We start from the raw sequence: 144,179 nt of genomic DNA on the forward strand, positions 1-144,179 counted from the left end.
CGAAAAATGAAGTCCTTCATTGTTTCATGACATACAAGAATCAAGTCGAAAATATCATCGGTCAACGCATCAAAAGAATTAGGACAGATAATGGTGGAGAATATTGTTCCAGAGCCTTTGACGAATATTGCAGCAACGCTGGAATAAAACACGAGACAACTAATGTCTACTCACCATCTATGAACGGCGTGGCCGAGCGCATTAATCGTACCTTGATTGATATGACAAGAACCATCCTCGAGGAAGCTCAACTACCAATCTCGTTGTGGGCTGAAGTATTACGTACAGCAACATATCTGAAGAATCGTTTAAAACACTCTCAGCTATCCAATAAGGTTCCTGCCAAACTCTGGACGGGTAGAATACCAAGCGCAAGACACTTAAGAACAATCGGATGTTTGGCATTTGTTCATGTACACAAGCAACAAAGAAGGCATAAGCTACAAAGAAGAGCGAAACAAGGTGTTCTTATTGGATATGCAGGAAGGACGAGAGGTTATAGAGTCTGGTACCCGGATAGGAAAACAATACAAGAGTCAAAGCACGTAACGTTCGATGAGGGACGAATGGGTATGCATGAGTTGGAAAAAACAAAAAAGGAGAAAGGAACAATAATAATTCAATGGGATAATCCAGTGGTCGAAGAGGCCACTGTAAATGAAGAACCTGAACCTGAGAACAATGGACATCAACAAATACAAGAGAAACAAGAACAGAGGCACGATGATATAATCACAGCTGAAGGAAAACAGAAGGAGGAAGATGTGCCAAGAGAAGTCAAGCCACGGAAACTACGTACTAGAAACGATGCTAAGCGTTATATGAAGGAAAATAACCTGCAGATGGACTTGTCCTTATTTGATTTTTCGCGGCACAATGTCCAGGAATCACAAGTACAACAACCACCTAACCTCGAACCCACGGAAAATGAAGACAACGACGAATATTATGAAGCTCAGTCTGCTGAAATAATTCTACCTAAGAACTATGAGGAAGCAATGAAGTCGCCGGAGCATACATACTGGAAGGCGGCAATGGACGAAGAAGTAAAGACCTTAACAGAACGAAAAGTATTCGAGTGCGTCGCCAAGCCTACAACAAAACGCATCACAGGATGTCGTTGGGTCTACGTAATGAAGAAGAATAACGAAGGACAAATCATAAGATATAAAGCGAGATTAGTGGCTCAAGGATTTAATCAAGTACAAGGAGAGGATTATGACACAACGTTTTCGCCGGTTGTGAATTTCTCAGTCATACGACTATTCATCGCTATTTTTGTCGTTACTTTTGGCTGGATGCATTGCCACATGGACATAAAGAATGCATATCTTTACGGAAAGCTAGACAAGAACGTTTATATGAAGCAAATTCCTGGTTACGAAGCCGCTGATACATCCACGCATTGTTTAAAACTATTGAAGTCATTGTATGGCTTGCCACAAAGCGGACGATTATGGTTTCAAGAACTGGACAAGACATTTCAAGATCTCGGTTACCGAAAATTAATTGGAACCAACTGCGTATATTTTATACCGATGCTAGTAATTATATTGGTTTACGTTGACGACCTTGTCGTTTTGGCCTGTGATAATAAAAATTTACAATAAGTTTACAAGAATCTAACCAGCGTATATGAATTAAAGCAACTCGGACCGCTGAAACAACTCTTAGGGGTTGAATTTCAAGAAACACCGCAGGGATTGAAACTTCACCAACTCAATTACGTTAAACGGATCGCTGAAAAGTACGACATTGTATGTGAAGCACCCGTCAGTCTACCATTAGTATCAACTGTCAAGTTAACCAGAAAAGATTGTCCGACGGATTCAAATGAGCAAGAACGAATGAAGAAGTACCCTTATCAAGCTGTCATCGGATCTTTATTGTTCTTGGCACAAAGAACCCGACCTGACATTCTGTATGCAGTCGTGACGTTATCACAGTTTAACTCAAATCCCGGATTTCAACATTGGCGTTACTTATGTCAATTAACCCGCTACGTCATTTCGACCAAAGACTATGGACTACATTTCCACCGTGATGATGAATTTAAACTAACCATTTATTCAGACAGTGACTATGCCGCAGATGTAGATACCAGACGTTCAACCTGCGGTTACGTTTGCTATTTTGGATCATCACCTTTTTCATGGCGTTCGTTCAAACAGAAATCAGTAACCCTGTCAACGATGGAGGCGGAATATATGGCCATGGTCGAAGCTATCAAGGAACTTTTATGGTTGATGCCAATAACAAATGAAATCAAAACCGCGTTTAATATAAATTTTAAAACCCCCTTAGTATTATGTGATAATGAATCTGCCATGTGTTATGCTAATAATGCCATAGAAAACCATAGATCTAAGCATATAGATGTCAAATATCATTTTGTTAGGGAGCATTTAGAACATGGCGCGTTTATACTTAAACATGTAAGCTCTAAAAATAATGTAGCAGATATTTTTACAAAAGCATTATCGAAAGGTCTATTGCAAAATTGTTGTAATTTGTTAAAACTAAATGATTAACTATTTATTAATGTTGTAAAGAAATATAAAATTATGTCAAATAGGGGGAGTATTGGAAAATAGACATATAAAAAAGGATTTGACCTAATTGTGTTAAAGCGCTCCGCTAGGGGGTGTGTCAGAGGCTAGTTGTAGTCTAGAGATCGTCTGATTCTTCCTAGTCAGTCTAGTGAAACCTCCCGCCGTAATAGTCATGCTTTACTTTTTTGTTTTAAATAGTAAACTAACTACCGTTTTCAATAGTGGCTATTATTTCACACTCGCGAACTACAATAATTCAACACTCCCTATCTCGAATGACAGTTTATTCTGTATATACTCTGTAACAACATCGGTTGTCAGCACGCGTAAAGCTAAGTCCCTATGTACGTGCTGTCAAGAGACGAAAAACTTCAGGATTTAAAATATCCGCGAATTTTTTAGCTCGAGTGCACGGACATCTAGGCCTTAGTTTCAAATACGTGTGAAATTGCCTACAGCCTACTACACGTATTTGAAACTAAAGCCTAGAGGTCCGTGCACTCGAGCTAAAAAACTCGCCAATATTTTAAATTCTGAAGATCATTGAGGTTTTTGTCTCTTGACCGCACGCTCAAAGCTAAGTTGCATAGAGACCTAGGTTTGCGCGTGCTGACAACCGATGTTGAAACAGTATATACAGAATAAACTGTCGTCCGAGATAAGGAGTTGCCTATCCTATAGCGTGAAAACAAATTTCCTCACGCGCATTGTTCATCCATGGTTTGAGCATGAACATCTTTGATTGATAAAGAGCATTTCTTCAATAATTTAACCACTTTGGGAATTTTTCCAGAAATGATTTAGCTGACCAACTTCAAAATTTTAAAATCCGAGATGGCGCCGCCGCCAATAGTGAGCATGGAATTCTTTCTAACACATACGCAGCAGCGATGGAAGGTTCGGGAGACGGAGCTATTTTCTCCATATTTGGACCTGGACAACTCCTGACAGCTAATTCCTTCACTCACACATTTCTTCAGAGCATCTTGTCAAGTGTAGAAAGCAAGGATCCTGGTAAGTATATCGAAAATGCATTGTGTCTGGTAGTATCGGCGATTTTGAGTCGAAAATAGAGATGGCCGATACCCGGCTTAACCCGATATCGAACGATACCGGTGCAAACAGGGCTGCGTTCAGTAGCGGTCATCGGAGGCTCCACCACTGAACGATTTTCGGAGCTTCCGGTTGACGTCCCGATTGTAAGCGAAGAGGCATCGAAGTTATCGGCTGTAACTTCCTGTAAGGGCTCGGATTTTGAGATTTTTCCCCGTGATTTCCTCGGATTTTGAGATTTCTTTTGATTTTTGGATTTCGTGAATTTTGTAATGGATTTTGCGATTTCTTTACTGATTTGGTTTCTGATTTTGTGATTTCGTTACTGATTTCGGATTTTTTATGGGATTTCGAAATCAGCATTGATTTCGGATTTCTTAACTTGGGTTTCGCGGGTAGCGTACGGGATTTCATGAATGACCGACCCCTCTCCGTCAATACATTACTCAAAGAATTAAAAATGTCATGTAGCGCCATCTAACGCATTTTAAATCAGTATCATATTAAACCCAACGATCCGATACCATCGGGGAAACCCCGAGTATCAGTGCCGATACTCATATGGTGGAATACGGTTTGGCAGATTTCCGTGAGTTGGGAATACAGTCCGGAAATTGAGAGCGCGTTTTCTTCAAATTGAAAACTGAGAACGCGGACGTACGTCACTTGGAGAGGTAAAAACCTCTTGGCTTCATATTCGTCCTAAACTGACTTTATATTAATCCTACAGTGTATTGGCTTGATATTAGTCCAGTATCGGTTAGACAACAATCCAATATTGGTTAGACATTACTCCAATGCTGGTTAGATATTAGACCAATATGGAGTAGATAATTGGGCTCTATATTAGACAAATATTGGCTCGATAGTAGACCGATATGGGCTCGATATCAGACCTATATGCGCTCGATATCAGACCTATATGCGCTCGATATCAGACCTATATGCGCTCGATATCAGACCTATATGCGCTCGATATTAGTCCAATATGCGCTCGATATTAGTCCAATATGCGCTCGATATTAGTCCAATATGCGCTCGATATTAGTCCAATAGGCGCTCGATATTAGTCCAATACGCGCTCGATATTAGTCCAATACGCGCTCGATATTAGTCCAATACGCGCTCGATATTAGTCCAATATGGGCACGATTTTAGTCCAATATGGGCACGATATTAGTCCAATATGGGCACGATATTAGTCCAATATGGGCACGATATTAGTCCAATATGGGCTCGATATTAGTCCAATATGGGCTCGATTTTAGTCCAATACGGGCTCGATTTTAGTTCAATACGGGCTCGATATTAGTCCAATGCGGGCTCGATATTAGTCCAATGCGGGCTCGATATTAGTCCAACATGGGCTCGATATTAGTCCAACATGGGCTCGATTTTAGTCCAATGCGGGCTCTATTTTAGTCCAATGTCGGTAAGAGTACCAGCATGGGCTCGATTTTAGTCCAATGCGGGCTCGATTTTAGTCCAATGCGGGCTCTATTTTAGTCCATTACGGGCTCGATTTTAGTCCAATACGGGCTCGATTTTAGTCCAATACGGGCTCGATTTTAGTCCAATACGGGCTCGATTTTAGTCCAATACGGGCTCGATTTTAGTCCAATACGGGCTCGATTTTAGTCCAATACGGGCTCGATTTTAGTCCAATACGGGCTCGATTTTAGTCCAATACGGGCTCGATTTTAGTCCAATACGGGCTCGATTTTAGTCCAATACGGGCTCGATTTTAGTCCAATACGGGCTCGATTTTAGTCCAATACGGGCTCGATTTTAGTCCAATACGGGCTCGATATTAGTCCAATACGGGCTCGATTTTAGTCCAATACGGGCTCGATATTAGTCCAATACGGGCTCGATATTAGTCCAATGCGGGCTCGATTTTAGTCCAATGCGGGCTCGATTTTAGTCCAATACGGGCTCGATTTTAGTCCAATACGGGCTCGATTTTAGTCCAATACGGGCTCGATTTTAGTCCAATACGGGCTCGATATTAGTCCAATACGGGCTCGATTTTAGTCCAATACGGGCTCAATATTAGTCCAATACGGGCTCGATTTTAGTCCAATGTCGGTAAGACTACCAGCATGGGCTCGATTTTAGTCCAATAACGGATAGATTACCAATGTCACAATGTTGGCTTAATTTTGTCCAATATCGACTTGATATTAGTACAATATTGAGAAGATACTAGTTCATTTATACTCACTCGCGTAAAATATGGATAACATCTTTACCATTTATGTATAGTAATTGATCCCATAAATAATGATACTCTATCCAATTTTGAATAAAATACCAAATCCAGCTCCATTTTATCAAAAATATAAGAAAAACTGTGCTGTGTCATAGTCAGCCTTTTGGATCCTTTTACATACAATTTTTGGACAACATTTTCTTAGAGTGTAGAACATTTTTCACTCAAAATCACCCATAGAAACCCTGTTCTTCTGTCCTACCATACTTTTTGTAGCATTCTATCTATAATTAAACTATTTGTTGTTTATAGTGGTGGCAAGTGCGTGGATGGAGACACTGCTTGATGTTATTGATCTGCTACCGAAGGATATACTGAAGAGAGATGTAAATATTAAGACATTATATTTCATTTATAAATGACTGAAATTTTTTAATTAGTTAAATTACAGTATAATATTTATGTTACGTTTAAATGCGTAGCTTTTGCACCATCAATAGCTGGCGTTCAAAAGTAAAAATAAAGACGAGGCGTGTTTTAGACTGTTAGTTTTGGAATATTTTTTTAGTTTTACCATGAAGTGATATCTAGTTTACTAGGGAGAAGGTATAAGATTCCTAAGTATTCGCGCGCCATAATCCCAGTCCCCTTTTCAAAATACAATGGGGGACGTAAAAGGAGGCCGGGCTATTTCGCCTCTCAGTCCGAAAATTTGTAATTTTCGTCATTCGCGTCGTGCTGACGTGAGTTTTCAAGAACCAATGAGATCCTGGTTGTAATTTAGAGGCGGGGATTAACTCCCGACCCACGTTTGGACCGGAGATAAAGCTGGAAATGTGGCGAATTTACACCTTCTCCCTAATGAAGTAGATATCACTTCTTGGTTTTACGTTTATTCCAATTTTTGGAGAAATTTGTTTCTACTATGAATGAGTAATATCATAAGTTTATAATGTCTCTAAGTACACAAATACGGGTTACAACTGGGCATCTCCTGCAGGCTACTGTGACGTCAGAACTCATATAGCGCTAAGATCCGAAGAGAGAAAATTTTGAAATTTCTGTCGCGGTGCAGCCACCAAGCGGTCGAGACGAAAAAAAAAATCATCCAGTGGAATAAAGGAGAGTTTTACGTTTCGTATAGGCAGGCACTGGGGGAACGAATTTTACTTAAGCAACCCGAAATCCCTCTCTCTCTCTCGTGAGATAGAGGCGGTTTCAGTCCTGAAACATTCTAAAAGGGATAAAAGAAACGCTAGGCTAGGCAGTACAATTTTGTATTAAAGTTGAGGTGATAAATGATACGGAGAGAGTATAGGGCTTCATTAAAGGGAGCCAGACAAACACTATTGCCATAGAAGTGGAAGCGACATGAGTACTTAGAGGCATTATAAACTTATGGTAATATGTGAGTAGAACAGAATATGTATATCTTCAAGTATTACTAAACTTCACTGTCAAGTAATTAGTTTTAATTTTAAAGAAACTCTCTATATAATTAATAGTAATTGGACAAGCCTGTTATATAGGATGCCTCCTGCTTGTGTTGTAAAAACGTTTTGAACGATTTTTCTTCCGTAAATGGTGGGGAAACTACTTTTTCAGGGTTCATACAAACCTGGAAAACCTGGAAAAATCAATTTAGAATTTTTAGTAAAATTCAGAGAAATCAGGGAAATTTGCGTCAAACAGGGGCCGAGTAATTGAGCAAAATGTTCGTGAATATTCCCTCCATAGGATTAACATTAAACCAAAAACGGATTTATGTAAGAAGAACATTGAATGTAGCAAATTCACTACCCATCCTTGCATACTTTATTGAGAAACTTCGTCTGTTTATATTTTGACTCCACCCACAAATTCCGTATATAGGGACTTCTAGAGATCGAAAATGTCATTCTTATCTCTATTTTCGTGGTTAAATATTTTTTTTTATAAAAAATTAAAATCATCACATAGTAGAGAAATTGAAGGATTAAGGATTTGTTTTAACTCTTTCAATTTCTCTACTATGTGATGGTTTTTATTTTTTATAAAAAAACTATTATAGCTGAAGACTTTAAATTTTACAGGATAATATCAAACCTTTCAATACACGTCTCATTAAAAATTCAAGAGTTTTGAATCAGTGGATGCACTATTTGGGCCAAAAACGTTGAAAAAACTGGTCCCCTCCCATAGACGCCCATGTTAAAAGCAGACGGGTTTGAAAGTTTAGACCGAACCTATGTTATTTTCATTCTTAGGGTCGATTGAGGGGGCTTCTAGAGCGCGTGCAGCCAGCGTGATCAAGTGGGCTATGGCTTAACGCGGCGACGCTAACAGGCGTCACGTGAGCGACATCTTAAAGAGAAAATTTCTCCTTACTACGTCATCAAACGAAATAGAATTTTAACTAGGCTTTTTCCAAACGCGATACTTTATTGCAATTTTATAAATTGCTCCGAAACTAAATGATGAAATAAACGTATCATAATAAACTAGATTTTTCAAGCATTTTTTTCGCATTTTAAGTTTGTGGATGACGAAAATTATGTCAATAACACTTTAAATAAGTTTTAGAGTAACAATCTTAGCTATCAACAGTTTCTAATATGAAAAATAAAATATCTTCCTAATATTCAAGTAATCCGTCATGCTTTATGTTTAACATGTGATAAAAAATTTCAATTTTGGAGCAAGTCCCGGCTGGGGTTTAGTTTAGATAAATGCCACTTAGCTTTGAACGTGCTAACGTTTTAAACTGGCTTGATACAGGGTAAACACTTTTTGCCATACTTTACAATTTTTAAACTAGCTTAGATGGCCTGTCAACTCCACCCCTCGATCATGGGAGCATCTAGTGGCATTTGTTCAAACGAAACCATGGCCGAGGCTTGCTTAATATCCGACCTTTTAGAGTGCTCTGTTTCTAGACGTCTTAAAATATGCTTATTAGATGATAGGACCCCTAAGAGCTGGAGAGTTATAGAGTACTTAGGAAGTAATTAGCAAACAACTTCTTAAGGCTCTTTCAGACGATCCAACTTTTTGACTCAGCTTGATGGGTCAACTCGAGTTGAATCGACTAGTTGGATCGTGTGAATAGACGCTGGATGAGTTGAGTCACCAAAAAAGTTGGTTAGGAAAAATTGGATTAGTGATCCAATTTTTGCAGCTGACTCAACTTTTTAAGTTAATTTCTCCAGCCAATCAAAATGAATGACAAAATAGCCTTTTTCGCGGGTTATTTCGTAAGTGCCAAGGTAGGTGGCGCTTAAAAAGTTCCATTTGGCGGTAAAAGTTTAGTCGTGTGAATAGGAAGGATTTATTTCACTTTTCTCTCCAAAAGTTGGGCAAGTTGATAGACCCATCGAGATGAGTCAAAAAGTTGGATCGTCTGAAAGAGCCTTTAGAGTGTTCTCTTTTTAGATATCTTGGGATATGATTAATACAAGATCTCTTAAGGTGTTCTAAAGTATATCAACTCTTTTAATGAAGTCCATATATTGTCTGGAATAGATTAGTAAGCCAGTGCGCGCTTGTACTCTCGCTTCCTAATTGCCCTCAGATGCAAGGAGGGTATAAAAGGCTGGTTCGCTCTGGCTTCGAGAAGCATTAGCTGATAGCTAGCAGAGGGATAAAACCTAAGGTCCAGCCCCTTCTATCCTCTAGCTTCTCCGGTACAAGGCTCAGCCCCTACTAAGGGTGTTGAATCAAAAACCTAGTTATATTTTAATAGCAGAACGAATAAGTCTTATTTTAGTATTTTATAATTTTTAAATGATCTTGTGAGAGTTTTAATTTAATCTGTAAGCGAACCTATTACAAAAAACAGTATAACTCTAAAAAACGTTTACCTATGTCTACTACAACTTAAAAACTCTTTTAAAATTTATTGCCATATAAGGAAATCTTGGGATATTTCTCTCTCTCCCTCTTTTTTTTATTATTTGGCCAATAGACATTTTTTGAGCTCTTAATTTTTTTTTTTACCTCTTGAAACGATTATCTTGAACTTTCAGTCGCAATATTTTATTCTGCCTAACAAGTTAGGGATTCTTCCGCGAGTCCGCTTTATGGATAAATTCGAAATTGTAACTCAGAATTCGATACTCTTAACTATTACTAAAGACCTTGTTTTTGTTAACTAAACTAAAGTCGTTTTCGGTTATACTATCCTCAATTTAACTCCGCGCGTGTCAAACGAACATTCTTCAAAGTATTATCTAGAAACTTTCGGAATTTTTCAGTCGAGTTTGAAAGAAATTAAAGCAAAGGGCGGCTCCGTTGATGCCCTTTAAAGATGGCTTTTCTACTACACAATGGCTAAGCTTGCTAAAGGCTAGTTAAGCCAAAGGCAGGAACCAATGGGACCTAGTGCATTAGGTCTGATTGGTTCCTGCCTTTGGCAAGGTAAAATTCGTGTCCAGAAGATTAGCCAGCATGTTAGGGGTGATAATGGAGCCGCCTGTTACTTTAAGCTCTCCCAATACGAGTAACTAAACTTTCGCGTAACAAAGGGAACATCATCGAGCGCCGAGTAAAACCTACAGCCGGTACTTACACTCTTAATGATTGAATAAACTTATTGTCACTTATACATATTAGCGTTAAAGGGTATGAGAAGCTTCGTTTGAATAATTTCTCATTTATATAAGAAAAGATAGAATTAATTTCTGTGAATTCAAAAATATCAAGCTTTTAACTCTCAGATTTCTGGTTATTTGGCAACATGCATTGGAAAATGCTTCATATGAAATTATTTGAAATCCTCTTTTTACGAAAGGCTAAAACGTTTCCCGTAGGCTGACGTCACAGATATAATTTTCACGTGAGATGGTGCCACTGTCTCCACTATCAGACCCAGAGTTTAGATTGGCGAGAAGCTCGAGACACGAATAGGATTCCCGCGCTTTTTTTTTCCTGACGTCGTAGTGATGTCATCAAACGGGCGAACAAGCTCGACAAGACAAAATTATTGATATATCGAAACTGAGAGTTTTCGTGATTTTTCAATGGATTTTAAAAATAGAAACTTTGGTTCAATTATATTAAAAACTTTATATTTTGAAAGTAGAGACTCGAAAGTGTAACATAATACCACTTTCGTGGTAAAATATGATATGAAATTGTAAATTCGCATTCCCTTTAAGAAGCAAATATGTATAAGTGACAATGAGTTTTTATATATATTACTCTTAGTAGTTGCTAAATTATTTCGATACGGTTTGAATACACGACACTAATTGGCTAGTGGTTACTAACCAATTACTCGTGTTACAGGCTTCTATATCAAAAATTTGTGTTTGGCTTAACTCTTCGACATTTGAAACTTCTAAAATTTGTATAAAATTAGCTGAAAGTGTTTGGCAAGTTTTGATGCTGTTTTTTTCAATTCAATGCTTTTAAAAAGCGATTGTTAGGCCATTCGAACCATTTCATTCTCCCTTTTACCTGTTTTTCAGATCCTAACGCTAGCAGTTAGTAAAGGTCAACTCTCGCAACCATTGTCTTCTCGTTTGCTATGCTGTAAAATACTTGGAAAAATATGTACAAAATTTGAACCTTATATGTAAGAGTCATTAAATTTTAATTTTCATTAAATGACAGACGTATTAATTTTTTTTTTTAATTTTCAGAATTAGACAAGAAGTTGTTCCTTTAGTCCAAAGCTTGTGCCAAGATACCGAATTCGAAGTTAGAGGAGAAATGTGTAGGCAGTTAGACGCAGTCGCCCGAGGAATTGGCCTTGAAGCAACTCGTAGCGCTATTTTGCCAGAGTTGGTCGAGTTAGCGTATGATGAAGAAGAATCTGTGCAATTAGTTAGTGTCGAAACTGTAGTTAGAATGCTTCCAATGCTAGATGATGGTAATTCAATTTGAAAACATTCAAAACTAGGGGTGTGCGAGTTCTGATTTTTAGGTTGTAAGTCCATGTGCGAGTACTTGAAAACTGTGGACTCGCCAAGTCCTCGATTCCGGTGAGGGTTTTCTAAGTCGAAACATGTTAGTCAAGTCCAGTTTAAAAAATAATTTATTAATAACCTGAGAATCAAGAACTAATTATCAGTAAACAATATAATTTAAATAGAAAAAGATGAAACACACTAGTTTTCCAAAAAAAAAAAAAGAAAAAAGAAAAAAAAAAGAATAAAAAAAAGAAAAAAAAGAATAAAAAAGAAAAAAAAGAAAAAAAAAAAGAAAAAAAAGATAAAATAAGAAAAAATAAGAAAAAAAAGAGAAAAAAAGAATAAAATAAAGAAAAAGTAAAAAAAAAGAAAAAAAAGAAAAAAAAAGAAAAAAAAAGAAAAGCCCCCAACTGTGTTGGAATATAGAATGGGAATTATAATGCTTATCGTGCATTACAATTAAAGCTATATTTTAGCATTTGCTAGCGGTTTTTACTAAAAGCTTGTTTTAGGTTAACACCTGGCGAAGAAAATATGAACCGCCCACGAAAAAAATTTACTCGCGATTAATGTTCTTAGTTTAGTAATGGTACTCGCAACTTCCTAGGAAAGCGGGCTTCTAGTCTGTACTCGGACTTGCGCAGACCTATTCAAAACTGTTCGGTAGTAATACCATTTTTTTTCCTTTAGAAACTTGCAACCAGACAATCATTCCTTTAGTGAAAAAGCTATGCAAAACCTTTCTAAGGTCCAAAAGCTTTCCTCTTCCCGGAGTGGCTCATCAGTTGGGCCCCTTTTGTTCGGGACTTTCGCCTCAATTAGCCACTGAACATGGCCATTGGTTTCTCGAGACTTTTAAACTTTTTTGCAAAGTTGGAAAAGGCGATGAAGCTTCAGAAATTTCAGAAAACGCTAAGTCTGGAGGTGTAAGTATTAAATTCGAGGTTTTTTTTTGTAACACTAACATTTGGTTACCCATGCTGCGCAGAATTATAATCAATCCATTTTAAAGCCGGTTTATCGTCGGTACAGGCTGTTAGTTGTCCCAATCGGTTAATTTTCGGTTAACGTCTTCAAACCACCTATAGTCGGAAATTCGACTCAAAACACGGTGTGGAATCCCCAGTAGCTAAAACCAGTCGGACCATGATTTAATAATATGTTAGCTCCCTATAAGTTACTCAGGCAATTCATTTTTATAGTCCAGCGTTTTCTCCCGCGCCACTGGCTTCCCAATTATATGCGACGCTCTGCGGCCGCCACGTGAACGAAAATCTTATTTACTCTTCTTTCCGGTTTTTCCCCGGAAGCGCGTGTAGTGGAAGCTAGCCAATGGCATCGGAGCTATTTAAGAAGCCGAATATTTCGCTCTGTAGCCTCGGTTAAGAAAACAGTTAAGAGATCAATGTATTTGATTTGTCTCAGTTGTATAATTTTCTGGTTTCAAGTCACAATAACAACTCTTATCTTTAGCATTCTTTATCAATATCGGCAAATTGCATTGATTTTTTTTGTCTCAGTACTGACACAAACGCCACGATTTAATGTTAAATTGTTAAAACATAAACATTCATGACTAAAACACTCCCTTGGTGAAAAAGCAGCCGACGACTCCAGGTCGAGGGGTACGAGCGGGGGTTTGTTTTTTTTCGACAAGAGAGCCCAACATTCGGATTTTTTCCCGCGCGGGCGAAATGAGAAGAAATCGCTGGATACATTACGCCTATGGAGCCTGAGTAACTTATAGGGAGCTAACATATTATTAACTCATGGTCGGACCGATAACAATCTGATCAATCGGTCTGATAGAGTTATTTAACTGTCAGTCCATAAAACTTCATGTCCAAGCCATTGAGTATTCAATGAGCCACTACCAAGGAGATGTATAAGGCCCATGCACGCTCACTTCGAAGGGGGGTCCCTCACCCATATATATTTGACTTGTGTGGTTGATAGATGGCGCTTCTTAGTCTCTTTAATACTAACTAGACTTAATGCACATGAAATCCCGCGGCGCTCCTTCGCTCGAGGTTCGAAACTTAGAGCAGATAGCAACGTGAGGTTTACGTAATTTTTTTAGACTTAAACGCGCCTCTAGCGGAGAAGCGTGGCGATTTTAAAGGTAAGGAAAAAATAAAAAAATTGTCGCCCGTTGGCAGTGAATGAGCACTTGGATAAGAATAATGCGGCCTTCAAACCGACTAAAAACTAACTCTTCGAGCGACATTCGGGGTATTGCCTTTTGATTTTTGTACCTTGATTCGATTCCCAAAAAAGTAACTTTTTTCCGAAGCTATTGTGTTGTTTTATCTACCCATGATATCACAAACATCGAATGAAAAATAAGTGTTCCGTTATTTTAAAACCTTCATTGGAGTGGTTAAGCTTGTCGCCCACAATGTACAGTTTTCTTGACAAAATTATCAGTTGTTGCTATTGATGAACTGGGAAATGTAGCTTATACTGTTATCTTAATGAAATGGTGTGCTAAACCACTACATCTGCATATTCGTCTCTGTTGGTAGCGTCAAGTACAGCTCTTATATAATAGATTATCTTGGCTATTTCACGTTATCCTGGGACCCTATTCTCTAAAAATCTAAATCATTTGGACGATGATCCAAATCTAAACGTTTGGATCGGCTCCATTTGGATAGGGCGCATAAAACCGTATTCTCTAACCCAAATCCAAATCGACATTTGGATCTCCCGCCAAACCTTTATCCAAACCAAATGTACGTCACTTCCTCTTTCATTACGTGATTTTACTTAGCGTTTATTGGTCAATTCTTTTGCAGCGTTTAATATAAAAGTAAAATGTTTTTAAGCCTTGGATTTTTGCATGTTAGATGGTAATAATTTTGTACAATTAAGAAACCTCTTAATTTGATAGTTTAAGCTTATTAGGCCTAATTAATATTAAGTGGGAAATTAATTTGATAGTTTAAGCTTATTAGGCCTAATTAATATTAAGTGGGAAATTAATTTGAATGGAAAATAGGTGGATATCTTTTATTAATTGGGAAATAATGCACACATTTTACATTTAAATTTTACAAGTAAACATTTATTTTGTGTATATAAAATTCATAATTAATTTCACTAAGGCAATAAATTAATTACCTACGAGGAATTAACTAGTACATATGTTTAATATTAGAATTTAACTCGTTTTCAAAACTAATAAAGTTTTGAACCGGTTTTTTTTAATTTAGTTGGTAAAATTTGTGATTGTCGATTGGTCAATATTGTAAATTAACCAATGGTGGAATCAATTTTTTTAAACTCAATGAAACTGAAATATCAATCAATCATCTACTGAAAGAGGTATCAACCTACTTTTTTTTTCAAAAGAAGGTAAATAAGGATTAGATGGCCGCTTGCTGCTTCAAACAAGATTTTTAATCATGAAGAGAATATTTTGTTAATTTTGGTCAAATTTAGATATTCGGTAATCGAGTTGATATGAATAAAGCCCTTTTTGCTCATGTCTATTTTAAACTTTAATCACCGATTTCGCTTACCATTTTACAAGCATAATAAACACTACTGAAGGACGCAAATCTATCTGTGATCGGTAACGGTGACCAATATAGCAATTTGCCCAATTTATCGGTTTGAACTTCATTTGCACATTTCTATTCGTTAATTTGAAATGTTGCGAGAAATTTGAATGGAATATAAGTAGATATCTCTTTCAGTAGATAATTTTTGATGTTGATATTTAAGATTCATGGAGTTAAAAAAAAATATTAAGCTTTGATATCAACATCGGTTAATTTACGATATGGGCTTATGATGGTAGTCTGTTTATAAGATTAAATCGTTACTTTACGTGTCACTAGACAGTATCTACCTCCAAAATCGAGAGTTAGTAACTTTATAACCATCTCCTAGTCACAGGATATCCGAGGGTCAATTTCTTATATCATATGACATGTGATAATCTGACAAAGGCTTTCTATAGCTCAGTCAACTTTTGGCAAGGCCTAATACCGTTTTGCTTGAGTTTCGCGGTCAAATTCCTTTTAAAGCATAAATCATATAGTATCCACCCTTGATTTTCATTTCGCAACACACGTTGGATTCGTAAACCTCGACGCGCACCACGATTAGAAGCATTAAAATGCAAAAACAACACACTGACCGCATACATTTTTAGTAACTAACAAAATTTCTCACTACAGCTGTGTATTCGGGGCTGAAGCGAGACGCCGATAAAGAAAAAGAAAGGGGGTAGTTTCGAGGGAACGAAATTCAAATGCAAGGCGCGTCCCTTGAATTCGTAAATACCGACGTTTAACGCAATTATAATATTGAAATCTTATACAATTAAGTTAAATTTAAGAAAACAAAGCACTACTTTCAAAGTCTAAACTTTAAAAATACGACGACGGGCAACGAGAGGCAAACATTTAAATGGCAAAAATTAACGGTAAGCCAAGGCTTAGCGCAATTTCACCGCCTTAAAAAAAGGGCCAAGTTTAGAAATAGATTGTGGGACAATAAAAAGGTGGAAAATTATGATATTAGGCTTATATTAAAGCTTGAAACCTACTTTATATTATATTTAAAATCCATCCATAAGCAAATCCTCAAAAAATATGAAAATGACCATGAAAAAGAACACACTCTCAAATTTTTTCCCCTTAAAAAAAATGGCGGCCACAAACGGGGTGAAAATGGGGAAAAGAGCTATCCAAATGACGATTTGGCCGGCCATTTGGCTTGCCAAATGTTTGGATAGGGTTTGAACCAAATGAAAAGGGATTTGGAGTTACAGAATACGGATTAGTGTCATTTGGGGATGAGCCGACCCCAAATCCAAATCATTTGGATTAGGAACGATCCAAATGTAGTTAGAGAATAGGGTCCCAGCTGGTGTCGAATATCCAAAATACCAGAGAACACATGCAGAGCGCCTACTTTGCAACCTAAATTAACACAAATAAAATTAAAATTTTGTAAAACTGATATGCAATAGTCAAATTGAACGAATTAGTTTGAAATAAGTCAAATTAAATTCAATATTATTTACATACGTTCGGGGATTGAAACCCATCATCTTTTGCTCTGCTGTCCAATGCCTTATCCATAACACCACCAGATCGCGCTGATTATAGTGATTATAAAAAAACTGTTTTTACAAACGGAAAATACCTGATATATACTACACCGTTGATTTTGGGTCGCCACTCACTGTTCTTGTCACGGCTTCTAAGGACAGATATTATTTATTCTAACCGTTTCATATAACGCCACCATTTATTAAAGCGGTAACATTACGTCATGACAATTAATATCACATGTCCTGACAGCACCAACTATTAAAGCGGTAGTATTACGTCATGACAATTAATTTCACATGTCACAGCTAAAAACTGTCGATTCTTATCAGGGGCGTCAACTTCATTATCTTAAGACATTTTCTTTACTTTTTATTTCGGCACGAATCTGAATAAAATAGGCTTAACGCGGCGCGGAGACAGTAACAGGCGTCACGTGAGCGACATCTAGAGAGAAAATTTCTCCTTACTACGTCATCGAACGAAAATGAATTCCAAACACAATACTTTGATTGCAATTTTATAAGTTGCTAATTCATCTTTACTTGGTAACAATCACTTCGAATTCATGCAATATATCTACCCATTAATCATCCAATATTTTAGTAAGGGTAGGGGTGTGCCTTAAAGGAATCAAAGCTTACTAGGGTTCAAGGTAAGGCCATTAGTGTATGTACTACTGAAGTTATGGCACGAATTGAGGTTGTAGACGCGCGGAAACTAAGCCAATCCAACTGATCACTGGATTGCGTAGTACAAGGTCAACCGACCCTACAGTTAAACAGATCTTATCTTCGAAGGTGTAAATATTCTACTGGTGAAAGACTTCCATCTAACACCAACTGCAATCCATTATAACTGCCACTTACGAGGTTATTATCATAACTGCATACCACTGCATAGTTGACCCGTCTTTTTATAGCTTTAACTCGGTATAGGGGCATGCACTCACTAATGGTGCATTCACTACAATCTGTATGACAAGCTTTCTTTTAAATTCTGACCAATTTTTAAGACAAAGCTATAGGTTTTTGTTCTGTAATTAAAATTATATTAAATTTGAAATTCTTTCAGATTCCTGATGTTGTGCCTAAACCTGTTTCATCCTCAGAAAGAGATTCAGCTTGTCGTCAAGCCTGCGCGTATAATTTTCCAGTAAGTTTAGAAATGGATAGCATTAAGGTCGAGCTAAAGCCAACTTGGGAAGGGGGGAGGGGATTTTTCATATGCCTTTAGTTTCTGCTCATTTCCAAGCAAGTGTTTCAATTAAAAAATTTCAAGACTTTACAAACCGAAAGACAACATTTCAAAGATTACAACAAAATTGTGAAAAATTTTATTTTTGAAATTACAGTAAGTTAATTGACATTAAATTTAAAGTTACTAATTCCAATATATCTTGTCTTTCCGTCGTTTAAATTGCATAAAATTTTGCATACACGCGCATTTACACCTACGCTAGTGGTTAATCGAGACACTTTTGCAAAATGTCAATTATGTAACTAATTAAGCGAATAAATTAATTTAATTAGTGACTTAATGCGTTAAATAATTGACATTTTCCAAAAGTGTCTCGATTAACCACTAGCGTAGGTGTAAATGCGCGTGTATGCAAAAATTTATGCAATTTAAACGACGGAAAGACAAGATATATTGGAATTAGTAACTTTAAATTTAATGTCATTTAACTTGATGTAATTTCAAAAATAAAAGTTTTTCACAATTTTGTTGTAATCTTTGAAATGTTGTCTTTCGGTTTGTAAAGTCTTGAAATTTTTTATTTGAAACACTTGCTTGGAAATGAGCAGAAACTAAAGGCATATGAACAACCCCCTCCCCCTTCCCAAGTTGGCTTTAGCTCGACCTTAAATCGCAGAGAAAGCTTCTACAATAAGAATAACATGAAGAGTAAATAAGTAATATTTACTCCTCGCATGAATATTGATAATGGAAGAATTCAAGAGAAGCCACTAAATATCTTTATTGTTTGTTTTTGTTTTGCTAAGTTTACACAGTTTCAACAATGTACACTGAATGTTGTTTTAACTTTTTCACAGGCAATGGTACTGTTTGCTAAACCGGATTTTTTTCGAGTGGAACTCTATGATACGTATCTTGAACTCTGTAATGATTCCGATCCAGCGGTTCGCCGAACAATTGCTTGCAGTTTCCACGAGATTGCTAAAATATTAGACAGCTCCATTGCCGCCGTGAATAGCACTCATCACAGTCAGGATTGCCATATTCTTCTATCTACTTTAAATATCTTGATGCGGGACTCCCATACAGAGGTTATAGAAGGGCTGTTACCCAATTTGGCAGAATCTCTTGAAATTGTGACTAGAGACCTTGAAAGCAAAGAAGGCCATGTATGTAAATTTTATTAGTCAGAATCTTAACATGATCTATCACGTAGTGCTCAGGGCTCAGTAGTATTGAAGGCTTAACCTAATGTTGGTTAGTTGTTAAAGGAAGAATGAACTATTTGACCACCATTTTCTAATAGTTTTAGTTTGATAAATTCACATCAAAATCGTTAACATAACTTACAAAATTTTTTCTGTACTCCGTGGGGTTCATTCGAGGGGTCGGACGTTTGGGAAAAAGTGTACGGGATTTCGAAATCCAATTTGATTTCGTCGGATTTCATCGGATTTCATTTGATTTCATCGGATTTCGTCGGATTTTGTTTGATTTCGTCGGATTTTGTTTGATTTCGTCGGATTTTGTTTGATTTCAGAATTCGATAAAATCCAATGGATTTCATCGAATTTTGAGATTTTTCCCGTGATTCCGTCGGATTTTGCTATTTTTACCGTGATTTCGACTGATTTTGCGATATTTCCCTTGATTTCGTTGGATTTTGAGGTTTTTCGCTTGATTTCCTCGGATTTTGAGATTTTTCCCTGTAATTTCGTCGGATTTTATGATTTCTTTTGATTTTGGATTTCGTGAATTTTGTAATGGATTTCACGATTTCTTTAGTGATTTCGCTTCTGATTTCGTGATTTCTATGTTGATTTCGTGATTTCTTTGTTGATTTTGTGATTTTTTTGTACTGATTTTATGATTTCTTTACTGATTTTGTGATTTCGTTGCTGATTTCGGTTTTTTTATTTGACTTTGAAATCAGCATTGATTTCGGATTTCTTAAATTGGATTTCACGGGTAGCGTACGGGATTTCATGAATGACCGACCCCTCGGGTTCATTAGCAATTCCACTTCAATTTTGATTTGAATCACAGTTTATTTTTGTTTTGTTTTTTTTTTATCGCATATAGGAAGCTCAGCTGGCTGACTTAATTCATTCTTTGGTAGTTTGTGAAGTGAAGACGGCTCACGCCAGTAATTGGCGGCTTCATGCTGATTTTTTGACTTGCCTTTCGTGTCTGCCAAAGTGCCTCAACTCTAACAAAATCCAGCCTTCTTTTCTTCCACTTTTAATTCATAAAATGCACACCGCCGTAAGTGTTCACCAGGGATAGTACTTTTAAAAACAATTTCTTACGCAAAAGTGTTTTTATTCTTTAACTTTGACAGCGTCCACTACCCAGTAGACTAGCGGCTGCGTATAGTCTTTTAGTTTTCTTAAAATACACTCCACAAAAATCTGCCAGGGAAGAAATTGTTCAAGCTCTTTTAAAAGGTAATTCGTGTGAAACTTCCTTAAATTAATAAATGTAATTATGGGAACTTCTATTCCTTTTTCGCGAACTGTATCAGAAATTACTGTACTTCCTTGACAAAACATTTTCATACATAATTGAAAAATCTCACAATATTACTTTTGCCAGAATTGAATCAAATCTGAAATAGTAATCATAAATGAAATTTGAATATTTTTAATCGAGACAATTAAAACTCGCCTCATTTTCTTGAGCCAAGTTCTACACAGAGCTGTGCTAATTAGCTGACAACTAATTGAATTAGAATTAGCAATTAGGGCAATATTTATGAACTAATAAATTAGCCAATTAGCAATTAGACGTAGAAACTAATTCAATTCAATTAGAAATTAGGCATTTATTTATCAAACTAATTAATTAGAATTACTAATTTCTTATTAATTACTTGTCTAATTAAGGTAAAAAAAGAGACCATAAGTAAACATAAAAGTTTAAAAGTGCCCATGGATTTAGTACTTTGGTAATGCATAGTTTAATGTTTTAATGCCATTGAAAAACGGGTACGGAAGCCATGAATTAATCTCGAAAAATGAGACAAGCCTGGAGCCTCCCGTCATGTTAAAATTTGTCTCATTTCTTCATTTTCTTGCCACAGTTCCTATAATGGACTCCTGAGTAGTAAATACATGCGCACTGCTATTAATTCGAGTAGGTAAAACAGTCGAAATTTCGAAATGGGGCAGTTGCGAACTACGAAATTTTCTACTAGTACTAGTATTCTCTCATGTTTGAGGAACTGAAAAAATTTAGAGTAGCACTAAGGTTTCCTCATCGATATAATAAGGCTTTTTCATATTCAAATAGATGAATCAAGAGTTAATTCCTCGATTTTTTACAACAAATTGGCGTAAAAAATTAATTGAAAATTCAATTGGCTAATTAGTTAATCCTAAATCTAATTAAATTTTAATTAGATAATTACCTTCCCGATTCATACTAATTAATTAGAATTACTTCTCAATTAGCACTAAAGTAATTAAAATTCAATTACCATTTTCAATTAGTAAATGTTGCTAATTAATTAGAAATTCAATTAGCTAACTAATTAATTAGCACAGCTCTGGTTCTACATGAGTGATGAATTTCCAGAAATTTATCAAATTTGAGTCTGAGCTAAGCCTGTTAAATATTTTGAACTATATGAGCTATTTGGCCCGATCTTGGAGCTTTTTCTTGCAATTAAAATATCATCAACCGAGCCTTTGTTTTGTAATTTTTTTAGCGTGAGCCCCAAGAAGAGGCGAATCATTACGACTAAAAGCTAAATCTTTCCATTAATATCTCTCTACTTTTGTTATTGTTAGTTCATTTTGAGTTCATTTTGGGGTTAAAATTTCTTCCACCATAGAATGATATAGTAACTAAGCTTTGGATCTATGCTGTTTAATAATATTTTTGATTTGAGTCGAACAAGACCTAATATTAAGCCCCAAGTTTAAAATGATTAGGCCGAGTCTCAGATGAGCTCCATGATTTACGATATAGCAGTTATAGTCTGTCAAACGAAAGAAGAGCCCTGAGAAATTTGTCCAAATTGGTGTCGCCACCATCGACCCCATAGTACTTTATCAACTTGTTTTGTTTTGTCAATAGTCGTCTGTAATATAGTCTGCTATAAGCAGATAGGCTTAATCGCAATAGAAACAATACATTTTACAATAAATATATATTAATATACATATTATATTAAATATATATTGCAAAATGTATATTAATATATATATATTATATTAAATATATATATTGCAAAATGTATTGGTTCTATTGCGATTAAGCCTATCTGCTTATAGCAGACTATATTACAGACGACTATTGACAAAACAAAACAAGTTGATAAAGTACTATGGGGTCGATGGTGGCGACACCAATTTGGACAAATTTCTCAGGGCTCTTCTTTCGTTTGACAGACTATAGTCAGTCATAGTTGAGCCATTCTGGGAGAGATTGTGGAGCTCAAGGTGCCTATACTGTATGTAAGAGTTCCATGTTCCATACTCTCCGCTATGAGTTAGTCCGCGTAGCCTCCAATTTGTATTATAATGCAGTTGAAGTATTGAAGTAACGTGCCACTAACCTAAGTATCACTCTTTCAGAATTTTGTTTCAATAGAAGTTGCCACAAGCGGATGTTGTTCCTTCATACGTGCGACTTGGCGATGGATCTCTTTTCCAAGAGATTTTTCAAAGACAGTTTCTTTGAGCCCATTTTATCACTAGCTGGGGACAGAGTACCCAACATTCGACTACGGATGTGTAATTGTCTTCCAAAGCTGAAATCACTACTCTTAATGCCCAAAGACTCCGAACTTTTGCAACATTTGGAAGCGTGTGTTAAAAAGCTAATGATTGACGAAAGTGATAGAGATGTGGCTTGCGCTGTTAGAAAATCTATTCAGGAACTCGATGAGATTGAAATTGCTCTTGATCCTGTAAGTGTTTAAATTAATTGCAATGGCTTCCCTTGCTGTTTTTTTTTTGTTTTGTTTTTGTTTTTTTTTCCTTGTGGATGGTGAGAGATAGAAAGATCATCCTTAACAACTCGTCAAGTCTCTGAACCCACTTACAAAGCCAAACGTTTGCTGCTAGTTGCTTGATTTTTAAAATACAAATTGTTAAATGACAACCATAGTACGTAAAACGAGGGGTAAATAACGAAAGGAGTTAGAGACACTAGCTTCCGTAGTGTAGAATACAGTGGGACCTTGAAACGTCATAGAATTTGTAACTAACGTAGTGCCATCTTTGGAACTGTATTGTAAATAAGACCAGAACCATAAAAGTTTTGCCTTAAAATCTCGCGCCGCAAGGTATTCTGGGTAAAGTAAAATGGCGGGTGTCGATGTTGTGAAGTCATCTCATAAATCAACCCAATATAATTATTATATTCAATCGCGAGTAAACGGCGATTTAAAGAAGAAAGTTAAGTTAACAATTTGCAATTTGAAGGCGGGGAAATCCTCAAAATGTGTTCAAAATTGTTTTGCCGTAAGTGCGCGGTTACAGAGTCGACCCAGTGAGCCAAGGCTTAGTGATTTTTCCGAGTCAGTGCCAGTGGGAACTGTGGGATCAGGATCATCGACTGTATCTGTGACTAAAGAAATTAAAACAACTAAAACTGTATTGAAGGATGCAAAAACGACATTTAATTCCATTTCATTATCGAAAAAGGAATTTACCAACTTTAAGATTGCATGTTTCTAATTCAAGTGCACCTTAATGAATAAACTTTACTCTAAGCCTAATTGTCACTTAGTCGTAAGCAGACGAAAACTAGCAGAAAGGAGAAAATCGATATCCCAGCATGACTTTCGAAACTTTGCTGGCAGGCTATTGGTTGGAAAATATCATACTTATTTCGAATTATAGACGGCGCGACCGAGGCGTTTTCTCTTTTCTGTGTCTACGTTTGAAAGTCCCACTGTATTCTACACTACGGAAGCTAGCGTCTCCAACTCCTTTCGTTATTTACCCCTGGTAAAACATGTTCTTTAAAGGGACTGGAAACAGGTCATCGGCGGGGGGGTAAAAATTATTTGAAATACGTCAGAGGCACCACGTGACACCAAGATCCAAAGACTCCGTATGGAGTAGGACTGGGCACTTAGTCTTTGTATTTAGGAACTTCTTTTTTGACCTGCAGGCAGTGATTAGGCCAACACGAGGAAAAGGGAAACCACTCCTTAGCACTTCGAGTATTCGACGCCATTTTATGTTTTGGTCTGTCTGTAGGAGTAACCCAAGCTATATTTTGTGTCATGGATAATGAACAATATTGTACCTGCAAAGGTAATTGTTTGAGTAAAGGCGGACGTAATGTTTGTCCATGTCGCGCAGCAAGTATAAAATGTACTTTACTGTGTAAATGTGGTAATTGTGTTGGTTGCACAAATGGCAAAAGTTATGGTTATGGAGAAGTGGAGCCAAGGCCTAAAGAGCCTAAAATCGCGCGTGTTAAGTTAACCACTGTTAACGGTGGTATTGCTAAAAAGAGGACCAAAAACGCCGTTGTCGCGAAGACGGGTAGAAAGCTCACAAAAGTCGACAATGATCAAGTAAGGAAATAAAATTTTCGAACCAAACTGTTTCTTGTTTTTTTTTTTATAAACGATTTTCATTACCTTTAGATTACAAAACTTAGCCATTCTCAATTAGTCGCAGTTTTAAAAGACATAATAGAAAACAATCCCACAGTGGTATTTAAAATGCCAGAGCAGGAATCCCCGAAAGAAAGCTCAGATAATGCTGATGTAATTCCAGATGGTGAAAAACCTGAGCCTTCTCCTAGCGCTACACCTGTACAAGCTGCACCAGATTGGTGTTTGTGTGAAAATTGTACAGAAATGCCAACGCCAGTGCCACAAGAAGGTAATAAACCTTATTTTTTGCATAAAACATTGCTATTGATAATTACGTTTCAGAGGTGTAGGATGCGTAACTGATGGGCGATTCAATGAATTGATTCTCGATCGCGAAAGATTATACCTTCAAATGCAGTTGTTGAGGGAAGTGGCCAATTTCCGTTACCTAGACGTTACCAGATGTTACAGGCATGCGGCGTACAAGGCTTTCACTGCCTGGTGCAATGGCCCACTCGGGAAACACAACCGAAAGGTTGTACCTTCTTGCGCTGTTCGTAAAATACGGGCACAATATCCAAGTGCTAATGGCCTTTACACTGGTTTCAGAGCCGTTGTTGCAAGGGGCGCTGGTAGAGGAAGGGGCCGTGGTGGAAGGATGTAATGTAAACTATTGTTATTAAACTTTGATTTGTATGCGTTTGCAGAAATGATTTTTAAATTTTAGGCATTTGTAGAAATGATTTTTAAATTTTAGGCATTTGTAGAAATGATTTTTAAATTTTAGGCATTTGCAGAAATGATTTTTAAATTTTATGCATTTGTAGAAATGATTTTTAAATTTTAGGCATTTGTAGAAATGATTTTTAAATTTTAGGCATTTGTAGAAATGATTTTTAAATTTTAGGCATTTGCAGAAATGATTTTTAAACCTTTAGGCATTTGCAGAAATGATTTTTAAACTTTAGGCATTTGCAGAAATGATTTTTAAACTTTAGGCATTTGCAGAAATGATTTTTAAACCTTTAGGCATTTGCAGAAATGATTTTTAAACTTTAGGCATTTGCAGAAATGATTTTTAAACCTTTAGGCATTTGCAGAAATGATTTTTAAACTTTAGGCATTTGCAGAAATGATTTTTAAACTTTAGGCATTTGCAGAAATGATTTTTAAACCTTTAGGCATTTGCAGAAATGATTTTTAAACCTTTAGGCATTTGCAGAAATGATTTTTAATTTTTATGCTTTAGTTTCACAAACTGAAATAGGTAGCAATTCTTCCAAGTTGAAATTTTCTGTTGGTAGAGAAAATCTTGATTTTTCCATTCTTAATTTAATTAATTCTGGTTTAGGTGGGCATTTAATTTTAACAGTTTTTGGATCAATCACATTGTCAGGAAACATGTCCTTGTTCTCCCTTACAACTTCTTTTGCAAGTGTTAATTCAAGGAGTTCTTTAAAGATGGATGTTCTCTTAGGTACTTTAACTGGAACCACGGTCCATTTTGACGTTGATTTGGAAAGCTTAGGCTTGAACCTATAAATGGGGGAATTTTAATTTCAACTAGAGTTATTTATAAATAAGCTCAGGCTTGCCTTAGACTTCCATCTTTAGTTGTAGCTTGTGGACGATGAACGTTTGAATTGTGATCAAGCACAGCCAATAAGTTTCTTGTAACGTAAGACTTAAAACTAACAGAAGGAATAATTCAATTATATATACACAAATAGATATATATACAGGGTGTTCCAAAACGCTTTACCCTATGGGCAACTGTTTACAAGTTATGATTATGGCACACCCTGTACAGTACGTATACTTAACTTAGATAATGTTTATTTACCCGAATGGCAATTTCTTTAGAGCATAAGCTAAAATAACCGAGTGGAAAGATTCCAACGCTCCAGTGTGTCTGAAACAATTCATTGTAATTTAAATATATGTTTGAAGTCTGACACATTATGAAGTTACTAACCGGAAGTTGGCGTAATATTCAAACCCATTTAGAAAATCTTTGTCACATATTATATTGTGCATTTCTTCGTAGGCGACACTTTCGTAGTTTATCCAATTTTTTCCTCTCTCTTCTTCTTCACTTATTTCTTCGTGATAGCATTGATCGCTACCCCACTCATGCTCGTTTGTGATATGGTGTAATGCTGACAGCCAGAGCCTCTAATTGATGAAATAATTTTAATTTTTTTTCGAAACTATTTGAATTTCTACGCACTCTCATCTCATTAGCGTCACCATAGCAATTTTCAGATGAAAACCAAAAATGATTAACAAGGTCATTTACCCAGTCTTTTATATCCGAACAATTTGCCTTTTTTGCTGTCTGTTTGAGATAAAAATTGATACATGATGTTAGGATCGTAGTATAGTGGGTTAAGTAAGAAACTAAAAGACTGCTATTTTAGCTAAGAGATCATCCGTAAACCTCTCGAATCATAACCTTTATTAGGGGTGTACATTTGGGGGGGGGGGTGAATAGAAGTTAAATTATTTTTGACTCAACAATCGCTAGTAAACCTTTGGCCCTATCAAATTATTCATACTTTTTCTAGGCGTTTTCTTAAGTTCTTTGATGCATGCCATATGTCAAAAGAATGTATAATGTGAGGATATTCGTCTCCTAAAATTGAATTGGCGAAATCGAACAAATAAGACAAAAATCACTATTCGCCCCATGCCTAAAAATTATTAACACTTACTTAGAATGCATTTTACTTGAGGATGAGCATCTGTTACCACTTCTCTGACGGTACAATGTTTTTCCAGTTTTGTTAGTAGCTTCCTTAGACAAAGAGCCTCCATATTCGGGCTTTTATTGTTAGTTTCCGATTTTTCGGCAAACTCTATGGCAACTATTTTGCTCGTTTTCATATCTATAGCAGTATAGGTACAATACTTCGCGCAGTACCCAGGAGAATCATTACGGGCATCACAGGCAATTAATAACGGGTCCCTGCATTGATTTAACAAAGAAACTTGTTCCGAATCCCATAATTGCAAAACGCTGGAATAGCAATGCTGATCTTGGAGTTTATATAACGTGGTATCACTCATAATTTGAGCTCCCATCATTGAGAAAAAGGTCTCCAGCTAAGTATGGGGCAAATGTTACTAACCATAAATATAACTTCAGAAAAAATAATTACCTTAGAAAATGAGCTTCCCGAGTACAATACACTCGAAGCAATTCTTAGATTCAAATCTGGAGTTGCAGCAACCCACGACCCTGTATGTGCAGGACGTGCCTTACATTTCCAAGTATAGTGAAAATGGGCCCCTTTGAAATACTTTTTTGTTTCTATTCTTTTTCCGCAACTTTTATTTTCACAAAAAGGTTGAATTTGTTTTTCAAGGATTGAAATAAGTTTTTCCGTATCGACAAAACAAAATTTCGCCATTGACAATTTTGATTCCGGGGGCTCTATGTTCTCAAGGAAAAATTCTTCAAATTCCATATTATGAGAACTTCCTAGTGTAGCGCTATGAATGAATTAATGTCAACTTTAGTAACTTAATTGAAAACAAGAAGCCTAGTTCAAGCCTTACTTTGTTTCAAAACTTGGAACGCTTTCATTAAGTTCCTCCGGTGGTGAAGAATTGTCAGCACTGAAAAATTCCAAACATTACAAAAGACTCACTAAATTTGAACACTGATACTAACCTGGATTTATTAGACGTCGCTTCATTTTGCCCCATTAGATAAGGCGTAGAATATGACTCTTCCGGTATATCTGATAGTTCAATTGCATGAGCAACTGAAGAATTATTATGCACGCTATGTGAAATAATAGAAATAAGTAATCAGAATTAAAAAACAGATTACAGTCTGTAAATATTCCACAAATACCTTGTTATCTCATTCTGAACATCAAAGTCAATTTTAGTCTTTTTACAAGAAGAGTATTCATTCAAAGCAATCGTAAGTCTGCGTCGACATCTCTCAGATTTTGGGGTACTATGAAAAAATGTGTATAAAAATATTGTTAATAATACGAAATAGCTAAATAACCCTGCCGGAAAATGCATTGGCGAATTTCGGTCAATTTCTTAACAAAACATCCAAACTTTACCTAGTTTTAGATGAGCCCCTTGGCGTAATTCTTTGGAGATTAGGAAATCTAAAAGGACAAGAATTAACAGTGTGAAAACAATAGCAAAAACAAAGTCTTACCTTAAATCTGCATTATCAAACTGTCGGTTACAGTCAGCATTATCTCTCTCCTCTTCCAATGCATTTTCTTTAAATTTAATAGGAGATGGAACTAACGTTCCAAATTGATTTTGTTCATTACTCCTAAATTCAATACTTGCGGAGCATTGAACAACTTCATCACGTGGAGTATTAAACTCTTGATCATCAACAGAACATTGAATTTCTTGGTTGCAAACATTTATCCTGTCAGTTTGATTTGCCTGATTTGAAACTTCTACCCGATCAGTTTGATTTGACTGGTCCGTTTGAGTTTCTTTACCGTCAAGACTACACCCCCCATAGCAAAATTTGCAGTACTTTTCATGAATATAAAGTAAATGCTTAATGAAATGTTCATTGCATCGAAAATCACGCTTGTTATTCCTTGCTTGATTTCTCATGAAAATTGTGGAGCCATCCATATCTTCGAAATGACAAGTTCCAACAGGAGGAGGACCGACACAAACACTAAGCCTTGGCCTAGGGTTAGGACTACCACAAGTGGCAGTACATCTAACGCACTGATCAACCCAGTATAATTTTTCTCTTTGAAAACTCTCAAACGACGTTAACAAACTGATTTGAGTCCTATTACTTTCCCTGACTTTCACATTTTGGGCTTTAATTAGATTCACAGGCTTCATGTTTGATGTTACTAACAAGTATCCGTATAAAAATAGAAATGGCAGAGCGAGAGAGAGCACTAAAGACAAAACAAAGACTCTTCCGGATCCCTTGCCAATCTGATTGGAAGAATATGGTCATGTGGCAGGCGATTTGATGTCACGCGTTACTGCGGAGGGATATTTAAAAGTAGTTGTGTTCCCGACATTGCAGCGCCAATTCACTGAAGTGGTGGTTTTCGGAATGAAACGAACACAGTTTCTTTGAACCACGCCTCGTCTCAGTCACGTGCTTCTGACGTATTTCAAAAAATTTTTACCCCACCGCCGATGACCTGTTTCCAGTCCCTTTAAGTTCGTCTCTGAACCAACTTTAATGAGAAACAACTTTCTAAACTACCCGAGCTCGACCCTTGGCAGTAGTTGCGTCATACTCCTCTGAACTTCTTATGCCAAACGTAAACATATGTCCTATGCCCTTTTGTCGTCCGGGCCTCTTGTTTTCAAGTTGTAATTAGCGTTTTTTACGGATGAGCCCTTAATCAAATTACACTGGCTTTCAGTTTCTTGAATCTAAGGAGTCATCCCTAAAACAAACTAATCATAATTTGAATAGGGGGAAATTTCTGCTCATAATCACCCTAATAACACACTGTTCTTCAATCGACATGTTTTGGAACCCCCTGTATTTCTTAAAATGTCGTTGAGACACGTACGTATCTGATTTGAAATGTACGTAAGTATAAAAATTTAAAAGTGGTTTGAAAGACCAGATGAGGTTCTATTAGTGACCTACTCTTGTTCATATCGCATTACTCGGTCCTCATGTTCAAACTAGCTTAAAATATTGCTAGGATTTTGATTTCTGAAATTGTTAGGGACGAACATATTGGGTGCCAAGTCAGGTATGATTATAGTTTGGGGGTATTCAGCCATAACTGACGTAATTCGCCGCGTATAGAGGAAACTATTTTATAGCCTTTATAATAGACTATAAAATGACTATATTTTTATTTTCTTATACTTAATGCATATAATTATTGAACATGAAGTTCAAAATTTAACATTTTGCCTTGGGTATAATGCGCGTTATTGTACGGCCTCGACCACATTTTCTGGTCAAACTGACCGTATTCCAATCGTTCTTGAAAAGGAAAGAAAAAGATCCATTTATGTAGTTGGTACTGGAAAAAGAGATCAAATTTTTAATTACTCAACTCCGCCAGTCAATCTAGCTTGCTTTTACTATACGTTTCACTGCCACGATTCTTTATTATCACTCGGATGATCTTTACGGCAAAATCCACGCTTTTGTTAATTTATTAAATGCGTGATTACTTAACGACAAAATCCACACTTTTGTTGAGTTATCAAATTTGTGGAAATGATAATTAAAATCGAACCCAAAAAATTATTTGACAAGCTATTTCCTTCACTAGCACGAGCAGGTTGGCCTTATCAATTTGTGATTGACAACCCTTATTAAATCTCCGGCTACTACTAAGAGTCCCCTCCAAGTTTACACTAATATACCCAAAACATCATCTCACACGAAAAAGCAAACCAAGGTTGGGATTGTGGTTTTCATTTTACGCTATTCTGTAGGTGACTGCTCGACGGTCGTCTTGCAATCTCGATATCGTAGTTGACTTAGAAGATATCAAGAAAGAAGAAGCGGAGAAAAGGCTCTGGGATAGTCATACAAACAACTCAGGAACGTCATCTAATATATGTGTAAATTTAACTTTTTATTTATATAACTATTGTGGGTGCGCTTATATTTTCAATCAATATGCTATAGATATTATAAACAATCTTTTATGTAATATTAGGTAAAACAAGAGGCTAGAAACACCAAAATAGTTCCGAGAAGAGCGAAAATTCCGACAATTTGTCAACAAAGGCCTTTCAGTACTCATTCTTGGGAAAGACCAAAAAAAAGCAATAGGATTACGCGAGAAGCAAATAAAAGCTCAACCCTTCCAACACGGCGAAAAGGTTTAACAAGTAAGTTTTATCATTTTTTAATTTCTCTTATTTTTAAGATTTTAAACCCCCATACACTAAACTTAATTGGGCATTATTTTTTGAACTCTGGATGTTTTTACTTTGCGTTGATTGAAATTTACCAAAACCTTTGTCACCATCATCCCGTAAAATGGAATGAGATCAACAATTTAGTTGGTAATTCCGGTCATTATGTGCAGCGAAATTACTCTTTAATAGTAAAGCACGCTTTAAGTAAGGCGGAAGTGGTTCTAGTGGGAATTCAAGTTAACTTTAATCAGCTGTTCTGCATAGTGAAACATTTAGGAAATATCCCCGAATGATTTTATTAAATAGCGTAAGATTTATTTGTTAAATGACAAATTGCACTTTCAAAAACAGGAAAATTTCAGTGACACGCGCTATGTAGATTTATTAGTAAAAATATTTGGAAGAAATCGCGGCAAGTTCTTTGAAATCCAACAATTTTTATAGATCAAAGAAGCGAAGATCGATCTCAGCGTTCTCTATCTCTTTATTTACCTTCTGGAGGATCGTCAAAATATGACCCTCTAAAAAAATCGTTATCGAAGTAAGTGCATCAAATTTTCACTCCTTTCTACAACTTTGATTTCTGTGATTACATTGCTCTCTACACTTCATTAGAAGTCCACAATCACCAATAATTAGCAGGATTCCGAGGGGCGTGCCAAATTTTTCACCCAACAGTAGTCCAGCCAATAGTCCTTCCACTCCTCGTCGCAAAATCATGCCTCCTTTAACACCTCCATCACCCAGAACAAGACTCAGTCAAAAAAAAGATGTCTTACCTTTGGTTTCTGGTGAAGTATCGAGTGTCATGACGCGATCCGCAGACTCTCTAGCTCTATTACAAAGTAAAATTCCATTACCAAAGAAACCTTCCAGGTGAATTCTTAATTTTTGGTATTGTATTTTTTTTTTAATTGGATGTAAATAAAAGTTGTTTTTTTTTTTGTGGTCAATTAGGAGACAGTCTTTGGTCTTCGAAGACTCCTAAGATACAAAAACTAGAAAACATCTTTAATCTTTGAAAATTCCAACGTTTTTAAAATTTGGAATATATCAAATCAATCTTTTACAAATAAGCGGCTGGTTACGGCAACTGTTTAAACATCCTGAATAAAGTCCCACCTTTATTTCTATGCTATTTCGCAGCTCTGTTGCGTCAGAGATTGTCCCTTGCTATAAAAAGGAGACTGAAATGGCCTAACAAGTTAATAACCGTTTCTATTCGTTTAAGATTTAGAAAATTACATCTAAATCATTAACAAACTTAACAATTGTTTTCCTATTAAAATTTTTAATGTTTCAATCGTGGATTGTTAAGCCTAACTCTAATTTTTATAAACAATTAAAGCATGTATTTTTATATCAAATACTTCAAACCAATTAAAACAGAAGGATTTTTTCGGAAATAAAAAGTGCGCTGTCTACTGAAAGCTCGCCATGAGCTTATTGGTGTCCGGTATAGTAATGCGTAGGCCTACACTGTTCATCAAAAAAAAATTCGCTTCACTTAGCATGTTGTAAAGTTTTAGGCCCCGTCCTCACTTTAAAACAGACCAATTATTTCCAAAAATTATTCTAATATTTCACCTCGGATTAATAACCCCCTGGATATGAAAGGAAATAGGGAGGCATACTTGAATAGGGCATCGGCATCTCTAGCGCCCCTATAGTCAAAACTTGGAAAAAAGTTACCCCAAACAGACTCAGTAAGCGCGTGACCGCGTTTGCTACTCCATGCTTTTTTAAGCCTCGGCTACTTTTTATCCGCTGTTCCCGTTTCTTTTTCTCTTATCATCCCGGTACCTGGTCCGGAGGTTTTGGTCACTAAATTAGGTAGGTTTTTGGTTTTTTATTATGTAAAAATAAGATTAAACTATAAATTTGATAAATCAAATGACAGAAAAGCAATAATGGTCTTCGAAGACACAAAAAAAAACCGTTTACGTTTAATAGGCCTTGCCGGTACAACCATACAATTCAAACTGCGTCATCTGCATGGGGTGACAAAGTTCTACGTTTTGCCGTCTGAGGGCGCCCGGTTTTGCTTGCCTTTCATATCCAGGGGTTATTAATCTGAGATTTCACATATGAAGGACGTCGACTGTTTTGGTAAATATTACGTGACTTCACGTGATTATCACGTGGTGATAAGTAACACATTATCACTTGTTATAAACCTGTGGGACACCTGATCTTTCGTTATTCACCGGAGAGACACGCAACATATATGACAAATAATCACCCATTATTGAGCCGAAAGACCCCCGACATTAGTGACAAATTATCACTTGCAAAGACCTGAGATAAACCTCATACCAGTGACAAATTTTCAGTTACAACCTTAGATACACTTGAAATAGTTGATCTGAGATACACCTAACAAAAGCAAAAGTAAATTTTTTATATAAGACTTCATACTGACTCTAATATATAAGGGTGGTTTTTTGATTGGTTGTAACTTTTTTAATATTCTGCTTACTGTTTTTAAAAAATTCCACAGAACTACAATTCGGGCCCTTAAAGTGTTGTTAAAATTTCAACGAAATCCATCCAATAGTTTATTTTTTAAAAAATATAGTTGCTAAGGGTGGTTTACCTTCAGGTAGGATTGCACTTTATCTAACTAACTCAACTAACAGCGGTTTCTGACTAATTAGACCGCGGGGAGTTCGGAAAAAATAGTAAAAAAATTCTAAGCCCGCCGCAAGTTGGTCCAAAAATGTTTGGAAAATTTTAAAATTGCATGTATTTACCATAACCCCCGAGAATTCCAGAAAAAGCCGAGCTCGATCTTACCAAATGGACTCGCGACGAAAATAGTGTTATAGCTTATTCTAGATCTTACTAAGAAAAGGTAAATCTACAAAAATTATGAGATTTATGCTAATAATATTTAAAAAGGTGGATTTTAATTGAGAAAAAAAATTAGGAAAAGGTCTCATTTCATTTGAGTTGTAAAAGAAGTAAGCATCGAAATTTGGAAAAGGCGGATTTTAGTTGAGAAATATTTCAGAAAAGGTTACATTCTATTTGGGTTGTAAATGAAGTAATCATCTAGTTTTTGCAAGATAATTGGGAAGCAAATGAACGTAAAGGCAAAATTATGCAAATTATTTGGAAAAAAATGGTAATATTTTAGAAAACGCTTCATATTTTACAGCAATATTTTGGAAAAGGCGTCATATTTTACAGCAATATTTTGGAAAGGAGTCATATTTTACAGCAATATTTTGGAAAAGCAGTCATTTTACAGCAATATTTTGGAAAAGGCGTCATATTTTACAGCAATATTTTGGAAAAGGCGTCATATTTTACAGCAATATTTTGGAAAAGGCGTCATATTTTACAGCAATATTTTGGAAAAGAGTCATATTTTACAGCAATATTTTGGAAAAGGAGTCACATTTTACAGCAATATTTGGAAAAGGAGTCATATTTTACAGCAATATTTTGGAAAAGGAGTCTTATTTTACAGCAATATTTTGGAAAAGGAGTCATATTTTACAGCAATATTTTGGAAAAGGCGTCATATTTTACAGCAATATTTTGCAAAAGGCGTCAAATTTTACGGCAATATTTTGGAAAAGGGGTCATATTTTACGGCTATATTTTGGAAAAGGCGTCATATTTTACGGCAATATTTTGGAAAAGGCGTCAAATTTTACGGCAATATTTTGAAAAAGGCGTCTTATTCTTTTTGAAATATCTAAACACAAACAGCGATATTTTGGAAAGGGTTTGAAATTACCAGGAAAGAACTAAATAGAAAAATTCGCTAGTTGACTTAGGCCCTTACGAAAAGTAAATATTGTAAGCATGAATTTGAAATAAATATGTATAAATAAATATATTTATGGTTATGCAGTAATGTTTGGCACTTAGCGTTACCCGAGAAACACCACTTCGAGGTGGCCACACTTCGTTTCTCATGGAGAATTTTTTATGGCATGTCCCCTTGCCTACTGCCGGCTTCAATATCCTGGGGAGTTTTCATTTGCCAGGCCCCCCTACCTATATTATGTCGACCTCATTGCCCTGCCAAATCAAAACTACTCAGGACATTGATGTCGACAGTATATAGGTAGGGGGGGGGCTGCCAAATGAAAACTCCCCAGGATATTGAATCCCCTTGCCTACAGCCTAAAACGAAGAAAACCGACCTCACTCATCGCTGAGTTCAACCGTGTTTTCTTCGTTTTGACCCCCAATAAGGAACGCCGGCTGTGTCTCTGGATTCAGAGCGTTCAATTCTTCCTCCGACACGCCAATTTCAATTGTTCACGGCCTTTTCCCTGGACCAGGATAGCATGCCTTGACGTCTTCCAGGAACAGACGGAAGTTAGTTTCAGGAGGAAGCCAATTGCCATCTTTGTCCTTGAAAAAAAGGCACCTGTACCAATATGTGGCCATATAACTGTTCAAAGCCCGCAGTGGCGCCGCGTAGTCGGAGAGAGAGGGGGATTTTCACTTAAGCCCCCTATGAGGTCACTGTGCACTGTCGATGTCGTGAGGAAAAGGGAAATCGATTTACCAAAACAAGTCTTACCTCGAAGTTTTATGAGACCAGAAGGAACGGGAGAGAAGGTTAGGTAAAGATCGCGAAACAAACCCAAGGGCTGGGCCATTTTCTTCTGGCTGGGCTCATAATTTTAGCCACATCGTAACGAATAGAAAATTTCTGTGAATGGCCCTTCGATGCGCTACCTTTAAGTATGATATAATGATTACTACACTGTAAAAGAGAGGGTTTTTTGGGGTGTGAATCAGTACCTAAAATGGTATTTTTTGTCAAAACATTCCTTTAGGTGTGTTTTAGCACCTCCCGAGGTGTTAATGAAAACCCTTTTAATATTTGGTGGTGTATTATCATACCCTTACTAACTCTTTAACCTATGAAGGGTGTTTTAATGGGAAAAGGGTGTATTTTTATGCCCCGAAACACAGCGCACGCGCTGTTGCTCTCTTTTTTTAGCTCCCGAACGCATATTCACGAGGCGCGAAACATTTTCAAATTCAAAATAGGCTTAACGGTCGGCGTACTTGCGTCTGTGTTTCACAGTTATCAAACCACTTAAGAAGGTAATTATTTTAACTAAACTTTTTATAAGTTTAACTTTGATTTATGAAAATGTTTCATCCATTTTAACAGCTTGGACCGGGATAAGATCGCAACTATCCATAGTAACAGAAGAATCATGGTTTGTTAAATTGTTAGGTTGGATTGGTTAGGGTTAGGTTCACTATGCGGATGTGGACCATTTTGATCCTTGACTTAAGTTTTCTTCGCGTAGTTTTAACGTCTCAATGAAAGCCGTGAGCCCATGAACAATAAATGAGACTAATTTATGATTAAAAGCTTGAATCAAATAATGAACAACTAATTTTTAATTCTTTTTGAGTGTAGATTGAGGCAGGGGAATTAGTATTTGACGTAGAACAAATTAGTAACAAGCTAATTCCAACGGTATTTGGAAGTACTAGCGGTGCTTATTAAGGGAAAAAAATTCCCGGGATTTCCGGTTGGTGGAAGACCACCAAAAAAGGCCGTTATCTTGGAAAATTTGATTTTTTTTTTGATTTACGGTCGAACGGTAGGTCCAACATAAAAACGTTCAGTTTATGAAAGAAAGTTCTTCCAATTATCTATCTATTGGTGTTTGAATCAACTCTTTGCGACTTACCGTTCAAAACTTCTATCCATTAATAATATCCGATGTGTTGAGAATTTAGTATTTTGCGGCTGAAAATACGAAATGTTTTCCTAATTTCAAATAAAATAAGAGTGGGCATTCAAAATTTTTATTTGTTTATGAATCATCAAAAATATCGCTTATATCATCAATGTTGGTGGTAGAGATGCAAGTTCAAAACCGCTTTTCAAGATTTGTTTTGCCACCATTTTGTTATACAGCAAATATCTATGTTTGTTCAAGGTTTTGGTACTTCTTCCTGCTTTGTAAAGTTTAAGGAAAACTTCTACTCCAGTTGTGTAGAGGTCTTGCTTACTAGCGTTTTCAACATTGAACACGCGGCATTTTTCCACCAAATCGGGGTGATCCTTGAAGAGCTTTAGCACCGCGAGTTTTCCTTTTTTAAGCTGTTTGCCCATAGCAACAGCTTTATACGGCGACCCCTGGAAGCAGGCTGGCTTGCTGGCAGGCAGGCAGGCAGGCAGGCTGGCTGTTTCGCGTTCGCGTTCATTTTCGTAAATTTAAATTACGCGGCAGATCTTGCCGGAATTTCATTATCCACCGCACTAGCGACATCTAGACTAAATTCGATCATATTTTCGACGAGAAAATGCGGTCTCTCGGAGGTATCGGGTTTCGAACTGAGGTCTACGGTGTGGGATGCGGAGACTCAACGTCTGAGCCACTACGATTGATGTTAAGCTATCGATATTTTTCCTATACTTTTCCACGCCTTGCTTATTGGTATCCCTAATTTGGGGTTTTGTTAAAGACAATATCACACTGCAAACAGCGTTAATATGCCTTGGGGCATATCTTGTTATAAATGGAAGAAGTCGTATCACAACCAGAAAAGGCATGAATGAACGGCAAGATATCTGCTAGTCTTCCAAGTTGCATTTTCATTTTGTAAATATCTGTGTTGTAGTCCCGATAAAGTACAAAACCATTGTTGATAAAAAACATTATTTATTAGCTCATAATTTAAGCGACCGTCTAGTATGATTGTCAAACATCAAGTGCCTGGGGTTATCTCAAAAACCCTTATCGTAAACTTTACACAGTAGGAGATTATCTTATCTTTAAATGAACATTACACATTACTAAGCGCCATCTTATTGGATATATTACATCTTTCCTCTCTCGACAATTTTACGTTACAGGCATTCCAGCAATTTTAAAAATTAATCACATATTACGTATATTACGTATTTTAAAATAACAGTAAAATTCCCTATTTATGGATGACTGTTTTCAGGTTCTTATTTTAGTTTAGGTCTTTAGTTATAATTTTCTTTTCCTTCCTGGGTATTGATAATCTACAATACTGTGCACTCTCATCATGACTTCTTTCAAGAGTCCAGCTGAATTTGTTCCCGGTACCGACCCTGCTTCGGCTTGGGCTGACTATAAGGAAGCTTACGAAATCTATGTCCTGGCGGCTAAGTTGAACCTGGAAACGCTCCCTACGCAAAAAGCCACATTCCTACATATACTGGGCTCCGTCGGACGACGCATTTACAAAACCTTACCGAATCTCCCTGTGGACGAGACTCGCACAGTTGCTGACATTCTCACGGCTTTCTACACCTATTACTTGCCGTATAAAAACCTTACGTTTCTCAGGTACACGTTTTTTCAAACTAAACAGGGTTCAAATCAATCATTTGATCACTTTCTAACTGACCTTAAAACTAAGGCCCAAGCTTGTGAATTTAACGCGTTACGTGATTCGCTTATTGTAACCCAGATCGTATCGGGCACTCTCCATGATAAACTCCGCAAACAATTACTAACTATTCCCGACCTTACGCTGGAACGGGCTATACAGCTTTCCCAAGTTGACGAAATATCCGCTATACACGCTGATGCCATGGGCAATGGTTCGGCTAGTTCGGTTTCGTCAATACCCTCGGTCGACGCGTTGCGTCATCAACGCTCGAATCTTTCTCGAAATCGACAACGCGCCAACGCGAGTTTTAACCCTAACGCTAATTCCGCGTCGTATCGTAATACTGCCCCACCGACGCGTTCTAACTCCCACAACCTACATCGGGAAAGTTTCAACAATTCAACCCAACAACTTTCGCGTACGCCATTCGTCTCAACGAGTCGTATATCGGACTCTCGTCGTCCAACTTGCTCGAATTGCGGTCACCCACCACATCACTCAGCCCCGTGTCCTGCACGCTACTCAACTTGCTTCAACTGTCGCCGCAAAGGCCATTGGGCCATTGTTTGCCGTTCAGCCCTAGCACTTAGCGAAACGGGCCACACTCATACGAGTCTTCAAGATGGTCTCCCTCAAGATGATACTAACTTTCATTACGAAACAGCGTCGGACCCGACTACTTACCAAGTTTCCCACAGTCTCAGCCTTTATCAAGAACCAGATCCTCTCCTCACCGCCGTGATCCATTCACACACCAAAATTCCCTCCCTTACTCGCGAGGACGAAATTTACGATAATATTTATCTTTTTGAAAACCGAGTTAACTTTAAAATAGATACCGGATCACAAGTAATCATTATTCCCCTAAGTATCTATAAAACATTTCTCTCACAACCGCCGATTCGCCCACCTACTCACAAGGTTATGGCATATTCTGGACATCCGGTGCCAATGGCCGGTGTCTTAGACATACCTTGTTCTTCGTACACTGCGCAAGCCATTTTTCCATTCTACGTCACGGAAGATGAACGTCCCCCTATCTTGGGTGCTGCTGCTGCCGTTCAATTAGGCATCATTCAACACCATCGTTATCCTTTGGGACCGCCGCCACCTAAACTGGTATTATCTCTAGCCTACCATCCCACAAACGAACCAATCTCGCTCACACCGGAAGAGATTATTGCTCAGTTCCATACGGTCTTTGATAAAATTGGTAAACTACCAGGTCAACATAACATTGAATTGAAATCTTATCCAAACCCGTCGATAAGCGCCGCCCATCAAGTACCTCACGCGCTTCAAGAACCTGTTCGGCTGGAACTCGAACGAATGCTTCAATTAGGCATAAAAACCCCTGCCACTGGGCCATCCGAATGGGTGCATCCCATGGTCGTTACAACTAAACCGCCTTCAACTCCCGGCTCCGTCTCGGTACGGATATGCATGGACCCCCGGAAACTTAACTCTTCAATAAAAAGGCAGCCTTTCCCGTTACCAACGACTCAAGAGATCTTTGCCTCCTTAAGCGGCAAAACAATATTCACCGTTTTGGACGTCCAGAGTGCTTTCTGGCATATTGAACTCACCGAAGCTAGCTCAAATCTTTGCACTTTCGCAACACCTCATGGCCGATTCCGATATTTGCGCTACCCAAATGGTCTCGTTACTGGTTCTGAGGTCTGCCAGCAAACTCTTCGTCGACTTTACCCATTGGACGTGTAAGGCACTAGTTACACACCCGAATCATAGATGGCGGGACTAGCACTATTATCGATTATCTAGAACCGAGGTTATATATATGGGGTCCGATACCCAATAGGAGACTCTCTTTTTCTCTCGCGTCGAGCGAGGTTAGGTCGTCGACAGTATTATGTATACGAGTACCTGATTTACCGAATAAACGTTTACTATGTTCTTATTTCAACTTTACGATTGACTTTAATTATCTTGACACACGTATTAACTATGCGAGTTAACATCTCAGAAGTGGGATAGTAATCATTAAGACGGATTTAAAACGTAGAACGCGACGACCCTAAGCCTGATGAAAACGGATTTGGAAAATGCAATACCGAAACACGAGGCGACGCCATTAACGAAAAACCACGATAACACGAGGCGCCGCCATTAACGAAAAAAAAAACCACGATCATACGCATGCAAGGAAAAAAAGATTGTCCACACGTACGACGGAGTGAACGAGTAAAAGCAAATGCATCGAGAATAGGAATTTGCAAAACTTGTTCAACCGAAACCAACGAAATTTCTGCCCAAAACGAGAAGGCAACACGACACAGAGACAACGTTATCACCAGAAAAATAGAACCCCATTCCAACGAGGACACTACGGGTAACGATAAACCCAACGAAATTTGTCCAGGAACTGGGAGCATCCACGGAAACTGGTTGAGAAACAAAGGCTCTCACGAACACGAGGTTAGTGACGAAAACGAAATTTACGAAGAGACTAACGGCATCGAAGGTTACGAGGACGCCAACGACTACTATTTTAACGACCACGACAAACGAAATACCGCATACGACTACGCGATAAATTCTGAAGAACAATCTCCTACGTTAACGAGAGACACCGAGTCAGAAACACGACTATTACGAAATTACAACATGTCTGAAGACGAAAACAACGGTTCGCATCCAGCCGGATATATTGCCATGAATGATTTCCAGGAGGCTATACGATTAGCAGTCTCAAACGCAGTTCAACAGACCATGGCAGCGTTAGTTCCTGCACCCGTACCACAAGGCGCAGCCAATCCGAATGTGGTGAATCAAGGCAACAACGTACATCATCACTGGGGTGATACTAGTCAAATTATCCCCAATTTTGATCCCGAAAACGCGCCTCATCAAACCATTACTATGTGGTTGAAGAAAGTAGATGATGCTGCCACCGCTTACGGATGGAACGAAAGAATGACAATCAACAGCGCCTTACCAAAGTTAAAGGGTTCTGCCAAGACATGGTTCGAAGGACTCTCGTCAAGTGTATTTACATGGGTTGAATGGAAAACGAAGCTAGAAGAATGGTTCCCACCATCAAAAGGATGTCAGCAGTTACATAGAGAAATGGAGCAATTTGTACGAAAACCCAGCGACACTGTAGAGAAATACTACCACGAAAAGGTGGCGAAGGCTAGACTCTGTGGTTTAAACGAGGAAGCGATGATTGAGTATCTCATTACGGGATTGAATGATAGAGAATTGATTACAGCATTAAGTGTCAGGGAGTTCAAGAATCCACCAGAACTGCTCAAATGCGTACAACAATTAGAAGGCCGTTTGAAAATCACGAGCAATTCCAACAAAAATAGGAAAAGACCGCCAATGGGAAAAACGAGCGACTCATTCACTAGATGGCCTACGCGTGACGAAAATCTCAAGCAGACGAATCAAAATCAAAACCCCCAGCAGGCTAAGCCTCGTCCACGAAAACCGAATTACAACGATAGGGGTGAGTCCCTATGTTTTAATTGCAACGACTACGGCCACATAGCGCGAAACTGCCTTAAACCACAAAAGAGGCTCCGATGTGACACTTGTCAACGAGTAGGCCACGAAACTAAAGATTGTAGGAAGATTATAACTCCAAGAGAAACCATGCATATCGATGATGATCAACTAAACGTAGACGGGAACGAAAAGTATTTTATGGACGCCTACGTTAACGATAAACCAATCAGATCATATGTAGACATGGGTAGCAAATGCGTCATCATTCGAAAAAGTACTGCCGACGAATTTGGCTTGACTGTTGAAGACCCCAAGAAGGAACTGTCCATTGGAGGATACGGAGGTACATCCCGAATTCAGCCAGTTGGTATCGCAAGAGCAACCGTCAAAGTTGACCAAGTAAGCGCGGACGTAGAGCTGATAGTTGTAAGGGATGAGAATCAAGACATCCCTCTACTTATTGGACAACCTCTCACCGAATTACCGCATGTCACCATCGTTAAACGACAAAACGCTATTCGATTATTCGAAGAAACCCACTCGATTATGGGAGATAACTCGATACAAAACATGGAGATTCCTGAACTGCCGCCCCAACCCGTAAATCTTTGGGCACGTAAAGCTTCAGTCATCCCAGTAAACTACGTTGGATTTATTGACCTTCACTCTAAGGCATCTCTAGAAAGCGATTTAGAGGTATTTGTGGATGAACAAATGAGAACGTCTCCAGGAAGAGAATACTACATACCCAGAGGAATCTACGCGATTGATAAGAATGGCTTCTCAAGTATACCAGTAGTAAATTTGTCTGGATCTCAACTCGAAATTAAGAAAGGAGAAAAGGTTCTACGAGCTGAACCGTGTGAAGCACTAACGGAAGAACAAGTCATTGAATGTTTACACATCGGAACGGAGACGACAAAACGCATCGACATCGATGAAATAAACGTTGCACCTCACGTACCCGAGGAAAATAAGGTACAACTATGTAATCTCCTAAACGAATACCGGGACTGTTTTGCAAACGAATTAAGCGAACTGGGTCATACTACCCAAACGGCAATGAAAATCGAACTGACAACGGAGAAACCAATCACATATAGACCCTACCGTCTATCACACGCGGAACGAGGGAAAGTCAGGACGAAAATAACCGAACTATTGGACGCTGGAATAATAGAAGAATCTACCTCGCCGTATTCAAGCCCAATATTAATCGTTAAGAAGAAGACAGGAGACGAGAGACTATGTGTCGACTACCGGGCACTCAACCGGATCACGAAAAGGGACGCGTTTCCCCTTCCACTTATTGACGATCAACTAGAAAGGCTAAACGGAAATCGGTTCTTTACTAGTCTAGATCTAATTTCCGGGTACTACCAGATACCGGTCGACGAAGAATCTCAAATGAAGACGGCATTCATCACCCCCGACGGACATTACCACTTCTTACGCATGCCTTTTGGCCTGGTTAACGGTCCAGCGATTTTCCAAAGGATGATGAACACTGTACTAGGACCTCTACGTTTCGAAATCGCTTTAACCTACATGGATGATGTATTAATCCCTTCGAAAAACGTACATCAAGGAATCGAGCATCTGAGAACCGTTCTAGATGTATTCCGACGGGCAAACCTAACACTAAACTTGAAGAAGTGTTACTTTCTGCAAACGAATATAGACTACCTGGGCTTCGAAATAACAGAAAAAGGAATACGCCCAGGGGAAAGGAAGATAGTTGGCGTGAAGAACTTTCCTAGACCTCAAAATGTCCACGACGTCCGCCGATTTCTAGGTCTAACAAGTTACTTCCGAAGGTTCGTCAAAGGCTTTGCCACCGTGACGGCACCACTATCAACGTTACTACGAAAAAACGAAGAATTCAATTGGACCAACGAACAAGAGAATGCGTTCAGAAATTGCAAAGACTTATTAACGAGTAGGCCCATCTTAGGACTCTATGACCCAAGAGCATCAACGGAAGTGCATACCGATGCCAGCCAAGTTGGTCTTGGTGCTATGCTGATGCAGCGAGATAAAGAGCAAAAATTACACCCAATTCACTATGCAAGTAGGAAACTCACACCGGAAGAATCACGTTATCATTCTATTATCACCGACTGTACCTCTGTAAGATCGGCATTGGGAAAGAAGCATCTAGTACCGAGGATAGGACGTTGGTGGTTGTCACTACAAGAATATGAATTTGACGTTGTCCATCGACCTGGCGAACGAATGGCGCACGTTGACGCCTTAAGCAGAGCTCCTACCGAGGCAGCGGAGGAAATGGAAATAGTTTCTGGTATAAACGTCCTACATACGGAAGTAAGGACAGAGGATTGGTTGATATTGGCCCAACATAACGACCCAAAGATCAAGTCTATTAAGGAAACTCTTCAAAAGAAGAATAAGCTCACTAAGGATGAGAAGAGAATCCATGAAGAATTCTTACTGGAGCACGGCAGAGTTTTCCGCCGTCAGAACAACGATCAGAAGGAAACAAAACTATGGGTTGTACCAAACGACGCGAGGTGGCGCATAGTCAAAATGAATCACGACGATATCGGGCACGTAGGTGTCGAGAAAACTTGCTCTAAAATCCAAGAAACGTATTGGTTCCCGAGACTACGAAGATACGTGAAGAGATATATTTCAGCATGTTTGGAATGCTTGTTCCACAAACGTCCAACCGGAAGAAAGCCGGGAATGCTCCACTCCATTGATAAAATCGGCACGCCATTTCACACGGTACACATGGACCACCTAGGCCCATTTGTCAGAAGCACGAAAGGTAACACGTTCCTAATAGTGGCAATAGACGCCTTCACCAAATTTTGCGTGATACGAGCCGTAAGAGATACAGGCATGGGACCTACCGTTCGATTCGTAGAAGAGATAATTGGTATATTTGGACCACCGAATAGGATAATCTCGGATCAAGGGACAGCCTATACAGGAAAAGCATTCAGAAACTTATGCGTTTCCACGAATATTACGCACATTGTGAACGCAACCGCAACCCCGAGAGGTAATGGCCAAGTAGAAAGACTGAATCGACAATTGACACCCGCAATATCCAGTATGTGCAAACGAGAAGACGAAAGAGATTGGGATTCTCACCTGATGCAAATACAATGGGGCATAAACAATACGTACCATACAGCCATTAAGCAATCACCTTTCAGTTTGCTATTCAACTACAAATCAAAGAACCCGAGCAGTTCTTTTCTCGAAACGGAAGTCAACGAAACCTTCGACGAAGAATTAATGAAGAGAAGAGAGAAAGCAATAGAATCAATTCGAGCGGATCAAGAAAAACAACGCACACGTTATAACGCTAAAAGGGCGCACGCACCCACTTACGTTCCCGGAGATTTAGTCGTTGTGGAACGACAACCACAAGCCACAGGATTGCCACTCAAGACAGCAGCTAAATATCGAGGACCATACGTCACGGACAAACTCAACTATGACCGATATTTGATCGAGGATCTACCCGAGACCCAACGAACTAACCGATTCTATAGGAATACAGCCCCTGTAGACAAATTGAAACGCTTTCTAATCATCGACAACTCCTCCGACAAGGACGAAACGACCTCTTCTGACGATGACGACTGCGAACCGACGGACGTGTCACGACGCAAGGGTGAAGACGAAGACGATCCTGAACCTCCGATAGACGAATCAGCCGGAGCCAGAGACGGACAGCTTATGGATACTAGCAACAACACTGATGTTGAAACGATGCGACGAAGTCTACGAACAAGGAAACGACCTAGCTATTTGAAGGACTTTATATTTTAACCCCCAATTTTAAAATTAAATTTAATGATCTAAGAAAGTAAATTAGTATTCAATCCAAACCAAAGATAATTCTGAACTTTATAAGTTAACACGTTTCTTAATTTTGTTTTATTGTTCTTTATTTAACGTCAATGTTCGAAGTCATGTAATGATTATAAAAAAAAAATTAACTGAGTTGAATTGTAACGAAATAATCAGGAGATTATAATTATAGGATGGCCGAGGATGTTAACTCGCATAGTTAATACGTGTGTCAAGATAATTAAAGTCAATCGTAAAGTTGAAATAAGAACATAGTAAACGTTTATTCGGTAAATCAGGTACTCGTATACATAATACTGTCGACGACCTAACCTCGCTCGACGCGAGAGAAAAAGAGAGTCTCCTATTGGGTATCGGACCCCATATATATAACCTCGGTTCTAGATAATCGATAATAGTGCTAGTCCCGCCATCTATGATTCGGGTGTGTAACTAGTGCCTTACAGACGAATTTCCGGAGGTCCATATCTCCCAGTGGTGGGCACTATCCTATCATTTGATAGTTTTTACACTTGATACGATAGAGAATTTTCTTGAACACTATCAAACTATCAATTTTGATAGTTATTTTAAGAGAAATTTATTTTATAATGATCGATTGAGTTTGAAAGGTCAGAAACAACACTCTAATTTGAAATGATCGATTGATTTATTAAGATCGCTCCGAAAAAAATATTGATTCTTTAATATGATTTAGCTAACTCCATCTTTTGGATATCTAGAAAAAACAATGATACGAAGTATTTTTCATAAAAAGTTTTGAGTTTTTGAGTGATATTATGTGCAGCCATCTAGCGACGAAAAGTTAAAAAATCATTGCTATGTAGTAAATAATGAAATGAGTTATAGAATTATTTCGTCTTATTTTTTACTAAATGATTTTGAGTTGATTTTTAGTAATAATGGCAAGTAACTATGATAGGTGATATCTATCCATTTTTTCCCTAATAATTTTTAGCTGATTTTGAGTTGATTGTTACTAAGTAACTTTGATAGTGATTTTATAGTTTGGAATTATGATATTATAGGTCAAAAGACTCAAAAATCCCATTATTGTATAGTTTGGAATTATGATATTATAGGTCAAAAGACTCAAAAATCCCATTATTGTAGTTTTGAAGAACTACCAGACAACTTCGATTGCCTTGGTTTTAGTTGCATAACTAGTTAGACGTTAGTTCTATGTATATCAAAGCACGTTATTTGGATTGTTAATAATTCAGCACGCTAGGTAATGTTCAATTTTTTTATTAATTAATATATTAGTGCCGATAACGAAAATATTTAATAAAACCTATTCTTATAATTTTAAGCTTTAATTTAAATAAATTTAAGTTTTTAATTATGTTAAAATATATTATTTTTCTATGGTTCACATTTGATGCGTATTTTCCTCTCCTTTATAAGTTGATTGGCGCATTTTTTCAAAATTTGGTTTAATTAAATAATTAATCCAATAACTAAGTTAATTAGGGACATAAATTGGTAGATAGTTGAAACTCTTAAAAATATGCATTTAAAAAAACCACTGACAGGAACAAAGGGGCCAGTTTTATATTAATTTATTTATTTTATTAATGAGAGTTTCTTACTATATTTCGGAATATGATTGAAATATTTATCTACCGCGGAATTTTGTTTCGTAAGTGATTTAAAAATTGATTTGTAGCGATATTTCATTTATAAAAATGAGAGAAAAATTGATTTGTAGCGATATTTCATTTATAAAAATGAGAGAAAAATTGATGTGTAGCGATATTTTAATTAAAAAAATTAGAGAAAAATTGATATGTAGCGATATTTTCATTATAAAAATGAGAGAAAATTGATCTGTAGCCATATTTTATATATAAAATGAGAGAAAAATTTATAGTTCGGCAAACTATGAATACTTTGAAAGGAGAAAAATGATCTGAAGTAGCAAGCGCTTACCCTTTTATTTTTTTATTGAAAGTGTATCGCCATCTGGCAGCAACTACGTGATTTAAAAATTTATCGATTGCTCAATATTATAAAATGAATCATCTTAAAATTGATAGTTTCGCCATGTATTGATATTTTGATAGGGAAAAAATTTATCTAAAGAGCAGTGCCCACCTTTGATATCTCCACCGATGATTTTCTTATCGCCGACATCGACCTTCCCCACCATAAAATAACGCTTTATCAGGTGCTACAACGCGCGTTAGAATGCGGTCTGTGCTTCGGAAAGAAAAAAATGGCCCTCGCTGTCACGCGTGCCAAATATATTGGCCACATCGTAACTTCTAGTGGTGTGGAAATAGATCCAGCGAAAGTTCAAGCAATTTGCGCACTTCCACCACCTAAAGATAAGACCGCGCTCCAAAGCTTTTTAGGCATGATTAACTACGTAATGCGCTTTCTTCCTCGCGTAAACACAGATACGGCTCCCCTTCGCGCACTACTTAAAAAAGACTCCATATTTCAATGGGAACCCGACCACCAACGTCATTATGATTCCCTGAAGCACCTCGCCTCAACCGCTCCTGTACTTTCATATTTCGATCCGCGCAAACCAATTACACTTTCAGTTGATGCTAGTCAAACCGGTATTGGAGCAGTACTCCTCCAAAACGGGCAACCAGTTGAATACGCTTCCACTTCCTTAACTGAAACCCAGTGCCGTTACGCACAAATCGAAAAAGAACTCCTCGCGATGGTGTATGCTTGCAAACACTTTAATTATTATATCGCAAGTACAGACATAACGGTTGAAACTGACCACAATCCGCTCTTGGGACTCATGAAAAAACCAATTCATTTGATTTCACCTCGGCTGCAACGATTACTAATGCGTCTTTTTCGCTACAGACTTACACTAAAATACGTACCAGGGTCTCAACTTTACATAGCGGACATGCTTTCCAGGGCACCCCAAGCTCATACCCAAGTTAACACTGACTTACTGGAAGGACCCTACGCCGCGAAATATGCCACTTCAGCACTCCCGGTTAACCAACAAGAAAAATATCGAAAAGCAACAGAATTAGACCCAACGTTAAATCAACTCAAGCTCTACATCTCTTCGGGCTGGCCAAGACATCCTAAAAGGATACCACAAGACTTGCGACTCTATTGGCCACATCAAGAAGAAATCCACAGTCAGAATGACCTTCTTAACAGAGGTTCATGCCTAGTAGTTCCGCAATCATGATGAGAGTGCACAGTATTGTAGATTATCACGTAATCTTCGCGACGTAAAGTAAGGGATATAAAAATTTTAAACCGATCCCACCTCTATCACCATGTTGTAGTCCCGATAAAGTACAAAACCGTTGTTGATAAAAAACATTATTTATTAGCTCATAATTTAAGCGACCGTCTAGTATGATTGTCAAACATCAAGTGCCTGGGGTTACCTCAAAAACCCTTATCGTAAACTTTACACAGTAGGAGATTATCTTATCTTTAAATGAACATTACACATTACTAAGCGCCATCTTATTGAATATATAACAATCTGTTACTTTATCGGCCTTATCTTTCCAGGCCTCAACATAAAGATGTTTTTATCTGATGCATGGCATATGAGAAGTGCCATTACATCAGTATCATCTGTCACTATGACCACACAGTTGCTCTCAGTCTTGCAATCCAGGGCGGTTGATACAATCACGGTGTCTGCACCCGACTAAGCTTGAACTACTTTAATTTTGGCAAGTTTTAGCTTATCGGACAGTTTCAAAATGAATAATTTTTGTTAGCAACGTTAGTTAAGAAATCAGCTTGGTTGATAGAATTCATCGTCTCATCTTGAAGAATTATGTTTGGTACATATTTAGATACCTTGGCGCTTCTTTTTGCTTGCTCTTGATATTTTGTCGTAACCTGGTTCTCGTCGTAGCCGTCAAAAACAACGTTACTGTTTATAGGCCGTGAGCCAGGTGCAGTCGTCGGTACCAATAGGTGGTACCAGACGAAACTTTAAAGGCTGATAAATGAGGCTTAAGGACGGCTAACACTTGATGGACGTCTGAAATCCGTAGCATTTAAAAATGGCGGCCATTCAAAGATGGCGGCCACGTGACAACACAAAACGGCTTGTATCTCTTGTTCTAATCATCGTAGGTGCTCGTTCTACACATCAAATTAAAGCTCAAAATGCGCTTGACATTTCATTCGAGCACAAAAAAATATACTTTACTGAACCGTTTAGTTGCTGCGCTTGATTTTAGTCAAAATCAACCGATTTTTTATCATTCATTCCCATATATTTCAGAAAAAAATAGCCATAACCTAAACGTTTGTATATTTTCCATGTAAAAACTGAACTCTTGCCTTTTATTTAAACCGTTGTTTGTGGAAATGGAAACATAAGGGCCCGAGTTATGATGCTTCGAAAATGAGTCAAGGAGTTTTTTTTATGATCGACTAACAAAATTTAATCTTAAAACATTCAGTTCAATACAAACGAAAAATAGGACAAAAAGACAAAGATACATTACTGAAGGCAGAACATCATTTACTGGTTGTATGATGTTAATAGCTTCCACCAGAAAGCTCAACATGGAGACTGTGTTTGAACATCCATTAGGACCATTACCATGGTCCCTGGCAAATAATGACGGAACCATGAAGAAAACCAACAAGTCTTCTCTTGCAAGGCATCTCGACGTAGGATCTTATCCTCAGGATAGTTTATTTCGTCCATCAGTTACATGCGCTATTATCGACGGAATGGCTCAAATACAAAAGTTGAAAGGCGACAATTATACATTTGGCGAGTTATCTCATTATCTCTTAACGCTTGTACTTCAAATTGGCTCAGGAAGCAGAAGAATCGACATTGTGTTTGAAGTCTATAAGCAAGTTTCCATTTAAAATGCCGATAGGATTAAAAGAGGATCTGATTCCGGAATTACTTTCTCTAGAATCGTTGCTGGACACAAAATTATAAACTGGAGACGTCTCCTGCAAAGGTCTTCTAGTGAAGAAAACTTGGCGACGTTCTTAGCAGAAGATTGGCGCACGAAACTAAATATAATAGGTGAAAATTGTTTGTATGTGATAGCATACAACCAAAAATGCATTCACCGGATGTGACACAGTAAGCGTTTTTTCAGGGCAAGGGAAAATTAAAGGACTTAAACTACTTCGCCAAAATCTTAAGTATCAAGTGGCATTTGCTTCATTGGGGGACGAATTTCATTTGTAAAGTGAATTGTTTAACATTTTACAAGATTTCACTTGTCGACTGTACAATGCAACTACCAATGTCACTTTAGTTAACGTTCTTCGATATCAGCTTTGGCGGGCCGAAAAAGGAACAGTAGAGTCTGGGCAATTGCCTCCTTGCGCGGACGCACTTTACCTACATACTCTATTATCAAACAGGCACATGGAGACGTTCGCTGGCTAAGTGCCCAGATATGGCAATGGTTGGAAAATTGAAAACGATGGGCGGTCTCCCGCTCATGAAGCAATTCTCGAATTCATTGCATGCAATTGTTCCAAGTCGTGCGAAGAAAGGAGATGTCAATGTTTGTCAAATGGACTGAAATGTACAGACGCTTGCAAGATTCAGAACTGTTAAAATTTTACTGACACAACCGAGTATGCTTCGCCTTTAGATACAATTGATACTGACAGCGAAGGCGATAATTGAAAAATAAGCAACAAATAATAATATTGTAATCACTTGTGCTGAAAATATAATCTACGTGTTTTGAATAACGGCTTAAATAAAAGATAAGAGTTCAGTCTTCACATGGAAAATATACAAACGTTTAGGTTATGGCTATTTTTTTTTGAATGAATGATGAAGATTCGGTTGATTTTGACTACAATCAACCGCAGCAACTAAACGGTTCAGTAAAGCATATTTTTTGTGCTAAAATGAAATGTCAAGCGCATTTCGAGCTTTTATTTTATGTATAGAACGGCCGCTTACGATGATTAGAACAAGAGATACAAGGCGTTTTGTGTTCTCACGTGGCCGCCATCTTTGAATGGCCGCCATTTTTAAATGCTACGGATTTGAGACGTCCATCAAGTGTTATCAGTCGTCCCTAATCCTCATTTATCAGCCTTTAAAGTTTCGTCTGGTACCACCTATTGGTGCCGATCACCCCCATTTTTTGCACCTATCTCATGGACTATTACGCCGCAGTGATATTTGACGTATTTGGCATATTGCTCGTATATTTCACCGAAAGTAGAATGTCGCTGCCATACAACTCTATGTAGTAAGTGACCACCATCTATGATGAATACTTTCTCGCCATCTGACATTGCATCTTTCGGCCGTTCTATCTTGTCCAATTCCTTTAAAAGATTACCTTTATTGCTTTTCCGCAACAAGCCTTCTACAAACAGAGATGGTGGATATGATGATAGTTCAAATTGAAAACGTTTTTCGAGAGCCTCCGGCGATTTGTTAGTGCATATTATTCTGTTGAATAGTTGTACGGGGTTTATTGAAACCATGTCATTTTTTATATTGACGGATTTGTTTTTGGTTATGTTAAGGGTCTTAACGCGATCCAACCTTCTAAACTTAATGTCTTTGACTTTTTTTCCAATACAATTTTCCATCAGAACGTCGCCCACTTCTTTCGCTTTGTAACAATTTAGCGCTGCTTCAGCTACTCTGCCGCTTGAAAGAGAAACTAGATTCGCCCCTAGATCAGGACTGAAGGGTGAATGGGTGTCGAACCAGTCTAGAAAGACTTCCAAGTCATTTTGGTCACGAACACGTCGAGAGTTTCTTAAATCTACGTGTTGTTCCGATGTAGATCCAAGAACGCCGGTGAACTTTTCCAATGCATTGGTAATATCGGTACTTAAACCTCGTCCATGGGTTAGCCCTCCAGTTGTTTTCATTGCGCGCATAAGATCTTGCTCGATTACCATATCAGTCCAGGTTTCAGACCAAAACGATTCCGTCCGACGGGTGGTGAACATCCCTTGCTCAGACAATCTAAGGTAGTCTTCCTCGGACATAGAACGTCTCAGTTTTTCCATTTGGTTCAGATATATTAGTGAAGATTTTGCGTAATTGAGATGACCGCTTGAAAAAAATAGGGAATCATTTTGACGATACAGTTAAGGTGTAGTTCCCAGTTTCCACTTCTCTCTGCGTGAATAAAAGCTTGGCAAATTTTGTCATATCCCAAAACGTTTTCCATAACTTGGCTGTTCTTCCAGCATCAGCGCACTTCGCCATTTCCTTGTGGAACCTGGTATGGACGTCTGCTAGAATTTCATTTTCAACATTGTCGTTAGTGGGATCTTTATAAATGAATTCGAGCTCTTCGAGTGGCATATCTTCCAATCCGCATCTATTTAAAATCATTATAGACAAAGCTTGCTGGGCTAGAAAATTGGCTCTTTTTAGGGCTCTTTGAGTACGCATGACCACTAAGCATATGAACTACTGTTTTTGGCATAAACTGTTTGACAAAGCTCTTCAAGACCACTGGAATCCATTATATAACCAATTGACCCCAAGAAGGACATCACTGTGTGAAAGCCTCCCAAGCGTACAATTACTCTTGAATCAGGATCTTCGTTTCCAACTGATGCTATTATCTCCGCAAGGAACCAGCGGCCGTATTCTGCAGAAAAGTTAAGCTCCTCCATCTGCCCTTGGCTCGCTGGTTGGACCGTCATCCATTGCCCTTGGCCTTTTAATTGGCTACGTCAACCGATGACGTTACATGCCTTGGCTCAGTGATTGGAGGTTCAACCGGCAAAAATAAGCCTTTGAATTCAGTTCAGTTTGAGTTTCAAGTTGAACCAAATTTCGGTGTAAGGTCAGTGTACAGCGAGGGGGCCGTCGCTTGTTCAAATCTCGTACACAGCTCGTACAAATCATCCAAATCAAGCAAATCAGCCAAATCACCACGAAATCAATGAAATCGATTTCAAATCAACCAAATCATGCAAACCTACCGAATCATTCAAATCTACCAAATCATTCAAATCATCTAAATCAATGAAATCCATTTCAAATCAGCGAAATCACCGCAAAATCAATTTCAAATCAACCAAATCATTCAAATCAACCAAATCATCCAAGTCTTATAATCCGTTTCAAATCTTTAAATCCGTTTGAAATCATCTAAATCTTCAAATCCGTTTCAAATCATCCAAATCTTCAAACCCGTTTTAATATCAACCAAATCTTCAAACCCGTTTCAAATCAACCAAATCTTCAAATCCGTTTCAAATCATCTAAATCTTCAAACCAGTTTCAAATCAACCAAATCTTCAAATCCGTTTCAAATCAACCAAATCTTCAAATCCGTTTCAAATAAACGAATCTTGGTTTCAATCAACATGGTCACCCTTTTCCAATTATGACGCCCCTTACCACCCCCGGGGTTAATGGGTTCGCGGCACGCAAAGATTCAGTGACGTGTCGTAAAAATATATATATGTCTCTGTATTTTTAACTTGCATACTTTACTGCTTTAGTCAGTTGAATTCATTTCATATACCAATTTTATGGGGTTTCGCATTATATATATATACATATATATGCGCCCCTGTATTGTGAGCGTTGGTGAGAGACATAGAACATGTGGCGACATCTATGTAGGCGTCTTATGTTCTTTTCTGTTTTTTATGTTTTGGTTTTAGTTTGGGTTATAGAATATCAGAGTAGCGTCAACTCGATTGATTAATTAACAATAACAGTGTGATCATGTCAAATGAGCAAGAGGGCAAAGACAATGTCATGTTTCAGCAAAAATTTAAAGAATTGCCTCTTCAATTGCGGAAGTGTTTGGAATTAACTGGATGTTCGGACAAAAACGCCTTGAAATCCATAACAAACTTAAAAGAAATCGAAGATTTCCTTAAAAGGAAATCGACTCTTTTCTTTAGGCTTGCTAAACATGATGCAGAAATAGCGTATGGTCTTTTCGCGTGTGAACCTGAAAGTTTCGAGTTTTTGCCTGGCCATAAGAGTCTTTTGCAATCTTTCATAAATGATTTAAAACACCCACTTCATGCGAAAAGGAAAATGCGACCAAGTGAAGATTATAGTAGTGAAACTCTCGTCATGGATACTACTGAAAGTCATCCTAAAAAGCGTAAAACAACCGAGGTAGTGCCTTTATTCCGTGAAATAAGCAAGCAAGTGATTAAGAACATGAGTAATTGGTGTGCTCGAATCGCGAAAGAACCACACTTGAAGAACCTTAAGGTAAACGAACAATTTACGCTTAGTATGGGAAAAAATTCACCAAAGAGGTAGATATGTCTGCCGTGTGGGAAATCGATAACACTGTCAATGTGTAATGGAAGTGCAGTTTTATCAAACTATACAAGACACGCAATGATATGTCAAAAATTAAAATGGATAGGCCGGAGCAGTCCAATTCAGCAAAGAGTGGAATCATTTTTCAATATCGCTGGTTCGCGCGCAAGAAATTCCAGAATCGGAAAAGGAAGTCAATTTTGGGATGGACAGGGTCACGGAGTCTTCGGCTGAAGACACCAGGCCCGCGCATAATGGAAAGAATACGCACGAACCTATTGCAGAGTAATTACCTTAAACACTTATCTCGACAATTACAGCGTAACTAAATTTTAAAATTTACGGCAACCTTGTGCTTCATATAGCGTTTAAAAAATCTTAATTACCAAATAATACTTTGGTTTAATTACAAGTTTTGCCGTTAGTAAATAGTTCTCAATGTGTATAAGCAATAAATATTACCGAAAATACTTTTGAATTCGTTTACTAATACTTAGATTATTACATTATCTCAGGCTTGATGAAATACCTTCTCGCGCATCTAGCTCAAACTTTTACCCCAATAAATGGTCAAGAACCGAAAGAAATAAGCGCAAGCTTCACGAGGCTGCCCAGGATTGTAAAACAATTCTTTCTTACCTTACCTCAAGTGATCAAGACCAGGTATTAATGCTACTTCGGGAAAACAACTCCTTGAGAGCAGAACTGGATCGGTTGGACCTCATTTAGGAGACACTTTAAACAAAAACAGTTCACTTCAAAAAGACGAGAATAGTGGAATTAAACCAATGTTACGAAGTCTATACGATAATAGTGTACAAAACTCCCAAAAAAAGTCACCAAGACACTCGGATTCGGTCAAAAAGTTTCCAAATTTGATTTTCATTTGGTCTGGAAAGTTGTCCTATGAATTCTTGTCGACAAATTTGGGTTTAGCCTTGCCAAGCGTAAGACAGGTGGAAAGATATGTAGCATCCACAGACAAAGCTGAGGAGGGAAAAATTCGCTTAGATGGTTTGGAAAAACACCTTGAAACGTTCGGGAAAAAGCCCTTTTTCAGGGCTCCCATCTGGTCTCTAAAATACCTAAAAGTCTCTACTTTTTGGGTAGGTCTCTAAACCACCCTAAAATCGCCATTTGGTCTCTAAACCACCCTATTTTCAAAAATTCCCGTTTTTAATATTCCATCTAAAAATTTTTGCAACAGTAAAACTATTCTCACTCCGATCCACAGGGAATTATTAAACGCTATAACCTTTACAAATGACCTTGGCAATATCTCGCCAATTTGAACTATGTGTTTCCGGTTTTTCTCATTGGCTGGTGGAACTGTGTTTAGAAAGTAAATTCGTCTTGGCTCGGAGAGGTTTATTTTGGTTTTTCAACTTTTTTTGTGATACTTCCGTACAAATAAAGATCTAATTTTGATTTTGAATTGGTCTCTATTTGGTTCCTATTTGCAAGAATTTGGTCCTTATTTTACCCTATTTTTACCGTGAAAGGTCTCTTTTTTCACTATTATTTTAAGAAATTTCTGTGGGAGCCCTGCTTTTTGGTTAACTTTTCTGAAGACGCGACTAGGTGTACCGCTAAGGTCTCATATGATTCCACTACAAACCAGTGTGTAGGATTTGTACCACCCTTATACCATAATGGACTTCCTCTTATACAACAGTTTCCTTTGACAAAGCGGAGTCTTTCATGCGCTCTAAAAAGAAGTCAGAGTTAGTTCACACAATTATGGTACAGAGCCTTACTAGCGGTACTCCTCCATACGCTTTGCTGATATTTGGAACTGACAATAAATACACCAAGGGTACAATCCAAACTCGTTGGAAACATTTAATTGATTTGCTTAAACAAAGGGAAATATTTGTAATGGCCGTGGGCTCCGACGGTGACCCTAAGTATCTTCAAACAATGAGCGATAGTTTAAAGGCTAACGGTATCTTCAAACAAGTCAACCATTTAATAAAGAATGCTTTTAACAATTCTGGACAACCTTTTAAAGAGGAGATGCTGTGTTTCCAGGGTCCAATACATGTAGGCGCTAAATTTCGAACGAGACTACTTCAACACAGTATCCTACTTCCAATGGGACGCTTGAAATGCAGTAGAGGCCACTTGTCAATTTTGCTTGAAACTGAATCAAAATTTGACTATAAATTGAGAGCAAGTGATTTAGAATTGAAATATCGACAAAATTTTGCCGCTGCCCAGAGAATTTGTTCCAATTCTGTTGTTGAAATTTTGAAATAGAACGTTGAATGTCTTGGAACTGCAGTTTATTTGCAAATGATGCAGTACAGTGTTGAGCCCTTCCTGGACAAAGAAATGGATCCCTCCGAGAGAATTCGAAAAGTCTGGTGCGCAGTTTATTTCTTTCGAGGATGGAAGCTTTGGCTTTCACGACAAAAGGAGTATTCGGTTCAAGAAAACTTCATTTCTCGAAATCTTCATATATGTCTTGAAATTAATGCTCATTGCCTTCTAATGATGTCAATTTACTTGAAAAATTCAAACAAAAAAGAAGCCTTTTTGCCCACATTACTTGGAAGCCAACAATGCGAAGGATTTTTTCGAGCTTGTCGTAGCATGACGAGTGTTTTTTCAAACGTCAAATATTTTTCTGTTCAGGAGCTTGCGTATCGCTTGAGACGACTCGATATACAAATGGAACTCTCAACTAGCACGGAAACCGACAAATTAAAAGTTATTCGACACAAAAAGAAGGTTTGCACTGAAGAAAGTAACATCAATGAACTGCCAGACTTCGTAGATTTGTCAATGATAATTTCCGAAAGTCAAGTTCAGGCGTTAGAGTCTCTAACGCAACCTTAGACGAGCTTATCTATTCCGAATTCGAATCTAATTCAGCTTCAGTTGACTATAAATCTGGCGATCTAATTGTTATTAGTTATTGTAGGATAGGTCGAATAATAATAATAATACGTTTCTAAACCATATAAAGAGTTGTTTTTAATAACATAAAGAGGACAAGTCAAGTGACTAAACAAAAAAGGTTTTACATGTAATAGTTTGTAGAGATGGCGCTACTGGCGCTACATAGTAGCTAGGAACCTTAAACCCGCGAAGTTTTGACACGATGCATATCAATGCCTAACACCCCTCCTGGATCAACGATCCCCATGCATTGTAAATGTTCGTTTGCTCTTGGGCTAGGCAAAATCTTCGTCATCTAATCCGCTAGATTTCTTTCTGTTGGCACATACTTCAATTTGATATCTTGGTTTTCTACGAGATCGCGAATGTAGAATAGCTTCAAATCGATATGTTTAGATCTATCCGAGGTCGTTGGATTTTCCGCTAGTTTCATGGTGCCTTGGTTATCAAGATTTACCTCCATAACATTTTGAAGTAAATCGTTTTGTCCTAGTTCATTTAACAGATTTCTTATCCATATGCATTCCTTGGCACATTCGCTTAACGCAACGAATTCCGCTTCGACCGTGCTCAAGGCAGTGCATTTTTTCTTGCGACTGGCCCAGCTTACTACCACTCCGCCTAGGATAAACGAATAACCAGAAAACGATCGTCTGTCCACAACGTCCGAACCCCAGTCAGCATCCGTAAAAATGTTCATCGGCTTGTTTGTCTTACGAAATACTAAAGCGTAATCTTTCGTTCCAGCTAAGTACCTTAGTACATGCTTCACGCCTGTCCAGTGCTCTTCTGTGGGTTCTTTACTAATTTGACTCATGTATGTCGCGGCAAACGCTAAATCTGGCCTCGTATGCGTCGCCAGATAAAGTAAACTTCCATCTGCTCGTCTGTACATAGTGGCTTTTTCTTCATTTAGTTCTTCTCCTTTTTCACAAACTCTGTATTTTGTCCCTAAGCTTAATGGATTTGACATGCTCTTTGCGTTCTCTAGTCCCATTTCCTTGAGGAGTTCCTCCGTATACAGTGCCTGATCCATTACAATAACATCTTCAGTTCTTCTAATTCTCATCGAGAGAATATGTTTTGCTTCTCCAAGATCTCGGAATTTTTGCTTAATTCTCTTATGGCATGTTTTATCTTTATTTCGAGCGTAATTAGAGTCCAAAATAAATTTTTTTTTAAAAACATTGTAGAGAAAATTAGGTTAAACGCGTTTCTGATACTCGAAAAACTCTCAGTGAATATACATTATTAAATTTAACAACGTCTGTATCTACTGCTTGGCCGTTAAAGCCTCCAAAACCCACTTAGTACCCCATACAATTGCACAAGGTTAAATCTTTCTGCCGTTTACGGATGTTTATAAGTCGATTAAATGTCTGACTTCATAAGCAATTTCACACTGCATGCGAAAACTGCCCTCGCTATAAGGGGTGTAGTTCAGCATATAAGAACTACACTTCCTCTACTGGGATATGGTTCTGCATGTAAGAACTATCCTCGTTTCAAGTGGCTAATTTTATTTACCCACTTCTCTATATATTTCCCAAGAAAATTCAATAGATATTTTCCACTAGAATTCCAAAGATATTTCCCAAGAAAATTCCCAAAGACATTTCCCAAGAAAATTCCCAAAGACATTTCCCAAGAAAATTCCCAAAGACATTTCCCAAGTAAATTCCAAAGACATTTCCCAAGTAAATTCCAAAGACATTTCCCAAGTAAATTCCAAAGACATTTCCCAAGTAAATTCCAAAGACATTTCCCAAGTAAATTCCAAAGATATTTCCCAAGAAAATTCGAAAGATATTTCCTAAGTAATTTCCAAAAAAAGAGGCCAATATTCCCCAATTTCCTAAAGAACGCCTTAAGGATTTCCAAAGAAATTTCCCAAGGAAGGAAAGAAGATTTTTGTAAGGGACATCCACCATAGTCTACTGTAAAGTTGGATGTCCATCAACAGGCTAATCCTTTCTATGCGCAACAACAAAATCTTGTTGTTCGCGATTTTTACCATTATCTCTATGGCCAGTTTCGTACTTGCCCGCGAAGTTGGGGTTATTATGAACTCCTGCTATAAGATGTATGCCTATTATGGAACATATACTCCTGAGTTTTTTCCATTAAAATTACATTTTTTATGATTATATTCAAACATTAAGAAATCAAGGGAAGATGATGCATCGTTTTGTTCACGAATGGTACATTCATGGCTTACCAGGTAAATCTAGTCCCGTTCCTGTGTTCTTATATATTGCCTTTACTTGAAGGTATTACAGCGCAGCTCATCATGTTCTTCTAAATTTTTTAACAAATTGCAGCGCCCTGTGGGAAGGTTGGAAGAAAAATCTGGAGTCATTGGATGTGTACGATTTGAATGACTCGGAGCGAGCGCTGACTGTCTCACGAATTTTCGAAAAACACTGGAAACCCCAAGCTGAGACCAAAAGTGATGGCGAAGACGTGAAAATTTCGGAAGAACGAAACAGACCCACTTATCAAAGCAAGTCGATTGCTTGGCCCTTGTGTAGGACAATCGGATCTTGTTTGATAGCTGGAGTGGTCCTACAAGTTCTGTCCGACGTAATTTCTATCGGTCCTGCCCTTTTAACAGGGTAAATAATTTCACTTTTTCAACCATATAAGAAACGTCATAAATCTTCGTTTGAACCAAGCGCGAATTTATGCATTTAATATCGAATACCGAAATGCTACTTTTCTTTTGTCGCCAGTATCAAGGAAAGGTTTTACTGCAATTTACCCCTCCGTTTAGGCCTACTTCAGAGCTGCTTGGTCATAACTTATCCTTCATTTGAATCGCCACCAACCTTATACTTTGTAGGTGGTTCTTGTTCACCGGTTACAAATAACGCTTTAAAAAAAGCGCAGGGTTTTAAAGATTACTTCAGTGCAGTAAAATGTACCAACAGTGTACCCCGATTACACAGAAAGACCGGCCCTTGGGCGCTAGCGGGTGGCAATTCACAATGATTCTCTTTCATGTACACTAATATGTTTTATCGGGGCCTCCGAAATGATCTAGGCCCGTGCCTCTCGCGAAGCGAGAATATTTTTTTAACAAATTTAGCTCGACGTGTTTTCTCGCTTGGTGGCGCTTTAAGTACCGTAAAATAAAAATATGTTCAGCCTCGTGACCCCGTCGACTGCCACAATATTAGGACAAGGCATAGACGTAGAGCGGTGTAACCGAGGAGGCGGATAGTAAAAAAACGTTTTAGAAAATTTCCGAAGACCTTTATTAAACAATCATGCCAAAGAAGTAAAGGATAAAAAAGCTAAGGTTAAAAAAATGAAAGTTTTTGAAGGGGTAAAAAATCCTCTAATGGTATTTGAAAACCGTGAATTAGCAACTTCAAGAAGTTTTGTTTTACTAAAAAAAACAACGATGTTAAAATCGCTTAATTACTTTTTTGTCCATACAATCTAACCAATAGATACAATAAAAAGTGAATAGCCCCTAAAAATTACGTTAATTTAATGGTGAAACTTTTCTCTTTCATAAAATGTTTATAATTGGTTCCAAAAATATCAACGATAATTTATAGAAGACCCCGGTCGCAACGGTAATACAAGAGCCACCTAGTACGCATATAGGGTGAAAATATTTCTTCCATGAAACTGGATATTTCCCCATATAAAATCGACACGCACGGGCCTAGATCATTGCGGAGGCCCAGTTTTATTTATAGTGTTATTAGAAGTGAGATGAGACTAGAAGTGAAGGGCTCTAGCATTGATAGTAGATCCTGGCACTAGTGAACAAATTTGAGGATTTTATGCCGCTTCCCACGCGCTAAAACTAGAGAGAAAAAAATTGGTCGAGTTCCAAAAACATTTCCTACCCCCTTCCCCTCAACCTAAAGCCGCGAAACACGGCCGCGGGTGCTGGAATCTAGTTCGGCCGTCTACCACCACGAGCGTCTCACGTTTTCGAGGGTAAATTCAGAAACCGCTACCAGAGGGCCAAACGTTCGTGTGTTATCAAGAATATTCACTTTCGCCGAGTGAAGAATTTGGTTAGCTCAGTACTTCTGGTCTCATTTCACTTCTGGTGTTACGTTACTGAGGTTGGCGGGCAAGTCCGGAGAGTCATGCATGGTTTACTGATGTGGAAAGGTTGGAATTACCGATGTTTATGGTAATATTGGTGTGCAATCAATTGATTGAATTAAATAGTGATTTAGGATTAATGATTAAATTAATTAAAATAATTAATATAATTAAAGAAAAATTGCAACATCTGGACTCCAGTCAATTGATAAACATCACTCACGTCAGCCTGGTCCAAACCAAGACTTTTTTATAATGTCTGCCACTTCAGTCTTAATATAATTAAAATTTACCGTTTAGGTTTATAAATTTACAACGTCAAAACTTTAGCATCAAAAGCGTGACACTCTTTTTGACTTATAATTTAAATGTTTTTATCTTCATCGTAACAGTATCACTTTTAGAAATTATTGGAATTTCGCGAGATTTGAATTGAAAGTCTTTTCTTGTTAGCACACTCAAGCCTAGCTTCCGTAGCTTTTCAACCAGCTTGAAAATTGTGCAAAATAGCTTTGAACGTGCGTAGAAAAGGTCCAATTACATGAGCAATAACATTTTCTGTTTCGGTGGGGTCAGCTTTTTGAATGTGTTCATTCCTCTGAATATTCTCTAAAACTGAATCTAACAAAGGTTGAGATTGCAAGTGGTTGACCGCACGCTGCAATGAACTAAGTAAACTTTGCAATCGAGTTATAATCAGCTTCCTCAATTTTGTATTCAGTTCCATTATTGATTACTCTACGAGCGAAGATCCTTTATGGAAGGGGGTTTTCTACGCTTGCCTTTACGGTTTGGCCGGTCTTGCGCAATCTTTGTTGCAAGAAGGCAGTGCCATTTTCCACACCAAACTAGGATTGAGACTCAAATCCGCCACCATGCACGTTCTGTACAAGAAAGTAAGATAGTGTTATCGTGACAGTGTGATGCTAGTTTATTAATGAGATTTCGTCGAAGCAGACATTTCGCTTGACGAGCAGCGATCGACGTGACCTGACAATGGGCGAAATTCTGAACACGATGTACGTCGACACGAACAGATTCCAAATTCTATCGCCGCAACTGGGCCTCTTGTGGTCGGTCCCTGTTCAATTAGTACTGTGCTTCGCCTTCATGTATCAAGAACTGGGCTATTCAGCCTTTGCCGGCATCGTACCTATTGTCGTTCTTTTTCCACTGAACTATCTCAGCACCAAGAAATGCAAAGAATTGCAGGTAAATTTTATAAAACTAAAACTCCACTGGACCGTAATCAGAAATATACGCGCATATATAGTAATCACAATCTCCAGTAGAACGCATCAATTAACAGCTATTTCAAAAAGTTCGCATTCGAAAAACTGTTGCCAGGTGAAAAGATTGAAAGTGTGCGGTTAACCGTTTCAATCGAATAATTCGATCGAATTCCAAGCGGAATAATTCGATCCGGTATTCGATGAGCCCATTTTCACTATTCGGTTTAAGTTCGACATCCATAAATTTAGGTCCTTGGCACTAGAGAGACCCACCTTATTTTAAAAAATGTCATCCCAAATTTATTTGTCTCCCATCAAAAACTACCACACAAGTGCCTAGGAAAATTATAACAAATACTTGGCCACCAAGGAGGAGAGGTATTTTGAAATTCAGGAGCTTCTAAATGTTTTTCTCCTTGCTTTGTATCAACTATTCGCGAATGGTTAAGCCTAGTATTCGCGAGTAAGTAGGCTTAACTATTCATGCGCTTTATTGAGGCAAATATTAACTTTTACTACAATATCACGACCGGCGAAGTTTCTGTCAATGAATTCTTAAGTTATCTCGTTTATTAGATTGAGCTTATGAAGCTGAAGGACGAGAGATTAAAAATGATGAGCGAAATGTTGAACGGAATCCGCGTCTTGAAGTTGTACGCCTGGGAGAGATCCTTTCAGAGAATCGTTCTTGAAATCAGGAAGAACGAACTTGCACTCATGAAGAAACAAAGCCTCTTCCAAGGAATAAATATGTTTATAACTGCTCTTATCCCGATTTTGGTACGAACATAAGTGGATTATTATTATCGATCCTGCAGGCACATATAGAGGTGTTGAGATTTCGGCTCCGTAATAGTTTCTTCTTCGAGCGTTCTCACTCGTCTCAAAAAGGCGGATGTCCCTGAAATCTCTACGCTTTCACCAGACTCAAGAAAGGCGATAATGCCACATTACAACAATGTTAAAGCACACGGAGGACACGGGTTCAAGCTTTTTTTACTGTTGGTCGACATGCCTTTCTGTTAAACTATTCATCTTCAGGACTTGCACACTATATTGATTTTGAGTTCCTACAGATACTGTTTCTAAATTTTCAGATTACTTCACCTTGTTTCGCCATGTACGTATTAATCGACGAAGATAACGTTCTCACCTCGAGGAAAGCTTTCGTGTCCTGGCAGTTGGTACGATTATTAGCGATGTCGATGAAGACGTTTCCGGATTTAGTAAATACCCTAGTTTTGGTAAGAACGGTGTCAGGGAGGTTCAAAAGATACATCTAGAATTTGCTTCTCCTACTAAATTTAATGTTTTCCGATCATCAAAGATGCAAGTACGCCCAAAATACAAGAAAACGTGGGTACAGTAAACAGGCCTAGGCGTAGCTCTCGTGATTGTATCCAATTTCCTCGACTTAGGGACATGGATAAGACCTAGCACCCTTCAGCCTGCTTAATCTAGATTTTTTTTTTTTAATATATATACTTTTGGTATTAAGCATCATTCGATTGTCATCGCTATAATACTTCAAAATTATAGTTGGCGTCAATACATAACGGCAACTAATTGCATGTTTTAGTACAATACGTTCTCGCAACAAATATGTATTGTTTTTTGATAGGATTGTCGCCTTGACCTTCCCTTTAGTTTAAAACATCTCAAAATGACATAAATCCACAAAAAAAGTTCTTTTTAGACACACGTCTCGGTAAGAAGAATTGCAAACCTGTTGAATCGTGGGGAAACCAAGCATTACGTGGAGAAGATGGCTTGTGACGCACAATATGGTATGCCAATTAATTAAAGACTTTAAAAAACGAGATAAGTCGCTTATTAATGGCGGCAGCTTTTCCTACCCAAGCGTTCGAAATGAAGTTCAAAATTAATTGAGGTTAAGACGCGAGAAGTGATAATAAGGATCTTTTTCAGAACTTAACTAACCGATCCGGAGCATTGCTATAAAATGAAAATATCCTCCTATAATCATCAAGTTTATTCCCAAAGTAGGTTTAGATCGCTGATCAAGAGGAATTCTAGCCCAATAGTCAATTTTAGAAGGAAACTCCGCAGAGACTCAACTATCTCCTTTTTATTAGTAAAATAAGCCATTCAACAAGTCATTCTTATAGAGGGAAGCCAGAAGATATTTTTGTACTCGCAATTGATCACATTAGACTATATGTTAACATCAATTTATTTCTGTGAAAATTTCAGCAATTGAGATTCGGAAGGGAACGTTTCATTGGAACTTGGAAGAGGCGGCAGCGACGCCTCTTCAGGAGATCAATTTGAAAGTGTCCCGCGGTTCGCTGGTAGCCGTGGTGGGTCCGGTGGGCTGTGGCAAGTCTTCCCTTTTGTCCGCTTTGGTGTCCGAAATGCAGAAGGTGGAGGGGGAGGTGAGAGTGGTCGGGAGAGTGGGGTACGTCACTCAACAACCCTGGATCCAGAACACCTCACTTAGAGAGAACATACTCTTTGTTGACGAGATGGACCAGGAAAGATACGACAATGTGATACGCGCATGCGCACTACAACCGGACCTCGACCAGCTGCCGGCTGACGACGAAACGGAGATCGGAGAAAGAGTACGTAATATCAGAAGTAATTTAAGAAACCTCCCTACGGGAGGGAAGTATACAAGACGCCATAGGCATAACGTTAAAACACGCGAGACATCCTCGAAACGCCAAATACCGTATTCAGACACTATTGCTCATGGACAAGGTACGGTAGATCTTAGTCCTTTGATATGGTCGTTGGAAAGGGAAAGAGTAAAAAGTGCCCTTAAACTAGTGTAGTCTGCTTAGCCGTCTGTCGTAAAGAAATAGAAGATTCATGGTTTTGCTAACAAATATTCACATACGGTTATTTCGAAACGAAATTCTAGTTTGTTGTGAAGCCAAGAAGAAGATGAAAATTAGTAATACCAGAACAAAATTTCGAGATAGATAATAACACCATTTTAAAATCTATCTATGTATAGTGTTAGTCATATACCATGGCAAGGTAAGGGTTTAATTCAATTTTATGCAAAAACCTATGAAAATCCTATAATCGAGTTATTAATGATTGATTATCATCAAAATCTAAAAATGCTGCATGAATTATTTCATTGGAAAAGTTTAAAATTACAATGAGTCTGTGAAATTGACTTAACTTAAGCAGCCGACGCAATCGCGAAATCAGAGAATGTATTCCTACGCTCTACGCGGCGCAGCCCTATTTTTTAAACTTTGTTTACGGCTGTATAAGTGCGCGGGGACATTCGCGGTACGAGGATGTATCGGGAAAAATTCGCCTTTGTATACTTTCCTCCCGAAGGGAGGTTTCTTATATTACTTTTGGTAATATTGAAACCAACAAGATGACCGAGGGTTTTAGCCATAATATTAGCCACATCGTTCTTTGCTTAAGAAGAAGATTTAATGAGAAATGAACATAATACAAATCATCTAGTCCTACGCTGTTCCATATTCATCGGGATATGTGAATTTCCTCAAGACTCAATGGAATCTAGCCCTACTTGAAAATAATCTCCACACAAGAGAACGATGACTCTTTTTACCTCTCCGAGTGACAATGACGTCACGGAAAGGTATTACACTGGACGTGTGGGTGTGCGTTTGCATTACTATACTTATGAGGACCGCGACGAGAAAACACACCAATCCTGTGGGGACCGTAGTCACTTATGGGGACGCACACCCCGGTCCCCATTAAACCCAAAAATAACATATGCTCAAATTAATTATTTTTTGATTTTAATTGCTTAAAATTAGTTTTTAAGGTGGTCCCCACAAAGGCGGTAAATTACACATTGCCAATTTTGTTTAACACACGGACTGATAATAGAGCCCCCTTATCGGCCCTCGCAAGAACTAGAAAGCACACACTACTTTTACTTGAAATTTAAAATTTACACCATTTTGTGTCTAATTTTGGATTTTTAAACCCTTTACGGGGACCTTTGACCCAACGGTTTTTCATGTTTTTTGCTTCTAGTGAAAATAATGCGATTTATCTAGATATCGTATAACGAAGTAGAAAAATCTTCGTGTTTTTGATGTCTTTCTGTTAAATTGAAATTTGTAATAAATAATATTTTGTGTTTAAATTTGAATTACTACATCCGCTATGGGGACACCATTCCCAACATTTTTTTATTATCTTTCATATGGATTAATAAAAGTTAGCTTTGAAGGTTGTCGTGTATAGTATTATTCAAAAAAAAAACCCTTTTACTTGAAATTTAAAATTTACACCATTTTGTGTCTAATTTTGGATTTTTAAGCCCTTTACGGGGACCTTTGACCCAACGGTTTTTCATGTTTTTTGCTTCTAGTGAAAATAATGCGATTTATCTAGATATCGTATAACGAAGTAGAAATATCTTCGTGTTTTTAATGTCTTTCTGATAAATTGAAATCTGTAGTAAATCACATTTTGTGTGTAAATTTGAATTACTACATCCGCTATGGGGACCCCATTCCCACATTTTTTATTATCTTTCATATGGATTAATAAAAGTTAGCTTCGAAGGTTGTCGTGTATAGTATTATTCAAAAAAACCCTTTTACTTGAAATTTAAAATTTACACCATTTTGTGTCTAGTTTTGGATTTTTAACCCTTTACGGGGACCTTTGAGCCAACGGTTTGTCTTATTTTTCGCTTCTAGTGAAAATAATGCGATTTATCTAGATTTCGTATAGCGAAGTAGAAATATCTTCGTGTTTTTGATGTCTTTCGGTTAAATTGAAATCTGTAGAAAATCACATTTTGTGTGTAAGTTTGAGTTACTACATCCGCTATGGGGACCCCATTCCCAACATTTTTTTATTATCTTTCATATGGATGAATAAAAGTTAACTTCGAAGGTTGTCGTGTATAGTATTATTCAAAAAAAATCTTTTACTTGAAAATTAAAATTTACACCATTTTGTGTCTAATTTTGAATTTTTAAACCCTTTACGGGGACCTTTGAGCCAACGGTTTTTCATGTTTTTTGCTTCTAGTGAAAATAATGCGATTTATCTAGATATCGTATAACGAAGTAGAAATATCTTCGTGTTTTTGATGTCTTTCTGTTAAATTGAAATTTGTAATAAATAATATTTTGTGTTTAAATTTGAATTACTACATCCGCTATGGGGACCCCATTCCCAACATTTTTTATTATCTTTCATATGGATTAATAAAAGTTAGCTTTGAAGGTTGTCGTGTATAGTATTATTCAAAAAAAAAACCTTTTACTTGAAATTTAAAATTTACACCATTTTGTGTCTAATTTTGGATTTTTAAGCCCTTTACGGGGACCTTTGACCCAACGGTTTTTCATGTTTTTTGCTTCTAGTGAAAATAATGCGATTTATCTAGATATCGTATAACGAAGTAGAAATATCTTCGTGTTTTTAATGTCTTTCTGATAAATTGAAATCTGTAGTAAATCACATTTTGTGTGTAAATTTGAATTACTACATCCGCTATGGGGACCCCATTCCCACATTTTTTATTATCTTTCATATGGATTAATAAAAGTTAGCTTCGAAGGTTGTCGTGTATAGTATTATTCAAAAAAACCCTTTTACTTGAAATTTAAAATTTACACCATTTTGTGTCTAGTTTTGGATTTTTAACCCTTTACGGGGACCTTTGAGCCAACGGTTTGTCTTATTTTTCGCTTCTAGTGAAAATAATGCGATTTATCTAGATTTCGTATAGCGAAGTAGAAATATCTTCGTGTTTTTGATGTCTTTCGGTTAAATTGAAATCTGTAGAAAATCACATTTTGTGTGTAAGTTTGAGTTACTACATCCGCTATGGGGACCCCATTCCCAACATTTTTTTATTATCTTTCATATGGATGAATAAAAGTTAACTTCGAAGGTTGTCGTGTATAGTATTATTCAAAAAAAATCTTTTACTTGAAAATTAAAATTTACACCATTTTGTGTCTAATTTTGAATTTTTAAACCCTTTACGGGGACCTTTGAGCCAACGGTTTTTCATGTTTTTTGCTTCTAGTGAAAATAATGCGATTTATCTAGATATCGTATAACGAAGTAGAAATATCTTCGTGTTTTTGATGTCTTTCTGTTAAATTGAAATTTGTAATAAATAATATTTTGTGTTTAAATTTGAATTACTACATCCGCTATGGGGACCCCATTCCCAACATTTTTTATTATCTTTCATATGGATTAATAAAAGTTAGCTTTGAAGGTTGTCGTGTATAGTATTATTCAAAAAAAAAACCTTTTACTTGAAATTTAAAATTTACACCATTTTGTGTCTAATTTTGAATTTTTAAGCCCTTTACGGGGACCTTTGACCCAACGGTTTTTCATGTTTTTTACTTCTAGTGAAAATAATGCGATTTATCTAGATATCGTATAACGAAGTAGAAATATCTTCGTGTTTTTGATGTCTTTCTGTTAAATTGAAATTTGTAATAAATAATATTTTGTGTTTAAATTTGAATTACTACATCCGCTATGGGGACACCATTCCCAACATTTTTTTATTATCTTTCATATGGATTAATAAAAGTTAGCTTTGAAGGTTGTCGTGTATAGTATTATTCAAAAAAAAAACCCTTTTACTTGAAATTTAAAATTTACACCATTTTGTGTCTAATTTTGGATTTTTAAGCCCTTTACGGGGACCTTTGACCCAACGGTTTTTCATGTTTTTTGCTTCTAGTGAAAATAATGCGATTTATCTAGATATCGTATAACGAAGTAGAAATATCTTCGTGTTTTTAATGTCTTTCTGATAAATTGAAATCTGTAGTAAATCACATTTTGTGTGTAAATTTGAATTACTACATCCGCTATGGGGACCCCATTCCCACATTTTTTATTATCTTTCATATGGATTAATAAAAGTTAGCTTCGAAGGTTGTCGTGTATAGTATTATTCAAAAAAACCCTTTTACTTGAAATTTAAAATTTACACCATTTTGTGTCTAGTTTTGGATTTTTAACCCTTTACGGGGACCTTTGAGCCAACGGTTTGTCTTATTTTTCGCTTCTAGTGAAAATAATGCGATTTATCTAGATTTCGTATAGCGAAGTAGAAATATCTTCGTGTTTTTGATGTCTTTCGGTTAAATTGAAATCTGTAGAAAATCACATTTTGTGTGTAAGTTTGAGTTACTACATCCGCTATGGGGACCCCATTCCCAACATTTTTTTATTATCTTTCATATGGATGAATAAAAGTTAACTTCGAAGGTTGTCGTGTATAGTATTATTCAAAAAAAATCTTTTACTTGAAAATTAAAATTTACACCATTTTGTGTCTAATTTTGAATTTTTAAACCCTTTACGGGGACCTTTGAGCCAACGGTTTTTCATGTTTTTTGCTTCTAGTGAAAATAATGCGATTTATCTAGATATCGTATAACGAAGTAGAAATATCTTCGTGTTTTTGATGTCTTTCTGTTAAATTGAAATTTGTAATAAATAATATTTTGTGTTTAAATTTGAATTACTACATCCGCTATGGGGACCCCATTCCCAACATTTTTTATTATCTTTCATATGGATTAATAAAAGTTAGCTTTGAAGGTTGTCGTGTATAGTATTATTCAAAAAAAAAAACCTTTTACTTGAAATTTAAAATTTACACCATTTTGTGTCTAATTTTGGATTTTTAAGCCCTTTACGGGGACCTTTGACCCAACGGTTTTTCATGTTTTTTGCTTCTAGTGAAAATAATGCGATTTATCTAGATATCGTATAACGAAGTAGAAATATCTTCGTGTTTTTAATGTCTTTCTGATAAATTGAAATCTGTAGTAAATCACATTTTGTGTGTAAATTTGAATTACTACATCCGCTATGGGGACCCCATTCCCACATTTTTTATTATCTTTCATATGGATTAATAAAAGTTAGCTTCGAAGGTTGTCGTGTATAGTATTATTCAAAAAAACCCTTTTACTTGAAATTTAAAATTTACACCATTTTGTGTCTAGTTTTGGATTTTTAACCCTTTACGGGGACCTTTGAGCCAACGGTTTGTCTTATTTTTCGCTTCTAGTGAAAATAATGCGATTTATCTAGATTTCGTATAGCGAAGTAGAAATATCTTCGTGTTTTTGATGTCTTTCGGTTAAATTGAAATCTGTAGAAAATCACATTTTGTGTGTAAGTTTGAGTTACTACATCCGCTATGGGGACCCCATTCCCAACATTTTTTTATTATCTTTCATATGGATGAATAAAAGTTAACTTCGAAGGTTGTCGTGTATAGTATTATTCAAAAAAAATCTTTTACTTGAAAATTAAAATTTACACCATTTTGTGTCTAATTTTGAATTTTTAAACCCTTTACGGGGACCTTTGAGCCAACGGTTTTTCATGTTTTTTGCTTCTAGTGAAAATAATGCGATTTATCTAGATAACGTATAACGAAGTAGAAATATCTTCGTGTTTTTGATGTCTTTCTGTTAAATTGAAATTTGTAATAAATAATATTTTGTGTTTAAATTTGAATTACTACATCCGCTATGGGGACCCCATTCCCAACATTTTTTATTATCTTTCATATGGATTAATAAAAGTTAGCTTTGAAGGTTGTCGTGTATAGTATTATTCAAAAAAAAAACCTTTTACTTGAAATTTAAAATTTACACCATTTTGTGTCTAATTTTGAATTTTTAAGCCCTTTACGGGGACCTTTGACCCAACGGTTTTTCATGTTTTTTACTTCTAGTGAAAATAATGCGATTTATCTAGATATCGTATAACGAAGTAGAAATATCTTCGTGTTTTTGATGTCTTTCTGTTAAATTGAAATTTGTAATAAATCACAGTTTGTGTGTAAGTTTGAATTACCACATCTGCTATGGGGACCCCATTCCCAACATTTTTTTATTATCTTTCATATGGATGAATAAAAGTTAACTTCGAAGGTTGTCGTGTATAGTATTATTCAAAAAAATCTTGTACTTGAAAATTAAAATTTACACCATTTTGTGTCTAATTTTGAATTTTTAAGCCCTTTACGGGGACCTTTGACCCAACGGTTTTTCATGTTTTTTGCTTCTAGTGAAAATAATGCGATTCATCTAGATATCGTATAACGAAGTAGAAATATCTTCGTGTTTTTGATTTCCTTCTGTTAAATTTAAATCTGTAGTAAATCATATTTTGTGTTTAAGTTTGAATTAATACATCCGCTATGGGGACCCCATTCCCACATTTTTTATTATCTTTCATATGGATGAATAAAAGTTAACTTCGAAGGTTGTCGTGTATAGTATTATTCAAAAAAAACTTTTACTTGAAATTTAAAATTTACACCATTTTGTGTCTAGTTTTGGATTTTTAACCCTTTACGGGGACCTTTGAGCCAACGGTTTGTCTAATTTTTCGCTTCTAGTGAAAATAATGCGATTTATCTAGATATCATATAGCGAAGTAGAAATATCTTCGTGTTTTTGATGTCTTTCGGTTAAATTGAAATCTGTAGTAAATCACATTTTGTGTGTAAGTTTGAATTACTACATCCGCTATGGGGACCCCATTCCCAACATTTTTTTATTATCTTTCATATGGATGAATAAAAGTTAATTTCGAAGGTTGTCGTGTATAGTATTATTCAAAAAAAATCTTTTACTTGAAATTTAAAATTTACACCATTTTGTGTCTAATTTTGAATTTTTAAACCCTTTACGGGGACCTTTGAGCCAACGGTTTTTCATGTTTTTTGCTTCTAGTGAAAATAATGCGATTTATCTAGATATCGTATAACGAAGTAGAAATATCTTCGTGTTTTTGATGTCTTTCTGTTAAATTGAAATTTGTAATAAATAATATTTTGTGTTTAAATTTGAATTACTACATCCGCTATGGGGATACCATTCCCAACATTTTTTTATTATCTTTCATATGGATGAATAAAAGTTAACTTCGAAGGTTGTCGTGTATAGTATTATTCAAAAAAAACTTTTACTTGAAATTTAAAATTTACACCATTTTGTGTCTAGTTTTGGATTTTTAACCCTTTACGGGGACCTTTGAGCCAACGGTTTGTCTTATTTTTCGCTTCTAGTGAAAATAATGCGATTTATCTAGATATCATATAGCGAAGTAGAAATATCTTCGTGTTTTTGATGTCTTTCGGTTAAATTGAAATCTGTAGTAAATAACATTTTGTGTGTAAGTTTGAATTACTACATCCGCTATGGGGACCCCATTCCCAACATATTTTTATTATCTTTCATATGGATGAATAAAAGTTAACTTCGAAGGTTGTCGTGTATAGTATTATTCAAAAAAAACTTTTACTTGAAATTTAAAATTTACACCATTTTGTGTCTAATTTTGGATTTTTAAACCCTTTACGGGGACCTTTGACCCAACGGTTTTTCATGTTTTTTACTTCTAGTGAAAATAATGCGATTTATCTAGATATCGTATAACGAAGTAGAAATATCTTCGTGTTTTTGATGTCTTTCTGTTAAATTGAAATTTGTAATAAATCACATTTTGTGTGTAAGTTTGAATTACTACATCCGCTATGGGGACCCCATTCCCACATTTTTTTATTATCTTTCATATGGATGAATAAAAGTTAACTTCGAAGGTTGTCGTGTATAGTATTATTCAAAAAAAACTTTTACTTGAAATTTAAAATTTACACCATTTTGTGTCTAGTTTTGGATTTTGTGTCTAGTTTTGGATTTTTAACCCTTTACGGGGACCTTTGAGCCAACGGTTTGTCTTATTTTTCGCTTCTAGTGAAAATAATGCGATTTATCTAGATATCATATAGCGAAGTAGAAATATCTTCGTGTTTTTGATGTCTTTCGGTTTAATTGAAATCTGTAGTAAATAACATTTTGTGTGTAAGTTTGAATTACTACATCCGCTATGGGGACCCCATTCCCAATATTTTTTTATCATCTTTCATATGGATGAATAAAAGTTAACTTCGAAGTTGTCGTGTATAGTATTACTAAAAAAAAAACCTTTTACTGAAATTTAAAATTTACACCATTTTGTGTCTAATTTTGGATTTTTAAACCCTTTACGGGGACCTTTGACCCAACGGTTTTTCATGTTTTTTGCTTCTAGTGAAAATAATGCGATTTATCTAGATATCGTATAACGAAGTAGAAATATCTTCGTGTTTTTGATGTCTTTCTGTTAAATTGAAATTTGTAATAAATCACAGTTTGTGTGTAAGTTTGAATTACCACATCTGCTATGGGGACCCCATTCCCAACATTTTTTTATTATCTTTCATATGGATGAATAAAAGTTAACTTCGAAGGTTGTCGTGTATAGTATTATTCAAAAAAAATCTTTTACTTGAAAATTAAAATTTACACCATTTTGTGTCTAATTTTGAATTTTTAAACCCTTTACGGGGACCTTTGAGCCAACGGTTTTTCATGTTTTTTGCTTCTAGTGAAAATAATGCGATTCATCTAGATATCGTATAACGAAGTAGAAATATCTTCGTGTTTTTGATTTCCTTCTGTTAAATTTAAATCTGTAGTAAATCATATTTTGTGTTTAAGTTTGAATTAATACATCCGCTATGGGGACCCCATTCCCAACATTTTTTTATTATCTTTCATATGGATGAATAAAAGTTAACTTCGAAGGTTGTCGTGTATAGTATTATTCATAAAAAACTTTTACTTGAAATTTAAAATTTACACCATTTTGTGTCTAGTTTTGGATTTTTAACCCTTTACGGGGACCTTTGAGCCAACGGTTTGTCTTATTTTTCGCTTCTAGTGAAAATAATGCGATTTATCTAGATATCGTATAGCGAAGTAGAAATATCTTCGTGTTTTTGATGTCTTTCGGTTAAATTGAAATCTGTAGTAAATCACATTTTGTGTGTAAGTTTGAATTACTACATCCGCTATGGGGACCCCATTCCCAACATTTTTTTATTATCTTTCATATGGATGAATAAAAGTTAATTTCGAAGGTTGTCGTGTATAGTATTATTCAAAAAAAATCTTTTACTTGAAATTTAAAATTTACACCATTTTGTGTCTAATTTTGAATTTTTAAACCCTTTACGGGGACCTTTGAGCCAACGGTTTTTCATGTTTTTTGCTTCTAGTGAAAATAATGCGATTTATCTAGATATCGTATAACGAAGTAGAAATATCTTCGTGTTTTTGATGTCTTTCTGTTAAATTGAAATTTGTAATAAATAATATTTTGTGTTTAAATTTGAATTACTACATCCGCTATGGGGACACCATTCCCAACATTTTTTTATTATCTTTCATATGGATGAATAAAAGTTAACTTCGAAGGTTGTCGTGTATAGTATTATTCAAAAAAAACTTTTACTTGAAATTTAAAATTTACACCATTTTGTGTCTAGTTTTGGATTTTTAACCCTTTACGGGGACCTTTGAGCCAACGGTTTGTCTAATTTTTCGCTTCTAGTGAAAATAATGCGATTTATCTAGATATCATATAGCGAAGTAGAAATATCTTCGTGTTTTTGATGTCTTTCGGTTAAATTGAAATCTGTAGTAAATCACATTTTGTGTGTAAGTTTGAATTACTACATCCGCTATGGGGACCCCATTCCCAACATATTTTTATTATCTTTCATATGGATGAATAAAAGTTAACTTCGAAGGTTGTCGTGTATAGTATTATTCAAAAAAAACTTTTACTTGAAATTTAAAATTTACACCATTTTGTGTCTAGTTTTGGATTTTGTGTCTAGTTTTGGATTTTTAACCCTTTACGGGGACCTTTGAGCCAACGGTTTGTCTTATTTTTCGCTTCTAGTGAAAATAATGCGATTTATCTAGATATCGTATAGCGAAGTAGAAATATCTTCGTGTTTTTGATGTCTTTCGGTTAAATTGAAATCTGTAGTAAATAACATTTTGTGTGTAAGTTTGAATTACTACATCCGCTATGGGGACCCCATTCCCAACATTTTTTTATCATCTTTCATATGGATGAATAAAAGTTAACTTCGAAGTTGTCGTGTATAGTATTACTAAAAAAAAAACCTTTTACTGAAATTTAAAATTTACACCATTTTGTGTCTAATTTTGGATTTTTAAACCCTTTACGGGGACCTTTGACCCAACTGTTTTTCATGTTTTTTGCTTCTAGTGAAAATAATGCGATTTATCTAGATATCGTATAACGAAGTAGAAATATCTTCGTGTTTTTGATGTCTTTCTGTTAAATTGAAATTTGTAATAAATCACAGTTTGTGTGTAAGTTTGAATTACCACATCTGCTATGGGGACCCCATTCCCAACATTTTTTTATTATCTTTCATATGGATGAATAAAAGTTAACTTCGAAGGTTGTCGTGTATAGTATTATTCAAAAAAATCTTTTACTTGAAAATTAAAATTTACACCATTTTGTGTCTAATTTTGAATTTTTAAACCCTTTACGGGGACCTTTGAGCCAACGGTTTTTCATGTTTTTTGCTTCTAGTGAAAATAATGCGATTCATCTAGATATCGTATAACGAAGTAGAAATATCTTCGTGTTTTTGATTTCCTTCTGTTAAATTTAAATCTGTAGTAAATCATATTTTGTGTTTAAGTTTGAATTAATACATCCGCTATGGGGACCCCATTCCCAACATTTTTTTATTATCTTTCATATGGATGAATAAAAGTTAACTTCGAAGGTTGTCGTGTATAGTATTATTCATAAAAAACTTTTACTTGAAATTTAAAATTTACACCATTTTGTGTCTAGTTTTGGATTTTTAACCCTTTACGGGGACCTTTGAGCCAACGGTTTGTCTTATTTTTCGCTTCTAGTGAAAATAATGCGATTTATCTAGATATCGTATAGCGAAGTAGAAATATCTTCGTGTTTTTGATGTCTTTCGGTTAAATTGAAATCTGTAGTAAATCACATTTTGTGTGTAAGTTTGAATTACTACATCCGCTATGGGGACCCCATTCCCAACATTTTTTTATCATCTTTCATATGGATGAATAAAAGTTAACTTCGAAGTTGTCGTGTATAGTATTACTAAAAAAAAACCTTTTACTGAAATTTAAAATTTACACCATTTTGTGTCTAATTTTGGATTTTTAAACCCTTTACGGGGACCTTTGACCCAACGGTTTTTCATGTTTTTTACTTCTAGTGAAAATAATGCGATTTATCTAGATATCGTATAACGAAGTAGAAATATCTTCGTGTTTTTGATGTCTTTCTGTTAAATTGAAATTTGTAATAAATCACATTTTGTGTGTAAGTTTGAATTACTACATCCGCTATGGGGACCCCATTCCCACATTTTTTTATTATCTTTCATATGGATGAATAAAAGTTAACTTCGAAGGTTGTCGTGTATAGTATTATTCAAAAAAAACTTTTACTTGAAATTTAAAATTTACACCATTTTGTGTCTAGTTTTGGATTTTGTGTCTAGTTTTGGATTTTTAACCTTTTACGGGGACCTTTGAGCCAACGGTTTGTCTTATTTTTCGCTTCTAGTGAAAATAATGCGATTTATCTAGATATCGTATAGCGAAGTAGAAATATCTTCGTGTTTTTGATGTCTTTCGGTTAAATTGAAATCTGTAGTAAATAACATTTTGTGTGTAAGTTTGAATTACTACATCCGCTATGGGGACTCCATTCCCAACATATTTTTATTATCTTTCATATGGATGAATAAAAGTTAACTTCGAAGGTTGTCGTGTATAGTATTATTCAAAAAAAACTTTTACTTGAAATTTAAAATTTACACCATTTTGTGTCTAATTTTGGATTTTTAAACCCTTTACGGGGACCTTTGACTCAACGGTTTTTCATGTTTTTTACTTCTAGTGAAAATAATGCGATTTATCTAGATATCGTATAACGAAGTAGAAATATCTTCGTGTTTTTGATGTCTTTCTGTTAAATTGAAATTTGTAATAAATCACATTTTGTGTGTAAGTTTGAATTACTACATCCGCTATGGGGACCCCATTCCCACATTTTTTTATTATCTTTCATATGGATGAATAAAAGTTAACTTCGAAGGTTGTCGTGTATAGTATTATTCAAAAAAAACTTTTACTTGAAATTTAAAATTTACACCATTTTGTGTCTAGTTTTGGATTTTGTGTCTAGTTTTGGATTTTGTGTCTAGTTTTGGATTTTTAACCCTTTACGGGGACCTTTGAGCCAACGGTTTGTCTTATTTTTCGCTTCTAGTGAAAATAATGCGATTTATCTAGATATCGTATAGCGAAGTAGAAATATCTTCGTGTTTTTGATGTCTTTCGGTTAAATTGAAATCTGTAGTAAATAACATTTTGTGTGTAAGTTTGAATTACTACATCCGCTATGGGGACCCCATTCCCAACATTTTTTTATCATCTTTCATATGGATGAATAAAAGTTAACTTCGAAGTTGTCGTGTATAGTATTACTAAAAAAAAACCTTTTACTGAAATTTAAAATTTACACCATTTTGTGTCTAATTTTGGAGTTTTAAACCCTTTACGGGGACCTTTGACCCAACGGTTTTTCATGTTTTTTGCTTCTAGTGAAAATAATGCGATTTATCTAGATATCGTATAACGAAGTAGAAATATCTTCGTGTTTTTGATGTCTTTCTGTTAAATTGAAATTTGTAATAAATCACAGTTTGTGTGTAAGTTTGAATTACCACATCTGCTATGGGGACCCCATTCCCAACATTTTTTTATTATCTTTCATATGGATGAATAAAAGTTAACTTCGAAGGTTGTCGTGTATAGTATTATTCAAAAAAATCTTGTACTTGAAAATTAAAATTTACACCATTTTGTGTCTAATTTTGAATTTTTAAACCCTTTACGGGGACCTTTGAGCCAACGGTTTTTCATGTTTTTTGCTTCTAGTGAAAATAATGCGATTCATCTAGATATCGTATAACGAAGTAGAAATATCTTCGTGTTTTTGATTTCCTTCTGTTAAATTTAAATCTGTAGTAAATCATATTTTGTGTTTAAGTTTGAATTAATACATCCGCTATGGGGACCCCATTCCCAACATTTTTTATTATCTTTCATATGGATGAATAAAAGTTAACTTCGAAGGTTGTCGTGTATAGTATTATTCAAAAAAAAAATCTTTTACTTGAAATTTAAAATTTGCACCATTTTGTGTCTAATTTTGGATTTTTAAACCCTTTACGGGGACCTTTCAGCCAACGGTTTATCATGTTTTTTGCTTCTAGTTAAAATAATGCGATTTATCTAGATATCGTTTAACGAAGTAGAAATATCTTCTTGTTTTTGATGTCTTTCTGTTAAATTGAAATTTGTAATAAATCACATTTTGTGTTTAAATTTGAATTACTACATCCGCTATGGGGACCCCATTCCCAACGTTTTTTATTATCTTTCATATGGATGAATAAAAGTTAACTTCGAAGTTTGTCGTGTAAAAAATTATTTAAAAAAACCTTTTACCTGAAATTTATAATTTATCCATTTTGTGTCTAATTTTTGATTTTGAAATACTTTACGGGGATTAATGATGAAAATTTGTAAATTTCGTAAGGGATCGTACAAAGCACTAAAAATATTTTTTATTATTAATAGGGCCAATATATTTTTTTAATTGTTTCTAAAATTGAATTTTACCATCCTCTATGAGGCCATTGTTCCAACGTTCTTTAATGATTTTTGTTCTTGAAGAAAATTTTGATATATACCATTTTAATTGAATTTTATTTGACATTTGGTAGGTGGATCATTGTTCCAAGTTTTAAGTTTTTAATAGTTTGTTTCTTGAGGTTTCGTATTACTTTTTATGATTTTTCTAAATTTATACAAGTATTATTTTTAAGTTTTCGAAATGAATCTTGACAATATCAGCTACTTGATTACGCCTTATGCTTATCGAATTAACGTATTAAATTCCGTTTACTTTTGAATTGAGACATTTTGTTACCCATAACTCAAGCTTAGAGAATATAAGTGTATTGCTATTCTTACGGGGACAAAGTTAACCGGAAATAAGTCATAGATTTTGGTCCCCATAAAGAATGTAAAGAAAATTATGTAAAAGTTTCCTTTAAAAATATTTGGAATTCATTTTAAGATGCAATTTGAAACAAGTCATAAAAGTGAAATATATTTTCGATTTTACGATAAAAGCGGAGGAGATATTGCGTTTTCTAAATGTCCCCGTAAGTGACTTTTTAAACTCGGTCCTCATAAGTAATGTAGGACATGTATGTGTGTCTGTGTGTGTGTGTGTCTGTCACACCCCACGTGACCGCGTTCGCAGTTTGCGTATCGGAGCAAACGTGTTCCCAATTTCCGGACTGCATTGACAGTTCACGGAAATTTGGAAAATTGTGTTTGTCTCCGCTGGCTATTCTACTCCACATGGAAACTATTCTGTACTTGCTGGCTTCCAAGCACCACCATCTTCTGTTCTTCGTCAATTTCACCTTGACACCAGCTTTTATGCGCCACCATCTTTTGTTCTTCGTCAATTCCACATTGACACCACCTTCTATGCACCACCATCTTCAGGTCTTTGTCCATTCCACATGGACGCCAGTCAGTACATTCTGGCTTCTTTTCCTTCGTCATCATTTGGTTTCAAGATATACGCGGCGATCGGCTAGGGTTACGAGAAACGTCTAGCCTCCCAATGGCAGGGCTTCCACCATCGGTTCACGCGAATGCGTTTTTATATATTATTATGATGGAAACGAATCATATATATACCCCAAAATTTGAAGAAAGCGGGCAAGAGGGGTACCCTTCACTTTAAACGTCAATATTAGCAAAGTTTCGAACGATAATAGGAACAACTTTATTTTAAACGATTTAACTATTTTTAAAGTTATTTACTGGCGATTAAAATAATTAATATCATTTATATTTAATTAATTATTTAAGATAAACTTATTTCTTTGAAGTGACACAAGTGAGAGTTTATATAGAACGAGTAATGAAGATTGCATCTGAATCGAAACACTACACGCATATCAAAGTTAATATAAAGCGAGTAGGATGATAAGATCTCTTACAAAACGATAACATTTCCGTTTTGCAGAATATTAAATGGAAATATTTTAAATAATTTTTGGCACTACGATTCTTTCAGTAGTTGTGTAGCTATAAAGTTCTGTTTCATCTCAATATTCCAAGAACATCTTTTGATATTAATATTTCAAATTTGGTGTTTACTTTTTAATTCAGATTTACTACATTTATATATAGTGTAAACGCAACTTTTAATTTCACTACGATATATGGATTTTAATACTTCGTCTCTCTATAAATGTTGAAGCGATTGGGTCTATGAAATAAGATACCCTAGATTTAAACCAGAATTGAACTTGTTTCGTGTTCTCTTACAAGGGGTGTTAACGGTTCAGAGTGAGCCGAAAGTTAAATACACACTTAAGTGATACATATTAGGTCCTCATTAGAATTATGAGAATACACGGGGAAATGTTAAACGATCAAACCTTTACAAATGACCTTTGCAATATCCCGCCACTTTGAGCTACGTATTTCCGGTTTTTCTCATTGACTGGTGGATCCATGGACGAAGTTATACTGAAGAACCAATGGCAGCCTATTACTGCCCCCATTACTAAGCGACTAAACAACCAATGTAAAGCTTACCTCCCCCTTTTCAGCCCCAAAATGGAGGTGGTTATGAAAATGCGGAGTCAAATCCCCGAAAACGCTAGCGCCATCTAGAAAAAATAAGACTTTACCTGCTTCCCTCGTTAGAACGTTGAGACCCCCACTATTCGGTTTGCTACTATCTGCCGCTAGAAGGCGAATTAACAAGTATTTTTAACTTTCTCCCTCTGCCATCCGTCCTTCAGTATTGGTTCGTCCATGGTGGACCTGTGTTTGGAAAGTAAATTCGACTCGACTCGGAGAGGTTTATTTTGGTTTCCCAACTTGTTCTGTATAAGGAACGTTTGTTGAGACAAATGAGATCGTTATAAACACTGCCTTAACACCATGCGAAGTACAGTACTTGCTTATGCTTTTCAAATTGCCCTCGATTTGTGTCAAAATACACGTGTGTTTATTATGATACCAGAATTTGCGTCTATTTTGTCACATATCGAGAAGCATTTTAAAAGCAAACAAGTTGGGAAACCAAAATAAACCTCTCCGAGCCGAGACGAATTTACTTTCCAAACACCGGTCCGCCAGGCAATGAGACAAACCGGAAATACATAGTTCTAATCGGCGAGATATTGCCATGATCATTTGTAAAGCTTAAAGCGTTTAATAATTTCCTGCGTATCCTCAATAATTCTAATGAGGACCTAATATCTATCACTTAAATGTGTATTTAACTTTCGGCTCACTCTGAACCGTTAAGACCTCCTATAAGAGGACATGAAACAAGGTCAATTCTGGTTAAAATCTAGGTTATCTTATCTCATAGACCCAGTCGTTTCAACACGTATGGAGAGATGAAGTATTAACATCCTAATTATTTAATAAAACTAAAAGTTACGTTTACACTATATATAAATGTAGTAAAGATGAATTAAAAAGTAAACACCAAATTTGAAATGTTAATATCAAAAGATGTTCTTGGAATATTGAGATGAAACTGAGCTTTATAGCTACACAACTACTAAAAGAATCGTAATGCCGAAAAATATTAAGTATTTCCATTTAATATTCTGCAAAAAGAAAATGTTATCGTTTTGTAAGAGATCTTTTCATCCTACTCGCTTTATTTTAACTTTAATATGCGTGTAGTGTTTCGATTCAGATGCAATCTTCATTACTCGTTCTATATTAACTCTCACTTGTGTCAGTACATAGAAATATGTTTATCTTAAATAATTAATTAAATATAAATGATATTAATTATTTTAATCGCCAGTAAATAACTTTAAAAATAGTTTAATCGTTTAAAATAAAGTTCTTCCTATTATCTTTCGAAACTTTGCTAATATTGACGTTTAAAGTGAAGGGTACCCCTCTTGCCCGCTTTCTTCAAATTTTGGGGTATATATACGATTGGTTTCCATTATAATAATAGATAAAAACGCACTCGCGTGAACCGATGGTGGAAGCCCTGCCATTGGGAGGCTAGACGTTTCTCGTAACCCTAGCCGCTCGCCGCGTACATCTTAAGATGATGGAGTAGAAGCCAATGTTACAGATTGGGGTCTATGTGGTATAGACGAAAGACCCGTAGATGGTGGTGTTTGAAGCCAATGTTGCAGATTGGTGTCTATGTGGTATAGACGAAAGACGAAGAACAGAAGATGGTAGTGCTTGGAAGCCAGCAAGTACAGGCAAGTGTCCATGTGGGATGGACAAAGACTAGCAGATTGTGGTCCTTAGAAGCCAGTTAGTAAAGACTGGTGTTGGTAGATGAATGGCCATTTTTCCGTGAACCGCGAACGCGTTCCGGAAATCGGGTATTTGTTTGCTCCGATTTGTAAACTGCGAACGCGGTCACGTGGGGTCTGACAGACAGACAGACACGGCCGCTGTAATACCTCTCCGTGACGTCATCGTCAGTCGGAGAGGTAAAAAGTACAAACTTTGCTCGTTCGAAATTAGCCTGTTCCTCATTTATTTTGGCCATATTCCGCTTGAAGCGTCTCGTTTCTTCGGAGAGGAAAATTTTCAGTTTCTTCCAAACTTCTATTCCTCAACCTACTTCTATTTATATTCATAGTTCCATAGATGTCTGCTATCGTTAGTAATGTGTTCATTCACTAATTTTACACGATAGGGTATCAACTTGAGTGGTGGTCAGAAGCAAAGGGTCAACGTGGCCAGAGGAATTTATCGCGATGACGATGTTTATCTCTTTGATGACCCTTTGGGCGCGGTTGACTCGCATGTGGCCAAACATCTCTTCAACGAAGTCATCGGACCAAAAGGATTTCTTCGAAAGAAAGTAAATAACGCTACTCTGAAAACGCTAAGAGACCATTAATGAATGGTTGACATGTAATTCCGTTTAAATCCCGGTAGCAGTTGAATATGTTGACCCGTATAGTAGTCGATGTCTTTACTATGAAAAGAATTTCAGCTGACATTTTATGTATAAATATTTAAACGGAATAGATTTGGATTTAAATCCGTGCAATTGCACGCTTCAATAATAACGGTTCCAAAAGCGATCAATATCTAAGATGTTGTAAGTATGAATATGTATAAATACTACGTATTCCTAACTAGGCCAAAAAAGCCACCAAAGATGCGATACAGTCGCGGATATTAGGTGCCTCCAAATTCAGTCCGAACTTCGAAGTGGCAAAAAGGAACTATATCTCTACCAGTGATTCTGAGCTGAGTTTGAAATTGCAGAGAGAAAAAAACGAATTTCCCTCTCACTCAAGGTTAGGGAGATTAAAAAATTCCAATTTCCCTCTCACTGAAGGTTAGGGAGATTAAAAAATACGAATTTCCCTCTCACTCAAGGTTAGGGTGATTAAAAAATACGAATTTCCCTCTCACTCAAGGTTAGGGAGATTAAAAAATACGAATTTCCCTCTCACTCAAGGTTAGGGAGATTAAAAAATACGAATTTCCCTCTCACTCAAGGTTAGGGAGATAAAAAGTCATATTTTTATCTCTTCCCTACGGGGGCTTAAAGCGAAATGCCTTGTTCAATGTAAGAGATGGAAATCCATAATACGTAGTATTTATACATATTCATGTTGTAAGTGACTAGCAAATAAACCCTTATGAGTCTTTCGCTTTTGAAAGCTGTTTCTGTTTAGATTTTCCTTGCTCGCTCGACAAACAGCAATTCAATCTCTTACAGACGAGAATTTTGGTGACGCACAACTTGAGCTTCATCCGAGAAGTTGACGAGATCTTCTTCATGAACAACGGACGAATCATCGAAAAGGGAACCTATGACGAAATCATGAGTCAACATCAGGGAATGGCCAGAGATTATTTCGCGCAACACATTAGTGACATGAGCGACAAGAATGAAGAACGGTCGTGAGTAATTTTGTATCTATATGTACATTTTCTACATGGCAGAGAAAGCGAAAAACGTTTGAAGTCATAGAAGTTAACCATGCACTGTACAAAATAACTGGGAGAATTTGTTTGCAATTGGCATTTAGGATGTGCTGTTTGTAGAGATAGCACTTATTTTAAATTTCTTTACTAGATTCTTTCAAGTTAAACACTCTTTGCTATTTTATAAATTTTGGTAACGCGATTGTTGTAGTACTTTAAATATGAAAGCTGAGAGATTTCATCTTGCATACCAAGGAAAAGTCTCACATGAAGATAAGGCTAAACTCATGACTAAAGAGACGCTCAAACAAGGAAACGTATGTGCTCTTTAATATACGAAGGGAGTGTGAACTCTTCTTCTTACGAAGTAATTTTCTCTGCACACATTTTTCCTCGTGATAATGTTATTGGGCATTTGCAGATTTCCGTATCACAATACAGACAATATTTTAAAGCTTACGGTATAACGTGGTATGCGATCGTCAATGCAATGCTAACCAGTGCTGTAGTCCTTAATTTTGCGTCAGTGTACTGGCTGTCTCTGTGGTGTGCGAACTCCAAGGAAGATTTTAAAGCGAACCCGGACTTAAAGGCAACCCTTATTGCAGTCTTAGTCGTTCTTGGTCTAAGCCAAGCCACTACCGTATTTCTGAATAATATAATCAACGTCTTACGCAGTCTACGAGCGGCAAACTGTCTACATGGGAAAATGCTCGACAGCGTATCTCGTTCTCCCATGTCCTTCTTTGACACGACTCCCGTTGGAAGGATACTCAATCGTTTCTCCCAAGATATCGACGCCCTCGACCAGCAATTACCCGCAATGTTAATGGCAACCAATGGCGGATTGATATATTTTGTTTTTTACATCTTAGCAATTTCAGTATATTTACCATTATTCATAATTCCCTGCATTGTTGTTGTCGTTGGATACATTTTACTTCAGGTAGGAACTAGCTTTTAGTCTCCTGTCAAAAGTAATTATTCAGTATTACTGATTTTGTTAATTGTCGTGGTTAAACACGCAATTCGTAACGAGTGAGGGGTAGCCACTTCTGATCTTTAATAATCTGGGAGTTGGTTGCATTGGAGCTCTTCAAAATGAGGCTATGCAAAAATTGAAAACATACCCATAAACATTAAAAATAGGCCATATTATTTTCGTTGTTTTCTAATGTTAACAGACATTTTACATGATTTTTGAGGAAGTTTTATGAAGCGTAGAAAATCTCTAAAGGCGACGGGAAAGGGGCCTTGGCGCCACGACTTAAATACAATTTCTCTTAAAGTGTTTTGACACTAATGTATTTTATTGCAAAATGTTGTAGATGGCACCAGCATCTTAACCGTGGAGTGCTCACGCCCACTTCTGCGATGAAATAACTTCAAAATATCGCATTAAAACTAAAGATTTTCAAACAAATCTTTTGCAGCGTTTCTTGATGTTGAGCAGTCGTCAATTCAAGCGGATAACTAGCTTGAGGAATTCGTTCCTATTTTCGCACGTGGGAGGATCAGTTGCTGGCAGCACTGTCATCAGGGCGTGTGACGCCGAAGGGAACTTCGAAGGACACTTTTTAAAACTGATCGACGAATGCACTGCCGCTAATTACATGATGAACATGGCGCAAAGGTATTTTTGTAATTGCGTCAATAAAGCCTGGTTTCTGTTGCGTTTTTTCGTTTTGAAGCAACAACCCTTTCGGCACCTATTTTCACCTTTGGGTTGAAGGGCGCTATGGATGCAAAACAAAGCCGACATTCATTAAAATTCCATTTTTTTTCAGATGGCTGACAGTACGCTACAATATTTTGAGCAATTGCTTGATGTTTTGCACCGCAATTTTCATCATTTTGAGCAAAGAGACTTTGTCAGCTGATTTTGTAGGATTGATCTTGGCTAATGCCGATCGGGTAAGCGGTACCAATGACGACCAAACGAGTAAATCAAAATCTCCGCTGGTTTTTCTTTAAAACCTTTTATATTGAAACTTCGGACAAGTAAAATAAGGACTTAATTAGCAAAGAGCATCTATAGGTGGAAACAGAAATTGAAAAATCATTGAAATCGGGCTTTAGCGAGAATGTAATTTTAAACCTACAGTCGCATTTTTTGTATGTTTTTTTGTAAAGTATAGAAGCTAGTTTCGCTAACATTCTGGTACGTTTTTAAGAACGCTTTTAATCGTCATTTCATGACGTGGTATTGACGAAAGTTTTTCAAACTGCACGTGATTTATCTCCTGGATAGAGGGTAGGAAATTTGGGAAACGGCCGTGACCAGGCACCCTATACCCTATAGTCTGTCAAACGAAAGAAGAGCCCTGAGAAATTCGTCCAAATTGATGTCGCCACCATCGACCCCATAGTACTTTATCAACTTGTTTTGTTTTGTCAATAGTCGGCTGTAATATAGTCGGCTATAAACAGATAGGCTTAATCGCAATAGAACCAATACATTTTGCAATATATATTTAATATGTTTATATTTCATGGTTTTTCACGATCATCGAGTATTAAAGAATATAAAACAAAATTAACGACAAGACACCAGTTTTATCTTTGTTGAACTAGCATTGCAATATATTTTAATGACATAATAGCAGACTATATTACAGACGACAATTGACAAAACAAAACAAGTTGATAAAGTACTATGGAGTCGATGGTGGCGACACCCTTACAAAATGTTTCTTTGGATTTCTTGAGAAAATGTATTTGTAAAATTCTTAAGATATTCCTTGGAATATTCCTTTAGAATCCTTTGTATATTTGGCCTCTTTTTACAAAGAAGTATTCTTCGTGTTTCTTAGGAAAATATTACTTACATTCTCTTAAGAAAGTTTTCTTAATAATTCTTAAAACAATTCTTTTATCGATTCCCTCGGATATTCCCATGAACCCCCTCGGATATTCCCATGAACCCCCTCGGATATTCCCATGAACTCCCTCGGATATTCCCTTTTACTCCCTCGGATATTCCCTTTTACTCCCTCGGATATTCCCTTTTACTCCCTCGGATATTCCCTTTTACTCCCTCGGATATTCCCTTTTACTCCCTCGGATATTCCCTTTTACTCCCTCGGATATTCCCTTTTACTCCCTCGGATATTCCCTTTTACTCCCTCGGATATTCCCTTTTACTCCCTCGGATATTCCCTTTTACTCCCTCGAATATTCTCTTCAACCACCTCGGTTATTCCATTCAACTCGCTCGTATATTCTCTTCAACTCCCTCGGATATTCCATTCAACTCCCTCGGATATTCCATTCAACTCCCTCGGATATTCCATTCAACTCCCTCGGATATTCCATTCAACTCCCTCGGACATTCCATTCAACTCCCTCGGATATTCCATTCAACTCCCTCGGAAATCGCCTTCAACTCCCTCGGAAATCGCCTTCAACTCCCTCGGAAATCGCCTTCAACTCCCTCGGAAATCGCCTTCAACTCCCTCGGAAATCGCCTTCAACTCCCTCGGATATTCCCTTCAACTCCCTCGGATATTCCCTTCAACTCCCTCGGATATTCCCTTCAACTCCCTCGGATATTCCCTTCAACTCCCTCGGATATTCCCTTCAACTCCCTCGGATATTCCCTTCAACTCCCTCGGATATTCCCTTCAACTCCCTCGGTTATTCCCTTCAACCCCCTCGGATATTCCCTTCAACCCCCTCGGATATTCCCTTCAACCCCCTCGGATATTCCCTTCAACCCCCTCGGATATTCCCTTCAACTCCCTCGGATATTCCCTTCAACTCCCTCGGATATTCCCTTCAACTCCCTCGGATATTCCCTTCAACTCCCTCGGTTATTCCCTTCAACCCCCTCGGATATTCCCTTCAACCCCCTAGGATATTCCCTTCAACCCCCTCGGATATTCCCTTCAACCCCCTCGGATATTCCCTTCAACTCCCTCGGATATTCCCCCCAACTCCCTCGGATATTCCCCCCAACTCCCTCGGATATTCCCTTCAACTCCCTCGGATATTCCATTCAACTACCTCGGATATTCCAATAAACCACCTCGGATATTCTAATAAACCACCTCGGATATTCTAATAAACCACCTCGGATATTCCAATAAACTACCTCGGACATTCCAATAAACTACCTCGGACATTCCAATAAACTACCTCGGACATTCCAATAAACTACCTCGGACATTCCAATAAACTACCTCGGATATTCTAATAAACTACCTCGGATATTCTAATAAACTACCTCGGATATTCTAATAAACTACCTCGGATATTCTAATAAACTACCTCGGATATTCCAATAAACCACCTCGGATATTCCAATAAACTACCTCGGATATTCTAATAAACTACCTCGGATATTCTAATAAACTACCTCGGATATTCTAATAAACTACCTCGGATATTCTAATAAACTACCTCGGATATTCTAATAAACTACCTCGGATATTCTAATAAACTACCTCGGATATTCTAATAAACTACCTCGGATATTCTAATAAACTACCTCGGATATTTCCTTTTAACTCCCGCTTCTTGTATAACTTGTGTGTGCACACATCGAAAACCAATTTTTATGTTGAAAATATTTTTTATTAATTTTTAAATTGCAAGTAAAATAAATTTACTGTTCTTCATTATTAACTTCGACATCCATATCAGTGGCATGTGCGTGTTCATTTCCTCCATCTTCGTTATTGACTCCGCTTGCTTCAGCAGCAGAGGAATTAATTTTATTGATTTCCAATTCCTTGTTAATAGACAAATTTTTAATTTCGCTTTTCCTGCGCACTTCTTTTATTTTACTTTGAATACTTTGCTTCAATTCTTTTTTCGTGACTTGAAATTTATTCATAGTAAAGTCTAGAGGTAATAGTAATTATATTAGATCTACGCAAACGAACACCAATACAAAACTTTTAGAAAATATTTACCTATGATGGCATTTATTTTTACTGGATCCAATTGGTTTTTTGCTTCGCGATCTTTAAAAGCATTGGATTTTTTTCCACTGATGGATCCTTCACATATTTCTGCGTGTGTGAAAAGTCCTGTCAGCAGTGATCGGGCAAAGAACGTTCCGTTCCCGTTGCAAGAGTGCTCTAGGTTAATAACTTCAGCTTTACGTATCTGCACACCATTTCCCAAGTCGACCTAAAAGTACAAATATTGTTTTACTATGTATTATAATAAACTATAGAAAATTATACCATTTCAAACTCCTTTCCTTCACTTGTGGCTGAAGGACCGTTGGCACTGCCATTTGAAACAATATTTTCAAGTTTGCTCGTACATTTTTTCAGCCTTCTTAACCAGCTAGCCATTTCTGAAACGTTAAATGTTATATTAAATACACATATATAAATGATTTTGATGTTCTTTTATGAGTCTATATCGATTTAAAAATGGTTATTTCATTCTCCCTTTAACATATGACATAATTGTTTAGCAAACTATTTTTGAATTCAAATTAAGTTTTCCACCTACCACTCAAATTTTGAAGTTTTTCTATCTCTTCCTTTAATAATTTATTTTCTTTCTTCAATTTTTCATTTTTCTGAATTAATTTATCTTCCCTGGAATTTTTGTATTCTTCAAGATTTGTTAAAATCTCGAGATGTTGCTTTAAAAGTAAAACCAAAAACATTCAGTAAATATTTGAGGCAATAATGATGAAAACCAGCTTTTTTTTTACTTTCTTGTGGGCTTCCGTTTTATTTGTCGGACGATTGTTATTCTTGGAGCTTTCTCTTTTTCTTTTCCTTTCCATTTCGGCCGCTGTCCCTATAATATTAGGTAATCGAGAATATATATTATATTTATATATATATATATAGTAGTTATTAGGTTTTGAAGTGACATGAAGTGTTTGGCTTAGTGAATTTTCGAAAAGGCTTAGTGATTTAGTACTTATAGAGACGAGTTAAGAGGAGCATGAAGTGATCAAACTAGTTAGTTGTATTCCATAGAGTATGCTCAGAGCAGTCGGAGCACATTAAGAAAACATGCCAATACATCGTGCCTAATTTTTAATGAATTTTTGAAGCTGGAAATGTAAGGTCTAAAAAGCCTCTTCTTGATTGTTAAATTGATTTACTACGTCGGCACTTTCACTCATGTGCGGTGTTAATTGGTTACATTTTGGGGCTATTAGTTGAACCAATCACAGAGCCTGACAGAACGTGCGGCTAAATTCATTTTAAGAATCAAGGATTTTGAAGACGCTAATTTAGCCTAAAATTGTGAACCTAAAAAATTCAATAGACCAATACGAATATTACCTAAAGAGAAACAAACTTCCAGGGGCACGCCCACATACTGGATAACTTCCCTGTCGCCACAAGACAACACTAGAGGCAGCCCAAGCTAACTGCATCTGAGAGGCTAGCCAACTCGGTCATGCCTCTAGCGGTGTCTCCTCACATGATTGAAATTATCCACTATAGAGACGTACCCCTGGAAGTTTGTTTCCCTGCATGTAATATTCGTATTGGTCTATTAAACTTATAGATAGCTTCATTGCCCCTTTAAATATAACTTCAGTGTCCCTTTAAATAGCAGGATAAAACCTCTGCTCTGGTTTTTCACCCTGACTGTGAAGATTTTCTTTTTAGGTGGGTTTGTCTCATTGTTGAAGTGGACATATTTCGCGAGCGTTCCGCCTTTCACCATACCTCTTATGTCAGTAGAGAGGGGAGACGACAGTGTATCCCTCCCTCTAAGCGCGCTTTTGTAAGAGGGAATATTATTCGCGCGTGTTACGGGAGATGACACTGAGCTTAGAGATAGAAGGGAGTGACGTTGCTATACGTAGCACTGACACTACTCTATAGTTCCACCTTCCCTTTATAAGTAAACGGATTGAGTCTTGCCAAACTTATTGCATGCCATTGAAACCTTAATGTTAGTCGACTATGTAGGATAATTAATTTTTTATTGAACCAATTATTGTATTATACGTTAGTAAAACTCAATGACCCTCTTGTTATTCTCCACCATAATCCCCTGGACACTGTAAATATTAATTACTCCAAAGTTGAAATCAATACTTTGTTAAAATTTCTAAAATCAACTGCCTTCTAGATCAAAACTTTCTATATAAATTCATATATGCGCCTACCACTGCACCTGAAAAGCTCAATATAACGGGGTTTTGACGTTCCCCCAGTGTTGCCAGCCCAGCAGTGAGGCACTTCAATTAGGGCTGTAAGTCGAAAAATTTTCCGGAAAATGACCGACGTATTTTTTCGCGAAAGTTTCCGTATTTTTCCGCTACCGATAGGCCTATTTCAGTTTACCCCTGTTTTATTTTCTGAAAATATTTTAGATTTGGTGGACTCCATCAGCTAGTATATTTCTTATAGGTTAAGGTCCATTTAAAATCATAATAAAAGCGAGGGGAAGGATTGTAGGTCTAGTGAATTGAGTCAGAAGTCTTTGACTTTCATTTTTATTTTCTATTAATAATTTTTTTTTTGAAAATTCAATGATTCATAGCTAACTCTGGCTTTTTTATTTTTCCGATTTTCGGAAAATTTTCCGTATAGTGGAAACGTTTCCGGGAAATTTACCGCGTTTTATTTTTCCGGAAAATTAACAACACTAGAACTTTCAATCAAGAGAGAAACCTAGTAGTTCCAGACCAGTTCATTATTTCCGAGAACTGCCTCACTGGATATCTGACAACACTGTAAAGAAGTCAATGCTGAGGCAGAGGGGAGGTAATGCTTCTAGCCCCTTTAGCGAAAACTACATTTTTGAATCAAGCTTCTATGCATTTCTCTACATTTCCATCATCACTGACATTTAGTGGGGAAATTTCAGTTAGACATTCCTATCTCTAGCTCTGCGTAAAGCTCCTTAATTACTAGGAGTCTGCAGTATTTCTACAACAGGACCACAAGGATTCAAGGAAGGACGAGGGGCTAATCACTCTCAAATTCCCTGTACACGGATTTCGGATTACGCGTAATAATTTTAGCACTGTCAAAGGCAGGACCTTTAAAGATTACGCGTAATCAATTTAGTACAGTCAAAGGCAGGACCTTTAAAGATTACGCGTAATCAATTTAGTACAGTCAAAGGTACAAGCGTGTACACTTATTACGCCAAGTGACTGGCCCCTCGATAAAGGATATGCCTGATGTTTGCTTCCTTCACTTTTTGAAATTTCCCTATTGGTTATATGTTAAACATTTTAATGAAAATTGTACACTCACCAACACCCATTATTAAGCCAGGCGAGGCTTTTTCCCCTTCCTTCCAATTGACATCAACTTCCACATTCATAAACTGAGTATAATCTGTAGCAGATGCAATCTTGCAGGCTAAACCCACATCTTTTAAGCACTTAATTGGATAATTATCCCAACAATTTTCAATATTAGGCCATTTAATTAAAACGAATAGACCGATTGGAGAATTGGCTGATTTCGGTGGCGCCATTTTCCAAAACACAAAAGTTACTAAGTTTTTATTACTTTCGAGAAAAAAAATGGGAGCGTCCTTCCTTCCTCTGTCCACTTTCGTAAATAGTTGAAGGCGGGTAGTAGGGAATCTTTTACAATTTGGGGGCTGTTGAAACTTTCCATAAAATTCTAACAAAAAAACACCTTTACTCACCAAAAACGGGGAGAATAAATTCAACCCAGGGATTAACTCTTTTAGACCAATAACCTCTTGAAATACTTTCGAAACGTTTCACTCTGACACCCCCTTTTTTTCTCTTTTTTATTGAAGAACTCCCGATGCTCTTAAAGGGAGGGTGAAGTAGAAAATCAAGTGATTTTTTTATCGATTCTTGTACCAATTTTAAGACCAGTCTGCACAGTGAAACATTCAGGAAATACTACCGAATGATATTAAAGTTCAAATTAGGTTAAGATTTTAAGTATAATTTTAAACAAGGACTGGTGACCAATCGCGTAACACCCTGCCTTTTTGTTAACAAAATTCTCGTGACACGCTCCATGTCCCGTGCCACGATTGTCACGTTGCGCGCCTAATTTTATCAAATCTCGTGATAAATTTCATTCAACACGGAACGTGCCACGATAATTTTGTTAACAAAAAGGCAGGGTGTTACGCGATTGGTCGCCAGTCCTTGTTTAAAACTATCCTTAAAATCTGAACCTAATTTGAATTTTAAAATCGTTCGGAGGTATTTCCTGAATGTTTCACTGTGCGGACTGGTCTTAAAATTGGTAGAAGAATCGATAAAAATCACTTCATTTTCCAATTCACCCTCCCTTTAAGAAAGATGGGGTCTTTTCGGCCCTCCCTGACGCCTACGTCGACAACGTTTCGGTTTAAGAGATCTGGACAAAACGACCTTGCCTTAGTTTTAATAAGAAAAAAGTAAACCTTTACAAGGTCATTTTGTTTAAATTTTAGATCATCCCATAATGAAAAAATAAAAATAGGCATTGTAAAAACATTTAAAAAACGAATAGAATGTTTATCAGATAAACCACAAACAGACAATTAAAAAAACACACTATTACCTTAGCAAAATAACGAACACATTAAAATCAGAATTAATTAAAAATAAACCGAGAATAGATGAAATGAAAAAACGGGTATAATATATGAAATTAGATGTAAATGTGATGAAAAATACATAGGACAAACAAAACGACAGCTAAAAAAAGACAAACGGAAATGAAAAAACGCTGTAAAAAAATACGACGAAACCAACGGACTGGCGACCCATATAAAACAGAACAACGACCATAAAATTGATTGGGATTTAACTCGGGTTTTATGTCAGGAAACTAATTGGTACAAACTATGTTTTAAGGAATCAGTATATATTAAAGATAGAGGAAATTTAAACTTAGATCAAGGTTCAGTAAACATAGGCGGGTGGGGAGGTTATAACTTAAATAAAAAATGATATAAATAACGATATATAAAAAAGGGGGCAATGTCACCTTCAATCTATGTAAAAAAATTAAAATTGGTTACTTGTAAAATTAAATTAAATTTAGTTCATTTTAAAAATTGGCTGAGGAAGGACCGCGGTCCGAAAGCTCCCAAAATTTTCAATTTTAAATAAACATATAAAATTTACTCCATGAAGTAGCAGTTCTTATTATAGTTAACAACATTATAAATTTCGTATGCATTGTTTTCACTGTTGCCAGACCAACTGGAAACCAACTGTAATCAAGAGGGAAAGGCTAGCAGTTCCAGTTTAATTCAGTTCTTGAGAGATTTAACTTCCAAAAGATCTGACAACACTGCAGTGAAGTTAAAGCTAAGACGGAGGGTAAAAACTTTCTCAAGCCCCTTTAGTGAAAATCTACCTTTGTAATTGTGTAATTGTAACACCACTTATTGCTTGATTTTTTGTACACTTCAATCTGCATTATAATAACTCTATAAAAAAGGTAGCATTTTATTTAATTATCACATTTGTTTATAATCATGCACCCAAAATTAAGTTTGTTTTTCAAGATTTGTCCATTGCAAGGTAAATTGAAGTGTATGGAGAGTCGAGTCATTAGTCGATTACGCAATTTCTATTATATTTTTCACGGGATTTAAACATATAACTCTTTAATCGTGACAATGAATGAAAATAAAACAATTTGATAACTTAGAAATATTTTAAACGATGGCCAGAACACATTTACATCCATTCAGTGCGAGGGGTGAATCACTCTTTCGGAAAGTGTCCCCGGAATAAGTAATACGCGATATAACACTTAGTAATACAAATCTATTTACTCGCAAAAAATTCCATATTACATCGTAAAGTGTACACCGGAATACACGAGTGACTCGCCCCTCGAATCAGTGTGGAGTACCTTCTCTAGATCTATCTTGCTATGAGATAATATAGAGCTGGGCTCTAATCATAATTAGGCTTTAAATACTTCTAAGTATTTCCATGAAAATTTCATAAAGATAGTTTGCCGGTGAAATCTCAATCTATTATGATTTTTATAATCGGAGGGGCGAGTCACTCATGTATTCCGGTGTACACTTTACTCTGTATTATGATGTAATATGGAAATTTTTGCGAGTAAATAGCATTGTATTACCAAGTATAATATCGCGTATTACGTATTCCGGGGACACTTTCCGAAAGAGTGATTCACTCCTCGTTAAAATCGTAGAAAATCGATAAAAATCATTTGATTTTCCTTTTCATCCTCCCTTTACTGCTTTAGAGATTCAAGAATGGAATGGAATGCATTGTAAAAGGGGGGTCGCCTTGAAGGGCCTTAAAGGGTCTCTAAAGAAGTCGGTGGAGCGTTGGATTTTTTTTTTTTGAAAACTTCGTTATTGACGTCACAATCCCCGGGGGTGAGCAAAACGAGTCTTTCCTTCTAGCAAACGCAGCGGGGGTCTCCGACTCTCGCGGGTCAGAACTTGGGAAACGCCGAAGCAGGGCGGCACTCAACCAATCACAAGAGAGGGGAGGATGGGTCGGGGGAGTTTATTTTAAAAAAATTCAAGGGTACGCCGACCTCTTTACAGTCCCTTTAAGCCAGTTTTGAGTTCGTTTTCTTAGAAAAAAAAAAAATCCCCCTGTTTGTCCACCAACGGAGACAAAGTTGCTTCACTAGTAAAAGAATCTCTTTTGTATATATATGTTCAAGTTTAAGGTCTTTACATTTTTTACAAAATAAACTTCAAACGGATTCAATACATATTTAAAGTTGAGCTAACCTTAGACAATTATGTCGAATTATAAGTCTTACTTATGGTCCAGAAGTGCCAAAATCCCTAAAAGAACATTAACAAGGTTCAGAAAAAAACAAAGAGATACTAAAAAAACACAACTGCATCTAGCAGCCCCCGCCAATTCATCGACTTCTGAATCGGAAAATGAGGTGGAAATGGGTCAGACTGATATTCACGAATTAATTTATTCGGATAAAGAAAAAGGGTAAAAATAATTTTCTATACTTAAATTTAATGAACATTACAGTGCAGCTTCTAACTCCATTAGGCTAGAAGAAAATGACGACAATCTTAGCGACAATGTTAGTCAATTAAGTGACAGTTCCTCGTCGTCTGAATCCTCGATTTCTTCAGCCAACGAATCAATGGAGTCCGATTTAAATGCAAATTCTCGGGAACAAATAACAGACGAAATGGTATGAAGTAGTTATCCCTTTCCTGGATTTATACCGATTTAAAGGCTGAGTAACGGCGAAAAGGGTTCTAGTGAAACTGAAGAACTTCTCAGCACGGTCGGCCATTGTTAGTTTGATAATTAACAATGGTCAACCGTGCTGCAAAATTTTTACTTATTGCAACGTCACCCCTTTCTACCTCTTACCTCGGTATCATATCCCCCGGTTCGCGTGCTCTGACAGTGTCGAAGCTAAGGACGGAGTCATATTAAATTTTCTTTCAAATACTGATATTTGTTTTACACTATTTTAGGAAAATTCTTTGTACGAAGGATCTAATCTTACCATCAAGGAAAGTTTACTTTTAGTAATGAGCCATGTTTTAAGGTTTCACTCATCGAATGAAGCTACGGCAAGCCTATTAGAATTGCTTTTTTGGCATTTGCCAAAAAATACGCCATTTCCAATATCAAAATACAAGTTTTTCAAACAATTTTCTGAAACAAAACATTTAGTCACCCAACATTTTTATTGTCAAAATAACGGTTGCTGCAACTATTTAGGAGTTCCCAAAAACGGAATAGGCAGCTTTAGGTGTGCTTCTTGCGAATCAACATGGACCATAGATGAAATGACAAAACGTGGAAACTACTTTTTGGTATTCGATTTTAAGGAACAAATTAAAACTTTGTTAGAAATGTTAGATCCAAAATTGGAATATACTAACATTTCATTGGAAGTTTCCGACATAACGCAGTCCCGTTGTTATCAAAACAAGAAAAGAGCAAAAAACGACATCACTATTTCGTGGAACACAGATGGAGTTCCAGTTTTCAACTCATCCACCTTTAATATTTGGCCTCTTCAATTTACAATCAATGAATTGCCGCGCAATATGAGAAGTAGAAACACCATGATGGCGAGCCTATGGTTTGGAGAAAAAAAACCCAATATCAATACCTTTTTAAAGCCATTTATCGAAATTATGAATGAATTGTCCGACGAGGGTATAAATTGGGAAAATAAAAATATGGAACTGATAAATACTAGAGTTTATCCTGGACCATGTACCGTTGATTCTGTTGCAAGATGCATGTTGCTAAACATGACACAATTTAACGGTGAACACGGATGCCCTTGGTGTCTACACCCAGGTGAAGTTATTAGAAGAGGTGGTGGCCACAGCCGAGTTTATGATACTCGGTTAGATGATACTGGGTTTGAGAGAAGAAACCACGCAAGTATTCTTGAAGACGCTAAGATTTCCATGCAAGAAGGATACATTTCACGAGGTATAAAGGGTCCAACCGTGTTATTTGAACTAAACTATTTTGATGTTCACGAAGATGTAGTAGTGGACTACATGCACTGCCTGGATTTGGGTGTGAGTAGAGCCACTACAAATCTTTGGTTTGATTCGAAAAACAGCAACCAGGATTTTTACTTAGGCACAAAACTGATTGCTATTGATCAGCAACTAGTAAAAATTAAAGTGCCTAAAGAGTTTTCGAGGAAACCTCGGTCACTTACTAAGCGAGCTTATTGGAAAGCTTCCGAGTGGCAGAGCTGGGCACTTTTTTATTCGCCGGTTATTTTAAAAGACTTTTTACCAGCAAAGTATTACCATAATTGGGTCATGTTAGTAAAGGTTTTTCAAGCCTTACTAGCAGAAAACATTGCTATTGATATGTTGTATTTAGTACAAAGCGACGTAAAAGATTTTCTTTTTGGGTATGAAAACCTTTACGGAAAACAAAATATGACCTTCAACATACACCAGGTTTCTCACTTAGTCGAATGTGTTGGAAATTGGGGTCCCTTGTGGAATTTTTCAGCATTTCCCTTTGAGACGAACAACGGTCGACTTCTTAAACTCTTTAATGGTACTCAAAACGTTCATTTGCAAATTGCTCAAAAATACCTTCTGTTACAAAATATTCCTCAATTAGTCATGAATGGGAACGCGTTTAAGGATAATCACCTCATCGAACGTTATTTCGACAATCTAACTAAATACTACAGTCTTTTTCCATCTACCAACAACCTTTCAAAAAACCAAATAAGCCTTGGAATGGCAACTTCCTCTATCTTTCCATTGAAAGAAGACTTGGAAATATTTAATAGAAAAAACATTAATATATCAGATCTGACGTTTCACCGAAAGGTTACTATAAACGGGGCCACTTTCGCTTGCAAAACAAGAAGTAAGAAATCTGATGATAGCTTTTTTTGTATAGAAGATAAGCAAATTGACAAATTTTATAAAATTCGATTGATTATTGCAAACAAAAAAAATGACGAAAAATTCATTTCGGCTCAAATTATAAATATTATCAAGCCGGCAATTCAATTTTCGCGAAATAATTCAAATGTGAAGTTAGAAAATTTTTATGTAGTCAAAGACACCTCCAATATTTCCTTAATCCCACTAAATTGTAAAATGAGAAAATGTATTTATTTTGAAGAAAAAGCCATTTTGTTGGTTGTTAAACCAGTGTTAGAGGGCAACTAATGAAAAGTAGTTAATAAAAAATTGAGAAGGCATTTACTTCATAATACCACTAGTTTAATTTATCGTTAATTCGTTTAGATAGTTTACTGAATAGAATTGTACTTAATTCTGTAGTACGTTGTTCCTGTTGGGAGTTTTGGAAGTTGAAGTGGTTATTTAAATGAATATGGTATTCAAAATACTGGGGTTAAAGGAAAATTCCGAGCGGGTTAATTAGTTGATTGGAATATCCGAGGTAGTTGGGGGTAATATCCGAGGTAGTTGAGGGTAATATCCGAGGTAGTTGAGGGTAATATCCGAGGTAGTTGAGGGTAATATCCGAGGTAGTTGAGGGTAATATCCGAGGTAGTTGAGGGTAATATCCGAGGTAGTTGAGGGTAATATCCGAGGTAGTTGAAGGTAATATCCGAGTTAGTTGAAGGTAATATCCGAGGTAGTTGAAGGTAACATCCGAGGTAGTTGAAGGTAACATCCGAGGTAGTTGAAGGTAATATCCGAGGTAGTTGAAGGGAATATCCGAGGGAGTTGAAGGGAATATCCGAGGGAGTTGGGGGGAATATCCGAGGTAGTTGAAGGTAATATCCGAGGTAGTTGAAGGTAATATCCGAGGTAGTTGAAGGTAATATCCGAGGTAGTTTATTTGAATATCCGAGGGGGTTGAACGGAATATCCGAGGGAGTTGAAGGAAATATCCGAGGGAGTTGAAGGAAATATCCGAGGGAGTTGAAGGGAATATCCGAGGGGGTTGAAGGGAATATCCGAGGGGGTTGAAGGGAATATCCGAGGGGGTTGAAGGGAATATCCGAGGGGGTTGAATGGAATATCCGAGGGGGTTGAATGGAATATCCGAAGGAGTTGAAGGGAATATCCGAGGGAGTTGAAGGGAATATCCGAGGGAGTTGAAGGGAATATCCGAGGGGGTTGAAGGGAATATCCGAGGGGGTTGAAGGGAATATCCGAGGGGGTTGAAGGGAATATCCGAGGGGGTTGAAGGGAATATCCGAGGGAGTTGAAGGGAATATCCGAGGGAGTTGAAGGGAATATCCGAGGGAGTTGAAGGGAATATCCGAGGGAATTGAAGGGAATATCCGAGGGAATTGAAGGGAATATCCGAGGGAATTGAAGGGAATATCCGAGGGAATTGAAGGGAATATCCGAGGGAATTGAAGGGAATATCCGAGGGAGTTGAAGGGAATATCCGAGGCAGTTGAAGGTAATATCCGAGGGAGTTGAAGGTAATATCCGAGGGAGCTAAAAGGAATACCCGCAGGAATTGAAGGGAATATCCGAGGGAATTGAAGGGAATTTCCGAAGTCAATTATATACATTAAATTCTAATGATATTCTTAAGAACCTTAAGGACTTTTTTCTTAAGACAATTGCATACAATATATTCTAGTGATTTTCTCAAGACCCTTAAGGAATTATTTCTTAAGAAAATTGTATACAATAATTTCTAATGAGTTTCTTAAGATCCTTATGGAATTATGTCTCAAGAATATTATCCAAAGGATGTTCTTAAGATTATCCTTGGATAAATTTTCCTTAGAATACTCCCCCAAGGCCTCCATAAAACTCTTTAGGAATTTCTATGAAGTTCCAAAGAAACATTTTGTAAGGGCACCAATTTGGACAAATTTCTCAGGGCTCTTCTTTCGTTTGACAGACTATAGTTGATCGAGACTTTTGTTTTAAATTACATACTTTTGATGATATACCATTATCTTTACATTTAAGTCGTTATCAGCTTTCTTCTACAGGGCCGGTAGGCCCTTGTAGATATGACTTGATCCCGTTTTGTAACGTTAATCTTTGAAAGATGTTATATTTTTCAGTTCAGTGGAACAATTATTCATTTTCTACTAATTAAATACTTATTTCATATTTTTATCTAACAGCTTGTGCAATATCTGAAAATGTTCATCGCTGGCTCTACGGGTTTGGAATCAAATGTCGTCTCTGTAGAAAGAGTTGACGAATACTGTCGTTTGGAGTCCGAGGCCGAATGGGAAAAACCAGAATGTCAACCGTCTGCTGACTGGCCTCAACGGGGACAAATCATATTCCATGACTACAGCACCAGATACCGAGAAGGATTGGATTTGGTTTTGAAGGACATCGATGTCAGGATCGAAGCTGGAGAGAAGGTGGGCGTGGTGGGGCGGACAGGAGCGGGAAAATCGTCGCTGACGCTGGCGCTCTTCCGTCTCATCGAAGGGGTGCGCGGTCAGATCGTCATTGACGGAGTGGAATTGGAGAGATTGGGTTTGTCTGATTTGCGTTCTTGGCTGACCATCATACCCCAAGAGCCCGTCCTCTTCTCGGGCACACTCAGACTCAACCTGGATCCCTTCGGTCAACAAGACGACCAGCGACTGTGGGCCGCCCTGGAACACTCGCACCTGAAATCGTTCGTAGCATCTCTCGAGCAGGGACTGGATTACCCAGTTTCCGAGGGAGGACAGAATCTGAGCGTCGGGCAGCGTCAGTTGGTCTGCTTGGCTCGAGCTTTGTTGAGGAACACCAAGATCCTGATCTTGGACGAAGCCACGGCCTCGGTCGACATGAACACCGACGATCTCATTCAAGAGACCGTCAGGAAGGAATTTGCCCACTCTACCATTATCACCATCGCGCACAGAATAAACACTATCTTGGACTACGACAAGTTAGTTTAACTACCTATGAAACCGGTTAAAAATTATTGGCTAACTTTTAGTCATTTAACTCTTTATAGGGTGATGGTTCTCGATCAGGGCCGAATTACGGAATTCGACTCTCCACATGCCCTCTTGAAGAATGAGCAATCAATGTTTTACGATTTAGCCAAAGATGCAAATATACTCTAGAACTCTACATCACCTTTATTGTAATCTTTTCAATCAATGTTCGACACTTTACCACCACCATCTTCTGGTCATTTTTTTGCCCATCCCACATGGACACCAGTCTGTACACCTGGCTTCTACACCACCATCTGCTGGTCATTGTTTTTGTCCATCCCACATGGACACCAGTCTGTACACCTGGCTTCTACACCACCATCTTCTGGTCATTGTTTTTGTCCATCCCACATGGACACCAGTCTGCACACCTGGCTTCTACTCCATCATCATCCTTAAGGTTAAGACATACGCGGCGATCGGCCAGGGTTACGAGAAACGTCCGGCCTCCCAAAGGCGGGGCTTCCACCATAGGTTCACGCAATTGCGCAGTTCTTATCCATAGCTGCGATTCGAAACCCTTATATACTACCTATTTGAGTAAGGCGAAGCAACCGGCGTATGCTTCATTTCAAACGCCAATATTAGTCAAGTCTCTCAAGAATGTTTATTTGTTCTTTGTCAACACGATGTAACGCTCAATAAGGCGAACAACTAACGAAGAAAATATTTAATATTAATTATATTTATTTTAATATTTAAGATAATCTTGTTTCTCAACTCTAAATTAAAACGGAAAGAGTTAAAAAGGAGTCTATGTTTTAGTCTGTGTGTGTTCGTCCGTTGTTACATTAGTGCACCGCGTTAGCAGTTCGCCTTGTGTTTTGTGGAAAGAAATCCTACAAAACTTTAATATTTGGTTTTCTCATAATGTAATATTAATATATGGAAATATTTTTCGTAATTTCGATGCCTTTAGTAGTTTTGTAGCTATAAAGCTCTGTTTCATTTTGATATCCCAAGAATATTTTTTTATATTATTATTTGAAATGGATGTTTATATATTACTTAAGCATCTGTTTATAGGAAAATCCTTTCTATAGTGATTACAAGAAGAACGCTGCTATGTTGATCAAATGAACTATTATTTGTTATTTGGCCTAGTGAACCAAAAAGTAAACGCTTGGGTTTCGTTTCTGTTATGCAGAGACATTAACGGTTCAGAGTGAGCCGAAAGTTAAATACACTTTCAAATAATTAGGCTTAGATTTTATAATCATGGTGGAAATCTGGGCCGCGTTAAGCAGAGCTCAGCGCTGTTAGCAGTGTCCTACAGAACGGAATTTTGGTTTTGAATTTTGACGTCACGGTGCTCAGCGCTGAGCCAGCGCGGCCACCAAAGAAATTAGTCGGATTTTTGGATAACGTGACGTAAAACGCGTAGTTCTCAGCTTGGCGAAAAAAACATGGAGGAATTAGTACAAATAGCTCTTGCTGATTCTGATGGGACTATAGCTATTTAATTGGCGTGAAACCAGTTGATCACGCGAGAATTTTAAGAGACATGTTAGTTTCTATTTTTAATTATAAAAGTTGTTCTTATCTATCTCTATAATTATGTTATCATACAATTTTTGTTAAGCCTTGGTATTTTGCACGCTTTTATGCGCTAGTGTCATTTTTAAAATACCGATGACCGGAGAAAAGCTATGATGACAGAGCTCACCGGTAAACGTTTTCCAAAATCCGCTGTCTTTTTTGGTGAGCTCTGCTGAACGCAGCCCAGATCAGTGAAAGGTCTTATCGTAATCGGATTATAGCTTCATGTTTTCATGCTTTTAATGGTGCGCATTTACTTTCAGTGAGTGTAGGCACAAAAAAGCTTTGGTGTTATGTAACGTTAACAGTCATGTTGACAAACTAAGAAAATCGTTGAGGTGAAACGAGAGGATAGTGTTTACATGGCAACCCTGTTGTGAATATGACTTTGAACATAGAGGGTATACAGTTGAGGAGTAGAAAATTGGGCCTTTACAAACACGTAAAGGTAATATCCCTCCAAAGTTTTATCTCTTCATTTCCCGTTTTTCCCCCATAGGATGATTTTAATGTGTACAAGTATATCCTTATTGGATGTAAAATGTCGTCTGATTTACAGTACATTTGCTATGCTTTGTATACTACTTTAATATTTCATAAATTTTAACTTCAGTAATTATTCATAAAATCAAGTTGGGAAAACCAAAATATTACCTCTCCGAGTCAAGAGGTCTACTACTACAAACTTATTTACCTACATATGGAATTATTTATCTTTTTTGAAGTAAAAATTTACGAAATATTGAAGCAGTATTCCAAGCATAGCGAATAATACAGTAAAGCAGACGACATTTTACATCCAATAAGGATAAATCTTGGACACATGGAAATCAGTCAATGGGGAAAAGATCAGGAAATGAAGTCTACGCTTCAGCAGTTTACCGTATTATATAATTAACATTAATAATAGTTAAATCGTTTAAAATAAAGTTATACGTATTATCATCTCAAACTTTGCTAATATTGACGTTTAAAGTGAAGGGTAACCCTCTTGCCCGCTTTCTTCAAATTTTGGGGTATATATACGATTCGTTTCCATTATAATAGTAAGGAAAAAGCGCAATTGCGAAAACCTTTGGTGGCGATCCCACCTTAGGGAGGCTAGACGTTTCTCGTAACCCTAGCTGATCGCCGCGTATATCCTAAAACCAAACGATGATAATGGAGTAGAAGCCAATGAGACAGATTGGTGTCTATGTGGAATAGACGGAAGACCAGTAGATGGTGGTGTTAGAAGCCACAATGTACAGACTGGTGTCCAAGTTGGTTGGACAAAGACCAGAAGATGGTGGTGATTAGAAGCCAGTATGTACAGACTAGTGTCCATGTGGGATGGACGAAGATCAAAAGATGGTGGTGATGAGAAGCCAGCAAGTACAGACTGGTGTCCGTGTGGGATGGACAAAGACCAGAAGATGGTGGTGTGAGAACTCAAGTAGAGGAGCCATTTCCGTGACTGTGAAAGCAGTTCGGAAATGGCGAACACGTTTGCTCCGATTTGGAAACTGCGAACGCGGTCACGTGGGTGTAACAACAGACACACACACAGACAGACAGACAGACAGACACACACGATCGTTACAGAACCTCTCAGTGACATACGTCACTCGGAGAGGTAAAAAGAAACATTTCCATATCTGGGTAAATAAGTTTGTAAATATTCCTCCTCTTGACTCGGAGAGGTAATATTTTGGTTTTCCCAACTTGTTTGTGCTATGATTCCTATGAACTATAATAGACAAGCGAGACGTCTGTAGTGTATGGTAGTTGTATTTAGAACGTTCGGCATAAATAAATAATGAAAAGCTGTAAAATGACTCCCTCCAACTCCGGAGCAAAACAAAATAATAATATCAATTATTCCTAATACAGTAATCAAAACTAAACTGACCGAGAACCACTCGTGAAATCCAGGGCACATAACGCTAAGAAGTCATATATGAAGTCATTTGTAATCCCAAACAAGACATTTGAAGTTCATTGAAATAGCTTCTAAAACCCCTCAAAATCTCTTTCAAGACAAATTCAAATTTTTAGAACTTTTCCATGCACTGTAAAGATATTAATCTACAACAAAACTCCTCGATAAATTTACTATAATATTAACACTATACCCGTAAAAATATAGAAGCAACACGTTGTCGTTGGCTTACACGTTTCATATATTCCATTTTATTAAGAACGTAGGATTCTAGGATTCGCGGAACCAGATCTTAGTTTTTGAAGCCCTTGGCAACGATTTTAGGCATTGCTGTGCCAAACTTTAGCATGCTTTAAAGCGAGAGAGAAGAGCAAAGTTACGTTAAAAGCACCGAGAATGTAATAAGAGGAGCAGAAGATTAAGCGTTTAGATCTAATTTTAATAAACTAGATCCGGTTTGTGGCGATTGGCTTATTCCTATTCCTCTCATTGATTGGGGCTTACCCCGAATCCAGCATCCTGAATTCACCACCTGTGCGAAACTCAAATACTTCCGTAATTAGAGGGTCAAGATCACTTCTTTGTTGAATGATCCACCCTTTCTATATAAATTCGATTTAACACAATTATTTTGGTAAAAATTCTTTAAAATTATTGTGCTGTTTTTCATTGTCTGCTAGTTGATTACAACCATGGAGTAATGTTTTAGGAAACCCAATATCATTTTAATTCTTATTCATGGCAGCTTAAATTTAATCCAGGAAATCTACTCCATGAAAAACGTCAATGGAAAACGGTGTAAGATTTACTTTAGACTAATTTTACTTTTATTTAAAAAACAACCTAACCGTAAGTGATTTGCGCCTCGGTTAAGATAAAAACTTTCCTGGTTTTTTTAGAGTTACTGTAGCACGCGTAACAATTTTTTAATGAATTTTTCTAGTTTTCGTGAATATTTCAAAACCATAAGTTCATAAGATATGTTCAATAAGTTAGTCACCGGTAACTGAGAGCTTGTCATGCAGTGACGTAGGTGAAACGTCATCGATTCTCGTAAAGCGACGCCCGGTGAGGCGCTGTTAAAGGCTTACTACAGACTAAATGGGAAGATGAACAGCAAAACCGATTTAAGTCAATTCTAGCTTATCGTTCTCGAACTATCTCTCAGTTAAGTCTCTAGCATTACGAAGTATAGGAAGTGTCATACTACTGGAACACAACTTATAAACTTATGCAACTTATATTTTTAAGCTTTTAAGGAAATAAAAGTATTTTTGCTTGACTCGAGAAAATAATTGGAATATTGTAGGAATGGGTAGAGCTAGAAAGGGGGTGTAGCATTTGATCTGTGAGATTTTCCGCTCCCAATTCATACCATTGTTAAGGAAGACTGGACGAGTACCGATATTGCGAGGTGATTTTCGAATAGATTCTGTCCTTATCACTGAGCTGCGTGCTACTAGTAATGTTAACAGACGGACCACAGTTAGGTTTAATTGTAATCGTAGATGGTAGTCTCGTTTGTGCTCGCCCCGCTTGTAATTTGTAACAGGTTTAAGCTTGCTTTAATCGGGATCTCGGCGGTTGATATTTATTAACAATCATGACGACACCGCTTGTAAAACAATTTGGAATTTGCAAGTAAGTGCTGAATAATTATTATTATATTAATTTTGGTATTAGTTTATTTAATTAAGGGTAGGATTTTATGTTATCTACCTAACCCAACCAACACTTCATTCGGAAAAATGAGACCACGGTGAGTTCGAAAAAAGCGGTATACGGACTACATACCCCCAAGACTAAAGACCCTCGGTCATAATCCCCCCATTTTTAAAAACGTACAAAATCCCCCCTCTCTCAAGACAAAATCCCCCGGTCATTTTCCCCCATCCAAGTTAAGAGTACAAAATCCCCCCACTATCAAGACAAAATCCCCCCACTCTGTAGACAAAATCCCCCTACTCTCTAGTCAAAATCCCCCTACGCTCTAGACAAAATTCCCCGGTCATAATCCCCGGTTAGGTTTGGTTTGGTTTGGTTTGGTTTGGTTAGGTTAGGTTAGGTTTGGTTAGGTTAGGTTAGGTTAGGTTAGGTTAGGTTAGGTTAGGTTAGGTTTGGTTAGGTTTGGTTAGGTTTGGTTAGGTTTGGTTGGGTTTGGTTGGGTTAGGTTAGGTTTGGTTGGGTTAGGTTTGGTTGGGTTAGGTTTGGTTGGGTTAGGTTTGGTTAGGTTAGGTTTGGTTTGGTTTGGTTAGGTTTGGTTTGGTTAGGTTAGGTTAGGTTTGGTTAGGTTTGGTTTGGTTTGGTTTGGTTTGGTTAGGTTAGGTTTGGTTAGGTTTGGTTGGGTTAGGTTAGGTTTGGTTGGGTTAGGTTTGGTTAGGTTTGGTTTGGTTAGGTTTGGTTTGGTTTGGTTAGGTTTGGTTTGGTTTGGTTAGGTTTGGTTTGGTTTGGTTAGGTTTGGTTTGGTTAAGTTTGGTTTGGTTTGGTTTGGTTTGGTTTGGTTAGGTTAGGTTTGGTTAGGTTTGGTTAGGTTTGGTTTGGTTAGGTTTGGTTAGGTTTTGTTTCGTTAGGTTTCGTTAGGTTTGGTTAGGTTAGGTTAGGTTTGGTTAGGTTTGGTTAGGTTTGGTTAGGTTAGGTTAGGTTAGGTTAGGTTGGGTTTGGTTAGGTTAGGTTAGGTTAGGTTTGGTTTTGTTAGGTTTGGTTAGGTTTGGTTAGGTTTGGCTAGGTTTGGTTAGGTTTGGTTAGGTTTGGTTAGGTTTGGTTAGGTTTGGTTAGGTTTGGTTAGGTTTGGTTAGGTTTGGCTAGGTTTGGTTAGGTTTGGCTAGGTTTGGTTAGGTTAGGATAGGTTAGGTTAGGTTAGGTTAGGTTGGGTTGGGTTGACACGCAACAGTTCTTGAGCTGTATCGGAAATAATTTGGCTTGGAATTAAGAAAATCTACTTTCAATATTAAAGAATATAATTATTAAACGCATGATTTGATGTTTTTTTTCCTTATAAATCTTCATATAAATTGAAATCGTTCTCTAGGTTATTTTGTCGTAAACACAGTTTTGGGCAGTGGCGTCGCTAGGCGTTTTTTGGGGGGGCTATAGCCCCCCAAATTCCAAACTTAGCCCCCCCCCCCCAAAATAATCCGTAAACCCTACCAAAAATTGCTGTTAGCAACCTAAAATTCCGTAGCAATATATTAAAAATTTTCAATATCAAACAGTAAAATTTTGAAGAAAAAAACAGATGGAAACAAGTAAAATGTTTCATGTTCTTTCCCAATAGTGTGGACTTAAAGCTAACCAAAACTAAAAATAAACCTAAGACGAGTGAAAATCCTTTATAATCGGTTCCGTAGTCCTTATCAATAAAAGGTTGTACATCTTTAAAATACGAATAATTATTCTTTGACACAAATTTACGGATAGTTTTAAAGGTCTACACATTTTCCAAAGAACCCGTTATGCAATTTTTAGCCACATTGTAGTATACGATAGGATCTTAGTTTGACCCGAGCCGTAGTAGTACTGGCCGGGGTTTTCGCTTTCGTTATCGTCAGATTTTAGCTTAAATGGAACCAATAGTGGTAGCTGAGCTCAGTTAGAGATTTTATTTTAATTAAAAAATTTTCACACCGCACCCGGGAATTGAACCCGGCTGGCTGGCGCAGCAGTAAGACACGCTACCACTGTGGGGTCGGACACTTCTGATTTTTTGCTTAGGGTCTTTGAATTTTTTTCTTTTTATTTATGTGCTAATTAAATAGATAATGATGTGGCTACTATTAAGTCACAGCCCTTGGGCCATCTTGTTTATATTAAGTTCTTATAATAACTTTAAAATAGTTTGCCCAGATTTAGCCCCCCCCCCCTACGCTACTGGTTTTGGGGGGAATTTGTGCTGGGGCTGGGGGTATTTTGTCTTCGGCATCCATTCGGGGGGAAATTGTACGGGGGATTTTGTCTCCTACCTGAGGGGATTATGTCCTTTTCTTCTCAAATGGGGGGATTATGTCCTACATTCGAAAAAAGCAGTGAAAACTTTTAATCCTACCGCAAGTTGATCAATGAGAAAAGTAAATTTATTCGCATACATACAGTTTTTAAATTTTCCAAAAAATGCTTGACCAACTTTCGGTCAAATTTTCACTGCTTTTTTCCAACTCTAATTAGTCAGAATGAAGTGTTGGTAGGGTTTGATAGATAAAGCAAAATCCAACCAAATGGGGGTTATAAACTTACTAAAGTCTTAAGATTCAGAACCATTCAAAAACTATGCTATGCTATGCTAATTACCAGCGTGTTAAGCGTGGTTTTCACATGACCGAAAACAACTACTTAGCGTAGTTCCCGCAAATAATGCACTGTAGGCAATACATTAAACATTATTTCGATTACAGCAGTCTATTGCATTACATATCTATTATTCACGTTATCAATCCTGCGGTAGGATTTTACTTTTCTTAACTAACCCAACCAACACTTGATTCTGACTAATTAGACCACGGGGAGTTCGGAAAAATAGTGAAAAAATTCTAAACCCGCCGCAAGTTGGTCAAAATTTTTTTTGAAAATTTGAAAATTGCATGCACCCGGGGGGGGGGGGGTAAATATAATAACAAGGACTCGCGACGGAAATCAGGGAGCACACACTGCGGAAAAATAGCTATGAAATTTTAAACACCCGCTGAAACATTTTCAATTCTCATACCAGGATAGAAAAATATTTGAAGCAAGCTCCAATTTTAAAAGTAAACAACGATATTTTGCTAAATTGCGTAGATTATTTCGTAAGTAAATGAAGATAAACAATAATATTTTGCTAAATTGCGTAGATTATTTCGGAAGTAAATAAAGATAAACAATAAAATTTTGGAAAAGGCGTAACATTATTTGGGAAGTAAATGAAGATAAACAACAATATTTTGGAAAAGGCGTCATACTTTACAGCAATATTTTGGAAAAGCCGTCATATTTTACATCAATAATATTATAGAAAAGGCGTCCGATTTTTGAGCAATATATTGGAAAAGGCGTCAAATTTTACTGCAATATTTTGGAAAAGGCGTCAAATTTTACTGCAATATTTTGGAAAAGGCGTCATATTTTACAGCAATATTTTAAAAAAGGCGTCATATTTTACAGCAATATTTTGGAAAAGGCGTCATATTTTACAGCAATATTTTGGAAAAGGCGTCAAATTTTACAGCAACATTTTGGAAAAGGAGTTCTACTTTTCAGCAATATTTTGGAAAAGGAGTTCTACTTTACAGGAAAATTTTGGAAAAGGCGTCATATTTTACAGCAAAATTTTGCAAAAGGCGTCTTATTCTTTTTGAAATATCTTAACACAAACAGCGATATTTTGTAAAGGGTTTCAAATTACCAGAGAAGAACTAAATACAATTAGAAATTCCAAATATATTTATGGCTATGCCGTAATGTATTACCCGAGAAACACCACTTGGTGGAGGCCACACTTCGTTTCTCACGGAGAGTTTTTTTATATGATATTGCTGTAAAATTTGACGCCTTTACCTAAATATTGCTGTAAAATTTGACGCCTTTTCCTAAATATTGCTGTAAAATTTGACGCCTTTTCCAAAATATTTCTGTAAAATATGACGCTTTTCCAAAATATTGGTGTAAAATTTGACGCCTTTTCCAAAATATTGCTGTAAAATTTGACGCCTTTTCCAAAATATTGCTGTAAAATATGACGCCTTTTCCAAAATATTGCTGTATAATTTGACGCCTTTTCCAAAATATTTCTGTAAAATATGACGCTTTTCCAAAATATTGCTGTAAAATTTGACGCCTTTTCCTAAATATTGCTGTAAAATTTGACGCCTTTTCCAAAATATTTCTGTAAAATTTGACGCCTTTTCCAAAATATTGCTGTAAAATTTGACGCTTTTTTCCAAAATATTGCTGTAAAATTTGACGCCTTTACCTAAATATTGCTGTAAAATTTGACGCCTTTTCCTAAATATTGCTGTAAAATTTGACGCCTTTTCCAAAATATTTCTGTAAAATATGACGCTTTTCCAAAATATTGGTGTAAAATTTGACGCCTTTTCCAAAATATTGCTGTAAAATTTGACGCCTTTTCCAAAATATTGCTGTAAAATATGACGCCTTTTCCAAAATATTGCTGTATAATTTGACGCCTTTTCCAAAATATTTCTGTAAAATATGACGCTTTTCCAAAATATTGCTGTAAAATTTGACGCCTTTTCCTAAATATTGCTGTAAAATTTGACGCCTTTTCCAAAATATTTCTGTAAAATTTGACGCCTTTTCCAAAATATTGCTGTAAAATTTGACGCTTTTTTCCAAAATATTGCTGTAAAATTTGACGCCTTTTCCAAAATATTGCTGTAAAATATGACGCCTTTTCCAAAATATTGCTGTATAATTTGACGCCTTTTCCAAAATATTGCCGTAAAATATGAGGCCTTTTACAAATATTACCATTTACTTCCAAATAATTCGCGCAATTTTCCATAATTTTGCCTTTGCGTTCATTTGCTTCCCAAATTATTTGAAGCCTGCTCCAAAAACTTGATGATTACTTCATTTACAACCCAAATAGAATGCAACCTTTTCTGAAATATTTCTCAACTAAAGTCAGCCTTTTCCAAAGTTTTGATGATTACTTCATTTACAACTCAAATATAATGCGCCCTATTCCTAATTTTTTTCTCAATTAAAATCCACCTTTTCAAATATTATTATTTAGGGTTCGGTTTGGTTACTTATTAGCTAATTTACCACCTTTTCCAAAATTTCTGTTTGCGATTAGGCCTAGTTACTTAAAAACCAATTAGTGCCTCATTTCTCAAAATATTGTTTTACTTTTAAATACTTCCCAAAAGTTTTAATGCTTGTTTTAGAAACTAAAATATCGCTAATGTAATTTTCGCCATTTCTCGCCTATATTCTCCTTTTCCTTATTTTTGGCATTTCTAAATTTTTCTTTACGCAATATTTTGGAATTTTACACAGATTACGTTTCGATCTCAGTACCAAAAATGAATGGTTTTGTTAAATTCAGTAGGTCTTAAAAATTCCATAGCTATACTTCCGTCGCGAGTCCTTGAAGTTCTTATAGTCGCCCTCCCCCCGGCATATTATCAATGATTGAGTGCATATTGCATTTAGTCTATAGCGGTAAGTACATGCAGTTTTAAAATTTTCAAAAAATATTTTGACCAACTTGCGGCGCGTTTAGAATTTTTTCACTATTTTTTCCGAACTCCCCGTGGCCTAATTAGTCCGAATCAAGTGTTGGTTGAGTTAGTTAGGTAAAGTAAAATCCTACCAATCCTGCAACACAATATGGTAGGAAACATACTATTTTCAGTGGAATAATACTATCCCATAGAAGCTATTGGCCACAAATACCGAAGCCACCCTGTATATTATACATGGAGGAAACTCACGTATGACTAGCGCGAGTTCTCGGGTGAACTTGAATTACACCAGAAGTAATATAAGGGACTAGAAGTAAAGTGCACTAGCATTAGTAATAGATCCTGGCACTAGTGAACAAATTTGAGGATTTTATGCCGCTTCCATCGCACCTACACTAGAGAGGAAAAAATTGGTCGAGTTCCAAAAACATTTCCTAGCCCTTTCCCCTTAACCTAAAGCCGCGGAACACGGACGCTGGTGCTTGAATCTAGTCCGGCCGTCTACCGCCGCGAGCGTCTCACGTTTTGGATAGATAATTCAGAAACCGCTAGCAGAGGGCCAACCGTTGGTGTGTTATCAAGAATATTCACTTTCGCCAAGTGAAGAATTTGGTTGCCTCGATACTTCTAGTCCCTTATCTTACTTCTGATTACAATTATCAGCTTTGAACAATGAAAGGTGTGATCGCTAACACCGAAAAATATTCCAACGCCCCGAAATACCTCAGAAGTCCAATGATTTAGTCAGACATTGAAAAGGTAATGGGGACTTACCCACCATAGAAGTAAGAGAGAAATAGAGACTTCGCTTATTAAACACCATACCGGACACTTCGGAAGGCTTTCTGTTATCCCTATTTGGCTTTGCTAAAGGCGTGTATTGTATCTTTAGCAGGAGCAGATGACAAAGGAGTCTCGGACGCTAGCTTCCATAATGTAGAGGGCAATGGCATCCGCGAACGTCACGATTATTAACCAAAATCATTACGCCAGTGCCACCTCTCGTAGGAAATTTGAGCTTTATTTTCTAACCAATAGCGTGGCTGCAAAGTCTCGAAAGGAGATCTGGGAAATCGCGTCTGGAGCCTCCCTTTATAAATACGTATCGTCTGCTTATAATTAGTATAGGCTTAACGAGTATTAGAGCTAAAAAAACGGCGTTTTATTCATTTTTTGGACTAAAATTGATAATGAAAAGCCCAGTGAGTAAATTATGTACACTATTAAAAAACTAAAATGTGTTTCAGTACCAAATTTTTCTAGATTTCTTCTTGAATTAACTGATAGCTACAAGAGGCTGGGAAAAGAAATCACTCACGATCTTTTAAAACCCAAAAAGTAAGAGATAGTGATATCGTTTTCCAACATCTTGTAGTAGTCAATTAATTCATAAGAAATACGGAATATTTTGGCACTAAAACACATATATAACATTGTGTTTCGGCATCTTTTAAAACCTTGCTTTTATCTTTTGAAAACCCGAGTCCAATCATTCCAGTGGGCACAAATTGTTAATTAAGCCTTGGCGTACCTGGCTTTTTATGTGTTTATCTGCTAGTTTGGACGTACTTTGACTATTTAGTAGGTTTAAAGTTACAAAATGTAGTCTTATCTTTTATCTTAACACCAACGGTTACAGCTGTTTGAATAAAGTAATTATATTGTGTATATTTATGTCGCGAACGGATGAGACGAACCTCAGAAGCCACCGTTAGTCCGTTATTACAAAAATAAATTCCCAGCAGCCTTTGGTGCCAGATATAATCCACCAAAAGCATCGTCTGCTATTCTGTCTGATAGCGCCTCTATGGCAAACGATACCACTACAGCTGTGACGTACGCGGGTCCCATTGCCCTCTAAATTGTGGAAGCTAGCGTCCGAGACTCCTTTGTCATCTGCTCCTGTCTTTAGTTATAACCTTCTTAGGTTGATCGTCTAATATCGAGCTATCATCGACTGGGTCTTGTCAAAGGTGACATCGTTGCTGTTTGGGGTAAAAACTCGTACGAATGGATTTTGACAGTGTTCTCTCTAGCGAAAGCGGGGATCGTAATGGTAATGTTTTTGATAACTTAAAGAATAGCGCGAGTGTCCAGTGGATCCCCTACAAGGTGTAAGCGGGCTTGAGTTTTCCGTCTAAATGTTACTACATTTTTCCCTTATCAAAAGCGCGCTCACAATAAGACGTAGCTAAAATTAAACTACAGTCGTACATTCGAAAAAATACGTTTTATTCAGGAACCAAAAAGCACGTCCTTACATTTTAAGGACCCAAGACGGACTACCCTCTCTCTCTCCGTGGTCATTCAAACTCGACCCTTTTCTTACCCCGGTGGTCCCCTTCCCACGCATCTTTATTTACTTTTTTTTAAAAAAAAGTCCCATTCACACGTTACAAAGGGACTTTTCTCCTGAACTCCGGTTTGGCTTGGCAAAGGCTAGTGGGCGAGATTTAAACATGCATGTATAAATCGCGCCCACAAATGCCTCTAGCTTTACCAGGCCAAAACTAGAGCTCGGCATTATATATCAATTATCCACTTTATTTTATCTTTATCCATATACCCGAAAATTATCCACAGAACTTACATGTTAAAAAGTATTATAATCCACAAATTTGTTTAGAAATAATCGGTTATCCACCAATTTGCGGATAATTGATCGAAAATGCCGAGCTCTAGCCAAAACTGGAGTTCGTAAGGAAAGTCAACTTGTAGTGTATCCACTGGAGCCGCGCTATGCTTTAAGAATTTGATGTTCTGAAAAATCAAATTCTGAAAATTGAAAAAATTTAATTGCAGGTTACAGTTTGTCCGGCGTTTAAAGAAATGGAGATTCAATACATTCTAGAGACAGTATGTTATGAGAGAATGTTATGAGGCTAAAGGGAATTTCACAATATTAGCTAACTGTTGCGAGTTTCTGAGATTTAGTACGTAGTATCTCTTCGTTAAGCTTTTCTTACAGCTGACATTTCAAGGCAAAGTGGAGCAAGATAGAAAAATGATTCCATTGAAAGTTTGACTGTGGTCAAAGGGGCGGTCATTATTTTATGCTGAATAAATTTGGCAATATTGAATATTGGTCCCAAAAAAATAATTATAGAGCTCGATCGTTCGAAAGTGCAGAAATCCTTATCTACGCGAGAAGCTCGAACCATATCTCGAGAATTTTTCCCCAGAGGTGGTTTAACGTTAGGGACTGAATTAATCTAGTCCTGACTTACTGATTATAAACGCCCAGTCCAAACCGCTTTACCTATAATACCGCGGTTTTTACCTCTCCGAGTGACGTATGTCACGGAGAGGTTCTGTAACGATCGTGTGTGTCTGTCTGTGTGTGCGTCTGCATACGATTGACAAGTGGGGATTCTGACAATCTTTTCACCCACATAGTGGGGACCCGACTTACATGTGGGGACATTTTAAAGTCCTCACATGTAAGTAATTAGATAAATGATATAATTAGACTAATTAGAGCAAAAATTAATTTTTTTGAAAAAGTCCCCACTTGTAAGGTACTTGGGTTTTTCACATTACAAGTGGGGACCATGGAAATTAACACATATCCGAGAGATGTCGCCAGAGGTTTTCACACACCCGGGTACCCAGTTGTACGAAATGAGGACCATATGGTCTCTTCGGCGTACATGTGGGGGCTCAAAAATGGGTTTTCATTACAATAAGCACAGATAGATGTCGCTACTTTAGAAATTGAAAATATACATTATTCAGCTATAACAATATAAAATCGTGTATCTCACAGACCGAACGGTGATTTTTCATGATTTAATTACATTTGACGTACGAAAACAACTTTCCCTAATTCTTTAGGCGTCATTAAATTAACTTCGTTGAAAACATTAACTCGATTAAAAAAACTGTATGTCCTCACATGTACATTAAAAAGACGGCCAAGTTCCCCACATTTTAAAATGGGACCAACGTTACATATAATGTAAATTTCATCATAATTATCAATATTTTAATTAAAAAAAGTGAATTAAATGAATTTTGAAAACATATATTTTAAGGACCCCACTTGTCCGTTGAAATGACAGCGAAGGCCCCCACTAGTAAAATTTTCGAGTTTTAAAAAATATCTTCAAATACTTGAAGGAAACATAAAGATCCTATTTCGTAAATTTCATCATAATAATCAGTATTTTAATTACAAAAGTATAATATACATGTAATTAGAAAATGTGTGTCTAAAAGACCCCACTTGTCTGTTGAAATGACAGCGAAGGTCCCTACTTGTAAATTTATCAAGTGTGAAAAATTATCTTCAAATACTTGACACTAATTCAAAATCTAAAAATTTAAACACAAATGTCCCCAGATATAAGGTAGGAAGACGGTTTTGGTCCCCACTTGTAAACCTGAAATTAGCTCAAAACTTAAGTGTTAAGCTAGAAATAGGACTGATTACTTACATTTCATTCTGATAATCAATATTTTAGCTATAAAATTAAAATATACATGAAATTTGAAAATATGTGTTTAAAAGACCCCACTTGTCTGTTGAAATGACTGTGAAGGTCCCCACTTGTAAATTTATCGAGTGTGAAAAATAAAATTGAAATACCTGATGGAACCATATAGGCTTCGACACTAGTACAAAAACTAATAATTTATACACAAATGTCCCCAGATATAAGGTAGGAAGACGGTTAAGGTCCCCACTTGTAAACCTGAAATTAGCTCAACACCTAAGTGTTAAGCTAGAAATAGGTCAAATACCTAAATTTCATTATAATAATCAATATTTTAACTATGAAATTATAATATACATGAAATTAGATAAAGTGTGTTTAATAGACCCCACTTGTCTGTTGAAATACCTAAAACAATCGTATAGGGTTTGACACAAATTCAAAATCGAAGTGTTTGTTAAGAATTCTTCCCAAATATATTGGGAGGAATTCATACCTTTCATCTGCTTGGAATCTTAAACAGCCGTGTTCTGGGTCTTTCTGCGTCAATTAATGGGGGCAGGTGTAGAGGTCGTCACTCGTGACGTCATGTGTAATGTATATTAACATTAACCTGATATTGACATGGCTAGAATCCTACTCTGAGATTCCCTATTAGCACCGAACCCTAATGTAAACAAATTCACTTTGCGTGTGCTGAACGAGTAAACCTTGGATTGTATATACTTTTTAAGTTTTAATTTATGGAGTTTAAGTTGAGGTTCGTCTTAAGTCAATGCCTAACTTTCTCTTTAAGCTCGATTTTCACCATTCTTAATATTTTTATTTTTTGGTTTTAATGGCTAAACATTTGTTGATAACAGAAGAAGTTTTTTGTGTAAGAGTATGAGTTATTAAGTCTTTGCGAGAGGAGGATTTATTTTGTTGTTTGATAGATTAGATTCTTTTTTTCCTGTGGTTTTATTGATTTGAATGGCGAGGAAGGTTTTTTGTAAATAAATTTTTAAACCGTTCGATGGCAACTTATTTTGATTATTCGATATATACTCTGTTCCAGCATTGGTTTTCAGTACTAGCCAAACTAGGTCTCTATGTAACGACGAACAAATATTTTTTTCAGTATAGATAGTTTTCACGCATGGAGAATTCATACCATTTACACCAGGAGACCGGGCTATCTGGCGGACAAAAACCCGTCTGCTTTTGTCTTCCAGATAGCCCGTCTTCCTTGTGTAAATGGTATGAATCCTCCATGTGTGAAAACTATCTATACAGAATATCGCGTTTTAAAATCCTAAATATCAGTATTGCTTTCTTCTGTTGGCAGTACGCAAAAACCTACCTCACATAGAGACCTAGCATTGCGCGTACTGACAACCGAAGCTGGAACAGTGTGTATATCGCATCAGCTGCCGTCGGAGATAAGGAGTAGAGCGAGGGGTCGGACGTTTTGGATAAAATGTACGGGATTTTGAAATTCAATTTGATTTCTTCGGGTATCGTTTGATTTAGTCGTATTTTGATTCAGTTCAAGATTCAATAAAATCGCACGGATTTTGCTAGATTTTCCCCGTGATTTCCACGGATTTTGAGATATTTCCTGTGATTTCCATGGATTCTGAGACTTTTTCTTGGATTTCGTGAATTTTGTAATGGACTTCGCGAATTCTTTGCTGATTTTGTGATTTTTTACTAAATTTTTCATTCTGTTATTTCGTTACCGATTTTGTGATTTCGTTATTTCGTTACTGATTTTGTGATTTCGTTATTTCGTTACTGATTTTGTGATTTCGTTATTTCGTTACTGATTTTGTGATTTCGTTATTTCGTTACTGATTTCGGTTTTCTTGTGAGATTTCGAAATCAGCGAAATAAGTTTGAATTGTTGCCGGATTTGTGATTTTGTTATTGTTTTCGGATTTCTTAAGTTGAATTTCGTGAATGGCCGACCCCTCGGAGTCGACTATCCTATAGCGGGAAAACAATTTTTCTCACGCGTTTATGATTTCCCAACAAAACGAGAGGAGAGAGTCTTGTCTGGTTGTCATCCATTATGACAGTGCAGAGAATGTAGGGGAGAATTATGCACCTTCATTTTTGTTCTGCCAACTACTGTAGGTTCTTTACATGTACATGAAGGAAACAGATGGAAATCGGGTTTGGGGTAGGAGGGGTGTTCAAAGACTGGAAAAAAGGAGACAGAAGCAGGGTCGGAAATAAGAAAAATTTCTTATAGGACACGCGTCCAATGACCCCCTGTTTGACTTGAAAATTTATAGGACATTGTCCACTGTAGTGTGCAAAATAGTGTCGCATCTCCATAGTCGAGCTATCAAAACTTCCAAAAATTTATTGGTCAAACTGTCCAGTGACCCCCTTAGTTTTTAAAAAAATTATGGGACATTTGATAATTTTATTGGACAATGTCCAGTGTCCTGCGCTTATTTCCGGCCCTGGACAGAAGTAGATTACCGTCGCGCGAAAACTTTATTTTTGAATTTCGGCTCTAATTTCCAGAAATCTTATGGTTAAAATGTATTTATTATTATCTGGGAGAGTTTCTAATTGTGTTTGATAAGGCTAAGTATGTTTAAAATTATATAAACGGCTTGTTGAAAATAAAATTTAACATAGAGTCGTAGCTTTAAGTTCATTTACTTCTGACGAGAAAATCTACGTGATGAATTGTAGGCGGATTTATATATAATGATAATTCATGAAAGGGATAAAATAGTTCCGATAACAGAGACAGATAGCATCACTTGACGTGGGGCCTTTGGGACTTGGGCTTAATTTATTTTTAAAAGTGGACAAGCAAATTTCCTCTTCGGTTCTCTTTGGTTCGTTTTGGGTTTCTCAACCGAAGGTTTACGAATAATTAAACACGTGGACGTGGTCACGTGGTACACTGCAGGCTTGTGTTATATGATTTTAGAGTCGCGTACTAGCAAAGTGTCTCTCTGTTGAAAAGAAGAATTAATGGTTGCAACTAATTGGAAGAATTATGGGTTTAATATAGCTTCTGGAAGGCTTCTGGTCTGTTCGCATGTATTTTGCAATTCCCTCGCAATATGTTAATATTGGACTAATTACACAAATTTAACATAATCCTGATTAAATAAAGGGTCGTTTAAATGAAAACTGGTTCCAAGCTTAATTTGAATTACCGCAGACATTTGTGAGATATCAAGGTTAAATTTATTACTTTAGGATCGCGAATCATTCTCAAATGAGAAAACCATAAGGATGCCAGCTAATCCACCTTATTCCCTATCGTCGGAAGTTGGGGCTATCTCGGGATTCGTAGAGAGGATTAACGGGAAGAAAATCAAGAAATTCGTCTGTCGTATGCTACAGTAGCAGGCGACAGATTAATTTCTTCCCGTTCCTCTCCTCCACGAATCCCGAGATAAGACTATGTTCTGGCGATAGGGAATAAGGTGGATCATAAGTTAAGAAGATATGTTCCATAAGTATGAAACTTATGCTAGAGACTTACTTAGAGCTATCGCGAACGACGCGAGAATTGAGTGCACTCGGTTATTCAGTCCATCTTCCTATTTAGTCTTTGGTAAGCCTTTTACAGAATCTATGACGTTTTGCCAGCGTCACTTAAAGACAAACTCTCAGTTACCAGTGACAAACTTATGGAATATACCTTATGACCTTATGGTGGATTGAAAATACTAGTAAGTAATAATTCGTATTCATAATAAATTAGGCAAATTCAAACGTTTAAATAGTTTTAAAAGCCATAATTAATTTCTCGAGACTCAATCGCCACTCAGTGCCTAGAGATGGAAAGTTCAAACAAAGAGCTTCGAACGGTATGAGTCGTAGGATTTAAAAGGATTGTAATTAATGCTGGCGCGATTTATCTATTATGAATAGTTGAGGATCCTACCTTTGTTTTCTATTATATTTTCACTCTGGAAAGTCTAGAAGTACAGTTTTAAATGAATAGACACAAAGGGTAGAAACACTTTGTTTCAATCGTATTAGACAGTGTAATTTAAATATTGTTCAAATTACAAGGGAGGTTAATTAAAGGAACTTAGTCAATTTTAAAGCAAAATACTAAGTGGTTAAAATTATTTTCTTTTCAAGCCTTTTTTTATTTTGAAATATCGATAAATTTAGGAATGAAAACACCGTTATAAAGAAATTTTTTATAAATAAGTAACACAACGTTATTAAAATACAATGCCGAACCAATTCTTCTCGAATTTCTTGGCAATATCATTCGTATTTAGCTTCTTTAAAATCTGTAGTCTTAATTTGATCTGTTTTAGCATCACAGAATTAATAAAGGTTTCTTTTATGGGGCTGTAATAACAAAACGCTTCCATAGTAGGAAAATTTCAGCGCAATCGCTCTTGTGAAAACTGTTTGCATCTTTCAAAATCACAAAAAAATCCGAATACTTCTAATATGTTAATCTCTTGCCTAGCTATGCTATTAAGCTAGCAACTAAATAATTACAATTAGCAGTTAGAAAAATGTTTTAAAGTAATTAATTAGCCAATTAGTAATTTGACATATAAACTAATTCAATTCAATAAGAAATTAGTCATTTATTTTTAAACAAATTAATTTCAATTTCAAATTTCTAATTAATTACCTGTATAATTAAGGTCAAAAATTAACCGTAAGTAAAAAATAACACCATGAAAGTGCCCATGGACTTCCTACTCCGCCTTAGGTTATGCATTTATTGTTTTCGATAAAGGGGTATGAAAGCCTAACATGTATTATTCTCGATAAATGAGAAAAGCCTCGAAACTTCCATCATGCTAAATTTAGTTTCATTTCATCATTTTTCTTACCACTGTTCCTAAAACGGGCTCCGGAGTTTTAAATCCATGCGCACTGCTATTAATTCAAGAGGGAAAAATAATGATCGAAATACGGGAGTTACGATTTACGAAAGAGTCATAGTTTTCACTGTGAATCGGAGAGAGAGGAAACAGTGGGTGGGTTAACAATTTTGTTCCCCCCTCACTACTGGTAGTGGGAAGCATTCTCTCCCGTTTAGATGAAACTCGATTTTTTACTACAAATCGGCGAAAGAGATTAATTGAAAATCCAATTGGCTAATAAGCCAAAACTAAATCTAATTAATTTTAAAATAGATAAATGCCTTTCCGATGCACACTTATTATAATTATTTCTCAATTAGCTGTAAATTAATTAAAATTCAATTACCATTTTCAATCAGTGAAAAATGCCAATTAATTAGATTTTTAAATAGCTAACTAATTAATTAGCACAGCTCGGATATCTTGTATCTCTTTCCCCCGAGTAAAATCTATGTTTAGCAACTATACTCAGAGTTTGAGCGGTATCTCTTTCCCCCGAGTAAAATCTTTGTTTAGCAACTATACTCAGAGTTTGAGCGGTATCTCTTTCCCCCGAGTAAAATAATTGTTTAGCAACTATACTCAGAGTTTGAGCGAAATCTCAAGAATTCTCGGTTTGGAAATCATCAATATATTTTTGAAATTAACGTAACCATCGATTCATCATTTTCTGATTTAGGGTAAAAACTGACATACATTTCTCACGTAATTACCTTGATATTTCGGTGCTTCAGGATAGTTGTGAGAGTCAACTAATAGAATAAATGGAAAATTTTCTTTAGTATTTTTTAACACTCAAAAAACTTACAAGTGGGGCCTTCACTGTCATTTCAACAGATACGTGGGGTCTTTTAATCAAAATTTTCAAATTTCATGTATATTATAATTTTATAGCTAAAATAATGATTATCAGAATGAAATTTAAATAATCAGTCCTATTTCTAGCTTAACACTTAAGTTTTGAGCTAATTTCAGGTTTACAAGTGGGGACCTAAACCGTCTTCCAACCTTATATCTGGGGACATTTGTGTATAAATTATTAGATTTTGTACTAGTGTCGAAGCCTATATGGTTCAATCAAGTATTTCAATTTCATTTTTCACACTCGATAAATTTACAAGTGGGGACCTTCACCGTCATTTCAACAGACAAGTGGGGTCTTTTAAACACACGTTTTCTAACTTCAGGTATATTTTAATTTTATAGTTTAAATATTGATTATTATAATGAAATTTAGGTAATCGGACCTTTTAAAGGCTTAACACTTAAGTTTTGAGCTAATTTCAGGTTTACAAGTGGGGACCTAAACCGTCTTCCAACCTTATATCTGGGGACATTTGTGTATAAATTATTAGATTTTGAATTAGTGTCGAAGCCTATATGGTTCCATCAGGTATTTCAATTTCATTTTTCACACTCGATAAATTTACAAGTGGGGTCTTTTAAACACACATTATCAAATTTCATGTATATTATAATTTTATAGTTAAAATATTGATTATGAGAATGAAATTTAAGTAATCAGTCCTATTTTTAGCTTAACACTTAAGTTTTGAGCTAATTTCAGGTTTAAAAGTGGGGACCTAAACCGTCTTCCAACCTTATATCTGGGGACATTTGTGTATAAATTATTAGATTTTGAATTAGTGTCGAAGCCTATATGGTTCCATCAAGTATTTCAATTTCATTTTTCACACTCGATAAATTTACAAGTGGGGACCTTCACCGTCATTTCCTCAGACAAGTGGGGTCTTTTAAACACACATTTTCTAATTTCATGTATATCTTAATTTTATAGTTTAAATATTGATTATTATAATAAAATTTAGGTAATCGGACCTTTTAAAGGCTTAACACTTAAGTTTTGAGCTAATTTCAGGTTTACAAGTGGGGACCTAAACCGTCTTCCAACCTTATATATGGGGACATTTGTGTATAAATTATTAGATTTTGAATTAGTGTCGAAGCCTATATGGTTCCATCAGGTATTTCAATTTCATTTTTCGCGCTCGATATATTTAAAAGTGGGGACCTTCACTGTCATTTCAACAGACAAGTGGGGTCTTTTAAACACACATTTTCAAATTTCATGTATATTATAATTTTATACTTAAAATATTGATTATCAGAATGAAATTTAAGTAATCAGTCCTATTTTTAGCTTAACACTTAAGTTTTGAGCTAATTTCAGGTTTACAAGTGGGGACCTAAACCGTCTTCCAACCTTATATCTGGGGACATTTGTGTATAAATTATTAGATTTCGAATTAGTGTCGAAGCCTATATTGTTCCATCAGGTATTTCAATTTCATTTTTCACACTCGATAAATTTACAAGTGGGGACCTTCACTGTCATTTCAACAGACAAGTGGGGTCTTTTAAACACACATTATCAAATTTCATGTATATTATAATTTTATAGTTAAAATATTGATTATCAGAATGAAATTTAAGTAATCAGTCCTATTTTTAGCTTAACACTTAAGTTTTGAGCTAATTTCAGGTTTACAAGTGGGGACCTAAACCGTCTTCCAACCTTATATCTGGGGACATTTGTGTATAAATTAATAGGTTTTGAATTAGTGTCAAGGCCCCTATGGTTCCATCAAGTATTTCAATTTCATTTTTCACACTCGATAAATTTACAAGTGGGGACCTTCACCGTCATTTCAACAGACAAGTGGGGTCTTTTAAACACACATTTTCTAATTTCATGTATATCTTAATTTTATAGTTTAAATATTGATTATTATAATAAAATTTAGGTAATCGGACCTTTTAAAGGCTTAACACTTAAGTTTTGAGCTAATTTCAGGTTTACAAGTGGGGACCTAAACCGTCTTCCAACCTTATATATGGGGACATTTGTGTATAAATTATTAGATTTTGAATTAGTGTCGAAGCCTATATGGTTCCATCAGGTATTTCAATTTCATTTTTCGCACTCGATATATTTAAAAGTGGGGATCTTCACTGTCATTTCAACAGACAAGTGGGGTCTTTTAAACACACATTTTCAAATTTCATGTATATTATAATTTTATACTTAAAATATTGATTATCAGAATGAAATTTAAGTAATCAGTCCAATTTTTAGCTTAACACTTAAGTTTTGAGCTAATTTCAGGTTTACAAGTGGGGACCTAAACCGTCTTCCAACCTTATATCTGGGGACATTTGTGTATAAATTATTAGATTTTGAATTAGTGTCGAAGCCTATATGGTTCCATCAGGTATTTCAATTTCATTTTTCACACTCGATAAATTTACAAGTGGGGACCTTCACTGTCATTTCAACAGACAAGTGGGGTCTTTTAAACACACATTTTCAAATTTCATGTATATTATAATTTTATAGTTAAAATATTGATTATCAGAATGAAATTTAAGTAATCAGTCCTATTTTTAGCTTAACACTTAAGTTTTGAGCTAATTTCAGGTTTACAAGTGGGGACCTAAACCGTCTTCCAACCTTATATCTGGGGACATTTGTGTATAAATTATTAGATTTCGAATTAGTGTCGAAGCCTATATGGTTCCATCAGGTATTTCAATTTCATTTTTCACACTCGATAAATTTACAAGTGGGGACCTTCACTGTCATTTCAACAGACAAGTGGGGTCTTTTAAACACACATTATCAAATTTCATGTATATTATAATTTTAAAGTTAAAATATTGATTATCAGAATGAAATTTAAGTAATCAGTCCTATTTTTAGCTTAACACTTAAGTTTTGAGCTAATTTCAGGTTTACAAGTGGGGACTTAAACCGTCTTCCAACCTTATATCTGGGGACATTTGTGTATAAATTATTAGGTTTTGAATTAGTGTCAAGGCCCCTATGGTTCCATCAAGTATTTCAATTTCATTTTTCGAACTCGATAAATTTACAATTGGGGACCTTCACCGTCATTTCAACAGACAAGTGGGGTCTTTTAAACACACATTTTCTAATTTCATGTATATTTTAATTTTATAGTTTAAATATTGATTATTATAATGAAATTTAGGTAATCGGACCTTTTAAAGCCTAACACTTAAGTTTTGAGCTAATTTCAGGTTTACAAGTGGGGACCTAAACCATCTTCCAACCTTATATCTGGGGACATTTGTGTATAAATTATTAGATTTTGAATTAGTGTCGAAGCCTATATGGTTCCATCAGGTATTTCAATTTCATTTTTCACACTCGCCAAATTTACAAGTGGGGACCTTCACTGTCATTTCAACAGACAAGTGGGGTCTTTTAAACACACATTTTCAAATTTCATGTATATTATAATTTTATAGTTAAAATAATAATTATCAGAATGAAATTTAAGTAATCAGTCCTATTTTTAGCTTAACACTTAAGTTTTGAGCTAATTTCAGGTTTACAAGTGGGGACCTAAACCGTCTTCCAACCTTAAATCTGGGGAAATTTGTGTATAAATTATTAGGTTTTGAATTAGTGTCAAATCCTATATGGTTCCATCAAGTATTTCAATTTCATTTTTCACACTCGATAAATTTACAAGTGGGGACCTTCACCGTCATTTCAACAGACAAGTGGGGTCTTTTAAACACACGTTTTCTAACTTCAGGTATATTTTAATTTTATAGTTTAAATATTGATTATTATAATGAAATTTAGGTAATCGGACCTTTTAAAGGCTTAACACTTAAGTTTTGAGCTAATTTCAGGTTTACAAGTGGGGACCTAAACCGTCTTCCAACCTTATATCTGGGGACATTTGTGTATAAATTATTAGATTTTGAATTAGTGTCGAAGCCTATATGGTTCCATCAGGTATTTCAATTTCATTTTTCACACTCGATAAATTTACAAGTGGGGTCTTTTAAACACACATTATCAAATTTCATGTATATTATAATTTTATAGTTAAAATATTGATTATGAGAATGAAATTTAAGTAATCAGTCCTATTTTTAGCTTAACACTTAAGTTTTGAGCTAATTTCAGGTTTAAAAGTGGGGACCTAAACCGTCTTCCAACCTTATATCTGGGGACATTTGTGTATAAATTATTAGATTTTGAATTAGTGTCGAAGCCTATATGGTTCCATCAAGTATTTCAATTTCATTTTTCACACTCGATAAATTTACAAGTGGGGACCTTCACCGTCATTTCAACAGACAAGTGGGGTCTTTTAAACACACATTTTCTAATTTCATGTATATCTTAATTTTATAGTTTAAATATTGATTATTATAATAAAATTTAGGTAATCGGACCTTTTAAAGGCTTAACACTTAAGTTTTGAGCTAATTTCAGGTTTACAAGTGGTGACCTAAACCGTCTTCCAACCTTATATATGGGGACATTTGTGTATAAATTATTAGATTTTGAATTAGTGTCGAAGCCTATATGGTTCCATCAGGTATTTCAATTTCATTTTTCGCGCTCGATATATTTAAAAGTGGGGACCTTCACTGTCATTTCAACAGACAAGTGGGGTCTTTTAAACACACATTTTCAAATTTCATGTATATTATAATTTTATACTTAAAATATTGATTATCAGAATGAAATTTAAGTAATCAGTCCTATTTTTAGCTTAACACTTAAGTTTTGAGCTAATTTCAGGTTTACAAGTGGGGACCTAAACCGTCTTCCAACCTTATATCTGGGGACATTTGTGTATAAATTATTAGATTTCGAATTAGTGTCGAAGCCTATATGGTTCCATCAGGTATTTCAATTTCATTTTTCACACTCGATAAATTTACAAGTGGGGACCTTCACTGTCATTTCAACAGACAAGTGGGGTCTTTTAAACACACATTTTCAAATTTCATGTATATTATAATTTTATAGTTAAAATATTGATTATCAGAATGAAATTTAAGTAATCAGTCCTATTTTTAGCTTAACACTTAAGTTTTGAGCTAATTTCAGGTTTACAAGTGGGGACCTAAACCGTCTTCCAACCTTATATCTGGGGACATTTGTGTATAAATTATTAGATTTCGAATTAGTGTCGAAGCCTATATGGTTCCATCAGGTATTTCAATTTCATTTTTCACACTCGATAAATTTACAAGTGGGGACCTTCACTGTCATTTCAACAGACAAGTGGGGTCTTTTAAACACACATTATCAAATTTCATGTATATTATAATTTTATAGTTAAAATATTGATTATCAGAATGAAATTTAAGTAATCAGTCCTATTTTTAGCTTAACACTTAAGTTTTGAGCTAATTTCAGGTTTACAAGTGGGGACTTAAACCGTCTTCCAACCTTATATCTGGGGACATTTGTGTATAAATTATTAGGTTTTGAATTAGTGTCAAGGCCCCTATGGTTCCATCAAGTATTTCAATTTCATTTTTCACACTCGATAAATTTACAATTGGGGACCTTCACCGTCATTTCAACAGACAAGTGGGGTCTTTTAAACACACATTTTCTAATTTCATGTATATTTTAATTTTATAGTTTAAATATTGATTATTATAATGAAATTTAGGTAATCGGACCTTTTAAAGCCTAACACTTAAGTTTTGAGCTAATTTCAGGTTTACAAGTGGGGACCTAAACCATCTTCCAACCTTATATCTGGGGACATTTGTGTATAAATTATTAGATTTTGAATTAGTGTCGAAGCCTATATGGTTCCATCAGGTATTTCAATTTCATTTTTCACACTCGCCAAATTTACAAGTGGGGACCTTCACTGTCATTTCAACAGACAAGTGGGGTCTTTTAAACACACATTTTCAAATTTCATGTATATTATAATTTTATAGTTAAAATAATAATTATCAGAATGAAATTTAAGTAATCAGTCCTATTTTTAGCTTAACACTTAAGTTTTGAGCTAATTTCAGGTTTACAAGTGGGGACCTAAACCGTCTTCCAACCTTAAATCTGGGGAAATTTGTGTATAAATTATTAGGTTTTGAATTAGTGTCAAATCCTATATGGTTCCATCAAGTATTTCAATTTCATTTTTCACACTCGATAAATTTACAAGTGGGGACCTTCACCGTCATTTCAACAGACAAGTGGGGTCTTTTAAACACACGTTTTCTAACTTCAGGTATATTTTAATTTTATAGTTTAAATATTGATTATTATAATGAAATTTAGGTAATCGGACCTTTTAAAGGCTTAACACTTAAGTTTTGAGCTAATTTCAGGTTTACAAGTGGGGACCTAAACCGTCTTCCAACCTTATATCTGGGGACATTTGTGTATAAATTATTAGATTTTGAATTAGTGTCGAAGCCTATATGGTTCCATCAGGTATTTCAATTTCATTTTTCACACTCGATAAATTTACAAGTGGGGTCTTTTAAACACACATTATCAAATTTCATGTATATTATAATTTTATAGTTAAAATATTGATTATGAGAATGAAATTTAAGTAATCAGTCCTATTTTTAGCTTAACACTTAAGTTTTGAGCTAATTTCAGGTTTAAAAGTGGGGACCTAAACCGTCTTCCAACCTTATATCTGGGGACATTTGTGTATAAATTATTAGATTTTGAATTAGTGTCGAAGCCTATATGGTTCCATCAAGTATTTCAATTTCATTTTTCACACTCGATAAATTTACAAGTGGGGACCTTCACCGTCATTTCAACAGACAAGTGGGGTCTTTTAAACACACATTTTCTAATTTCATGTATATCTTAATTTTATAGTTTAAATATTGATTATTATAATAAAATTTAGGTAATCGGACCTTTTAAAGGCTTAACACTTAAGTTTTGAGCTAATTTCAGGTTTACAAGTGGGGACCTAAACCGTCTTCCAACCTTATATCTGGGGACATTTGTGTATAAATTAATAGGTTTTGAATTAGTGTCAAGGCCCCTATGGTTCCATCAAGTATTTCAATTTCATTTTTCACACTCGATAAATTTACAAGTGGGGACCTTCACCGTCATTTCAACAGACAAGTGGGGTCTTTTAAACACACATTTTCTAATTTCATGTATATCTTAATTTTATAGTTTAAATATTGATTATTATAATAAAATTTAGGTAATCGGACCTTTTAAAGGCTTAACACTTAAGTTTTGAGCTAATTTCAGGTTTACAAGTGGGGACCTAAACCGTCTTCCAACCTTATATATGGGGACATTTGTGTATAAATTATTAGATTTTGAATTAGTGTCGAAGCCTATATGGTTCCATCAGGTATTTCAATTTCATTTTTCGCACTCGATATATTTAAAAGTGGGGACCTTCACTGTCATTTCAACAGACAAGTGGGGTCTTTTAAACACACATTTTCAAATTTCATGTATATTATAATTTTATACTTAAAATATTGATTATCAGAATGAAATTTAAGTAATCAGTCCAATTTTTAGCTTAACACTTAAGTTTTGAGCTAATTTCAGGTTTACAAGTGGGGACCTAAACCGTCTTCCAACCTTATATCTGGGGACATTTGTGTATAAATTATTAGATTTTGAATTAGTGTCGAAGCCTATATGGTTCCATCAGGTATTTCAATTTCATTTTTCACACTCGATAAATTTACAAGTGGGGACCTTCACTGTCATTTCAACAGACAAGTGGGGTCTTTTAAACACACATTTTCAAATTTCATGTATATTATAATTTTATAGTTAAAATATTGATTATCAGAATGAAATTTAAGTAATCAGTCCTATTTTTAGCTTAACACTTAAGTTTTGAGCTAATTTCAGGTTTACAAGTGGGGACCTAAACCGTCTTCCAACCTTATATCTGGGGACATTTGTGTATAAATTATTAGATTTCGAATTAGTGTCGAAGCCTATATGGTTCCATCAGGTATTTCAATTTCATTTTTCACACTCGATAAATTTACAAGTGGGGACCTTCACTGTCATTTCAACAGACAAGTGGGGTCTTTTAAACACACATTATCAAATTTCATGTATATTATAATTTTATAGTTAAAATATTGATTATCAGAATGAAATTTAAGTAATCAGTCCTATTTTTAGCTTAACACTTAAGTTTTGAGCTAATTTCAGGTTTACAAGTGGGGACTTAAACCGTCTTCCAACCTTATATCTGGGGACATTTGTGTATAAATTATTAGGTTTTGAATTAGTGTCAAGGCCCCTATGGTTCCATCAAGTATTTCAATTTCATTTTTCACACTCGATAAATTTACAATTGGGGACCTTCACCGTCATTTCAACAGACAAGTGGGGTCTTTTAAACACACATTTTCTAATTTCATGTATATTTTAATTTTATAGTTTAAATATTGATTATTATAATGTAATTTAGGTAATCGGACCTTTTAAAGGCCTAACACTTAAGTTTTGAGCTAATTTCAGGTTTACAAGTGGGGACCTAAACCATCTTCCAACCTTATATCTGGGGACATTTGTGTATAAATTATTAGATTTTGAATTAGTGTCGAAGCCTATATGGTTCCATCAGGTATTTCAATTTCATTTTTCACACTCGCCAAATTTACAAGTGGGGACCTTCACTGTCATTTCAACAGACAAGTGGGGTCTTTTAAACACACATTTTCAAATTTCATGTATATTATAATTTTATAGTTAAAATAATAATTATCAGAATGAAATTTAAGTAATCAGTCCTATTTTTAGCTTAACACTTAAGTTTTGAGCTAATTTCAGGTTTACAAGTGGGGACCTAAACCGTCTTCCAACCTTAAATCTGGGGAAATTTGTGTATAAATTATTAGGTTTTGAATTAGTGTCAAATCCTATATGGTTCCATCAAGTATTTCAATTTCATTTTTCACACTCGATAAATTTACAAGTGGGGACCTTCACCGTCATTTCAACAGACAAGTGGGGTCTTTTAAACACACATTTTCTAATTTCATGTATATTTTAATTTTATAGTTTAAATATTGATTATTATAATGAAATTTAGGTAATCGGACCTTTTAAAGGCCTAACACTTAAGTTTTGAGCTAATTTCAGGTTTACAAGTGGGGACCTAAACCGTCTTCCAACCTTATATCTGGGGACATTTGTGTATAAATTATTAGATTTTGAATTTGTCGAAGCCTATATGGCTCCATCAGGTATTTCAATTTCATTTTTCACACTCGATAAATTTACAAGTGGTGTCTTTTAAACACACATTATCAAATTTCATGTATATTATAATTTTATAGTTAAAATATTGATTATCAGAATGAAATTTAAGTAATCAGTCCTATTTTTAGCTTAACACTTAAGTTTTGAGCTAATTTCAGGTTTACAAGTGGGGACCTAAACCGTCTTCCAACCTTAAATCTGGGGAAATTTGTGTATAAATTATTAGGTTTTGAATTAGTGTCAAATCCTATATGGTTCCATCAAGTATTTCAATTTCATTTTTCACACTCGATAAATTTACAAGTGGGGACCTTCACCGTCATTTCAACAGACAAGTGGGGTCTTTTAAACACACATTTTCTAATTTCATGTATATCTTAATTTTACAGTTTAAATATTGATTATTATAATGAAATTTAGGTAATCGGACCTTTTAAAGGCTTAACACTTAAGTTTTGAGCTAATTTCAGGTTTACAAGTGGGGACCTAAACCGTCTTCCAACCTTATATCTGGGGACATTTGTGTATAAATTATTAGATTTTGAATTAGTGTCGAAGCCTATATGGTTCCATCAGGTATTTCAATTTCATTTTTCACACTCGATAAATTTACAAGTGGGGTCTTTTAAACACACATTATCAAATTTCATGTATATTATAATTTTATAGTTAAAATATTGATTATCAGAATGAAATTTAAGTAATCAGTCCTATTTTTAGCTTAACACTTAAGTTTTGAGCTAATTTCAGGTTTACAAGTGGGGACCTAAACCGTCTTCCAACCTTATATCTGGGGACATTTGTGTATAAATTATTAGATTTCGAATTAGTGTCGAAGCCTATATGGTTCCATCAGGTATTTCAATTTCATTTTTCACACTCGATAAATTTACAAGTGGGGACCTTCACCGTCATTTCAACAGACAAGTGGGGTCTTTTAAACACACATTTTCTAATTTCATGTATATTTTAATTTTATAGTTTAAATATTGATTATTATAATGAAATTTAGGTAATCGGACCTTTTAAAGGCCTAACACTTAAGTTTTGAGCTAATTTCAGGTTTACAAGTGGGGACCTAAACCGTCTTCCAACCTTATATCTGGGGACATTTGTGTATAAATTATTAGATTTTGAATTTGTCGAAGCCTATATGGCTCCATCAGGTATTTCAATTTCATTTTTCACACTCGATAAATTTACAAGTGGTGTCTTTTAAACACACATTATCAAATTTCATGTATATTATAATTTTATAGTTAAAATATTGATTATCAGAATGAAATTTAAGTAATCAGTCCTATTTTTAGCTTAACACTTAAGTTTTGAGCTAATTTCAGGTTTACAAGTGGGGACTTAAACCGTCTTCCAACCTTATATCTGGGGACATTTGTGTATAAATTATTAGGTTTTGAATTAGTGTCAAGGCCCCTATGGTTCCATCAAGTATTTCAATTTCATTTTTCACACTCGATAAATTTACAATTGGGGACCTTCACCGTCATTTCAACAGACAAGTGGGGTCTTTTAAACACACATTTTCTAATTTCATGTATATTTTAATTTTATAGTTTAAATATTGATTATTATAATGAAATTTAGGTAATCGGACCTTTTAAAGCCTAACACTTAAGTTTTGAGCTAATTTCAGGTTTACAAGTGGGGACCTAAACCATCTTCCAACCTTATATCTGGGGACATTTGTGTATAAATTATTAGATTTTGAATTAGTGTCGAAGCCTATATGGTTCCATCAGGTATTTCAATTTCATTTTTCACACTCGCCAAATTTACAAGTGGGGACCTTCACTGTCATTTCAACAGACAAGTGGGGTCTTTTAAACACACATTTTCAAATTTCATGTATATTATAATTTTATAGTTAAAATAATAATTATCAGAATGAAATTTAAGTAATCAGTCCTATTTTTAGCTTAACACTTAAGTTTTGAGCTAATTTCAGGTTTACAAGTGGGGACCTAAACCGTCTTCCAACCTTAAATCTGGGGAAATTTGTGTATAAATTATTAGGTTTTGAATTAGTGTCAAATCCTATATGGTTCCATCAAGTATTTCAATTTCATTTTTCACACTCGATAAATTTACAAGTGGGGACCTTCACCGTCATTTCAACAGACAAGTGGGGTCTTTTAAACACACGTTTTCTAACTTCAGGTATATTTTAATTTTATAGTTTAAATATTGATTATTATAATGAAATTTAGGTAATCGGACCTTTTAAAGGCTTAACACTTAAGTTTTGAGCTAATTTCAGGTTTACAAGTGGGGACCTAAACCGTCTTCCAACCTTATATCTGGGGACATTTGTGTATAAATTATTAGATTTTGAATTAGTGTCGAAGCCTATATGGTTCCATCAGGTATTTCAATTTCATTTTTCACACTCGATAAATTTACAAGTGGGGTCTTTTAAACACACATTATCAAATTTCATGTATATTATAATTTTATAGTTAAAATATTGATTATGAGAATGAAATTTAAGTAATCAGTCCTATTTTTAGCTTAACACTTAAGTTTTGAGCTAATTTCAGGTTTAAAAGTGGGGACCTAAACCGTCTTCCAACCTTATATCTGGGGACATTTGTGTATAAATTATTAGATTTTGAATTAGTGTCGAAGCCTATATGGTTCCATCAAGTATTTCAATTTCATTTTTCACACTCGATAAATTTACAAGTGGGGACCTTCACCGTCATTTCAACAGACAAGTGGGGTCTTTTAAACACACATTTTCTAATTTCATGTATATCTTAATTTTATAGTTTAAATATTGATTATTATAATAAAATTTAGGTAATCGGACCTTTTAAAGGCTTAACACTTAAGTTTTGAGCTAATTTCAGGTTTACAAGTGGGGACCTAAACCGTCTTCCAACCTTATATCTGGGGACATTTGTGTATAAATTAATAGGTTTTGAATTAGTGTCAAGGCCCCTATGGTTCCATCAAGTATTTCAATTTCATTTTTCACACTCGATAAATTTACAAGTGGGGACCTTCACCGTCATTTCAACAGACAAGTGGGGTCTTTTAAACACACATTTTCTAATTTCATGTATATCTTAATTTTATAGTTTAAATATTGATTATTATAATAAAATTTAGGTAATCGGACCTTTTAAAGGCTTAACACTTAAGTTTTGAGCTAATTTCAGGTTTACAAGTGGGGACCTAAACCGTCTTCCAACCTTATATATGGGGACATTTGTGTATAAATTATTAGATTTTGAATTAGTGTCGAAGCCTATATGGTTCCATCAGGTATTTCAATTTCATTTTTCGCACTCGATATATTTAAAAGTGGGGACCTTCACTGTCATTTCAACAGACAAGTGGGGTCTTTTAAACACACATTTTCAAATTTCATGTATATTATAATTTTATACTTAAAATATTGATTATCAGAATGAAATTTAAGTAATCAGTCCAATTTTTAGCTTAACACTTAAGTTTTGAGCTAATTTCAGGTTTACAAGTGGGGACCTAAACCGTCTTCCAACCTTATATCTGGGGACATTTGTGTATAAATTATTAGATTTTGAATTAGTGTCGAAGCCTATATGGTTCCATCAGGTATTTCAATTTCATTTTTCACACTCGATAAATTTACAAGTGGGGACCTTCACTGTCATTTCAACAGACAAGTGGGGTCTTTTAAACACACATTTTCAAATTTCATGTATATTATAATTTTATAGTTAAAATATTGATTATCAGAATGAAATTTAAGTAATCAGTCCTATTTTTAGCTTAACACTTAAGTTTTGAGCTAATTTCAGGTTTACAAGTGGGGACCTAAACCGTCTTCCAACCTTATATCTGGGGACATTTGTGTATAAATTATTAGATTTCGAATTAGTGTCGAAGCCTATATGGTTCCATCAGGTATTTCAATTTCATTTTTCACACTCGATAAATTTACAAGTGGGGACCTTCACTGTCATTTCAACAGACAAGTGGGGTCTTTTAAACACACATTATCAAATTTCATGTATATTATAATTTTATAGTTAAAATATTGATTATCAGAATGAAATTTAAGTAATCAGTCCTATTTTTAGCTTAACACTTAAGTTTTGAGCTAATTTCAGGTTTACAAGTGGGGACTTAAACCGTCTTCCAACCTTATATCTGGGGACATTTGTGTATAAATTATTAGGTTTTGAATTAGTGTCAAGGCCCCTATGGTTCCATCAAGTATTTCAATTTCATTTTTCACACTCGATAAATTTACAATTGGGGACCTTCACCGTCATTTCAACAGACAAGTGGGGTCTTTTAAACACACATTTTCTAATTTCATGTATATTTTAATTTTATAGTTTAAATATTGATTATTATAATGTAATTTAGGTAATCGGACCTTTTAAAGGCCTAACACTTAAGTTTTGAGCTAATTTCAGGTTTACAAGTGGGGACCTAAACCATCTTCCAACCTTATATCTGGGGACATTTGTGTATAAATTATTAGATTTTGAATTAGTGTCGAAGCCTATATGGTTCCATCAGGTATTTCAATTTCATTTTTCACACTCGCCAAATTTACAAGTGGGGACCTTCACTGTCATTTCAACAGACAAGTGGGGTCTTTTAAACACACATTTTCAAATTTCATGTATATTATAATTTTATAGTTAAAATAATAATTATCAGAATGAAATTTAAGTAATCAGTCCTATTTTTAGCTTAACACTTAAGTTTTGAGCTAATTTCAGGTTTACAAGTGGGGACCTAAACCGTCTTCCAACCTTAAATCTGGGGAAATTTGTGTATAAATTATTAGGTTTTGAATTAGTGTCAAATCCTATATGGTTCCATCAAGTATTTCAATTTCATTTTTCACACTCGATAAATTTACAAGTGGGGACCTTCACCGTCATTTCAACAGACAAGTGGGGTCTTTTAAACACACATTTTCTAATTTCATGTATATTTTAATTTTATAGTTTAAATATTGATTATTATAATGAAATTTAGGTAATCGGACCTTTTAAAGGCCTAACACTTAAGTTTTGAGCTAATTTCAGGTTTACAAGTGGGGACCTAAACCGTCTTCCAACCTTATATCTGGGGACATTTGTGTATAAATTATTAGATTTTGAATTTGTCGAAGCCTATATGGCTCCATCAGGTATTTCAATTTCATTTTTCACACTCGATAAATTTACAAGTGGTGTCTTTTAAACACACATTATCAAATTTCATGTATATTATAATTTTATAGTTAAAATATTGATTATCAGAATGAAATTTAAGTAATCAGTCCTATTTTTAGCTTAACACTTAAGTTTTGAGCTAATTTCAGGTTTACAAGTGGGGACCTAAACCGTCTTCCAACCTTAAATCTGGGGAAATTTGTGTATAAATTATTAGGTTTTGAATTAGTGTCAAATCCTATATGGTTCCATCAAGTATTTCAATTTCATTTTTCACACTCGATAAATTTACAAGTGGGGACCTTCACCGTCATTTCAACAGACAAGTGGGGTCTTTTAAACACACATTTTCTAATTTCATGTATATCTTAATTTTACAGTTTAAATATTGATTATTATAATGAAATTTAGGTAATCGGACCTTTTAAAGGCTTAACACTTAAGTTTTGAGCTAATTTCAGGTTTACAAGTGGGGACCTAAACCGTCTTCCAACCTTATATCTGGGGACATTTGTGTATAAATTATTAGATTTTGAATTAGTGTCGAAGCCTATATGGTTCCATCAGGTATTTCAATTTCATTTTTCACACTCGATAAATTTACAAGTGGGGTCTTTTAAACACACATTATCAAATTTCATGTATATTATAATTTTATAGTTAAAATATTGATTATCAGAATGAAATTTAAGTAATCAGTCCTATTTTTAGCTTAACACTTAAGTTTTGAGCTAATTTCAGGTTTACAAGTGGGGACCTAAACCGTCTTCCAACCTTATATCTGGGGACATTTGTGTATAAATTATTAGATTTCGAATTAGTGTCGAAGCCTATATGGTTCCATCAGGTATTTCAATTTCATTTTTCACACTCGATAAATTTACAAGTGGGGACCTTCACTGTCATTTCAACAGACAAGTGGGGTCTTTTAAACACACATTATCAAATTTCATGTATATTATAATTTTATAGTTAAGATATTGATTATCAGAATGAAATTTAAGTAATCAGTCCTATTTTTAGCTTAACACTTAAGTTTTGAGCTAATTTCAGGTTTACAAGTGGGGACTTAAACCGTCTTCCAACCTTATATCTGGGGACATTTGTGTATAAATTATTAGGTTTTGAATTAGTGTCAAGGCCCCTATGGTTCCATCAAGTATTTCAATTTCATTTTTCACACTCGATAAATTTACAATTGGGGACCTTCACCGTCATTTCAACAGACAAGTGGGGTCTTTTAAACACACATTTTCTAATTTCATGTATATTTTAATTTTATAGTTTAAATATTGATTATTATAATGTAATTTAGGTAATCGGACCTTTTAAAGGCCTAACACTTAAGTTTTGAGCTAATTTCAGGTTTACAAGTGGGGACCTAAACCATCTTCCAACCTTATATCTGGGGACATTTGTGTATAAATTATTAGATTTTGAATTAGTGTCGAAGCCTATATGGTTCCATCAGGTATTTCAATTTCATTTTTCACACTCGCCAAATTTACAAGTGGGGACCTTCACTGTCATTTCAACAGACAAGTGGGGTCTTTTAAACACACATTTTCAAATTTCATGTATATTATAATTTTATAGTTAAAATAATAATTATCAGAATGAAATTTAAGTAATCAGTCCTATTTTTAGCTTAACACTTAAGTTTTGAGCTAATTTCAGGTTTACAAGTGGGGACCTAAACCGTCTTCCAACCTTAAATCTGGGGAAATTTGTGTATAAATTATTAGGTTTTGAATTAGTGTCAAATCCTATATGGTTCCATCAAGTATTTCAATTTCATTTTTCACACTCGATAAATTTACAAGTGGGGACCTTCACCGTCATTTCAACAGACAAGTGGGGTCTTTTAAACACACATTTTCTAATTTCATGTATATTTTAATTTTATAGTTTAAATATTGATTATTATAATGAAATTTAGGTAATCGGACCTTTTAAAGGCCTAACACTTAAGTTTTGAGCTAATTTCAGGTTTACAAGTGGGGACCTAAACCGTCTTCCAACCTTATATCTGGGGACATTTGTGTATAAATTATTAGATTTTGAATTTGTCGAAGCCTATATGGCTCCATCAGGTATTTCAATTTCATTTTTCACACTCGATAAATTTACAAGTGGTGTCTTTTAAACACACATTATCAAATTTCATGTATATTATAATTTTATAGTTAAAATATTGATTATCAGAATGAAATTTAAGTAATCAGTCCTATTTTTAGCTTAACACTTAAGTTTTGAGCTAATTTCAGGTTTACAAGTGGGGACCTAAACCGTCTTCCAACCTTAAATCTGGGGAAATTTGTGTATAAATTATTAGGTTTTGAATTAGTGTCAAATCCTATATGGTTCCATCAAGTATTTCAATTTCATTTTTCACACTCGATAAATTTACAAGTGGGGACCTTCACCGTCATTTCAACAGACAAGTGGGGTCTTTTAAACACACATTTTCTAATTTCATGTATATCTTAATTTTACAGTTTAAATATTGATTATTATAATGAAATTTAGGTAATCGGACCTTTTAAAGGCTTAACACTTAAGTTTTGAGCTAATTTCAGGTTTACAAGTGGGGACCTAAACCGTCTTCCAACCTTATATCTGGGGACATTTGTGTATAAATTATTAGATTTTGAATTAGTGTCGAAGCCTATATGGTTCCATCAGGTATTTCAATTTCATTTTTCACACTCGATAAATTTACAAGTGGGGTCTTTTAAACACACATTATCAAATTTCATGTATATTATAATTTTATAGTTAAAATATTGATTATCAGAATGAAATTTAAGTAATCAGTCCTATTTTTAGCTTAACACTTAAGTTTTGAGCTAATTTCAGGTTTACAAGTGGGGACCTAAACCGTCTTCCAACCTTATATCTGGGGACATTTGTGTATAAATTATTAGATTTTGAATTAGTGTCGAAGCCTATATGGTTCCATCAGGTATTTCAATTTCATTTTTCGCACTCGATATATTTAAAAGTGGGGACCTTCACTGTCATTTCAACAGACAAGTGGGGTCTTTTAAACACACATTTTCAAATTTCATGTATATTATAATTTTATACTTAAAATATTGATTATCAGAATGAAATTTAAGTAATCAGTCCTATTTTTAGCTTAACACTTAAGTTTTGAGCTAATTTCAGGTTTACAAGTGGGGACCTAAACCGTCTTCCAACCTTATATCTGGGGACATTTGTGTATAAATTATTAGATTTTGAATTAGTGTCGAAGCCTATATGGTTCCATCAGGTATTTCAATTTCATTTTACACACTCGATAAATTTACAAGTGGGGACCTTCACTGTCATTTCAACAGACAAGTGGGGTCTTTTAAACACACATTTTCAAATTTCATGTATATTATAATTTTATAGTTAAAATATTGATTATCAGAATGAAATTTAAGTAATCAGTCCTATTTTTAGCTTAACACTTAAGTTTTGAGCTAATTTCAGGTTTACAAGTGGGGACCTAAACCGTCTTCCAACCTTATATCTGGGGACATTTGTGTATAAATTATTAGATTTTGAATTAGTGTCGAAGCCTATATGGTTCTATCAGGTATTTCAATTTCATTTTTCACACTCGATAAATTTACAAGTGGGGACCTTCAAGGTCATTTCAACAGACAAGTGGGGTCTTTTAAACACACATTTTCTAATTTCATGTATATCTTAATTTTACAGTTTAAATATTGATTATTATAATGAAATTTAGGTAATCGGACCTTTTAAAGGCTTAACACTTAAGTTTTGAGCTAATTTCAGGTTTACAAGTGGGGACCTAAACCGTCTTCCAACCTTATATCTGGGGATATTTGTGTATAAATTATTAGATTTTGAATTAGTGTCGAAGCCTATATGGCTCCATCAGGTATTTCAATTTCATTTTTCACACTCGATAAATTTACAAGTGGGGTCTTTTAAACACACATTATCAAATTTCATGTATATTATAATTTTATAGTTAAAATATTGATTATCAGAATGAAATTTAAGTAATCAGTCCTATTTTTAGCTTAACACTTAAGTTTTGAGCTAATTTCTGGTTTACAAGTGGGGACCTAAACCGTCTTCCAACCTTATATCTGGGGACATTTGTGTATAAATTATTATATTTTGAATTAGTGTCGAAGCCTATATGGTTCCATCAGGTATTTCAATTTCATTTTTCGCACTCGATATATTTAAAAGTGGGGACCTTCACTGTCATTTCAACAGACAAGTGGGGTCTTTTAAACACACATTTTCAAATTTCATGTATATTATAATTTTATACTTAAAATATTGATTATCAGAATGAAATTTAAGTAATCAGTCCTATTTTTAGCTTAACACTTAAGTTTTGAGCTAATTTCAGGTTTACAAGTGGGGACCTAAACCGTCTTCCAACCTTATATCTGGGGACATTTGTGCATAAATTATTAGATTTTGAATTAGTGTCGAAGCCTATATGGTTCCATCAGGTATTTCAATTTCATTTTTCACACTCGATAAATTTACAAGTGGGGACCTTCACTGTCATTTCAACAGACAAGTGGGGTCTTTTAAACACACATTTTCAAATTTCATGTATATTATAATTTTATAGTTAAAATATTGATTATCAGAATGAAATTTAAGTAATCAGTCCTATTTTTAGCTTAACATTTAAGTTTTGAGCTAATTTCAGGTTTACAAGTGGGGACCTAAACCGTCTTCCAACCTTATATCTGGGGACATTTGTGTATAAATTATTAGATTTTGAATTAGTGTCGAAGCCTATATGGTTCCATCAGGTATTTCAATTTCATTTTTCACACTCGATAAATTTACAAGTGGGGACCTTCACTGTCATTTCAACAGACAAGTGGGGTCTTTTAAACACACATTTTCAAATTTCATGTATATTATAATTTTATAGTTAAAATATTGATTATCAGAATGAAATTTAAGTAATCAGTCCTATTTTTAGCTTAACACTTAAGTTTTGAGCTAATTTCAGGTTTACAAGTGGGGACCTAAACCGTCTTCCAACCTTATATCTGGGGACATTTGTGTATAAATTATTAGATTTTGAATTAGTGTCGAAGCCTATATGGTTCTATCAGGTATTTCAATTTCATTTTTCACACTCGATAAATTTACAAGTGGGGACCTTCACCGTCATTTCAACAGACAAGTGGGGTCTTTTAAACACACATTTTCTAATTTCATGTATATCTTAATTTTACAGTTTAAATATTGATTATTATAATGAAATTTAGGTAATCGGACCTTTTAAAGGCTTAACACTTAAGTTTTGAGCTAATTTCAGGTTTACAAGTGGGGACCTAAACCGTCTTCCAACCTTATATCTGGGGATATTTGTGTATAAATTATTAGATTTTGAATTAGTGTCGAAGCCTATATGGCTCCATCAGGTATTTCAATTTCATTTTTCACACTCGATAAATTTACAAGTGGGGTCTTTTAAACACACATTATCAAATTTCATGTATATTATAATTTTATAGTTAAAATATTGATTATCAGAATGAAATTTAAGTAATCAGTCCTATTTTTAGCTTAACACTTAAGTTTTGAGCTAATTTCTGGTTTACAAGTGGGGACCTAAACCGTCTTCCAACCTTATATCTGGGGACATTTGTGTATAAATTATTAGATTTTGAATTAGTGTCGAAGCCTATATGGTTCCATCAGGTATTTCAATTTCATTTTTCGCACTCGATATATTTAAAAGTGGGGACCTTCACTGTCATTTCAACAGACAAGTGGGGTCTTTTAAACACACATTTTCAAATTTCATGTATATTATAATTTTATACTTAAAATATTGATTATCAGAATGAAATTTAAGTAATCAGTCCTATTTTTAGCTTAACACTTAAGTTTTGAGCTAATTTCAGGTTTACAAGTGGGGACCTAAACCGTCTTCCAACCTTATATCTGGGGACATTTGTGTATAAATTATTAGATTTTGAATTAGTGTCGAAGCCTATATGGTTCCATCAGGTATTTCAATTTCATTTTTCACACTCGATATATTTACAAGTGGGGACCTTCACTGTCATTTCAACAGACAAGTGGGGTCTTTTAAACACACATTTTCAAATTTCATGTATATTATAATTTTATAGTTAAAATATTGATTATCAGAATGAAATTTAAGTAATCAGTCCTATTTTTAGCTTAACACTTAAGTTTTGAGCTAATTTCAGGT

The 144,179-nt window shown here is 35.9% G+C and overlaps 8 protein-coding genes, 2 long non-coding RNA genes and 1 pseudogene across 16 annotated transcripts; 7 read left to right on the top strand and 4 right to left on the bottom strand.

Moving 5' to 3' along the window:
- Window positions 1–24,082: 24,082 nt before the first annotated feature.
- Window positions 24,083–24,452, bottom strand: LOC149719800 (uncharacterized). The gene is made up of 2 exons (XR_016375821.1): window positions 24,316–24,452; window positions 24,083–24,238 (listed from the first exon to the last, which is right to left on the bottom strand). It is a non-coding gene; the product is annotated as an uncharacterized LOC149719800 (long non-coding RNA).
- On the top strand, window positions 24,216–25,246 carry LOC149719801 (uncharacterized). 4 transcript variants are annotated; one of them, XR_016375714.1, is made up of 3 exons: window positions 24,216–24,512; window positions 24,585–25,071; window positions 25,146–25,246. XR_016375714.1 is itself a non-coding variant. In XM_089856021.1 (3 exons), exons 1-3 carry the CDS (start codon window positions 24,216–24,218, stop codon window positions 24,884–24,886), a joined length of 546 nt encoding a protein of 181 aa, XP_089712147.1. In that variant the 3' UTR covers window positions 24,887–25,246. The 4 variants fall into 4 exon arrangements, 3 of the variants coding, with proteins under 3 accessions (XP_089712147.1, XP_089712153.1, XP_089712142.1); XM_089856021.1 differs by having other exon boundaries at window positions 24,585–24,825; window positions 24,879–25,246; XM_089856027.1 differs by having other exon boundaries at window positions 24,585–24,653; window positions 24,718–25,246.
- A 497-nt stretch (window positions 25,247–25,743) lies between these two features.
- Window positions 25,744–29,687, bottom strand: LOC149719802 (uncharacterized). 2 transcript variants are annotated; one of them, XM_089855886.1, is made up of 13 exons: window positions 28,723–29,687; window positions 28,622–28,669; window positions 28,399–28,506; window positions 28,213–28,326; window positions 28,098–28,157; window positions 27,698–28,031; window positions 27,251–27,641; window positions 27,095–27,171; window positions 26,836–26,874; window positions 26,512–26,711; window positions 26,380–26,448; window positions 26,132–26,227; window positions 25,744–26,072 (listed from the first exon to the last, which is right to left on the bottom strand). In XM_089855886.1, exons 1-13 carry the CDS (start codon window positions 29,385–29,387, stop codon window positions 25,775–25,777), a joined length of 2,499 nt encoding a protein of 832 aa, XP_089712012.1. In that variant the 5' UTR covers window positions 29,388–29,687; the 3' UTR covers window positions 25,744–25,774. The 2 variants fall into 2 exon arrangements, with proteins under 2 accessions (XP_089712012.1, XP_089711941.1); XM_089855815.1 differs by having other exon boundaries at window positions 26,767–26,874.
- An 8,748-nt stretch (window positions 29,688–38,435) lies between these two features.
- On the top strand, window positions 38,436–40,487 carry LOC149719803 (uncharacterized). Its single transcript, XM_089861805.1, has one exon. The coding sequence runs from the start codon at window positions 38,436–38,438 to the stop codon at window positions 40,485–40,487; it is 2,052 nt and encodes a 683-aa protein (XP_089717931.1).
- Window positions 40,488–55,894: 15,407 nt separating this feature from the next.
- LOC149719804 (uncharacterized) lies at window positions 55,895–56,746 on the top strand. The gene is made up of 2 exons (XR_016375906.1): window positions 55,895–56,417; window positions 56,519–56,746. It is a non-coding gene; the product is annotated as an uncharacterized LOC149719804 (long non-coding RNA).
- A 382-nt stretch (window positions 56,747–57,128) lies between these two features.
- On the bottom strand, window positions 57,129–59,305 carry LOC149719805 (uncharacterized; annotated as a pseudogene).
- Window positions 59,306–59,517: 212 nt separating this feature from the next.
- Window positions 59,518–64,461, top strand: LOC149719806 (ATP-binding cassette sub-family C member 3-like). The gene is made up of 6 exons (XM_089857089.1): window positions 59,518–60,436; window positions 60,537–60,830; window positions 63,008–63,182; window positions 63,244–63,498; window positions 64,095–64,298; window positions 64,375–64,461. The coding sequence occupies exons 1-6, from the start codon at window positions 60,414–60,416 to the stop codon at window positions 64,459–64,461; spliced, it is 1,038 nt and encodes a 345-aa protein (XP_089713215.1). The 5' UTR covers window positions 59,518–60,413.
- Window positions 64,462–64,630: 169 nt separating this feature from the next.
- On the top strand, window positions 64,631–85,813 carry LOC149719807 (ATP-binding cassette sub-family C member 3-like). Its single transcript, XM_089856988.1, has 6 exons — window positions 64,631–64,762; window positions 65,215–65,305; window positions 65,733–66,103; window positions 84,231–84,398; window positions 85,272–85,456; window positions 85,692–85,813. The coding sequence occupies exons 1-6, from the start codon at window positions 64,637–64,639 to the stop codon at window positions 85,810–85,812; spliced, it is 1,062 nt and encodes a 353-aa protein (XP_089713114.1). The 5' UTR covers window positions 64,631–64,636; the 3' UTR covers window position 85,813.
- Window positions 85,814–85,970: 157 nt separating this feature from the next.
- On the top strand, window positions 85,971–102,953 carry LOC149719808 (ATP-binding cassette sub-family C member 1-like). The gene is made up of 5 exons (XM_089856764.1): window positions 85,971–86,426; window positions 86,914–87,113; window positions 87,268–87,394; window positions 101,962–102,731; window positions 102,801–102,953. Exons 1-5 carry the CDS (start codon window positions 85,971–85,973, stop codon window positions 102,910–102,912), a joined length of 1,665 nt encoding a protein of 554 aa, XP_089712890.1. The 3' UTR covers window positions 102,913–102,953.
- LOC149719809 (uncharacterized) lies at window positions 90,034–94,141 on the bottom strand. Of its 3 annotated transcripts, none has more exons than XM_089857238.1 (7): window positions 93,682–94,137; window positions 91,158–91,246; window positions 90,950–91,085; window positions 90,673–90,788; window positions 90,397–90,616; window positions 90,269–90,325; window positions 90,034–90,212 (listed from the first exon to the last, which is right to left on the bottom strand). In XM_089857238.1, exons 1-7 carry the CDS (start codon window positions 93,905–93,907, stop codon window positions 90,196–90,198), a joined length of 861 nt encoding a protein of 286 aa, XP_089713364.1. In that variant the 5' UTR covers window positions 93,908–94,137; the 3' UTR covers window positions 90,034–90,195. The 3 variants fall into 3 exon arrangements, with proteins under 3 accessions (XP_089713364.1, XP_089713435.1, XP_089713297.1); XM_089857309.1 differs by having other exon boundaries at window positions 90,278–90,325; window positions 93,682–94,135; XM_089857171.1 differs by having other exon boundaries at window positions 90,034–90,325; window positions 93,682–94,141.
- Window positions 98,503–100,266, top strand: LOC149719810 (uncharacterized). The gene is made up of 2 exons (XM_089856871.1): window positions 98,503–99,434; window positions 99,501–100,266. The coding sequence occupies exons 1-2, from the start codon at window positions 98,537–98,539 to the stop codon at window positions 100,061–100,063; spliced, it is 1,461 nt and encodes a 486-aa protein (XP_089712997.1). The 5' UTR covers window positions 98,503–98,536; the 3' UTR covers window positions 100,064–100,266.
- Window positions 102,954–144,179: the final 41,226 nt, after the last annotated feature.

The sequence above is a fragment of the Phalangium opilio genome, unplaced genomic scaffold (assembly GCF_054372755.1).
Source record: "Phalangium opilio isolate 3A_F unplaced genomic scaffold, DU_Popi_V2 ptg000002l_1, whole genome shotgun sequence".
Taxonomy (NCBI): Eukaryota; Metazoa; Arthropoda; class Arachnida; order Opiliones; family Phalangiidae; genus Phalangium; species Phalangium opilio.

Bases quoted from the DNA above. Each gene is read 5' to 3' on its own strand.
- LOC149719801 (XM_089856016.1), top strand. From the start codon at position 24,216: ATGGATAATGAACAATATTGTACCTGCAAAGGTAATTGTTTGAGTAAA. The intron at 24,513-24,584 runs GTAAGGAAATAA...CATTACCTTTAG, and splicing joins CAAAAGTCGACAATGATCAA to ATTACAAAACTTAGCCATTC.
- LOC149719802 (XM_089855815.1), bottom strand. From the start codon at position 29,387: ATGAAGCCTGTGAATCTAATTAAAGCCCAAAATGTGAAAGTCAGGGAA. The intron at 28,327-28,398 runs GTATTTGTGGAA...TATTTCACATAG, and splicing joins GTTCAGAATGAGATAACAAG to CGTGCATAATAATTCTTCAG. The intron at 28,158-28,212 runs GTTAGTATCAGT...GGAATTTTTCAG, and splicing joins GCGACGTCTAATAAATCCAG to TGCTGACAATTCTTCACCAC.
- LOC149719803 (XM_089861805.1), top strand. From the start codon at position 38,436: ATGACTTCTTTCAAGAGTCCAGCTGAATTTGTTCCCGGTACCGACCCT.
- LOC149719806 (XM_089857089.1), top strand. From the start codon at position 60,414: ATGGTACATTCATGGCTTACCAG. The intron at 60,437-60,536 runs GTAAATCTAGTC...AACAAATTGCAG, and splicing joins GTACATTCATGGCTTACCAG to CGCCCTGTGGGAAGGTTGGA. The intron at 63,499-64,094 runs GTAAATTTTATA...CTCGTTTATTAG, and splicing joins AGAAATGCAAAGAATTGCAG to ATTGAGCTTATGAAGCTGAA.
- LOC149719807 (XM_089856988.1), top strand. From the start codon at position 64,637: ATGTACGTATTAATCGACGAAGATAACGTTCTCACCTCGAGGAAAGCT. The intron at 65,306-65,732 runs GTATGCCAATTA...TGAAAATTTCAG, and splicing joins GGCTTGTGACGCACAATATG to CAATTGAGATTCGGAAGGGA. The intron at 84,399-85,271 runs GTAAATAACGCT...AATCTCTTACAG, and splicing joins AAGGATTTCTTCGAAAGAAA to ACGAGAATTTTGGTGACGCA.
- LOC149719808 (XM_089856764.1), top strand. From the start codon at position 85,971: ATGCTAACCAGTGCTGTAGTCCTTAATTTTGCGTCAGTGTACTGGCTG. The intron at 87,114-87,267 runs GTATTTTTGTAA...ATTTTTTTTCAG, and splicing joins ATGATGAACATGGCGCAAAG to ATGGCTGACAGTACGCTACA. The intron at 87,395-101,961 runs GTAAGCGGTACC...TTTATCTAACAG, and splicing joins TCTTGGCTAATGCCGATCGG to CTTGTGCAATATCTGAAAAT.
- LOC149719809 (XM_089857171.1), bottom strand. From the start codon at position 93,907: ATGGCGCCACCGAAATCAGCCAATTCTCCAATCGGTCTATTCGTTTTA. The intron at 91,086-91,157 runs GTAAAAAAAAAG...TTACTTTTAAAG, and splicing joins AAACGGAAGCCCACAAGAAA to CAACATCTCGAGATTTTAAC. The intron at 90,789-90,949 runs GTAGGTGGAAAA...TTAACGTTTCAG, and splicing joins AAAACTTCAAAATTTGAGTG to AAATGGCTAGCTGGTTAAGA.
- LOC149719810 (XM_089856871.1), top strand. From the start codon at position 98,537: ATGAATGAATTGTCCGACGAGGGTATAAATTGGGAAAATAAAAATATG. The intron at 99,435-99,500 runs GTACTCAAAACG...TTCCTCAATTAG, and splicing joins ACTTCTTAAACTCTTTAATG to TCATGAATGGGAACGCGTTT.